At 35.1% G+C, this 144,179-nt stretch overlaps 1 long non-coding RNA gene across 1 annotated transcript; it reads right to left on the bottom strand.

Moving 5' to 3' along the window:
• Positions 1-74,215: 74,215 nt before the first annotated feature.
• Positions 74,216-139,151, bottom strand: LOC149920222 (uncharacterized). Its single transcript, XR_016470246.1, has 3 exons — positions 138,960-139,151; positions 123,728-123,819; positions 74,216-74,370 (listed from the first exon to the last, which is right to left on the bottom strand). It is a non-coding gene; the product is annotated as an uncharacterized LOC149920222 (long non-coding RNA).
• Between the last annotated feature and the right edge of the window lie 5,028 nt (positions 139,152-144,179).

The raw sequence follows: 144,179 nt of genomic DNA, 5'->3' as shown, positions 1-144,179 counted from the left end.
TGTTGGATCTCCTGGTGATCATCAGTGGGCATCTCAGCTCTCTGGTGTTCTTTGAAGGGTTGTTGTAGCCTAAGTGGGCCTTCCTCCTGACTTTAATACCTCAGATGTCATGGTGGGATTAATCTAAATCTCACATTTTACAGATGGAATTGTATTGTGACAACACTGTGAACGATCAGGCTCTCAGCTTTACTCTATGTGAAATCAGTGAAGCTCTCCATATGGTTGTAACAGTTTGCACACAGACTGTTGGTTTAAAACCGGGCCCTGAATGTTATCCTAGCTCAAACCAGTGGGGCTTTGTGCTGGTTCGTTAGCTCACAACGTGCTGCCAATTTGAGGATTGAGGTTTTAATTGGAATTTATTTACTACCTAAATTGCTGCTAGAGCTATTACTATTGTTTTGTGTTTTTTTTTTGTTGTTGTTGTTGTTTGTTTGTTCCTTGGTTTGTTTGTACCAGTTGAGTGGACTTAAGGGGGAATCGAGAAAAAAACAACACTAGGAATCTAAATAAAACAATGTAATAACAAAGAAGAATCAGAGATAAGAAACATGACTCTTCTCTTGTAACAATCCCTCCCATATATACACCCCTACCTTCTTTATCTATTTCTTTTCTTAAGTTCTCCATGAAGGTGGAGAAAAACTATTACTAGAAACTATAAACAATGAAAACAGATGTTGCAATTCAAGTTATAGAAACTTATTTTCTTTATACTACCTAAGCCACTACTTAATTCAATTGCTTCAGCATTTAAGTAGTGTATGACCATCAAGATATTCAAATCACTCATTATACTGGTTTCCATCAAAGAGTTTCTGTGCTTTTAATCATTCTGCATCAATTGTGTGCTGTCAATGTGAGTGATGTTCAACTCCCATGCTGACTCATGCTACTAGTACTAAATCAAGTGAGAATGTCCACAAACAGGTAAGTCAAGAGACAGAGCTGCTAAAGAAAAATTCTTCTGTCCTGACACTGAAAAGAAAGGAAATAGAGTGGATATGATAATCTGGTAGCAACAACAGCATTCAAGATTCTGACTTAAACAGAAGCAGAAGGAGCTGTGTAAAAAGCACACTATCCTATCTATGTTGCTATTCTAGGAATGCAAAAATAACAGAACCAAAAAGGGTTATGAATGGAGGAGCATACAATCCAGAAAAGAAAACAACAATAGTGTCTTCTAGACAATATGGAACAATTGAAGACAATAAAGAAGAAAAGTTAACTCCCCCCTTCTATTGACCACTAACAGCTGAAGGGGAGAACAATCTCTATTCAAAAAGATAACTGGTGTCTTAGATGCTAACCCTTAAATGAGTGTGAGGAGGATTGAATCCTGACTCAGTCCCTTCCTGTCACTCAGGTGCGTTGCTTGCACCTGAGCTCCCTGAATTAGCCACGACTTGTCCCTTGGAGTTCAACCATTGGTTAAGGCCATGGCAACTCCACTGCACGTACCTAGTAGGAAAGCTGAAGTATACAGACTTTCCCTGTTTTTCCATTTTATTTATGATGGTTACTGAATTAAAAAATAAATAAATAAAATTGTAGACAAATTCCCACCACTTTGCTGCAGACCTCAGGCTTGTCTGAGAAACACACTGCAGCTACAGAGATATAGCATCAAATATGGACAGGCTTGCTTGTCTTCTCATCACACAACTTGTGTTTTTGACTGCAAGGGATACTGCTTTGAGAGAGATTAAGGGCTTTCTACTCCTTTTCTCCTCAGGCCATAGATAACCTAACGGACAAAGTTCTTATCAGACAGAGAAGAGAAAGGCAGTTTGGGATTGAATACTCTCAGGATAAGAAGGGTATTGAAGTTTGGCCTTTACGTTGTTTACAATAGCTTCGGCCCCTGGTTGACTGTAAGAAATACAAGTTGGATAACTACACAGATTTCTCACAAACTTTTCATGCTTCGGGTTTCTCGAGTTCCAGAGCAAGACTATACATAGTTTACACGGATGCAATTAATGCAACAGAAATCACATTTTGACCTTCTGATAATATAGGCAACAACACTATTATTTTAATATTTTTATTTCCTTATATTACTGATGACTATAATTGAACAGTCCGAAAATAAAATTATTTAATACAATAGTGCTTTTTAATTAATTAAAACAACAACAAACAAACAAAAAAACACATAAGCATTGACATAAAGAACAGACTTAGTAGAAGGGTACTAAAAGACATACAAAGGTAATTATTTCTTCATTCCCTCATCTATTGAGGTCTAGTTATGCTCTTCTTTTTATTTTTATTTTTATTTAGGTCTAAATTATTTCTTGTGCTCAGGTTTTGTTCTGGTATTCTGATTTTCTAACCAGGTTAGTGTAGCCTACAATGAGTTCTAATCAATACCAAACAGCTACACTCCCCAAAGAATTGTATATCAGGTGGGGTAACAGAATCACAATACTTTCTAAACATAACTTTCCTTAACACTAGAGAATAAAATAAAATGAAATAAAATAAATAAAATAAAAGATGGAGGAAAAAGTAACTGACCTCGTATTCTTATGCTTTCTATTATATTTTTATGGATAAAGTCATCCTAAAAGTAGAAAGAGCCTCTTTTCACCTCTTTTACAGTGTCACAGTAGTGCTTGGAGATAATTCAAGAATCAATCCTTGTGTTTAGGTACTGTACATATGATTTTGTAAAGCTAGTTAATAAGCTAGGAGTCTTTCCCCAGAAATTCACAAATAGGGGCCAAGTTAATTAAGTGTTATGAGGCAACAAGCAAAGGGTGGTGAGTTCTGTTGAACTTTATAAGATGAGTAGAATTAGGAGTGCTGGTAAATCTGTTAACTTTATTCCCTTATATCTACCTGATCAACTTTAGAATAACTGAAGGCCTGTTTCCAAACATGACCAGTGATTGAAGTCATGCACACACACATTTTTAAGAACTTTGTTTAACACTTGTGTTTATGTCTAAGTGAATTTCTGGATACTCAAGTTACGTTCTTCTGTTTCAAAATAGGGCTGTGTGATGTGTTTGAAATATTGTGACAGATGTATCACATTCTGGTAACTTTTTTGATAATTTTGATTATTTTATCGGATCCAAAAATAAATGGCTCTTATTTTACAGCTAGCACGTTTTTCTATGTGAAAAAAAGAAATCGGTTAGCCAATGCTAAAAATAATGCTCTGCTCCTTTCTCTGGAAAATAAGTGTGTATTTTTATGTATACCTTTACTTACACATCACAAAATCTGCAAAGCATATTATACTGCTTAGATAAGTGTCCTGCCTAAAACACTCAGGAGAATGAAGTAAAGGGGAAACTGGCAAAATATGACAAGTAGTTCTTGGCAGGAGCAGATATAAGTTGGCTAACATAGATGAGAGTCATTGTGTCTACATACACATGAACATAAACACTGTATGTAAAATAAATGTACATAAAATGCAAAATGTTCATCAAAATGTAAAAACTTACTCTTGTATAATAATAGTCCAGCAATGTTACCATTAAAGCTTTGACTATTCTGTTTTTAAAACTTTATGGTAATGAAAGCAAGTAAAAGTCTGCTAAAAAATATTTTTGCTTTTTATCAGCCTTCAAAGTAATTCAGGATTATATAAACCACAAGAATTTTACTTTAATGCTCTTTTTTTTTTTTTTTTTTCTTTCCCCTGGGTATTTTTTGTAGTAAGTAATGACCGACATAATGGGGACAGTTTGGCTAAATGTTCTGTACTTGAGTGAATTAGTAAAACATAATATTTGCAGAGTGATCCAGTAGGTAAGAAGATCACTAGAAGCTTCTTAAATGTTCCTTACTGTGATATTCAAGTAGTAATACTAGTAATATACATTCAGCATGACTTAATTAACTTATTTTCATTGAATTAAACTATTGTTGTGCCACCCAAAATATAGTATGGACATGGAGAATGTATGTTGGTCATTAGTGAGGTATCAGTATTTCCTGAGTTAATACTTGCCTTATTTGTGTATATTAGATTGTTTGAGAAAGGAGTTAGAGGAGGAAAAGAGAAATTAGGCTGCAACAGTTTTTCCATCTTGGCTATAATGAAACTTGCACACAATATACATTTTTTTAAGCTGTTTTCAGTTGGAATTTTTCATTTTCCTGTGGCATTGTCACCTAAACAATTCCCTTTATTTCACCTAAGGAAGAATTGAATTAACTTCTGAATGTTTCAGAGTTTCAGAATAGAGTTACTACTACTTTAGGAGTGTTTAAAGACGCAGAGGAAATATCTGTGAATTGCAAAGCATGGCTGTTATTTGTGCAGTTATCCAGCCCAGTGTTTAGAAACACCTGGGAACATTTAGATAGTTTAGTCAACATTTTCCAATGATAACCGTGGATGAGTGAATCTACTTGATTAGAATAACTAATTATTTAAACATTCGTTTTTAGAGTTATGTGAAAATACATTACTAACATCATTATTCTGACATTATTTTACCAAAAATACTAGATGAAATAATTTTTTACCTAAACTAGAGAGCTGTTATTAAATTACATTCAGGAAAATGCTTCTGCCTATCTTATATTTGTGCTTCAATAATACTTAAAGATGTTCAACACTTGTTGTTAAAGATGTTCTACATTTATTTGAGGACTACTGTTCACTGTTTGTCTACTTAGAACAAGACATTAGCTGAACAACATCTAATTTTGCAGTTCTGTTCTCTTGATTTAAAGATGTGCATTGTGTACACTATAAGGTTAGTACAAACCAAACAAAACCAACCAGCAAATAGAAAAGTAAGAAAAATTACTTTATTTCCAAGCATTCTTAAAAACACTGGTCCTGTAGAGGAGTATGATATCTTGTGGCCAAAAAGTGAGAAGTACATTTAATCTTCTCTTCAATCTATTTGAATGCAAACTTCTCTTTACCTGGGAATACAGAACTTGATGTATGTATAGTATGATGTATTCCACTGTACAATACAGTGTTGAATTAGATCTGTTATCACAGATCTGTTATCTGTTAGTAGCTTGTATAATATATTCATAATATTCATAAATTTTCTGGACATTCTTAAAGATTTAAAATACCCTATCCCATTTCTTTGGAAACACTCCGGTATTTCTAAAACAGAGTCACAGTTATTGATTAAATAGCCCAAAAGAAACAGCTTTGTTTCAGTATGAGATGACACTGTACTCAGACTACTTTAGATAACTAGTCAATAGAAGTTAAGACTGAAACAAAGCACTTCTCACCAATAAGCTGCGAGAGGGATTCATTTGAACTGAAGACATCTGAAATCTAGATGTCTTCTCTATGAGCACTGGTCTTAAGTTACATAATAAGATTAATCTTTTACTGTACCATTTTTCTCATCTGAAATGATATCTAAATAGTTCAACAAGGTACATAATTTTAATGTGGGTAAATATAGGCAAAATGACTCCCCCCCTCTCTCTCTTTTTTTTTTTTTTTTTTTTTTTTAATACATAGGTTTATGTTCCTATATACTGAGAGGCATTTCAGCTTGAGAGACAATTCCAGTCTGAAAGAGAAAGAAAATAGTTGTAGTCAAGAGTTGTTCATATTATACTTAACTATGCTATGAATTTTAATATATTGAATCTGGAAATGGAAAATATAGTGAAAACTCTTTTTTGGCTAAGGAGCTTCATTCCTTTCTGTCATTTCATTGTGTCTCTTGCTTTGATGCAGAGAACTGAAAAACAGGATCTATAGATTCTATATTGCACTAATAATTAAAAAATGTAACAGGAAAGGGGTGATTTTCATCTTCTGTTTTTCCAGCCATTATTAGTATTTAGGGTACTCCTCTAGGATGTAGAAGACTCAATTCATGTTTCTCCTTATTATTAAATCTTTAAAGCAGTAAGAAATTTTATCATGAAAGCACACTATGTCTAACAGTGTCGTGTTTCAGAGATGAGATGTTTTTCTTTCTCCTTCATTACTTTGATTTTCCAAGAACTGTTATTAGTATTTCATTAAAGAGGCTTTTTATTTGTTTTATTCAATTATCACAAAAGGTATGGCTTTTAAAAATTTATTTACACTGTGAAAATCTGAACAGAAATTCCTTAAAAACCAGTGATTAATTCTTCAAGATTATGTTGTACTACATATGAGATAAGTTTTCTTCAGACAGTCAAGGGGGTTGAAACTAGATGATCATTATGGTCCTTTTCAACACAGGCCATTCTATGATTCAAGGGAGTATAGTTCAGTCTTGAATTCTTAAAATCTCATGAAAATAAGAGAATGGTTTTGGAAGAAAAAGTAGTCAGTTCTTACTGGCATCAATTATTAGAAATGTATTCACTAATTTTTTTAAATTGTTTATAACCTCAATTTGAAAGCACTTGTTGATAGGAGACCATATATAAATCTGCGTCAAATAAACACACTGTTCTTTTTTTCTTCTTCTTTTTTTTTTTCTTTTTTTCTTCTTTTTTTCTTTTTTTTTTTTTTGTTTTAGTTGAAAGTAATCACAATTGTGATCGCATGGGGAAAAAAATAATTTAAAAAATGAGTTTTAGAAGATTAATATAAATAAATGCAGTAGAGTTAGGAAAGCAGAACGTATGCCAAATGTGAACAGAAGGATTCACCTGAGTAAGCAATAAGAGAGAGAACAAAGTATACATCCAAAATGTGAGTTATATTGCTTAAAGTACTCCTGAAAGATGTTCAGAAACTAAATAGATGAATCTGGCTAGAGAAAATACATAGAACTGTCTGCATTAGATCATGAAAATTGAGCAAGTAGAGAGCAATAGGAATTTCCATCCCTTTGAGAGGAACAAAGAGATCTTTCCATGGAGCTTATTCTTTTAGTTGATTCTTATTTAAAAAGGTTTATTAATTTCAACTTAATAATTTCTAAACAAATTTAGAAGGAAAAAAAAAAAGAAAAAAAAGAAAAAAAGGAAAACAAAAAAAAAAGAGCAGTCTATCTAAAAATGATCAAAAGTAAAATGGAAGAGAAGAAGACAAGAAAGAAATGGAAAACTAGAGAGGAAGAAACTAGAAAGAGGCGGAAAGAGAGAGGTGTTCAAGGAAATTAAAACCTGAGAGATGAATGAAAAAATGAGAAACATTGAGTGCTTTTTTAAATCTGCCTAAAGCGAAATTTTTTTTCTCTAACTGACACAACTTGCAATGGTTCTACTGGTGACCTCCAGCATAATATCACATTTTTGGTACATGATAATTGCATAAATATAAAAACAATCTTTAAACTTAATTGATTTCTGTCAAGCCTTGACATGAACTTCTTCTTGACTTGATGGTGATACACTATGAAGAAAGTGCTAATAAAGAATCAGGCAATTCCTAAATTATATTTTACAGAAGACAAATAAAAAAATAAATAAAATTCCAAGCTTCATTATAAGACAGAAAATCACTGAATTACAGGATCACAGAATCGCTGGGGAAGGAAGGGACCTCTGAAGGTTACCCAAACCATCCCACCCCGCTAAATCAGGTTCCATACTGCCATTTGTTAAATGACATAGTTCATCAGCATGACTAGTCAAGAATAGTGAAATGCATCTCTAGGTTGAAGACAAAAAAAAGTCTTGTCAGAGCTGATTCTCAAGTTAAATCAGTGAGACAGCAGCAACTTAACTGCTACTGCAGATTTGCACCACTGTGAGAGAAAAATCAGGAATTAGCCTTCTTTAGGAACACCGTTTTAAATTTTTGTCACAACACAGAATTGCAAAGCCATGAACAGTGGAAGACAGTCCCTTTGGGTAGGAGTTAATAAGGTGAAATATAGATGCAATGTATTTGAGGGCAGCTCACAATTAAATGTTTAAAATCTTGATAAACTTTTTCACAAAGAAAGTCTCTCGATATTCCTGTGTTAATATGACACTTCATGCTTCAAGGTCTCCTGATCTTGAGCTGTATCTTCTAGAATTTTGGAGATCATTACTGTACTGAAACTTACATAACCTAGTCATATCTACACATACTCCTGTCAAACTTGAACAAAACAACACATAGTTATCAAAAAAGAAACAAAAAAAAAAATTCACAAAAAACAATTTTTTGTGCATTTATAGCAATCATCGAAGTTATCAAAAAGATATTTTTTCAAACAAAATTGCTTGCTGTACATGATCAGGAATACCCTGGACTACACTCAGAATGTGTCCTAAAATAACTTGCAGTTTCATTCTACTTCAGAAAATTTATGAGCTTCTCATATTATACTAAAAATCTCACAGCTATGGAAACAAACAAACAAAAACCCACCACCAAAACAAAAGTAGAAATAAAATAAAATCAGAATTAAAATAGGTATAAAAAAAGATTTTATAAACATTTTGATAATGCAAAAACACCAGTGAGGTTTTCATCAAACTGGGAAGGCATCTTGATTTTACAGTCTCAGGAAGAAAAGACTTGTCTGATTAATGTCTAGAATGGAAGTAAAGTCACTGCATCTGTGACTCAGGTCAGGATTATTCTTAATAATCACAATTAATTTCTAGAGAGCAGCTTGTCTACAGCAACAACAGCTGTTCCTTTAACTAACTATCTGCATTTTGGCAAGCAAGGGAGAGCAGAACTGATTAATTTTTTGCATTACATTTCATTTGAGTTACAGCATGAAACTAAAAGCTAAAGTCAGTCCTAATCAGCAGCTTTTGTGTTATTTTTCTCTTCAGAAAGATCTTCTGCTTTAATTTATGTGTTCTTTTTTTTCTCATTGAAGACCTTTCAATCTGTGAATAATAACTTGGGCCAAATAATCCTCCAAAAGTCTCAGAAGTTTTCTCCTTATTTTCAGTGGGAACACATTCAAACTATTAAAGGCAAATGTGGCAGGTGGCTTTTTTTTTTTTTTTTTTTTTTTTTTTTTTTTTTTTTTCCTTACTCTTATTCTTTTTAACTTGAAGTAAGAGTAGTTTCTTCATGTTTGGCCAAATCTTGAAGAACAGGTTCTGTATTTAATTAGCAAATAAAATTTCATTCGAGCTATAGTTGGGATGTTTAAAACAAATTTAGTTGTCTGCAGATTATACAGCTCTCTCTGAATCAATCTCTATTAGCTCTCTTTATGCCTATAGGGAGTAATAGGAATTTCAGATATAATGCACCTCATTAGAAGTGAACAAACATTTATTTATTTGAACTATGTCATAGTATTTCTATCTTCTAGCTGTAGAGGTTCCTAATATGCCTAGTTCAGAAATAGTTAGTGAGTTAGGTGAGATGAATCCCATCTCAAATGTTACGGACATTCTTCATTAGAAAATTATGTCAAACTGAACATCACTGAATATGAATTGGACAAGGAAATAATTTCCATTCTACCTTCTGTCTGATGCAGTTCAATGTTGGCACTGTTAAATTTTACTAGGTTATCTGGATCCACTTCTGTTGTATACTTGTTTCCAGGGTGTGAGTGGAATGAAAGGATGATAGATAGCTAAAAATCTGGTGTCTCATCTCATCTCATAATCCTATTTTTTGATTATAAATTAAAACAACAACAAAAACAAATAACTTCTTTTCATGTATAATTCATCATAATAATTTCAATGACTGTTGAAGAATTATGTAGTGACTATCTTTTTGAAGCTTGAGTTAGGAAAATTAAAATCCATGGCAGTTGTTTTAAAGGGATGAAACTGCAATATCAGATATTACTAAGCTACAATATAACTCTTCAGGCTGAAAAATAGAGCATTTTCCAAACTGAAAAGGGGTTTCTGGCTATTGCTGAAAATCCATGATAAGCATCCTCTGCTATTATCTATTATCAAGTGTCACCAAGACTGGATCCATCATCGTGACAGACTATTTGCAGCATCACTGTAATCACAGTGCTCTTCAACACAGGGAATTTTTACTTTTTTTCACTTTTTTTTTTTCTTTTTTGAGTGTAAAGTGACTACATGCAAATTTGTTGTGACAAAATCATGCTTACTAAAATAAACAGATTGTTAGATAAGTAGATAGAGAAGTAGATAGCTCAAATATTTAAACTATAAGAGGCTTTATTCAGTCAACTGATTGCTTAAGGGCCATACATAGGAATAAAAATGCAGAAGTTGGAAGGATAACCTGTAAATCAGGATTTTCTTCTCCTATCCTTTGACTCAACAGTTTACCTATGATTCTTTTGTCAGAATTTCTCAGATCTTTTTTTCATCTCTGAACAAATTTCCATTGATCCCTTTTTTTGTGTGCTTTTTTTCCTTCTATTACTTTCTTTAATATCAGTATTGTCTGATTACAAATCTTCCACTGTATTTGTGGTGACAAATCTACGGATTAGTTAGATAAACAATCAACCACCAAGACAGAGACAATTCTCTTACACAGAAGCTTTATTAGATATATTTGCAATTTATGGAAATATAAACCTTGATATGTAAAGAAAGTTGTAGTGGATTAAAAGTGACTGTTTTCCAAGTGTCCACCAAGCTGCTCTTCTCACCTGGACAGAGGGTAGAAAATATGATGAAGGCAGCTCACACACGGGTCAAAATAAGAACCACTTGCCATCATGGGCAAATCAGACTCATCTCAGGAAAACAAACAAACAAACAAACAAGACAAAACAAAAAGAAAAACAAAACAAAACAAACAAACAAACAAAACCCCTGTCAGTTAAGATAGTGAGAAACAAAATTTAAACTGAAGAACTTTTTCCTATCCCTCTTCTTCCTAGGCTCAACTTCATTCATCACTTCTCTACCTCCTCCTATTAATGAGTGGTATGGCAGCACAGTGGTATGGGAAATTGAGGTTTTGATCTCTTAATAACTCTGCCAGACAAGATAATTCATGTGGTCTCTGTCAGATGGCTCTCTGCTGTTCGTTCTTCCATCAGTTCTTCCCATGTCCAGTGTGGAGTCTCTCCTGTTAGACACAGTCCTTCACAAACGAATCCAACATAAGTTATTCCCACAGGATATAGTTCTTCAATTACTGTTCCAGTGCGGTACCTGATGAGTATAGTTCATGCCAGGAACCTACTCCTGTGTGGGCTCTTCAAGAGCTACATGCCTTATCCACCTACTACAGCAGCAGGGAGATCTGCTCCCTGTAGTGCCTGTTGGTATCAGGGGGAGCTGGGCTTCAGCCTCCTCCACCAATGGCCTCTCCACAGGCTGCAGGAAGCTTCTGCTCTGTGCCTGGAGCAAATTCAGCCAACCTACACTGACCTTTTCTGTTGTTGCACAGCATTTTCCGCCTTGCTTAAATATGCTATTACATTGCTGATTAGCTTTGATGTAGACAGTGGTGGATCATTTCAGAGCCAGATGGAGTCTGTCTCTCTTTCTTATCTTCATATCAGGAAATTCTATATGATAAAAACCTTCATTCAATTTTGCTTTATCTAGTAGGATTAACTTTTAGGGACCTCTTAATATGAAATGACCAATAACAATTCTTCCTGAAAATAAATTTATCTTATTGTTCTCTGTAGGTCACAGTTTAAAAGAAAATAATCTGAGTTGAGATATATATATCTTCTACTAAAAATTCTTCATAATTAATTTTTTTTCTCCAAAGTCTTTTTCTAACATTTCTCACAGTAAAAAAGATGACTCTCTTTTGCTTCTTAAAGTCTTATTAAAGTTCTCACATGCACGTATTGTTGGCATTGATCACATTACCGTGATGTCTAGTACTGACAGATCAGAAGGTATTTTTTGCAGCAATCACAGAGGCATGTGTACAATTGCTAACTATCTTTGTCCTCAGTTTATTTATGGGGAATATGCACAATTTCCAGTGCTGATGTAATCAAGAATCATGTCCTACTCTTAGTCTTTTGATGTGTAAATAAGTTCTTCTTGCTGAAATGATTTCCATACTTTTATATCCCGTTACTACAAAGAACTATCAGTTCAGCTCCCTCTAGAAATAAAAACTGGTCTGGTTTATTTTCCTTGCATGTATGTCAGTGTGATGAATAATTTTAATGTCCTGTTTGTAGCTCTATTGCTCAATAAATATAGGATTGCCATTGTTGGCAAGAACAGTCCACAGACTCTACTAAGATACAACAGGCACCTCGACTAAGAGATTATTCTTCAACACCCTTGTCTGAAAGCTCGCTGAGAAACACAGATGGACAAGACAGACAAGTCTTGGGCAAAGTTGGAGAAATTTTTTGTCTGAAGATTTGTAGGCCATGGGCAACAAGAGAAAAATAAGTAGTAACTTAATGGACAGGAAGCAGTCTTTTGTGTGAGCTCATCTCAAGGGAGATAGCCATACCTGCATGCTCAGGGGTGCTGCACATTGTAGGAATGGAATGTTCTTTCTGCATTAGATACTGAAAATTGATCTGAAGAAGTAGACCACAATGTATTTGTATTTTGTAACTTGTCCTTAGAAATAGTTGATGTGAAAAGGTAGAAATACCGTATATGTTAGTAGTATATTTTAGAAATATAGTTGCTGAATTACGTGATCAATTCTTGCTTGCAAATCTGCAATACTTTTTTTAAATGTTCCAAATAGTACAGGCATAGTATTACAGACTAGAAAACATATTGTAGGGCTATGTCTGGATTAGAGACTCTCAGCAAAAGAAAAACAGACTTAATGAACATCAAAGAAGCCAGGGCCTCTACATAAGGCTGGATTGCCTTGTTCTGTGGGTAGGTTGGGATGCAACAGGCAGGCATCAAGATACACCCCTCTATCCTCTTTGCAGGCTTATTTCCATGCAAGGACGAGCAGATGTCCAGAAACAATGACCAAGTGTTGAATGAGCAAATGTGAGAAGTTAACTAATTAGCGATATATGCTAAGTATCCGTATGTTTAACTGAGCATTGAGTAGATTGTGAACCTAAAGTACTCAGTCAATGAGGAACCAGGGGAGAAAGAGATAAGCATCAAGTAATAGGGCATAAAAGATTTAATGCTGTTTTCTGATCACTCTCCTGCTTGCAGGAGGCCCACCATTGCAATTGCAAATAAAATCTGCTTCATCATAGATACCATCCTGATAAACTATTTGTATGTTTCCAACAAAATAACTCTTACCTAATGGCCCAGGAATGCCACATTGGCAGAAGAAGAAGGATAAAAAAGGGACCTACAAACAACAGGGTGTTTTACGCCAGATACCTCATGATGTGATACCTGACTGCTGATGGACTCTCTTGGGCCTGCTACCTGAGACCTGCTTCTTTCTCCTGGACTATCGCTGTACCTGCTTGCCGTGAGGCCAGCTACTCTGCTGCTGCTGCTCCCTTGCACTTTTGCTTCTATATTGGCCTTGGACCATTGGAACATAGTGCAATAGGATGCTGCTGGATCTTGTGGTGACTATCCCCACTTTACGTAATTCTAGCTCCTTTCCCTTCTCCATCACCCTAATTCGTAATAGCCGCTGGTATTCCCTTCCCCATCTCCCTTAGTTACTAGGATTTGTAATAAACTGGTCAGACCAACATTTGAACCATTGGTTCTTAATCTCAAGTCGGGTATACATATATTAAAAGAACCTCCTCTCTCTCTGATAATCAGAGTGAGATGCCTCAGGTCAGGTACTATCTGACTTTATCTGGATTTGTATTTACTGTATTGAAATTTTATCTTAGAATTATAGAATTATAGAATCACAAGGTTAGAAAGGATCTACAAGATCATCTAGTCCAACCATCATAGGTTAAATGTAACTAGAATTGTTTAATGAGCAAATACCTAATACATAGTTTCACAGAATCATAGAATCATAGAATCATGGAATCATAGAATCAGACTCATAGAATAGTTGGGGTTCAAAAGGAACTCAAATCACCTAGTTTCAATCCTCATGCCATGGGCAGGGTTGCCAACCACTAGACCAGGCTGCCCAGAGCCACATCCAGACTTGCCTTGAATGCCTTCAGGGATGAGGCATTCACAGCCTCCTTGGGCAGGTAACCTGTTCCAGTGTATCACCACTCTCTGAGTGAAAAACTTCCTCCTAATATCTAATCTAAATCTCTCCTCTTCTGTGAATGATGAAGTGTCTAGTGTGCACAGTTCACCATTTATGTTAAAATTAGCATTAATGTGGACTTTCAGATCAGTGAAGAATGATCAAGGTGTAAAGCACATTAGAAGCAGAATAAAAATCCTTTAAAGTAAACAGTGGAGAAAGGAGGAAGAAGATGTCATTATCAACATCTTGCACATTCTGAAGAAGATAAGGAAGAAATAAGCATGATTATCATTTGCCTCCCAGTTAAGACCATGTTGATGAGTTTCATAACATGCCTCACCTTCATCTAAAATTATCAACCTCAAAGAAAGCTGAAAGTAATAGATACTTTAAAGTTTGTTGTTGTTGTTGTTGTTGTTGTTGTTGTTGTTGTTTTGGTGTGTAAAACTTTTGTCTGTAATGTTGTTAATGAGATCTGTTTTGCATTTAGAACGAAAGAACTACTATAATCAGAACTACTATTAATGGCTGTATTATATTTCAGTAATACTGTAAAAACTGTTAATTAATCTAAGAGTAAATTGTTGGTTTCACGTGTACTCTTTTCCCATAAAATGACTGAGAGAAATAGGAAAAACTACAAATAAATGATAAACTTTCCACAGGAATATTGACTATTAAAAGTTTTAGGGGGATTTGTGTAATGTAGACAAATTGTTGCAAAAATCAAGAGTGGAAGCATCAGAGTGAATCATTTTTTTAGACAGTGACTTTGCACAAACTTGTCATTGCTATTATTGGCCAGTTAACATTCCATCCGCTTGTCTATTGGAGAAGAATAAGGGGAAGAAAAGACTTCATAAAGTAGAGTAAATAAGAGAAAGCATTAGTACTAATATCCAAATCTTATTTTCTCAACTTGTATAAAGTTTGCAGTTTTAATACTCACTTATTATTATTTGAAAGGACCTATGTATGGAAAATGAATAATATTAAAACCAGTATATAAAAGAACAAAGTAGAAACTGAGATTTAACAGCTATGAAGCTTAAATGTAGGCAGGACTGTTATAATAGGTCACTATCCAGAAATCTCTAATAAAGTAGACTAAAATGACAGATTGATTCCTTACCCAAACTGAAGCACCCCAATCCAGAGGTGAGAGTGTAGGAGTGAAGTTGAATTGTGTGATTTTAATGACTGTCTTTTTATATCTCACTATCCAAACCAATTTTAATTGGCAATAAAATAAATTATTTTTCCTCAAGTTCAGTTTTTTCTTCAAGTCAGTTTTGCCCCTGACAGTAACAGATCACCTTCTCCTTATCTATTTTCTCCCCATGTTCTGCCGAGGAGAGGGAATAAATAAGTGGACTCTGGCCCTCATCCAAAGGTAACTTAAAACACCTAAGGAAGTGTTGAGAAGACTTAAGGGAAAAATGACAAGGAATACATAAAAAATTGAAGAAAGAGAAAGACAGGACAGATATCTTTTCTTATTCTTGAGTGAGACAATGAAGTACAGAAATCCAAGTTCTGTAGCTTGCTACAAAGTCGATAACCAAATAGTGAGTATGAAACTTCTTTTAACCTCATGACAAAGTGTTTGAGTACCCATTTAAAAAGGATCAACCATGACTTTTGTAAAATCATAGAATCATTTGAGTTAGAAGGGATCATTAAAGGTCACCTAGTCCAACTACCCTGCAATGAAAAGGGACATCTACAGCTAGATCAGATTGCTCAGAGCCTGATAATGACTGGCCTTCAATGTCTCCAAGGATGAGGCATCCACCACTTTTCCGGACAACATGTTTTAGTGCTTCACCACCTTCACTGTAAAACATTGTCACGCTCCAATTTATAGGAGGGAGCTGAGGTTCTTTTATTATCTGTATACCCGGTGTGAGATTAAGAAACAACGGTTCATATGTTAGTCCAACCAGTTTATTATAAGTCTAATTAGGGAGACGGGGAAGTGAAGGAGTGCGATAGAAAAGCTAGGAAAAAGCAAGAATGCCGTGAAGCGGGGATAGTCACCACCAGGATCCAGCGGCGGTCCCGTTGCACGACGTTCCGAAGGTCCGAGGCAGAAGCAGCGGGGGGGAGAGCAGCAGCGTGGAAGGCCTGGGGCAGCAACAGGTAGCAGGAAGAAGTCGCAGAGCCAATCCAGGAGGAAGCAGCAGGATTCAGGTAGCAGGCCCAGGAGAGTCCGTCAGCATGCAGGAGTTCCGTGGTGAGGAATCTGATGGCAGAAAACCTTCACCCTCTCATGGTTTTCGATTCCTCTTTTTATCCTTCTCCTTCTCCTGCCTACGTGACATCCCTGGGTGCTTGAGCAGGAGTCCTGCGAGTACTTCCTGAGATGGCCATCTTCCTCGAGATAAGCCCACACAAAAGACCACTTCACAGCTATTAAGCTGCAGCTTATCTCTCTCTCGTTGCCCCTGGCCCAGTCCATCTGTCACCCTTGGACAAAAGATTTCGCAATCCTTGCCCAAGACTTGTCCATCAAACTTCTCCAGACAAAAGGTCTCTCAACCCCTGACCAGGACTTGCTTGAACTTGTTCATCTGTGTCCTTCAGACAAAGGATTTCACAACCCTTGCCCAGGACTTGCCTGAACTTGTTCGTCTGTGTCCTCAGCAAGCTTTGAGACAATGATGATGCAAAATAATAATCTCTTACAAACATGTATTCTTTAAATCCAATCTTAATCTCCCCTCTTTTAGTTTCAAACAATTTCCCCTTGTCCTATTACAACAGATCCTACTAAAGAATCTGTCCCTTCTTTTTCAGGGGAGACCTAATTGCTCTACAACTCTACAACTTCCTGAAGGGAGGTTGTGGTGAAGAGGGATTTGGCCTCTTCTCCCAGGCAACAAACAGGACCTGGGGAAATGGCCACAAGCTGTATCAGAGGAGGTTTAGGTTAGACATGAGGAAATTTTTCTCTCAGAGAGTGGTCAGGCACTGGAATGGCCTGCCCATGGAGGTTGTATGTTTCCACAAGCTAAATGACAGCTAGATATTACCATTACTGTTTATTGTACTCATAGTAGAATTTGTAATGTTCATAACTGTTAAATATTATTCTGTATATATATATATATTATATATATATATATATATAGTATTATTAAGAGATAAACTTACGTTTTTGAACAATTTTAATGTTTAAATAGATCCCATTATTCTTTCTGGAGACAATGAGGGGACTTTGGCTGGAGTCTCTTCATTTCTACATTTCTGTCAACAGTTTACGGGCCGGTTCGGCCTAAAACCAAAGCTGAAAACTAAAAAATCACAAAACCATGACAATTTCTAAAAGATCGGATGTTTTATTGCGTCTGGCTGGCACAGAGTTAACTTTCTTCTCAGAATCACAGAATTGTAGGGGATGAAAAGGACCAGTAGAGATTATCGAGTGCTATCCCTCTGCATAGTGGGCTCCCTACAGCAGGCTGCACAGGTAGGCATTCAGGCAGGTCTTGAATAGATATTCAAGACCTTCTCTGGAGATCCAGAGAAGGAGAATCTGCAACCTCCTTGGCAGCCTGTTCCAGAGTTCTGTCACTCTTACTGTGAGGAAGATACTTCACATATTGATGTGGAACTTTCTTTGCTCAAGTTTATGGCTGTTTCCCCTTGTCCTGTCCCCACAGACTGCTGAAGAAGGGTCAGTGGTGCTGTTCTTTGTATTTGTGCCCAAAGCAGTGTTGATAACACACCAGTGTTTTGGCAACTGCTAAGTAGTTCTTGCACTGCATCACTGCATCAAGGCTTTCACTCCCTTCCCCTGCTAAAACCTATATAATCTGTGAGGAGTTAAGAGTTTAGAATGCCAATTCAGCAAAGCCAACTTGACCACAAGTATTTTTTATATCACATGAAATCATGCTCAGCAAAAAAAGGCTCAGAGAAAGGAGGAGTAATGGAGAAATTTTCTTTGTTGTGGCATTGGAAGTCTCCAGTTACCATTATGTACACTGAGACTTCACTTTCCAGAGCGTAACTATACATCTGGCTGCCAATGAAAAACAGTGTGTAGTTTCTCTTTTTGCTTTCAGTGTTAAACTGACATTATCACAATTCTCAAATCCTACTTACTGCTTGCTTGTACCTGAGATGAAATCTCCAGTCAGGGGAACAATTCATCCAGAACTCAACTCATTATTTGTATGGCTTTGAGGTCCTTTAAGAAAGACCAGATTAACTATCTCGTCTAGGAAGATTTGGCTGTAGTTCTTGTTTTCAAAAAAAAAAAATTTATAACTTAAAATAGAGAACGTATACTGCTGAAACGCTAAATGATAATGAAATTTAAATGAAAAGACAAAGGGATTCATATGTAACTTTTCCACAGCGTTTAACAATGTAAGAGGGTTGTTCAGTCTACAGCCTTTGAAATGTTATTGTTAGTTCTTAACTAAATATTCTTTGCTTTAAACTTGTGAAATTTTATGATCACCATCTTCATGATCTGCATATTTCTTCTGGAAGTCCTTCCAAGACAAATGCCCTTTACCTTTGCCCACATAAGAGAATCTAGGAACTTAGTTTACTAGTACTATATTCCTTGGTACATAAAATGTGGGTGTAAATTATTTGTCTGACTTGAATAAATTAAACCCTAACCTAGATATGTAGACAGTTATGTATAATCAATAGGTCTTTCTTAGAATGTTATTGGTTAAAAATTGTAAATACTTTTTGCTTAGGGAATTATGTAGTAAACATGTTTAAATGATTAATCTCCAGATATATATGTGTGCATCCTATAGTAAGTTGACACGAAGGCTGTAAAGGCTGAAAGGAGATGGGAAAGATGGAAAATTGTTTTGCAGAGAACAATCTGTAGTGACTAGTTTGTTGATACAAAACTTCGAAAGTAGGCAATTCTGACATTTTAGACATTCAGATTCTCATGTCTTGAGCCAGTTATTCAGAGGAATCAAATATCCACAACTCCTAATGTCATTAAGAAATGACTGTGAAAAAGCCCAGCTTAAAGGATCAGGACTTTTGAGGTGAAGAGCCAAACTGTGCTGGATTTGTTATCTCTATCTCTGGTTTGCACAATGTAGAAAAAAGATTCTAATCATCACAAAAATGTGCTTACCTGATATAGTAAAGCTGAATTTTCTTTGGAGAATAGGAAAAACAAAACAAAAAGTACATTTGGCTTTCATCATTAAAATAAATAAATAAATAAATAAAATCAAAATAATAAAATAAAGAAGAAAAAAAGAAGAAAAAAAGAAATAAAAAATAAAAAGGAGAGTTTAAAAGCACACTGTGGGAAGAAGTACAGCTACTTATTGTTTTTATATTATAACAGTTGTGACCAGCAAAGAAGGTCCCTTCCAAACCCGACAATTCTGTGATTCTGCAAAGAGTTGGGCTAGAACTCTGCGCACAATGCTGCAGTCAAAACTGCACATCTTTCTGTCATCTAACTGACAAAAAACAGAATAATCTTTGCTCACACTTTCCTGCAAATAGATTCAAATGATTTAACTTTATGTAATGTCATGGAAAATGCCTACTTTTGTTTTTCTATAAATCAGTAGTGCTTTGTAGAAATTAAAGAACATTCAGGATATGAAAGTGAAACCAAAACAAATGCAAAATGAAATGAACCCCCACGTCTTGAAATCCTATATCAAAGTGCTACTTCTTGGCTGTGCTGATTAAAAATAAATAAATAAATCATATCTGGAAAAGAGTTATTTTCCAAGCATTACAAGTGCCTTGAAAGAGTTAAGTAAGTTATTTTGAAAGTCCACAAAAGAGATATCAGTTCTTCTGTTTTACACAAAACGTTTTCATGTCACTTTCCACTTAGTGGTTTTTGATAAACTTCTTAAGTTGACTTAGGTAGTTCACATTCCTTCACAGGCAAAGAGAAATATACCTTCTTTTATGAAGTACACGGTGGCGTTCACAGCAGCTTTCTTGCTACCAGATTCAAGATAAATAATGGAAGCAGACGCAAAGGCTCTGTAAAGTAAAATATCTCAACGTATTATACATCTGTGGTTCAGTCTTGCAAAGTTGCTTTTATGTGACTAATACCACTTAAACAAATAAAGGTTATATTTCCATGGTAAGAGCCCTAAACTGAGAGTGGAATTAACCTGCACTGAAGAGAACCACATGCCATCTATTGCCACAAAATCTCTGTCTACTTGAATGGCAGTGTTTTTTCTGAAGCAGAATGAAAAATATTAAGAAAGAGATTAGTAAAAGGAGAAGATCACGTGCTTCTTTTCTTGCGTACTTCTTTTGTTGTTTCCTCCCGCCTTCCTTCCCACTGTTGTTTTGTCTTTACAGACTGTGGATCCAAGGATATACAGCTTTGCTTTAAGAAGTTACCAAACACCAGCTGCTTTATTGTAACTGCCTATATGCATGCAATAAGCCTGTAACAAATACAGTCCACTTGAAGTTCAAATGTAATTTGATTTCCTGCAGCAAACAATTGAAAAACATGAACTATGACATTAAAATACATTACGTCTTAAGAGGATGAAAAATGACCTTACATTATCATGGCTTAAGTGAGGTGTAGTATCTTTTTAAACTGTAGTAATTTGCAGGTGTGCTTACCCCAGGACTGCCTTTTTTAAATTTATGTTTGTGTTTATGTTTATCCATATTTTTATTTTTATTTTTATTTTATTTTTATTTTTTATTTTTATGTAAACTTCTCTAATATTTGCATCCCCATAAAAATTCTGTTTAGATAACAACAATTTGTATGAAAGACACAAAGTAATCTAAAACAAGCCTTCTCTGCATCACCATTAAGGAACATTCACATCCAAGCAAGGCTTGTCAATTTTATTGATAATACTCAGCCTGACTTCTCTGTAGAGCTTACTGCTAAAATAGTTCAGAAAGAATCATGACATGGCAGCTAAAAGACAGGAAAACTAAGACCTGATTGAAAGACACTGAAGAAGTTTTTTTTTAAAAAAAAAAACACCACTCATTTGGAGAGTTAAGGAAAACATAAGATCTGTCTGTTATCTTGAGTTTGGAAAGGGTATCAAAAGAAAAGTAAAAAACAAACAAACAAACAACAACAACAACAACAAACGCATTCAATTGAAATACATCATGTTAAGACAAATAGTAGATTGTTTTCTCCTCAGTTGCCTGGTTCCTGTACTTAAGGAAATGTACCGGGATTTTCTTCTCCTGAAGTCCCAAACTAAATCCACATTGGACAAAAACTTTTCCCAGCTATTTTCACTTACTGTCTAAATTCCAGCTCCTGAAGTGTCAGCCTTCTCTAGCTTGTAAGATATGTGAGAAGCTGAATTTTTTTTTGTACCTGGAAAGGCATAAAACCATCAATCTTATATAAATCATTCTGATCACACAAAATAAGATACAACTGCTTAGAATTATCCATCACTTAACCAAACAAGCAAAAGTTTATCTGACAAATATCTCTAATTTTCATTGCTGCTGTTGTTTGTTCTAAACTACCTTAGAAACATAAGATGATATGTGTTTTGGAGGACTTTTCCAAAAGCTTGTTATGGGTTTTTTATCTCCACATTGTGACTGAAAACAAAGAGGTTAGCATCTGACTTTTCCTGAGACTGAAAATGTCCTTTAGGTTGCTTCAGATATTTATTTGTGATTCATTCTTAATTCAATGAAAATTGTGCAACTTATTCTCAGGTACTTCTTTCCTTTTGTGCCAAGATAGAAGTGGGAGAATACGATAAAGCATTTACTTGAATATTATTAATTCATGTTCTTAAATGAGTTCACTTCACATTTTCGTGATTTCTTTGTGCTTACTTTCTGTCAATATTGTTGTGATCAAACCTTTCTATTGATAAAATTCATGAAATGTACCTTTAACTTGAATGCTTGTTTGCTGAAAGTGAATTTGAATTGCATAAACAATAAGTGGTGTGAATTTCAAATAGGTGAGTTAAAATTGCACTTCAAAAACATACCTCTCAGCATGCAACTGAGCATTCCTACATAATGAAATGCAGTTATTTAGTGTGGAGAAAGACAAATCTGATTCACTGACTATAAATAAAAGTTACATGGAGGTCAAACAAAGACAGTACTCTGAAAGTTATAATACAGATATTAAAACATATTTAAAGATGTAGATCAGGTTTATCATTTACGTTCTCAAATTACATTATTACTCCTATTGTATTCACAATAGGTTTAGACACCAAATAATTTTGAAAACTTGAAAAAATCTACTGTATATCTTTCTTCATCCTTAAGGACTCAAGATGGGATTAATCTCAGAATACTTTCTAGACAGTAGAGGTCTGGGCATCATCAAAGGGTGATTTACACTGTCTGTTTAATATGTCTGTGTTAGATGCGATGAATCCTCTTTTTGCTGCATTGACTACATGTCATGACTGGCCTCAACTAGACATCTCAAGGCAAAAATTATATTTTACAAATCCTTACTTCTGTAGAAACTCAAAATGGTATGAAAGCTGTAAGATACAGTGAACAAATGATAATACTTTTCCTTTTTGTTTTCCTTTATTTTTGTTTGTTTTGTGAACGAGAAATGAAAAATGACATAAGTATGTATAAACATAAGAACGTAAAAATAAGAACATTTTCAGCCATCCTCTTGCAAATTATGTCAGATGAGAGATACTCTCTGGGTAAATGAATAGCATACAAATAGTGGATATTAGAAAAGTTTCACAATTTCTGGAAAAAAACAAGAAGAGTCAAAACTTGTTCTGATGGCTATCAACAGGACTATTCTGAATTCAGTAAAATCTTCATAGGAAGTAGCCAGAAAAACACAGTAATTCATGGTTCTTCTAGTTACAAGATGAAAGTAAAAATGCAGCTTTTCTTATTTAAAATTATTGATTATTTTTTATTATTATTATTTTTTTTTTTAGCTAAAAATAAGCAGTAATTTGAGCAGAGGAAATTGTGAAGCATGCTTTCCCATTTATAAGTCAAGACACTTATAAATGTCTTTATATCCATGTATTTATATATGATATATGATATAAACGTATTTATATCAATGCATATCCTCATGCTGTGTCGGTTTTTTCCAGCAAGATCATTATTCAGGATCTTCACTTTCCTGTATTTACCTGCTGATTTTCACTTTACTTGCCTTTTAAACCTCTAATATTGTTTTCTTTGTTGTTGCTGAAATTGTAAACTTCTGAAAAGATTTAAGATTGGGACAAAAACACATGACAGTGACAATATAAGACTGTCTTCCTCAGGAAATTAAACATCAAGATGACCCTTGATGTTATTTTTGTGCATCTTGTATTGTTTCTTATGAAGAATCATAGAAGAAAATCATATTAAAGTTTAATCTTTCTGTATAATCACCATCTGGGTCCTGCAAACTCTGGCAAAGGTCCCAAGCAAAATGTCGCAACCTAGAATGTTCAGGGTGAAAATCTGGCTGCAATGAAATCACTTGTAATGTTTTTATTGATACATGTGGAACAAGGGATTCACTTCAAGATAACTATAAATCAATTGATAATATATCATTAAAATATTTTAATATTAAAAAAGAGTAAAGGATATAAAGAGAATTTCTCTTTAAACATTACCTTAAGAAATTATATGTCCTCCTATGACCTCATATTTGAGCTCCTGAGCAGTTCTGATTATTCAGAGCAGACTTACCATAGAAATGGCTTACACATCTGTCATGTTCTTCTAAAAGGCAGATTTAAAGCCTATACTGTATTTATCATGCTAATTCATTTTGAAATCTATGTTGAAGGTCCCTCATGCCTTTCAAAATGAGTTTGCATAGTAAATTTAGCAGGGGTCGATATGGCCCACAAACATTATCCCTGAAGCAGCTTTAACAATTACTGCAGTAGGAAAGAATGTAGTACACACTGTAAAATATACATGCAGTGACAAAAAGAGAGGGAAAAATGAAGTAAAAATGAAGCTTTTTTTTTTTTTCTTTTTGAGCTCCACTGTTTAGTTCTCAGACTGTGTTTTTATTTTTAAATTATTATTTTTTTTTTTTTATGTAACACCTTCACATGTTATAAGCATGACTTCAGAAGTAAAAAAACATTTAGCAATTGTGCGGGTAAAGTAATATCTTTCTACAGAAGGCAAGCTTTTTCGCATTTAAATATAAAAAGTGATTTTTATTGTTGCCAAACAGGCCATATTTTTTCCAAGACACACCACCACCCATCATCAGTGACAGAAAGAAGACAAATAGGTGTTTAAATTTTTGTCTTTTTTTTTTTTTTTTTTTTTAACACCACTGCCTACAGCTACACATAACCAGATGAAATAGACCTCAAAAAGTTTTTTTAGTACCTGCTAGAGAACAACATTATTGTTAGTTTGAAAAATGAATATGCCTCCCTCATGTATGTAAAGAGCTATTAAAGTTATCTTTCTGGATTAAAGAATACAATAAAATGATTTCAGGTTTTTTAGCTGTTCACTACTTAGGAGTTAAAATAATATTGAAATGCAGTAATTATCCCTTGCTGCCAATCATTACAAGCTATATAAATTTAAAGTTAAATTTAAGAGAAATATAAGTGTATTTAAGTGTGTAAATGAACAGTTAGGAAAGACAAACAACATTAATGCTGTTCCATAGTGGCAGTTCTGGCTATATCATAGCAGTCTGTTTTCCCAGGATAGATTGAAGTCATTTTTAAAATATGCATTTATTTCACTTCTTTCCTAAATGAGTCATTTAAGGGTGGGTTAGAAGTTATTTTGTTGCCATAAATGCATTTCAATATCAATTTTGTACACATTTTGCATACATAAGGATTCATGAAACCTGCTCTGCTGTTTTGATTTGTGATCTTCATTTACTCATTTCTTTGTTTTACTCCAGATGTCTTTAGACTTCTAGAGGATGCATTGTGTTAATGAACAACTAACACAGTTTTTAAAGTCCCTGGGTTCCATTGTTTGCACAATGTCTCCTAAGTAGCAAAGAGACCATCAAATATTATAAGACAATTAATGAGTAATTAAAAGCATCCTTTAGAGGCTTTAGTTTTTAGAGCTGAGGATGAGTTTTGTTGTTTCTGGTAAAATGTATATTTATCTTTCATGCCCTATACAACCTGGCCTGAAACACCTCCAGGAACGGGATGTACATAGCTATACTGGACAACATGTTCCAGTGCTTCACCACCCTCCAAGAAAACAATTTCTTTCTAGTGTCTGTTCTAACCTTACACTCTTTTGTTTGCAACATTATCCCTAGCTTTATTGCTACAGTTCCTGATAAAAAGTCCATTCCTCACTTTCTTGTAGTCCTCCTTTAGGTGCTGGAAGTCCATAGTGAGGTCTGTCTGGTGTCTTCTCCAGGCTGAACAAGCCCAGCTCACCCAACCGTTCTCGGTAGTAGAGGTGCATCAGCCCCCCCTGCATCTTTGTAGCCCTCCTTTGCATCCATTTTGACCAGACTATGTCGTTATGCTAGGGTTCCCAGAGCTGAATGTAGTACTCTAGGTGGAGTCTCACAAAAGCAAAGCAAAGGGGTATAATCACCTCCTTCAACCTGTTGGTCATTCTTCTTTTGATACAACCCACAATACAGTTGGCTTTCTGAGCTGCAAATGTTCACTGCTGGTTAATTTAACATCTGCCTTTACCTCCAAGTTATTCTCCACACAACTCAGTGCATCACTGATCGTCATTTGAGAGACACTGAGCCATTTACCACAACTTTCTGAATGCAAACATCTCTTTTCTTCACCAAATAATCCACCCTTCAAATCCACATGTCTCTAATTTAGAAATAAGAATGTGATGTGGGACATTGTCAAAAGCCTTAGAGAAGTCCAAGCAGATGATATCTGTTTCTCTGTCCTTGTCCACTGATATAATTACTCCATTATAGAAGGCAAAATCATGCAAAGTTTACCCTTGGTGAAACTCTGTTGTCTGTTTTGATTCATTGTCATGGTTTTATGATTTTTGGTCATTGGTATTCCACATCATAACATCACGTTGTGCACTGGGAGTTAAAGAGGTAATGCTCCATTTCTGGGCTCCTGTCTGGAAGTGAAGAACTAGAACATTTTGCATTCAGAGAGATATAACCCCTGGCAAGGTCACCTGATTGTACTTTTTTCATCAGGCTCTCCTGCCTGCTGCTCGACCCGACTGCACATCTCACCTCAGTGTATGGTGAGGCCTTCAGTTCTCAGACACTCTTTCCCTCATTATATTTATTAGCTTCATTTCTAATTATATTGCATTATAGTGTGTGTTGTCTTCCATTCCAGAACCATATTTAGTAAATTAGTTTGTTTCTCCTCAGATTGTTGCCACTGTTTTTAATTATTTGGGATCCCCTGTTTCCCTTTTCCAGAGGCATGGATTCATGAATCCCTTCACACTGCTAGTCACAGAATTGGACCAAAACAACCCGTAAACCATTGACAATCATATTCCATATGCCTTAAGAAAGCTTCAAGGATGATCTGCTTCCACAACCTCCCTGTGCACGGCAGAGTCTGACTTCTGACTGTTCTGTAATTCCCCTGGTCTTCCTTACTGTCCTTTTTTAAAAATTGTTGTGATATTATCCTTCTTTTAGTCACTGAGGGCTTCATCTGACTGCCATGTCTTTTCAAAAATGATGGAGAATATTTTGTCAACTAGAGTAGCCAGTTTCTTCTTCAGGAATGAAACTCAGTGGCTCCCATAACTTCAGATAGTCTCAAACACCATCGTCTCTTACAGTGGAAGAGACTTTGCTCCACCAGTCCCTGCCATGAGATTTAGGAACGTGAGGTACTTGAGAGTTATGGGAAGAATAATTGCCAGTAAAACTGAGGAAGAAAATTTCCTCAGTCATCTCCATGTCTGTTGTCATCAGCTCTTCTATTTTGCTTAGCAAAAAGAGCACACACTCTTTAGTGTTCCTTTTCTGGAAAATGTGTGTATAAAATCCCTTATTCTATTTTTTGCAGTTTGCTCTAGCTGTTCCTTGGCTTTCCTTGATTCCACCCCTACACATCTGGGTGGCATACTTATACTCCTCTCAGACTACATATCCCTGCTTCCACTGCCTATGCATTTCAGTATCACACTTGCGTTTGTCCTGCAGATCTTTACTCCTTTTTTGATTTCTTACACATGAGATTAAAGAACTCTTGTGCTCTGAGAAACTAGTCCTTAAAAATCTGCCACATCTGAACAATTCCTTTTTTCTTGAGGACAATTTTGTACAAAATCTCATCTTCTAGCTCTTTAAACATATGGAAGGTCTGTCTCCTAAAATTCAGGTCATGATTTTACTCTTTGCCAAGGAAGATCACAAACTCCACTACAGTTTGATGACTGCAACCAAGACTGCCTCTAATCTTGACCTTTTGAATTACTGTATCTCTGTTGGTGAGCATCAGATATTTCTCCTCTGGTTGGACTAGCTACTGTCTGAACTAAGAAGTTTTCCTCAATGGATTAGAGGAGCATCCTAAATTTCTTGCAGCTTGCTGTATTGCTTTTCCAAAAGATTTGCTACCTTAAGTCAAAAAACAACATCAGATGTTGACTGATTGATTGATCAGGACAATAACAATTCAAAAATATGCTACACCCAGGCCAAAATTTTGTCATGTTTTGACAAAATGCCATCCTTTGGGTGAACTCTGCTCATTATACACTCATTTGTTGTCGTAGGCGTTAACAAGATATCGGGCTGTGATGCAAAAGGACCCCCTGCTGTGCTGTAGTCAGCGATAATGGGGTATCGGGTTGGGACGTGATAGGACCTCCCCCGCTCTGTGAGTAACGTGTGAGTAACACGTGATGCATGCTTCAGGGGCTTAGGCGAAACTGGATGTGTATTTAAGGGGTTAATGTGCCTTAATAAATTGCCATTTGCTTCTTCATCATATTGGTGTCAATGTTGCTATGGCCCTAGCAAATGCAGATCGCTAGCCCCTGGGCAGTGCAGCCTTTGACACGGTGGGTGCCGGAGGTAACACTCATTATAATACAAAAACATGACTATAACTTCAAAGCTACCTGCCTCCAAGGTGCGACCACCCCTCACTGAGAATGCACTCTGAATTTTTTAGCCTATATCTTAAAGAGTGAACAAAAGAACTTTACACCAATCAGAACAAAAGTATGTAATGACTAGAGTCACTCAGGCTCTACTAGTAGAATAACTAGTATGAAAATGACTTAAGAGAGGGGAGAATATTAGGGAAAACGCCACTGCAGACAAGTAGGGAAAGCACGTTTGACTTCTGAGGTCAGTTTATGTGAGGAGCCTCTCTTCCCTCCCATAGGGACACCTACTGGGTAAGACTCATACACTTGATTATCCTGAGTGGCTTCCCAGGAAATTTAGTAACCTCTATGGAGTTGTTATATAATTTAGCACACTTGTGGCCAGGCTGCATTACTCCTAGTTATTTGTATGTGCTTTGTATTGTTCTTGGTTAATCTCACATGCTTTGCAGACAGTAATCACCAGCAATCCAAAAGAATCTGTAATCTGTTGCTAACAAACTACACCATCGAATAAGCTAGCTGCGTGAGTTCTGATTAAGTGCAGCCAAAATTGCTTCACTAATCTAGCTGTGTGGGTTCTGATTGAATGCTGCTAGACAAATTATGAAGGTGTCAAGAATGAACTCATGGAACGGTGCTAGACAAATTGGGCAGTGCACTATTTGTGAATCCATAATCAAGATAGTTTAGATATTGAATATGAGAAGACTTATAAGGCCAAACGGGGCATCACTAGTAACATTGCTGATTAACATGACAATAGACCCTCCCCAAATGTAATACAGTTCTGCCTCACAATCAATACATAAGTTCTATATTTGGGCTAATGATTATAAGATATTTTGTGTATTTTCTTTTTCTTTTCTTTTCTTTTCTTTTCTTTTCTTTTCTTTTCTTTTCTTTTCTTTTCTTTTCTTTTCTTTTCTTTTCTTTCCTTTCCTTTCCTTTCCTTTCCTTTCCTTTCCTTTCCTTTCCTTTCCTTTCCTTTCCTTTCCTTTCCTTTCCTTTCCTTTCCTTTCCTTTCCTTTCCTTTCCTTTCCTTTCCTTTCCTTTCCTTTCCTTTCCTTTCCTTTCCTTTCCTTTCCTTTCCTTTCCTTTCCTTTCCTTTCCTTTCCTTTCCTTTCCTTTCTTTTCTTTTCTTTTCTTTTCTTTTCTTTTCTTTTCTTTTTCTCATTCTCTAACTTTTAATCTGAAACCAAGTCAAAAATGGTGCCCTTTTTCTAAGTTTCTAATTGTTTTCTTAGATGTTGTTTTTATGATATGGAGTAGGTGTTTCTTTCTAATTACTGTGGAAATGATCACACTTGAAATATAGATGGAGGCATCAAGTCTGTGCTGAGACCATTCAAACTCAGTTCATATATTGTTATATCTTAGAGGAAGTAAAAAAGAAAATAAGCTATGGTTAGCTCAGGTTTTCATCTCTCACAATATAGCGATTAAAGTGTATTCTGGAAAGATATTATTTCAATAATTGAGAAAGCTCATCACAGCAACAAATTTTATGTTGTTCATATATTGAACTACACTTAGAAATCCTAATATGCCTGCTGTATAAAAAAAAAAAAAAAAAAAAAAAAAAAAACAAAAAAACGTTGTGAAGGAAAATAAATATTTCAGCTTTGCAACTGAAAGTACAAAGGAGAAAGATCTGACATATTTTATACATTAACTTTACAATTTTTATTTTTTGTATATTTATATACATGTATGGATACATATGTGCATGTATTATGTATGTGAACATGTCTGTGGGCATGTGTAGGGAAATAAATTAATAGAATTCTTCATTTATGAAAGAGCATAAAATAATAACTTCATTCTCAATAGCATCTTTCTTTAAATTACAATCAGCCCTTCAAAGATTCATTAGTTTTCTGTAACTATTATTTATATCAAGTTGCAACTGATTATATATATGTAATGAATATCATTAAAATGCAATAATTTTTTTTTAATAAGGAATCTCAATTATGTACAGTGTATGTTGATTTACTGCATATTACAACTTCTGTAAAACTTTCTCCGAAATTTTAATCTTTTTTAATGTTCATTTACAAAATGAAAATAAAAGGCTTACAAATAATGAATTAAAAGAGAATACTAAGCATCTCAATAAATGTAGAAAAAAGTGTTGTGTTTCAGTGTCCTCCTGAAAATAAGTATTCTGTAGAGATGAATGACCAATCACATCACCTCTTTGCAATTTTATCAACTTCAGTGGGATGTCTGTGAAGGAGAAAGTAGGCAACTTAGCTTCCATTTAGCTTATGTAGCAAAATTTTTGTGGGGGGACTGCAGTGGTGTTCTCTGTGAGCAGAGCCCAGCAGCTGCCCCATGCTAGATCAGAGGCAACTCCAGCTTCTCCAAAGGGACCTGACAGTGCCAAAGATGAGCCATGAACGATGCTATTTGCACATCCATGAGAGCAGATTTAAAACAAATAATGAGCTGTTTTCTCCTAGGTTCACTAAATACTTTTTTTTTTTTTTTTTTTTTTCCCTGTATAAATACATTTTATGCAAAAAAGTAAGCCAGTCTCTACATGAATTTTCTAAGAACAGAGTATTATAAGGTAAGAGCCAACACTAGATGATGGCACAGTATCTGTATGAATCTGAAACATATTGACAATTCAAGATTTCCTCAGAGTATCATATTGCAGAGGACACACATGAAAATAGTGCATCCATTAGTTATTCTACAGAATTTTCTTACAAGAAAATGAGGTATTTTCTATCAAAGAAAGAATGTCTGCTTATTACAGTTAGCCCAAACTCAGTCACATACTACCATATGTGATATATATGTAGTATATATCTGTGTACCCAACTATCAAAATATTTAATTATGGCAATTGTACATAAATCTTAGTACTATGCACCTATAATCATTACAGCAATATTAACAAGATTTTATACTACCATTCACAACTTGAAATTCTGAAACTTAGAAATAAACTTAGAGAGAAGAAGTATGTTTAAATGGAAGGCAGTGCACGAAAAACACAGATCAGTTTTAAACGTATTGAAATTGTTTTGTAAATGTAATAATTAGTCTTTCAGAAATTATACATCTGGTATAGGTATTTTATTTCTGCCAAGGAAAAACTGGCTATTGGTTACTTATTTGTATTCCCTGCAGGACCTTTTTTATGTTGATTATATAAATTGTAGGAAAAAAAAGTCTAGACCTAAGTTGAACTCAGATGTTGTACTGTTTCAAGAACTTAGTTTTCTGATTTTTTCTTTTTGTCATACGTAATTGCAAACTACCAATTAGAAAAGGTGCAATGCTGCTATTAAAAATAACAAATCCAATAAGCTCCAAATGTATAAAGCCTTGTATACATCCCAAATTCCATACATTTTATATGAAGTCCATAAACACAGTAGTTTTCTTACTAGAAACAAAACAAAACAAAACCAAACCAAACAAACAAACAAAAAAAAGAAACTATAGCCAAAGTCACTATCTCTAGGACTAATGTTAATATAGTCTTACAATCTGATCTATTCATTTTGCCTATAGAATATATTAGTGAGAATTCACATTTATTTTTGCAAATACAAGAGCAAGTATATTTTATATATTGCAACGTAGCATTTATTTCCTGGGAGCAAAAATGAAAGACAAGGAGAAGTTCATTTAGACATCTCACTATATTAGAATATAAATTCAATTCAGCGAAATTAGTTGGCAGCTCCATTTTTAAGGTAAACTAAAATCCCAATGGTAGATAATTTGTCCCTGGCATACACTTTCATCTTCCAATAATCATTTGATAAGTGTTGTCTACCTTGGAAATTGTATCCAAATTGATGCATTCAAAAGACATTGATTGGCCTATGCCTCATTAATCTGCCTAATCCCTTTCAAAATTCATTTAGACTTCCAGTCTCCACAACCTCTACTGATGCCACATAAGTAGGTACTGATACATACAATATTTATTCCTTTCTGTTTTTCTGACATAGTAAGAGTTTCCTCTAGAGTCTCCTTTCAGTGCACTTCCTAATTAATCTTTTATATATTTTCATCTTACTGCTTTCCCATACTTTATATTCACATTCTTTTCTGTCATGTCATTTCCTGCTCCAGGGAAGCATCATTATCACATCCCAAACTGTCTTCAGCAAATTCTCAAACAGCGCTACCCAAACTCTATTTATTGTCTTTGACCACTTGTGATTTCCACTAGTAAACAAGTTACATCAAAATTTTGTTTAGCTTTGAATTATTTATTAGGTTGATTTTGCTTTTACAGATATGGAATTTATTTTGCAAGCAATCTAGTCAGTAATTGCTTTGATAAGCAGATGAAACTTTTCAATGAGATTTTTTTTTTCTTGTATCATTCAAAAAATTTGCTACCTCACTACTCACACCTTTTAGAATATTCAGAACAACACGGTCAACAGATTCGTGAGTCTAGCAGTCACCTCTGATTGATAATAATATAGTTTATTATTGCAATATATTTTATGTCCCTTAACTTAATTTCTTAAAGAATGAGAGGATTTTTTTTACTTCTGTTTTGAGATAGGTTAATTTCCTTAAAAGCTTATTATAAAACATCTCTTGAAAACTTTTTGAAAATCCATGCTCACTAAATCCACATGAATAATCTCATCACACTTCTTGAGTACTGTAAAATAATTCCAATAAATTTTTGAAACATAATTTCCTTCTGAAAGATAACTCTATTGCTCACTTTTCTTTTTGTTCATACACCTCCCTTAACTTGTGATTCTCTACTAATTCTACTGCTAACTCTAAGTTCTACGTATTTCACATATGTAGACATCAGATTGGCAGATCTGAAATTTTACAGACTATCCTTTGTTGATTCATTAGAAATTATTTAATTTTTAATTTTTTATTTTTTAATCAAGTTATGTAACAGACATTCAGGATTTTTATATTCCAGTTCCATTTCATGGGCAATTAAATGTAATTTAAGTTCTAAGTTCTGTCAAGGTATGATGCAGATAATGATGATAAAAGAATAAGTGACCATTCCTGCTTTCAGAGGGGTGATGCTCCCTTTTTCACAGAATCATAGAATCATAGAATGGTTTGGGTTGGAAGGGACCTCAAGGATCATCTAGTTCCAACCCCCTGTTATAGAAAGGAAACCTCCCACTAGACCATGTTGCTCAAAGCTCCATCCAGGCTGGCCTTGAACACCTTAACGGAGGGGACATCCACAGTTTTGCTGGGCAATCTGTTCCAGTGTCTTACCACACTCACAGTAAAGAATTTCTTCCTAATATCTAATCTAAATTTACCCTCTTCCAATTTAAAGTTATGTTCCCTTGTCCTGTTTCTACATGCCCTTACAAAACGTCCATACAAAAGAGCCCCAGCTCTGGCCTGTCCATGTAATGGAGGTGCTCTAGCCCTCCGATCATCTTCGTGGCCCTCATCTGGATTTGGTGTCCTTCTTGTGTTGGAAGGCCCAGAATTAGACTCAGTACTCTAGGTGGGATCTCAGGAGAGCATAGTAGAGGGCCAGAATCACCTCCCTCGACCTGCTGCTCATGCTTCTCTTGATACAATCCAGGGTACGGTTTGCTTTCTTGGCTGCAAGCACACATTGCTGGCCCATGTTGAGTCTTTCATCAACTGACACCCCCAAATCCTTCTCCTCAGGGCTACTCTCAAGCCATTCTTTGCTCATTTTCTATTTGTGCTTGGGATTGCCTTGACCAAATGCTGGATCTTGCAATTGGCCTTATTGTTCTTCATCAGGATGGCATGTGCCCATCTCTCGAGTCTGTCCAGGTTAGTCTCATTCATGCAATGTGAATAGCATCTAAGATAAATCCAGTTTTAGCAGATTGTGCCTCAGGTTATCATCACTCCTCATATTACCCTGACATGTATATGCAGAGTGGTATGAGCAAGTAGGCTCCTGCATCCTTAAGAAGAAAGAAGAATAAGAAAGAAATAATTACAAAATCATGAAATGATTGGAACGGGAGAAGCATGATTTTGCTAGAATTCATTGCTTTGTAAAAATCAGAATGTTAGACAATGATTCAATCAAATCTATTCCTGCCAAATAAATTTACAATTTTTCTTACCAATTATTTGCCAACTCCAGCAATGCTCAGGTTTCCAAGTCAACGAGTTACAAAGTCTATTCCCTTGAAGCTTGAAGAAATTGTAGCAAACATCCTGTTTTTGTCATTTCTAGCTCCTTTACTCCTGAAACAGATTGTTACAGGAATTATCATGTGCCAACTGGAGAATCATGAGGACTACCAACCAGATTTCCAGGGCTGACAAACCTGAAACCAACCAACCTGACATAGTCATCACCCTGTTATAATAGATTTCCGCACTTTCCTGCTTGATTCAATTTCTAATGAGAGAAAAACAAAATATTTTAACTGCTAAACTGATTTACAAACTAAATTTTCTTATTTCCAATAGCAATCTCATAACTTTTAAATAAACTTTTCGGTACATAAAAAAGGCTTTTAAAAAGGTGGAGAAAAATTTTTCACACAGACAGATGCTGATAGATAGATAGACAAGGAAATTATTTAAACATAAAAGAGAAAGGATTAGATTAGATGTGAGGAGTAAATACTTTACTTAGAAGGCAGTGAGGCCCTAGAGGTGGCTGTCCAGAGAAGCTATAGATGCCCTGGAGGTGTTCAAGGCCACGCTGTACAAGACCCTGAGCCAATGTGATCTAGTGTGTTGCCTCCCTGCCCATGATGGTTGAGATTATCTCTAAGGTTTCTTCCAACCCAAACCACTTTATAATTCTTTGAAAAAAAAAGCATCTTGGACGTGGCCCTGGGTAACTTGGTTTAGGTGTCCTTGCCTGAGCTGGAAGTTTGGACCAGATGGCCTCCACAAGTCTCTTCCAATCTCAACCTTTTGATGATTCTGTGAAAAAGTTAGATTTATAGATTTATAGGCTATGGTGTACTAGGGCCTTTTTTTTTTTTCTTTTTTTTTTCTTCTATGTCTCTGTAAGGAAAGTGGAAGGACATAAAGCAGAGGGAATATGCAGATATAAGAAACAAACAGGAAAAAAAAAAAAAAAAAAAAAAAAGAGGTATAAATTACCAGAATACTTCCTAACTTCAGAAAGTTTTCAATACAAGCACTGTTCTGTAATCTCTAGAGACTTTATAGATCCCACAGGCTTGTCTCAGTTTTTTTCATGCCAGATTTCCTTAGAGAGTTCACTCGAGCCTTTAAAATAAATGTTCATAAGGGAGATTGTATGATACAGTACTTCATTTTTGTTTCAGTATCCCAGTATCTCAAAGGAAAACTAAATTAATCTATTTTACCTAACAGCCGTGATGTTTTCAGAATATGTTGTTGATGTTCTACCACTGTGCTGTTGTATAAATAAATTACCATAACATCAGAAGTTAGGAAGGGAAAAAGTAGATGGTAAGGTGAGAAATACTAAGACACAGTAAAATATTGTAAAGGCTCATAAAGCTTCTGCTCAGCTTCTCTCCTTCTTTTGTTATACAAATTTTTGTTTTGCAGTAGAGCATCTATGTGTTTACAGAATCAATCTTTCAAATAAAAAAAGTAATCCATTCCTCACAGTGTGTTAAATGTGGTCTGGAAAGCTAAATATTCTCCCAGATCTTTCAAGTGGTTGTTGCTTGAAAATATTGCTACTTTTGTTTCTCTTTTGTCTTCCTAGCCCCTTAATTAACTGTTAATTGGTATTTAAACTGGAAGCTAACACAGAGATGGAAAACAAAAACAAAAACAAAAACAAAACAAAAAACACAGAAAAAATAAAAAATAGAATGAATAGAACCTCTCAGTAGACAAGTCTGTTTTCTTATCTGTTATGGTTAATCACGTAACATGGCAGCATTTGCATTTGCATGAAAGGAGCAAACACTTAGCTTTTTGTGTTCACAGCCTTCTCCCTTTCTGTATGTGAAAGAAAAGAAAAATGGCATATTTGGAAGATGTGTGCAACATAAGATTAATCACTCTCCTACACCTCTTGCACAAGGCAAGCTGTAAGTCTCTCCATGTACTTACTGGTAATAGTCTACATTTAAATGGTTATTTCAAGATAGGTTCAACTTTTGATGTATTACCTTGTCAACCTCTTACGAGGCCTCTACATAACAAGGATGCAATGGGTCTTTTTTTCACCTTTCTGCGTCAGCTAAACAGCTGGCACTTTAAAATCCTTTTGTGATGATATAGTGAATGATCAGCACAGATAAACACCCACTGAGTGCCCAGCTTTCCAGTAAATCAGAAATAGGAACACAATGGGTAACTGCATTTTCTAAGTAAGACTAAGTAAATGTCTTGAAAAGTCAATATGAGTCATCAGCTCCGGGGCTCTGGTGTAACAGGTATCAGCATTATATATAACCTTTTGCATAGACTGATCAAGCTCTGCCATAAAATAAATAAATAAAAAGTTAAACCGCCGTCTGCCTTAAATAAATAAATAAAAAGTTACCCTGCCTTCTGTTCCTACTGCCTCTGTTTTTAAAGCTTGTTAATCTGACCAGAAAAAAACCTTTAAATTTACATCCTGTATTCACAATCACTTTATAGACAGTTATGCTAGAGCATCTGTAACTTTTACCCACAGTAGATCATGGATAAATGCTAGATCAGATCCAGGACTGCCCTGAAATGTTAAACATATAAAACCCCTGCAGTATATGTTTTTTTTTGTTGTTTTGTTTTGTACTGGTTTGTTTTGTTTGTTTGTTTACAGAATGTGTTTTTTTGCTTTTCATTTACTTATCACTTCCATAATTCCAGAACCATTTTTTTCTTCCATAATTTCATACACAATTTCATATGCAACACATTTTTTTTTTTTTTTTTAATAATGCCTGAGGATGCAAGACCTGTTGCATTTCTTTTGCTTGAAAATGATGTGAATATATTGACAAAATCTATGAGTTGAGTCCGGTGCCTTCAATTTTCATTTAAATCTAAATGTTGTTTTTAAATTGATTCAAAATACATAAAAAGCTTTGGACAGTATGGAGCTCAGCTAGTGGTCAGTGCAATTGAGAAAATCACATAAAATGGCATACTGAGGTCCAAAAACATCACACTGCTGAGGAATTTGCATATTGCACTGTTTTCTGTTTGTTTGTTTGTTTGTTTGTTTGTTTGTTTGTTTGTTTTGAGGAAGGTAGGTCATTTCAAGGGTGATTATTACAATGGTCTAGTCAGATCTATTTATCTGGAACTGAGTTATTGAGAGGAACATAGTATTCCTCAAATTTTCAGTGCTAGGTAAGCATTACATGGCAGATACATTGCAGCACAAACATACATAAAGTGCATTATCTCTGGATATTCTTCTCTAATTTACTGTCTTTCATTATACCGTAGGATTTCACTATTTTTTTCTTATATTAATGTATTCAGTCTGTTGTGAAAAATACTTTTAATTATAGTACTACACACAACTACTTGACCCATTTGAACACACAAATAGACATAACCAGAACAACTTATTTGACTTTTCTTCTTTCTTTTTAAATAATATTCTCAAAATAGTTTTTATTAACATTTCATATTGTTGATCCCAGTAGAATTTCTTCCTTTTTGTTTTAGAGAAAATTAATAATATAAGGTGATGCATGACCAGAAATATGATGCTGTCAATAAGAAACATTAATTAACAAATTAATTAGACACAATTTGTTTCTTTCCCTCATGAGAGAGGAGTTCTTCTATCCTGCTAGAAAACATAAACATACTAACTAAGAAGAAATATATGCATATCTGTCCCCTAAATAGTTCTACCCTATTATACTTCATCTAGGGTTTATTTCTCCAGGGTACACACAAATTGTTTTCTTAAACTGTCTCACCCACCCTTATGCTGGTTGGTTTGCCAGCATAATTTACTTTCACTTTTTGTCCCAGTAACTGCAGAAATAGCAGAACCACTCATGGCTTTGGCTCACATAGAAACCTTAACCACTTTGATGCAATGGAATAATTTATTATGAGCTACATTTCCTCAGGCCAGATGCATAATAAACTATATTAGATGTTCTGCCCTCTGTCCCGACAGTGTATTTTCCACTGTGGATATACACTGAAAACCTCTAAGTCTTTCCTGAATTGACATGAGTACTTCCTTAATGTTAAGAGTGTGTATGTATTGTAATGTAAATAAAGGAAAAAAGCAAATAAAATGGAACACAATTAAGAAGACAGATTATTTGAGCTGTTTTTTTGTTTGTTTGTTTGTTTTTGTTTCTTTACAAAATGCAGGGATAGAATGAAGAAGTCCTAGAAAATCATTTTCGTTAATTATTCTTTGAACATTTTTTCACAGTAATAATCAGAAAATTATACTGTATTATAAAATCAAGAGGACTTCCATATTTATTTTATTTTTGTTTTTATTTTTATTTTTATTTTTTAATTTTAATTTTGCTTTTATAATATATAATACATCTCTTAAAGAGGTAATTTCCCCTTTTCTATTCTATCTCTCTTTTTTTTTTTAATAATAATAATTATTATTATAAAATAATATTATTATTATTATAAAATTTTTTTAAATAATAATTAAAAAAAAAATGGTGATGATCAGTGAGAAATCAGTTGATGGGTCAGGCCCAAAGGGTTATAGGGTTGCATCAAACTGGAGGCCAGTGGTGTTCCTCAAGGCTCATTTTTAGGGCCGGTTTCCATTTATGTTTTCATAAATGACTTGTATGTAGAACTAGAAGGTGTTTTGAACAAGTTTGCTAATAATACTAAATTAGGAGGTGCTGTTGATGCCATTGAGAGTGGAGAGACCTTGCAGAGAAATCTGGACAAATTAGAGAGCTAGGTAATAAGCAACCACATGAAGTTTAATAAGACCAAGCTCTGGATTCTGCATCTGGGAAGGGGCATCCCTGACTTTACATACAGACTGAGAGATGAGACGCAGGGGAGCAGCCCCATTGAAAGAGATCTGGGGATCTTGGTAGACAGTAAGTTGAACACAAGTCAACAATGTGCCCAGGCAACTAGAAAGGCTAATCATCTCATGGAGTGTATCAGTCATAGCATTGTTAGCAGGTCAAGGGAACTGATTATCCTGCTCTACACTGCACTGGTGCAGCCTTACTTTGAGTATTGTGTGTAGTTTTGGGTGGCTAAGTGCGAAAAGGACATAAAACTATTATAGAGGGCTATAAGTAGGCTGAAGAGTCTGGAGGGAAAGATGAATGAGAAGAGGATAAAGTGCCTTGTTTTTTTCAGCTTAAAGAAGACTGAGGAGAAACCTCATTGTGGCCTGTATCTTCCTCTTGAGGAGAAGGAGGGGCAGACACTGATCTCTCTCTCTGGTCACCAGTGATAGAACCTGAGGTAACTTCATGAAGTTGCTACAGGGGAAGGTCAGGTTGGTTACCAGGAAAATATTCTTCATCAGAGGGTGGTAAGGCACTGGAACAGACTCCTCAGGGCAGTTGTTACAGTACTGAAGTTGCCAGGGTTCAAGAAGCATCTGAACAATGAGCTCAGTAATATGCTCTGAATTTTGAGTGGTCCAGTGTGGATTCAGGAGTTGAACTTGATGATCCTTACGGGTCAATTCCAACTTGAGATATTCTGTGATTCTTACAGTTGAAAGAATATGTCAAAATGTTAAGGGAAAACAATTAAGAAAATTTTTTAAAAAAATTGAACTCAGGGGAGAAAAGTGCAAGAAACAGTCATTTTTAGGAAGTCACAGAAGTTTGCCATTTTCACATTATAATGTTTAAGTAATTATTAAAATTGACTATGGAGAAGAATATGCCTGTATGATGACAGTGGAACTATCAATGTTGGAACTGATCATACTGTCAATTATTTTCTAATAATCACTTAATAAATGACTAAAATGCTAGAGATTAATCCTATGCTTTGTGCTTGTTTCCCTGTTTATGTCTGATTTGTCATTGAGCCCAATTATAATAACAATGGAAAATACCAGAATATTTGTAATCAATATAGCTTAGAAACAGGTAAAGTAACAAAAGTTAAATTTCAGAAGGAGTGAAAAATTAATAATTTGAAAACTAAAGTAGGTTAGTAAACACATTAATTTATACCTTAAAACAGAAGGGATACTTCCCTTTTCCCTATGTAATCTCACTAAGGAAGAACCATATAAGATGTTACTGCCTGGGAGATTCTATGCCTTTTTTTTTTTTTAATACCACAACTAAATGATCTTAATCTTTTATTCATCTTATGATGAATAAAAATCTTACACCGTTAAGAATTTATTTTTTTTTTTAATGAATCTAAAAAGTTTTCTTATAGCTTTTTCATAAATTCATAATATATATCTATAGTTTTTTTACATGTGGTAAATACTAATTGTAATTATCATCATCTTCATCCAAACCAACAAATTTTTTCACTGAAGAATGTATTGCATATCATGTCTAAAGTAGCAACTTGACTCAGCATCATGGTTTTATGTTTTTTGGTTATCGGTATTCCACAACATAATATCATGTAGTGCATGATATTAAAGTCATACTGACTTAAAGTGATAATGCTCCAGTTCTGGGTACCTGTCCCACTGTTCGCTATGCTGTTATCATTTCTGCTCAGGGGGAACAGATATAACGCCTTGGTAGGTCATCTGACCTTTCCTTCTTCGTCAGGCTCTCCTCCCTGCTGCTCAACCAGACTGAGCATCTCACCTCCGTGTTACGGTGAGGCCTATCCACCTTTCAGACAATCTCTCTCATTATATTTGATTTATTAGCTTCAATTTTAATTATATTGTATTACAGTGTGTTATCTTGCATTCCGATACCAAATTTAGTAAATTAGTTTGTTTCTCCTCAGATCGTTGCCTCTGTTTTTAATTATTTTGGGGTCCTCAGTTTCCCTTTTCTGGAGGTGAGTCACAGAATCGAGCCAAACAAGCCCATAAACCGTTGGCACTCAGTAATGTTTGACCATGGAAGTAAAATACTATCTACTTTTGTAACACTAACAGCTGCCAGGTAATAGACCAAAATAAAAAACTTCATTTTTTATCAACATTCCCATGTATCACAGCCTTGTCATTTATGTAAGCAGCACGTCACTGCTGTTTTTACTGTAATAAATTTCTCTGAAACAAAAGTTGTTAGGATTCTTAAATATCTCAACTGGAAATGATCCGTATGGATAAACCAAAAGGTGGCAGCTAAACAGGCTGAATGAACATGTCTTCATTTATGTAGCAAAATCTAAATTCTTCAATCACCTTATATAAACTTTCCATGATCATTTGTTTACTGAAATTATTTTGAACTACCAGTAGATTTCTCTTAAGGTTTGTGTCAGCTTATTTCTCTTTATACTGCAAAACATAACTGCTCAGCAGTGAAAAAGTTCAGGTTCAAGTAATCTGTTGTGTCACAGACCCAATTATGCGCTGTAGTCCAAAGCTGCATTGCCCTTTCATAAACAACATTGCTAACAGCACTTGTACCGAATCTGTCCTCATCTGATACAACTTAATGGAAAGAACAGGTGCCCTAAAAACCTATTCTTTAAAATTGAAAAGGAACAAAAATTTTATTTTGTTAAAGAAAAAAAAAAGGGGGGGGGGGGGGGAAGAGGGAGAATGGTGTTTTTACTTGTAGTTATTGTGGTTTTTTTTTTTTTTAATTTTGTTGTTTAGCTTTTGAGTTTTGTTTTCATTAAAAATAAATAAATAAATGAATAAATAGCAAATGTTTCCTATGCAGCAGGTGGTTAGAACAAATACCACATAACTTGTATTTCAGAGCATCATTGTCTACCTAAAGAGGATTGCTATTGTCTCTCTCAGACATTCTGAGATGAACTTTTCTTTCTTTTCTCTCTGCTTTTTCATAATGTTGAAAACTGGAACCTCATGCACAGGCAACCCTGCATGAAGTTCTCCAGTGAGCTAATAGTCCCTTCCGTTTTGGACTGTGATGCTTTCTATCTAACAATTTTGATTAAAAAAAAAAAAAATATATATATATATATATTTTAATTCTAGGTAATTGTACATTAAAATCATTAGATCTTATTTTCTGGTTATATTCACACTCCTTTTAGTGACAATTGTAACTTTTATATTTCACCTTTCTTGCTGTTTGCTAAAATTTAGAGAATTAGGAGAAATTATAACTACCTATTTAAATATCAACAACAGACTCGGGAATTTATTTTAACATGAACGAACATTTTATCTTTGTTTTCTCTAGTACATTATCTGCTTCTGCTTATGCATTTATGTGTGAACTTGGACTGAAAGCTCATCAGGTTGAGTCATTCATTAATCTATATCATCTTAATCAATTAGGTTTAGTAAAACAAACCAACAAACAAATGAGAAAACCCCACAACAGCAACAGAAACACTCCATATTAAGAAACTTGTGAACTTCTCAAAGCCTCATAAGCATCTACAGGATATTATAATTTGAACAGATAATAGATATAAAGACAAAGATTGACCTTCTAAAGTAAATAGCAAACTTCCCACTGACTTCATGGAGTCCAAGATTTCATTTCCAGATCAGGCTGCATAAATGTATAGAGGGAAAAAAAATAATAATAATAATAAAAAGTCTAAATTGGCAACTAATATTACTCAGAATGAATAATTCAACCAAGTCTATTTAAGGGAATTGTCCAGGAAAGATTTACACTATTCATTTTAAAAGAAAATAACACAAACTTGTAATAAATGAAGTGATGGCTTTTTTGATCTATAGCTGTATAAAAATATTTCCCTCTGGATAGAGGTGTTACCATTATTGTGTAATAATAGTCTTCAGTCTTGGGCTTCAGGCATTTCATCAGGATCTCAGTAAATGGTCTACCTTTAGGACAATATTTTATCATTATTGCCCTTAAAACTAGTTACTATTTATGTGACAGAACATTTATAGTTTTGATCATTTGGCTCTGGACTGGAGATAGTCATGCTACTGAATAACCTGTAGTGACAGATATAATTTCTTACATCAAACTATTAGAAGAATAAGCTGTTTTATATGTAAGAGATTAAATGTTTTCCAGGAATGCTAAACCAGTTCATCATGATGTTCCATGAATCCATAGAATATTTCTAACTCTAATTTCAAGAATGGACAACAATGGGAGGAAAAGAGAGAGAGAGAGAGAGAGAGAAAGAGAAAAATTCAAGTTATTATTATTTTTTTTTTTCCTCAAATGAAAAAGGTGGGTAGGAAATATAACTAGTAAGTAAATAAACCGACGGTAACAAAATGTGATGTTCAATCATTTACAAAATTTCTACAATTTACATCTACAAATTTCCTACTCCTAACAAGCATCTTCAGAATCCAGAGTTCAACCACAGACTTGCAAAACTATGAAGTGTTCTAGACAGTTAATATGAAAGAAGTACATAAGAAACAAACAAACATATAATCAACAACAACAAACAAGAATGTGATATTATAATTAATTTAACTCTGTTCTGCTCATACATTAGTGCCCATCTACCATTTACAGAATATTTACTCTACCGGTAATTTACTACATAGAAAATATCAGCAAGAAACATGTAACCATGCCATTGTACTGCTGATATTCTCTGAAACAAAGCTAATTTAGTATGAAAGTGACTACAGTTCTAGTCACATCTAGAACTGTAGTGAATTAATGTTAACTAAATCCTTGATTGCTACAGAATTTTCATAGTGACAGAGTATACTATTTTAAGTTCTGTGAATACAGAACTTAAAATTACTAGAATAGCATATTTTTACTTCTTTTTCTGTTTTCCACCATTTCTGATATAATAGGTTTATCTCAGGATTTTTGTATTTGGATGTGAATTTGTCACCCACAAAACCTTCCATTTTTTACAAATAAACCAAGTTCTTTTTAATTTGATTTTAAGAATACACCTCTGTTAGTTGTTCTTCAGGTTTGAAAAGCTTTCTTTCTGACCCACGAGAAATACCAGAAATATTAAAATATACACAAATATTGTTTTCAGTATTTTTCACAACTTAAATAGTAAGTAGAATTTGTTTTTTCATGTGTTTAGAAAGAACATAGTTGAGTTTTTCTTAAATTGTTACACTTACATTTAATTCCTTTGCATTTCTCACTTAGAAAAATGTTTTGGGTAAATAAAGGCCATTGGTCTATCAAGAGATTTGGAAGATTTTTGCCACTAGGGAATGAAAAGAGTGGTCTTGCTGAAGAGTGGGACCAGCATTCTATTTCAAGAAAATAATCTATTGCAGGGAAGAGAATAAGTAGAAACTTTTGAGGAATCCTAAGAGTATTTTTTGCAGAGGGAAAGTCATGATCTAAGCAGTGAGAGATTTAGACGAGCAATAGTAATGCTATTCAGACCACAGAGAAATTAAAGGCATGGGTCTCTGAAATATTTCAGCTTGCTCTGCAGAGGTGACAATCTTTCCCTGATTCTGTAGGAGGTCTTGGGGGTTGACATTCTCAATCAGCTGTAAATGTTTAATGGTATGTTGAACTAAGAAGCAGTTTAAATTCTTTCTTTACTTTGCCTAATTGAAAGTTACATCATTCATTTTCATTCTCTAAATACCTCTAACATAAAATCTTGTTTCTCTTCTGCTTACTGCTTTGAGTTATTGATATTATTTGTTGCTAACTGTGAATGCCAAGGCCATGGAGTTAGACGTTGGCAAGATGAAATTTGTGCTTGTACAGAGAGCAACAGTGAGTAGAATACATTTGAACGTGGAACTGGGCAGATTTATTTCTTTATAGAAAACCTTTACTTTTGATATTTTATTTTCTTTTAATAGCTATTTTTTAATCTCAAGGAACAAAATATACAGAAAATCTCTATATTTCCTTTTAATAATATATATACACATGAAACTTCTATTTTGGGAAAAAAACCTAAAATTTAGAGTTAAAACACCTTAAAAAGTGCTTTAAAGAAAAATGCAAATTCATTTCTCTAAGTTTTTATCTTGCTTTGTTTTGTTTTGTTTTGTTTTGTTTTGTTTTGTTTTGTTTTTTTAAACACAGCCATAGTTTTATCTATAAATTATAACTTCAGCAGTTCTTATTTCATTTGTCTTTTGTTTTTAGTCTTGAAATAGTGTTGCCCATATTTCTGTTCTGTTTTCATCTACCTAACTCGAAATTATTCTTAAATACTTAATATAATCTGTTAGAGAAGTAAGAAAATTTCCCTGCTGAACTATGACATCTATCACCAAATTTATCATTTTTGTCATTACTTATGTTCTAAATTATTTAAAGGGATCACTGTTATGGTAGTTACATTCCAGTATTTAGTGGCATACAAAAAGCATTTCTTTTAATACATCCTATGTAATATAGTGTAAACAGAACATTAAATAAGACATTTTAATGAAGAGACATTTTAAGGCACCTTAACGGAGAAACAGTGGATATAGTTCCATTTATGAACTACTCTACTAAAAGTAGCCCTTAGTACCGCTGCAAATCTATTTCTTCTGTGGCAAATTAAAGGTCAGGATAGAGCAGGAATACATTTATATTATGTTGTTGTAATAGATCTGTAGCCTGTTAACTGAAGTTTCCAGTACACAGTTAGTGCTTGTGCTGACAAAATATTGTTGATTGTAGTATAAGTATAGCAATAAAATATAACTCTCTGATACTGTGTTCATTTACATATCAAATGTGATCAGGACTTCTGTCCTACTCATATTAATTTCAGCAGTACTGCATTATCCAAGTAAGAACAGAAATGCAAGGAGACATTTTTGCTAAACTGTTTTGTTACTTTGCCTTTCCACCTTCATTCAGTTCATTTCTTTTCTTTGTCAGCTTTTGACATACAGCATAAAATTTTCAGAAGTGCCTAAGGGCCGTATTATAAAAAATAAAAAATAAAAAAAATACAGGACTGAGGTATCTGAAATGAGACTTATTCTACAGATACCTACAATGAAGAGCGTGATCCTGAAAAGAGCAGTGCAACCTCTGTAGGCGTTATATGATTCAAATGTAAAGTTTTCTAGGCAATTGAAATATATACCCCAAAGTTCCTAAATCTTCACAGACTTGAGTTCAGTATCTCAGTTTTTCGGGAATACAGAAATCAGACATTCCTCTACCTAAATCCCTCTGGAGTTGGCTCTGAGAAGCAATCTCAGAGTATGCATAATACAAGAGATACAGAACTGACGTTTTTCAACCTGCCTTATCATTTTCTGCTCCCCTCTGAAGTATTGGTGGAAGAGAAAGAACTCTTTAGCTTTTATATTCTGATCAGAAATTTCACCAGGTTGCTTCTTTTGCTATCTCAATTTATTAGCTTAGTGAAGAAGGGTTATATCACTAGATGACACACCAGGCAGGGAGATCACCTTCTCTTTTTCTCTGTGGAAGCCATGACACAATTCAGACCCTGATTCATTTCACCAGAAAGAGGTAGCAAAATAATCTATAAGACAGCAGTTACTGTGAGCTTAAGTCTTTATTTCAAGGACCAATTAGTATTTTAGACTAAAATTTCCTGGCTTCCAACTTAAAACAAGATCATTTTGATCTCTCTTAAGCATTGGAGTGATGATCTCTTGTTTAGATTTTAATTGCTTGTGGGGGAATTATTTTCATAAATCACTTAGGCACTCCTGAATGTTTACATCTGCTCATGAACTAGAGGTTATACAAGAATAGCTTTGACTGTACTAACTATATTAAAGAATGTACTGCCATATAGAATGTAACAGTAATAATGTTCAGTATTAAGAATCATAGAATCATGGATTGGTTTAGGGTGGAAGGGACCAAAAATCATTTACTTCCAAACCCCCTGGCATGGACAGAGTTGCCAACAGCTAAATCAGGCACTAGATCAGGTTGCCCAGGTTATAAATTATACAAGAAATATTTCATAATGTATTGCATCTTTTTTGAAATCTTCAAAACTGTTTGCTTTAGATAATTTAGGTTATCTTTCCTCTCTCATTTTTCTGTATGGTTCTGTTAGTGATACAAGAGGATCACACAGTGAATCCCAGACTGCTTGATGCTGCAGAGGCAGTAGCAGGTGCTTCTGCCTCCTTTCAGAGAAGATGAGCAGAAGCCAAATACTCACCTTGATCACAGAACTGGCAGTGTCTGCTGCCTGAACCTGCCAACTCCAGGTGGAGAGGAAGAACAGACTGATTGTGTGTGTGTGTGCAGGGGCAGGGGACAGTGATGGGTACAGTATGCGAACTGACTATTTCTAGCAGTCAGTATATAAACCATACAAATGAAGACTGGGCTAGCAATAATCTTTCGATCAAAGCCAGACTGATTTTTGTGACAGGAGCTGTCCTGTCCTAAGAACTGCTTGTAAAATAGGGTCACTACTGAGGCTTTTAAAACATTGATTCACACAAGTATGCATTTTTAAACTCCACCAGTAAGATGCAGAATCAAATTACTTCTCTTTATGAGAAATGTATAATTCCTTACTGGACTGAGTAAAGGGATGTGACTTCCCTTCTTCTGCACAAAATTTGTGCAGAAGATTAACTTTTTGTTGTTATTTTGAAATATTCAAAGCTGTATTAGTTTCTTAATAATGAACAAAAATCAAAAACTTTTCCATAGCATCAGATGAGGCACAGTGGAAATCTTTTGCTGGTCCAGAAACTTTGATGTTAAAATAAATTTTATTCCATAGTACCGTCTTTGTTAGTGGAGGGATATACATTACTGATGTGAAGGACAGCAAGATGTTTCTATCCTGTGTGTAGTCAATTGTAAATAATAATAATTATTAAAAAGTATGACCCTGAAATAAAATACGTGCCGCATTTGTACTTTCTGATAGTAAATTTTAGAATGAGCCCCTCAGGATTCTCATGAGTAAGACCAGTATAATATTACTGTTGAGATTTGACTGCTCAATGACTTCAACACAGCCGGAACCAATCGGAGGAGGAGAATGATCTTAACAAACAGACTAACTAACTAACTAACTAAAAAAGCAATGAAGTCAGGGAGCTTGAGAGCAAAATTTACAAAATGATTTCTCATGCAGTTCACCCCTGTGTCATTCCCTCCCTTGAGTGTCAAGCAATGTTATAAAAGGAGTTACTATAACAACGCTAATTAATTATAGTGAGATTTCATGTGTTGCAGTAAAAATCTAAGCCACAGTAGTCCTACTTTATGTCATAGCCAGTGGTGTAAGAGAGAGCTATATGATATTGAGATCAAACATAGCACAGTAATTACCAAGAAAGGCCATCTTGTGTCAAGGCAACAAATTCATGTCTACCTTTACGTTTTGAATACATGAATGACCTTCAAAAATACTGAAACTTTTTGCACAGCACATTAAAAAACAAATTGAAACTGTGTGTGAAATTGTGGAAAATGGTAAAAGCTTTGCAGAGCTATCCTTCTTAAAAAAAAAAAAAAAACTTGTTTGTCAGGGATCCAGAGTTCTGCTGGATCTAAGTCAGGGATTAAGAGACACCAGGAATTATGAAATGAATATGAAATTTGTCTTGTGATAGATAACTATTTAATGCTGGTCCAGTCATAAGATTGAGACAAGTTAACATGAATTATTCCAAATCAGTGAAAATATATCTGAAAATTATATAAACAACAACTCTTACCAAATTTAACTATGCTAAGAAAGTATGAATACTATTGATTTTTGTGTTATTTTTTTTCCTTCTGAATAAACTTTGTGATAAGAGAGTTCCAGTTTAAAGTTATGTTGCTCACAATGTGAATTAATTCTTATTGAATAAATAGTAAATCTTAGAGTTATTTTAAAAGACTTCATATTTTTAGGAGATAATATTTTAAGTGGCGTCAGTCCCTTCACTTTAATATGTCCAGAACTGTCCACAATAAATTTAAGTGCCAATGACCTAAAAACTGAAAGATAGAGGAGAACGCTCATATGAAAATTGCTACACTGAGCAAATAATTGTATCTATATATATGCATATAAATATATATATATACACACAATATATATACAATTTAAGGGATGCTTTAAATATTTTATATGTATGTGTATTTAGGATATCCATTTAGGGTGATCTTCTCATATATCGGAACCTATGTTTTCACTTGTTAAAAGTTGAAAAAGATGTATCCTATTCTATGCTCATTGGATTGTTTTCTGCAAGCTTATTAGACTGTCTTGGGTACATTTTGGCTGCAACCCTCAGCAGCATTATAGCCTAAATTTTCATTGCAGTAGTGTAGGAAGCAGCTAATCAAAAGTGATTAAGTGAAAAAGAGAAAGAAGCCTGTAGAATAACCATGTCAGTTTTAGTACATTTTAAGTTCTGTGTTGGACACTGACGTGGACTTGATCCATTTTCAGAAGTGATGCATATTTCACTGTTTTGATCATTCTAAGCTCTCAATCATATTGTACATTCTTACCACTGAAGAAACTATAAAATAAATAAATAAATAAATAAATTGTTAATGGATGTAGAAAGACACCTGCAAAATGAAAATAATATCTCTAGAGGTCATTTAGAAATGTAGCATAGATGTTCAGTAAATCTGCAATCTTAGGTTGTTGTCTTTTCATATATTGAACTGTGTTTTTCCTTGAAGTGTCTTACCTTTAAAAAGTCATACAAGTTTGGGGTATTTCAACTGTAAGTAGTAGTTAACTCAGAAGAGCCATCATGAAAAAGCTAATCATTGGATTTCACATCTAGAAATGTTATTGTCCATCTTAATAATGGCACAGAACTTCATCTGTCCAGGTGGTGGATTTTTGTCTATGTTTGGACAGTTTCTCCAGCTGATATCACAACATGCATATTGGTTTATTAAATGTTCACATCTGATTTCAGATTCCATGCATTAGAACCATCAGTAAGTCTAGGGAAAACAAACAAACAAACAAACAAACAAATAAATAAATAAAATTACTTGAATGATCAAGGGACAAGTTTCCAAAGACCTAAAATAATGACTTTTCTTTTGCTAGGAGAAAAACCTAAATAATTAATTAGTTCATTGGCCAACGTTGTCTGAATATTTCAAGGTACTGGGATGCATAATTCTCTAGTGAATATGACTAGAAATACTGACCAGTTTGAAAAGTACACTTGATTCTTACACTTGATGTTTACTTCCTGAGATCAAATCATGGAGCAAGCATCTTCTGTTAAAATTGACTTTCAGCAAAACTTAAAAGAGGAATCAAGTTTATGAACTTCAAAAATGTGTATGACATGTCAAAAGACTTTATTCTTCTGATCAAAACACCTGGAGTTTTTTTCCCAATGAAGAGGGCATGAAGCAACTCATGGAGATGACAAGTTAATGGTCTTTGTGCTGTTGTATGTTATCTGACCTGTGCATTAAAGACTCTTTGTTCATTTATTCAAATGACATCTGTCTCAATATCCATGTTTGACCATTACCAGAATTAAATGCATACTGAATACGTATACTTAAGGCAGCTTCATCTTCAGCCAAGGACAAATAAAATAATACCTAATATTTTAATCTTGCTTATTATGCCCCCTGCCAATCATTTTTAAGTGTATTTAAATCTTAAGATACTTTGATAGTCACTACTCTGAGATATTACAAATCTTTATAAAAAAGCAACCTGCTGCCCATTTCTCAATAATCTATCTGGCTGAGCATAAAGTAAACACATTTGCATGTTCCATGTTATTTTATTTGATGACTGATGAAAGCAGCCCTGCAGAAAAGGACTTGTGCGTCCTGGTGGATGAAAATTTGGACACAAGCCAGTAGTGTCTGCTTGCAGCCCAGAAGGCCAGCAGTATCATGCACAGCACAAAAAGAAGGGTGGCCAACAGAGAGAGGAAGGGGATTTTCTCCCTCTACTTTGCCCTTGCAAGGCACCATCTAGAGTACTGCGTCCAGATCTGAGGTCCCAAGTACAGAAAGAATGTGGAGCTGTTGTAGTGGATCCAGAGGAGGGTCATGCAGATGATCAAAGTGCTGGAGTACCTCTTTTATGAAGAAAGGTTGAGGGAACAGGACTTGTTTAGCTTGGAGAAGAGAAGGCTCCAGACCATCATAGTGGTCTTGCAGTACTTGCAGGGAGCTTACAAGCAGGAGGGGAACAGAATTTTTACACAGTCTGACAGTAATAGAGCAAACGAGAATGTCTTTGAACTAAAAGAGGGGAGATTTAGGTTAGATGTTAGGTGGAATTTTTTTAGTCAGATGATGGTGAGGCTCTGGCATAGGCTGCCCAGAGAAGCTGTGAATACTGCAACCCTGGAGGTGTTTATGGTCAGGTTGGATGGGATCCTTGACAGCCTGATCTAGTGCTTAGCATCCCTGCCCGTCATAGGGGGGTGGAACTCTATGATCTTTAAGGTCCCCTTCAACATAATAAATTCTATGATTCTATGGCCAACTTCAAAATGCTTTAACCTGTTATGATACAATTATGTTGTACCACAGCAGACATGAAATTGTCTGCTGCAAGAAAAGGGTTCTATTGTTGTTGTCTCTTCTTGTTGTTATTTGTTGTTGTTTTTTCTTTTTTTTTTTTTAAATTGTAAACTGATTTATTGTTGTCTACCTTATCATGAACTTTCCTAGTTTTGACTTTCCATGCTATCACACTATAGATTCAGACCTATTTTCAAAAAAAAAGGGGAAATAAGACATCTTACCTTGCAGTTTGGTAAAGAGAAAGTCACGAAGCAGCACTTTGTAGAGAAGTGCCCTCTCTGGAGCTTCAGTAGCATGCAACTGACTTTGAATACTGCCAGAAAAACACCTGCTATTTGGCTTAACAAAACCTGCACTCACTGGGTACGCATATAAGTAAATATGCAATTTTACTGTATGAGTGATATTTTTTTCAGTCTGCAAAATATTCAGTTTCAAGCTGCAGTGGGATTTGTTTAATTCTGTTAAAGTTATCAACATTTTAATTTCCTTCTATTCTCCTATATGCTATCTACTGAAAACTGCATATTATGGCATAGATTAATGAATCTGCTACAGAGGAGCAAGAAGCCCTAGGTGACTCGTTTACCCTTCCCCAGTAGGGTATCAGCTGCCAATTGCCCCCACTCTGTGATGGCTTGTCCTTCTTCTCACCTTGTCATCAAGCCAAGACTGCACACTGTAGGAGCACAGGTAAGCATCTGCCTCTCTAATCTCTGCCAACAGCTCTCCATTATCAGCTGCCAGGGGTGCTTCAAAGAACTGTGCACAACTTCCTCCAGATGCATACACCAAGTGCTTTTAAGTCTACAGCAAATTCTGCCTTTGCAACAGAGGGAAATCTCAAATGTCAAATCTTTTTCCAGAATTTCATTTCAACTCACCATGAAACACAATATAAGTTTGTGCACTTTTTTTCCCCATCTTAACTAGCATATATTCCCAGATCAACTAAGTGCACAGATTCCATAAAAATAATAGAAATATCTTTCCTTATGAGATGATCTTTGCAACACAAAATTAAAATGATAAGATAGCAGCCATTGGTTGTCTTTAAGATATTATTCACTTGATAAATGGAGAAAAATCCCTTACTGTATATCATAGTTTACTACAGAAATTATCCAAACTGTTTTATTAGTCTGTGATCATGTAAAAGTAAGTGCTCATGTTTTTCTTTCTACTTTCCTGAAGTCCTATTGATTTAATACAATTATGTGATTCATTAACTGCAAACAGCAATGCAAAATAAAGTTGGTGTTTTTTTGTTTTTTTTTTTAATATTAAAATTCTAAAATAAATTCAAGCAGCTCCTCCTATAATAACAACAAACTCTCAAGACCTAACAATCAAAACCAAGAATACTCAAGTGATCAGAATATTTTTATTGTTTTCTGCTGCAGCTCTTAGCTTCAACCTGTCAGGGACTGAGGAACAAAATACCTTAAATTATATTTGAATGACCATATACAAATGAAAAGGAGCCTCAGGAACAACCTGATTTCAATGCCAGTCTTCCAGAAAAAAAATCAAATTAAAATAATAGTTCACTTTTCCATACCTAAATGTTATGCTGTTCTTCAAAAGCTGAATTAAACCTCTTTTTGAATGAAGGAGACTATAGAAGTACTTGTGCAAGAATATGAGAATGGTCTATATTTTAATCACCAAAGAGTCTATGACTTAGCAGTTTTTCTCCTCATATGAGGGCTACTCTGAAAATAATATCCTTCATTTCATTATGTTGGCCCATGGTGTCATAAGCAGATGATGATGGTATGGCAGGAGAAGACAAACCTTCCCACTAATATTCAATTACATTTTGTTGCTGTGTGGCAGATGGCAGCGGAGGGGCACTGACAAAATTGTGTCTGACATGTAAGTGCGGATGACCTGTGACTCTACTAAATAGTATTAACATACTCTTTGATGTAGTTTTGATGGGAATAAACAAGAAGCATTACTTTTACAGTGGCCCATGCATAATGTAAAACATTCTGTCTGTTATTATCATTAGGTTTCTTATCAGATGGCCAATCACACTATAATTATAGATTGAATCATCTTGATGTTACGCATACATTTGGACAGCAACTTTTCAGACATTTTTTTTATAGTCAAAATGATTGTTCACAGTCAATAAAAACTTTTAGTTACTGAAAGTATCAAGATTTGTGGCAAAAGCATAAATGCATGAAGTATTTTCCTTGGAGGAGTTCTAAGGTTTTCACTACTTGGCAAAATGAGCTGAGTCCATCTCTCTGAAATAGCTGATGAAGTCTTTTTTTTTTTTTTTTTTGTAGTAGTAGTAGTATTTGGTGGCCTTGAGCTTGACACGCTGACTGCTGTGAGTATCCATTTACCTGTTAATCAAAAGTGCAGAGACTGTCAGAATTTGCCACAGCTTCTAATTATAGTTTTTCTCGCAGTGTGCTGAGATACAGTGTCATGTAAATATTGTGCATATTGTGCATACGCAACTTCTTTTTCATTTGGAAGAAAGCCATTCCTTGGGAAACTTTACAGTTTTATGGACAACATAGGATGAATAAATATTTCCTCAAATATTCCTACTTCACATAATTTGCAAAGACAAAAAGATAAATCCACCTGCCTTCCAATTTCATTGCTTTAAACAAAATACTCATTTATTACTCATTTATTATTGTGTATATGTGACTATACTTGAAGAATGTTTAGAATAGTTTTACCACTTTCTCACTAGTCGTATTTTCTCTTTGGTCAGAAAATTAAAAAATGATTGTCAGTAAAAAAATTCTACACTCCCTACATGTTCTGAATGAAATAGTTCTCATTACAAATCAAGAATCTCAAAGTTCTTATCTCAAACTTGAATTTATTTCCTACAGAAATGCTTTAGCAAAGCTAGGTAGCCAGGTGTAAAGTCTCTGATAGAGATATCTATATTGATATATGATTTCTGTTATATGATATATGTTTCTCAACTTTGAACTTTTCTAACTGGAAGCAAATAGTCCTTGGGAACAGCTGATGTCTTTTTAGCTAATTCTGTAGAACAAGAGGGAATTGCCAAGTTAAGTTGCCATAGTATCTGCCTTCTTCAGAGCTTTTACTATTGTGCTAATAATTCTAGTTAAAAACAGCTAATGATGTAGGGGCTCAGTAGCATTACTTCGATGTTTTGTGTCAGTCTAAGACAGTTTTCTTTTCCTACCAGACAGATAGACCATTATATGTTAATATGATTTATAGTTACTCAATAACAAAACAGTAGGGAAAAAAAAAAAAAAAAAAAAAATCAGTAAGGCATAGTCCAGTCTTCATTTCTATATAGTTCATGCATAAACAGTAATTCACAGGACCATATTTATGATACATATAGCTGTTCCTGGTAGATTTGCATTGATGTTATTTGGCATATAGCGATTATCCCAATGGCTGGTTTAGTATTCACAGAAAATAAAACAAAGAGCTTGACTATTTCTTTTATATTTTGTTTTCTATTAAATAGTTATTTATTGTTAAAAGGTGTTAGTGAAATGAATCACTAAGGCAATTATGTAAGAGCTTTTTCTGATCTCTATTAATCACAGTGTTGTTGGCAGTCTGCTTCAAGAAGTGACAAAAGAACATTATGTAAGAAAGTATAGCCAACTAACATTACATCATATAGGCAAAGGTGGAGAGTTCAGTTGGTGGCACTCGGCAGGTTGGAGACCATTGACTGTAGATGAAAAATAATGAGTGTCAAAAGACCAGAAAGGCAGAAGGGCAGTGTTCACACAATGCCTGGAAAAAGAGGATGTCTCAGTGGGTAGGCAATGAATTAGATGAGCAAGACTTAGGCCACTGCAATTCTTTTTGTGCTTTCATTTTATTGTTTTATACACATTTCAGGATCCATGATCCTTAACAAAACAATTTACAAAATATAGTTTTGTAAAATGATGCTCAGGGTGGGATTGTATACTTTTTCCCAGCCCTTCTTATTAGCTTTAATATTTTATCCACTGTGTATATTTTTTAATATATATTAATTCCCAAAGGTTTTTAAATGGCTGAAGAGGATGGGGACTGATAGAAATAATAATTTTAGATGAGTTTGCTCTTGCACATGCACAATCTGTGAAATGGTAGTATGAGGAAATATTACCTATTGCATTTTATGTTTAAAAAACAAAACAAAACAAAACAAACAAACAACAACAAAAAAGCAGCACTTCTGTCACTGTACTTCTTCTGTCAGTTCTATAATAATGAAGCACTTAAAAAAAAAAAAAAATCCTTAGAAAATAGCTCATCATTTCTCAAGCATGAATTATCTATGGCCCTGCTGTTATCATGTATTTCATCTCAGAGATATTCTAATGAGACCTCCTACATGACATCTTTTCTTATGTTAAACTCAGATTCTAGTCATATTTTTCCTCTGTGGGTGTAGTTATTAAAGTATTTATGCACTGTCAATTTAGATTTTTTGAAGACAATAAATGCTTGCTATCACTTTTTTAAGCAATAGCTATTTCATTACAGAGATTATCAAAACAAAAATCACCTTCTCAGAAAAAAATATTTACTTTCTTCAAGGCAATTGTATTTGCGGCTGTTTTTATTCTTATTTGGAATTCCTATTTCCAAGTAATAATGGGGAAGAACCAAAATACTGATAACCTCAAGTCAGAGTTGGAGGTGTTTCATTCACTGTCTGTACAATTAAATGTACAACAGAAGAGAAATGAAGGCATATTTAGAGTCCAGCATCAGCAAAACTATGCCTATGAGATCTCTAAACATGGTAAAAAAGGATTAGCTGTCATCTCTTTAAGGATAATACCAGAATAAACCATGGTCAACTATAGCTATATAGCTACTTACATAAGACTTGTTTTTCTCCCCTCCTTAATTTTATTAATACTTTATTAATACATTGAAACATACAGATTGAAAAGTTTGCAACAGTAGCCTTGAAATTATCACAGAGTCCCTTTAACCATCAGTACAGTAATGTACACTTAAACAAAATTAGGCTCTAATTTATGCTGGTTCTTCAGCACTTAAAGTCTGTAATCCTATTCTATGCCCATAATGCACAAGATACTAAATATGCAGGAAGGAAAAAAGGGAGTTCATGTTCATGAGAAAAAAAGTTTAATGAGGGGACAGAGGGTGAACAAAGATCAACAAGAACAACAAGTTAGAACAATAACAACAACAAACAAAATACACGTAGAACCAAGCAATGTTAAAAAAGTATCATTGGTCAGTATAAGCTCCGCATGCAAGCAGTCTCTGATTTCATCTAGTGATTTTTTTCAGGTCAGTCTTCATTCTTCCCTTACTTCTTGTTTTGAAATTGCAAATCTTCCATTTGTTATTGAGGGGGCAGATACCTCATTTGGAGACTTCAGAGGCTAAAAACACAAGCTTATTTTTCTAGCCTTTTTCCTTTTCATTAAAGTTGTTAGTGTCACGTTTATTTCTAGAGCAGTTTGTTCTAAACTGCTACTCTGAAAATTTCGGATTCTGTCTTCCCACAGTCTGATCAAATACAACTGAAGTCTGATTTTCATGAAGTGCTGCAGTAGGTCACATTGAAGTATTAGTCTTTTTGGCTTCTGAAACAAAAATATATATATATTTTTTAATTCTTTGCTTGACATGACTCACAAAAAAGCAACTTAAATAATGTTTTAAATTTGAATGTAGGGCACAGATCAATTATTTGTGCAAGTGTATATCCTTGAGATATTATGTTAATGAATGACTAAACAATCTGGAATCTATTCTGACAGAGAATAATTTGCTTTAATCCTCGAGTCTTTCCCACCACTATTTTTATGTGTTTTGTAATGTTGAAGTTGAAATACAGCCAGGAGCTGCATTCAATTTTGTTGTGGTAAAAACAGTTACTATGTGTTCTTGTCTGTAGCTTGGCTATAGCAGTACTCTGAGGGTTGCATGCTTTTTTTTTTTTTTTTTTAATTTTATATAGTTTCTGCAGATTCTCAGAAGCTGGAAAATTATAGGGAATGAGTGAATGTTATTTCAGCAGATTACATAGCAGAGCTAAGGAAATTCATGCCTCTGAATTCAAAGAACGTAAGATACACAAAAACATAAAAACAGGAGAGAGATGACAGAGAAATATTCAGGAATTGATCCTTGAAAAAAAGAATAAGGTTTCGGAGAGTGACTGTGAAAGGAAGTTAGAAAGCAGTATGGAACTCTGGTAATGGAAAGACATCATGGGGAGAGGACATGAAGAAACAACTTCTTGATATAAAGTGCTAGAGAGATTTAGGGGAGGAAAAAATGTAAGAGTTAAGAAAGAGTAAATCTGCAGGGAAAGAAAGAACTCAGATATTGACTGAAGATTAACAATAGGGGAGGTGAACAAAAGATGGGCTTTTATTGTAATTGAGAAAAAGAATTGACAATACTTCTTTTTACCTTCGCTTGCTATGCCTCTTACATTCTCTTCTCACTTACCTCAAGCAGAATATTGCCTTGAAAAGTGGTGAGAGATTTCATGTGGCATATGAGCTTTCATTACTGGTATCGTTTGGATAACACTGAAACATTAGTATGAGGATCTCATAGTAATGAGATCAATGAGTACTGAGAACATTAGTACAAGAAAATGCAATCTGTCTCAACAGACTAATGAAATTAAGATGTAGGCTGAAATAGAGCAAATTTGAAAAGAATGCCTCCATAAACTAGGCAAACTTACATAAGTAACAGAATTAACATCTTTCAGACCCTAAAGGGCACAATGTTCATATCCCCCAATTTAAAACTGTTTGAGTATCTCCCTAAGGGAAAAAAAAATGTAAAAGTTCCAATTTATGAACTGTTCAACATATTCTATGTGCCATTTCTCATGTAATTTCATTTGTGTAGACATGCGCAGACTCGTTTGGAAAGGCACTGACCATATGCTTGTCAGGCTCATATAATTGCTTGAGTGTCAAGCCTTCAGCCAGGAGTCATATACAACCACACACAGTATTTCATATCTCTGGCAAGAGCACAGATTGAAATCTACCAGTATCCATTAATCATGCTGTAATTCTCAAATCGTTCACCACAGTCATCAATCAGATCTACATGTGCATTGCAATTTGTAAAGGGTGAAAACATGTACCTTTTTTTGGTTAGTCATATTACATGTGATATTATCAGATCTCTATCTTTTACCTTTTTATAGACATGTATCGGTGCAGACCTGTTCATGGAATCATTATGGTCATCAGAGTTTTATGGAAAAGAACACATTATGTTTCCTACAGGAGAAAAGCAATATTATATAGAACGTATATGCCTACTTACAGATGTGCTCTTTAGTCTTCTAATGTCTCTTGCACTTTGAAGTTTGTACATCTATGTAAGATTTTTGTGTAGGTATCACTGGCTATGGCAAGATGTTCAGTTTCAATTTAAAAAAAAAAAAAAATGATTAAGGGTTCTAAATCTTTTTTTTTTTTTTTTTTTTCTTCCACATTACTTCTTACTGTAACAGAAAATTGAGATTCCGATATTTATTTCTAATGTATGAAGTGTGCCACTAAACCAGTATTCCATGAAGTAACTTGTGGTCAACAGTTCTTTGAAAGCAGAGATTAAGCTGTGCATGCTCACCATACTGTACTTGGAAATAGTGAAGAGAGGGAAATGTTATTATTTGTCTAGGATTTGGCTAGGCAGCAGATGAAGTTGTTTTTAAAGATAATGAAAAGGTAATAATTTTATATTTTTATGTTGTGCATTTTTAATGCATATATTTATGTTATATAATTATGGTTTCAATTTTTTTTTATGTAGTTCCTCATTTATTAAACATTTCCTTGCCAATGTACTTTTCAAATTGGATCTTGGACTATCTATTTTCATCTAAGTATAGCCAAAATTGGAGGACAAATATTTCCAAAGAATCACAAAAGGACTCAATACAATTTGGTTCAAGCCAGAAAATCAACAGCCTGAAGTACTCAAGTCTTCATCCCAGTGCTCTGATAAAAGATTTTTTAACACATATATATATATACACATACTGTCTCTCACTTTGTAATTTCTTTATTTCAAAAAGTAGTGGTTTAAGATATTTTTATTTTTAGTCTAGATATTGAAGTTCTAATTATTGTTAGTGATTCTGTTATTCTCACCTCAGAGGAAAAGTTCAGATAGGTCCACTTTGATGCTATCTGGTTTGGGGTCTTTTTCATATTCATCTACCAACAATGAAAAGAATTAGAAGTAGGGTTTTATTAAACTTCTTTTCAGGACATCTGTAAGAAGCACAGTCTATGCCCATGAAATAAATTTATTTATAATTATATTTGTGTGATATTTCTAAAAAAGTGAAACTGGTAACCTCTCTCCTCCATTTACTTACCTCTGTAACAAGTTTGTAGAAATAGACCAACAGTAAGCTTTCTTGTAAGTATGAAATTTCCTGAATCTTCGGAAAGGAACCTGGAAAGAAAGTTATATATCTATGATATGACATGTTATAACTTTCTTTTCAGGTTCTTTTCCGAAGATTCAGGATATTTCACACTTACAAGGCTGCTTACTGTGAATCTATTTCTACAAACCTATTGAATCAAACTAGATTACATTTAATCACCATAAGTGACAACCACATCCTTGCTTCTTAAAAGGAATTTACATGGATCACATCAATGTAACAATCCAAAATGAAGATTGATTGGTGTAACTGTGATCCTTGTACTTTTCTGCTTGTCATGCTTTAATCCCATAAGCCATGAAGATGCAGGTAACAGATCAGCTGCCTGGTTAGATTTTACCTAGTTATACTTCTTCATGTAATCTTTATTTTTGCTTGACAACAAGTAGTCTACAGTTTTACTGAAGACAAGAACATATAACAAGTAAAACAAGGAAAGAGGAGCTAAGTTTTTAAAAACCAAATGACTTCTTTATTTATGATCATATGATTATATCCCTCTGTTTAAATAGCTTACCATCATTTAAGTTAAGAAATTAAATGGTTGGCGGGTGAATCATGTGACTTGCAGGTACTAGAAATATACACATTTGAGATATAAAGTCATTAAAACACCTGCATACTATCTATTCCTGTAGAAAAGAGTGGGGAAAAAAAAAAAAAAAAAAAAAGAAAAGAAAAGAAAAGAAAAGAAAAGAAAAGAAAAGAAAAGAAAAGAAAAGAAAAGAAAAGAAAAGAAAAGAAAAAAGCTCAAATGCATTGGTGGTTTTAGGAAATCCAGTTTAATTAATAAAGAGTAACAGAGTAACCATGTACTTTTAATGCCAATATGAAAAACCAATGTTTACATCTTATACATTATTTTTACTTCTCTATCAGTGATCAGAAAAGGATTGATTTGGAAGTACTGAAAGATGATAGATATGTATTCTTTAGAGATACCAGGTTATTAAAACTACTGCAAAATGATGAGTCTGAAGCCAAGGTCATTGCTATTGCCTGGTGTGGCTCCATACTTTGGATTCTGCTTCTCCCAGTTGTACCTCTTCTAGTTCTCTCCTTGGTACATCTTTGCAGGCAGTTACCTTGGACCTTTTCATTTTCTTCTGCTCTAAAATCTTTTCTCCTGTTTGCTTCAGTCTGTTTCTTTTATATATATATATAAAACTATTTTTTCACCTTCTTTCTGCTTTTGAATCTTTTGCACACTATAACATTGGAAAACCACATCTTTGACAAGAAATTCTCCTACATACCTACATTCATGACAAATGAAACGGAAGCAGAAAATAATTGTATTTATTTATTTATTTATTTATTGCTCGATATCTATGAATACAAAAGATGAAGTATAAATTAGACCTGGGGTTGTTGTTCCTCCCCTAAGTCTATTAAAAAAAAATCTTTATTTTTTAATTGGCACCTATACAATTGCTTCTTAGGAAAAGCCAATATAGAACAGTTGTGCTTTGGCTGGGCAAGTTTCATAAGGTTTAGAGAATTTTAAGAAAAGCCAAGTAATTCTCTGTAGACATAGAAAGGAACAGTTAAAACAAATAATACCATTGCTATATAAAATATACACATAATACTTCTTAATCTGTTTCTCATTGCTTTCTGAATTCTGCTTAAGTATCTAGGCAGAAGACTGGAAGAAAGAACACGGGTTGTATGTGTTATATAAGTAAGATGTTATTAGGCCATGAAGAGGTCCCTATCAAATGGATGAAATTCATTTGTCATGCAGTTATTTTATGGCTGCCCTTTTAATTGTATGGTGTCTCAAAACAAGTATTTTATTGATATTTAAACTACTTAAATGATATGTAAAACATTTCCAGTGATGTCTATGAAGAGCCAGTACCAAAAGCCCAGAGCCATATTTAGCAAAGGAAAGACAGTGCAGCTGGGATAAGATTTTGAATCAAGAAAAGTAGTAATTATTTTCAACCTGCAAGACCATGTTAATATCTTTGAATAGTATGACATTGTTTCACATGAGCAATGCCGCCTTAAATCTTCATAAACCTGAGCATTATTGCAATTAAATCATTAAGGTCAAGTATATGGGCCTATGAATGCAATATTAATGTAAAGTCACTGAGACCACTCTTCTCTGCTCTTTTTCAGTGAGGTTAAATTCCAGGTTTGTCCCACCTAAGAACTACTCTCTTCTGCTGTCCATTTCTCTCCATTTAGTACTGAGGAAATTCACTACTTTTCTAATTTAGAAACCTCAAACAAGTCCTTAGCAGTGGTAGTCCTACTGTTTTTTTAGCTAATTTTAAGTTGGAAAACCTTTGGTAGAATAGTTTTGATGTTACATACATCTGCTAAGCCCAAGTTGCCACTTGCGCCATGTTTGCAAGTAGTCAGGGCCAGATGCAGGCCACTGGGCAAGTGAAATCTTCATTTATGCTCTGGTTATTGCACTTCTGCGACTGCTCCTCATATCCCTCTTGTGTAATTCACATAGGACACAGAGGTAAAAACAAGGGGATACTTAGTTCATAGGACTTGAGGACAGATCTTCCGCCAGCTGCAATGTCGGATAAGATAGATTGCCCACATTTATATGCACACTTAGTATAAAGACCGCAAAAGAATATTTTCCTGCTTCTTGGAAAATAGAGATGTTGAATCTGCCTTCAAAAACCTGCATCTAAAACACTTATATTTTTTGTTTCCAATGTGAAAAACTATTTGTTCTACTTGTTAAGAGGATATCAACTATAACAAGCATTTTTGCAGTTCAGTCAGAAAGCATACATCTTTTCAAAAGGGATGGTTGTTGTATCTATTATGGTAGTCATGACAGTGACAGAAAAAAAGACCTTGTGATTCTGGAAGGCAGACAAAGGAGTCTGAAAAATTTCCCAAAAGCTCTAATCTCAGAACAAAAAATACCTGAGTCAGGAAAGTTTGTCCTCAGTCCTTTTTGATCCTACAATATATTGATATTGATTATTTGAATCACTTAAGCTTCAAAAGCTTCAAATGTATAAAAAATAGTCACAAAAATTCTTAGCAGTTTTTAGAAATCTCATCTGGAGTCATACTTCCCCATCTGACTAAATAACCACAGATGCTTTAGACTCTGTGAAGTTCCTTGTCCTCAGCTGGGATTTGTTGTGGAGCACAGATTCATGTCCTTGGGGCTGTTTTAAGTGGCTATGGCAGATGCATCATAACCAAAGTCAAAGTTTTTCTCCTCCATGCCTCTTACTTCTTTTTCCCCCTCCCCCTCCGTTATTTCTTTTTCCCTTTTTATTTTGTTCTCCCCTCCTCCCCCTTCCCATAAATGGAAAAGGTAGAAGTGACTGCTAATTTCATTTATATTCATGTTTATTTTGTTGACTAAATTGACTCATTTCAAAGCCAATAAATTAAAAGCACTTAAGATATTCACCTGCAAAACTATTTAAATACTATGTGTACATAATGCATCTGGAGCTCATATTGTTGTCATATATAAGATATGTTGCCCAAATTAGTATTCTTGAATTATTAGTAGCATATCTCTATGCTACACCTAATAGCATACTTCTGCTTTGCTTTAAATATAGGGTTTTTTTATTATTATTATTTTCCTTTAAAACTGAAATAAAGATAAAAATTGCCTCAATGTCCTTTCAGTTTTTGCTAGTAAAAACTAAGATGTTAAACATGGACAGATCCAAGTCTCACTGATATAAATGCAGATTTTTCCAACACAGTTAATCTGCAACTGTTATTTGCTGAAGGCATAGAGCTTTTCCAGTACAGGGAAGAAGGTTTTGCACTGTAACACCTAGGTGAGACTGGTGGCCCATTTCTATCAGCTTGTCCTCAGGAGACAAGCACACATGCACATTGCAAGACAAGCACAAAATATTTCTAATAGTTTATACTTCACTCGCTTTTTAATTTTGGTACAATTGTTTCATTTGTTTTTACACATGATATTTCTCATTTGAAATTATATAGTAGATTTTTGTTTATGAAAACTTAGTTCAACACAGTATTTGTATATGTCCATTCCTTACAGATTTGTAATATTTTCAGTCAGCAGGATGTCTGTCTGTTTGCAACATGAATGGCCAAACATTTATTGTAAAGAATGGAATGCACTATGTTGCTAGAATTGCATAAAAAAAGGTCTTTAGTGATATGAAAAAAGGCTCTGAGACCTTGGATGTCAGTTCTAGGAGAGATGAATTTATAGGCAGGACAATCTCTCTAGCAGAATTGACAACCGAGGTCCCAAAGGCTTTCTCCATAACACTGAGGATTTTCATTTTTTTCACACAGTGCCAACAATATAGTGTTTGGTGCATGCAGTATTTTGAGTAATTTCACACTCACAGCACTATCAGCAAACATGGACTTAGAAAAATCTCCCCTTCCATAACTTATTTTCTTAGCAGTAATTTGCTTAAGAAAGCAAGAACATCTCTTTGCAATGAAGGGTAAAAGAGATCAAATTTCAAAATCAAATGGTCATAATTGCTTTTTATTGAAACTTCAGTGTGTTCAAAACTGGCAAATGAGTCTCCATTCATCTAAATTAGACTTTTTTTCCCTTTCTTTCCCCCCCCTGCTTTTTTTTTTTTTTTTTTTTTTTTCAGTACATCACTCACATCTCCTTTGCATTTCAATTATTACAGTAGCTCTCATCATTAATGTAAATCTGTGGGAGAAACTGTCCAAGCCTGCATCTTTTCCTTTGGCAAATACTCTGCATTGATGAGCTCTATTTCTTAAACAAGTCAAAATGCATTTACAGAAGTTTGCCATTGATTTAAAAGGAAATTTCACTTGACTTCATTGATAGACAATGATTTTACTACCTCAGACCAACTGATTTTTTTTTTTTTTTTTTTCACTCATAAAAGAGGGACAACACACCAAGCTCTTTTATTTTCCCTCCAAATAAATTATGCATTTCTATTATTCTAGTAGAATGCTATTCTACTATTCTATTCTAGTAGAATGCTGCATACTTTTGACTGCAGAAGTAGATCACTTAAAGAATTTTATTATTAGACAACTAGACTTGCACACATTTGGAGATGGAAAGATAAAACTTTGTTTCATGTTGAAATTCTCAGTTGGCCAATGGAGACAAATACACATATCATATTTTTCAGATTAAGAAGTGCAAACAACAACAATAAAAAAGATTTCTTTTGTCCCTGATTTGCGATTTTTCATAAAGGTAACGGTGTTTTTAATGGTATTTTGGTGGAGAATTAATAATAAAAATACCTGCCTCACCTTTGAAGGAAATTATTAACTAGTAAAAGGCTGAATACAATAATGTTAATATAGAAATATATATTCCAGAGCTTATTCTGTTTCCTTATTTTTCCTTAGATTTTTCTGCCAGGTTGGAATATTTTGTTTAGAGTAAATTTTGTATAAAACAAGCACATAATCCAGTGTTTGTTCTGAATACAGAGACTTCAAAACTTCATATATGGATACATAACCATGTACTGTTAAAATATATGAAGTTATTCTATTCATTATCATTGTTCTGTTTCAGTGCAAATGCTTATGTTAATCGGTTACTTCAGAACAGTTGCCAAATGAGTGCAAAGTGTTTTCAGATCATCACAACACAGTGATGTAAGAGATAGTCAAATTTGTATTTTTCTTTGAAACGTAACTAAAAATTTGTTCCAGAAATAGAGCCATATTTTGCAAGACTGAAAATAATATACATATATATAATATTTAAAATTTTGTAATGGTCTTTCTGTTGGTGCTAGTTTATATTTACCTCATTAAACATGAGTAATCAATTGGTCATAATGTTTGCAGTTTATTTATATTTAATAAAGTATTAATAAAGTTAAAGTTTCTTCAGTGAAGAAAAAAAAATCTTAATGATGGTTTGCTTTCTAGAAGCTGAAAACTGATCGTGTCTGTCTGTAAGCGTGATAGATGACATTTAGTGCAAAACTTCCTTTGTATACGTAACGTTGCTGGAATATCAATGTAGTTTGAGTTCAAATACTAAACTCATCCTTCATATAATGCTTTAGAAATTGCTCAGATCATGATCAGATTTTAGCCATGGTGGCTATAGAGGCAGTTGTTTTTTGATCTAATATCCTCCCATTACTTGGAAGCTCACAGTGTTTAGTGTGCCTTTAGCATGGTGCAGGCTAGAAAGCACTCTCTTACAAAGCTCATTATTTTCTCTCTTCTACTGAAGTAGCTTTATTAACTTCAAGAAAGAGAAACCAGGCAGAAACTATACCTATATTAGTTGTGCATATTCATCTATTTCTGTAAAACATATAATAATGCACAGCCAGCCAAACTGTGATACACAGTCTCAACTTAATGTAGTACTTTGCACTTTACATTCCTCCCCTACTTCCTATTTAGGTGACAATCACCAGATTTAGGTTCAAGATAAGAAAGATATTTTACTGGCAGCAATACCCATTTTTTTTAGAAGGCTCCATGAGTAATTGCGTGGGCAGCATTCAAATTGCCTGTGGGTCATTTTTGTGATTAGACTGCTGATAAGAAATCTTAGCTACCTTCTCCCCCTGCATGTCATTTGCTCTTAATTCACTTTGATTCATGGAATGTATATATGTTTTTAACTAGCAATGAATAAAAATCAGCTCCTGTAAACCTAGTTACTGAAAGCATGTCAGAAACAGTCCCTTAGTAAGACAGTACAGGAATATTTGTGTGTAAGTATAAAAAATGTATAGGTTTCATGATGTTTAATATATTCCCCACTTTCAGTTTTGTTTTTTTTTTTTTTTTTTACTCCTGCCTTTATTTTGGTGTGTACAGAAAGAGTAAGGCATATATTTATTTTACATGAATAGGATTATTTCCTTTTTGAAAATGTCTTACATTGTAGTGTAAAAGCTGTAATATGAAAAGGTCACAATCCTATATTTGGAATTACTGAAATGTTAGTGGATAAAATTCATTTCTCATCCCCAAAGTCTTCATTTGCTGCTTTCAAAAATAATATTTGTATTTCCATTCTGGTGGAAAAACCTTGTCTCTTTCAGTAAAACAGAGATAGGAAGCCAGATAATTGCTATGCACTTGTACCCAACAAAGAGAGACAACAACAAAATATAATATTTTTGAACCAAAGCTACAATTATTTGTGAAGAATATTGTCAGGAGCAGGATGCAGGTTGAAATCTGTATTTGTTTTTGATGCTGTCAGTTTTCAGGGCAGAACAAAGTACTGTTAGTAAAAAAGGTGAGACCTCTGCCTAGAGCTCATACTGAGCTTCAAGTGAGCTTAGTAGCTCTTTATGTGTGATTTATAAACTGAAAACCTCTTTAAAAGACCGTGCCTATGTCAGCACTGCTTTCTATGGTGTCTCATTTTGCTGCTACAGAATTTTTTGCTTCACACTTCATTGGCAATTGCTCTTTATATACCTACTGAGTGAATGGATTGGAAGGTGCAGACTGTGGAAGCAATGTCTCTCTCACTGTAAGTTAGTATAGGTTCATGGCCACCTGAGGAACCTGAATGTACATAAGTCTATGTTTCCTGATGAGAGACATCCCAGAGTTCTGAGAGAATCAGCTGATATAGTCTCCAAGCCACTCTCGATGATACTTGAAAAGTCAGGTAAAGTCCCTGGTTAATGGAAAAAAAGACAATGACACACCCATTTTTTAGAAGAGTAGAAAGGATGTCCCAAGGAACTAATGATTTATCAGCCTCACCTCTGCGTTGGGAAAAAAACATGGAACAGATACTCCTGAAAGCTATACTAAGGCACATGGAAGACGGGGAGGTGACAGGAGACAATGAGCATGGCTTCACCAAGTTCAAGTCCTGCCTGACCAACTTAGTAGCCTTCTATGATGGCATACCTGCATCAGTGGATAAGGGAAGAACAGCTGGTTGTAGCAACCCCCATTTTCAATCCAAGCTGGGGGATGAAGGGATTGAGCACAGACCTGTCAAAAACAACTTGCCAGTACTGGTGGATGGCAAGCTGAACATGAACTAGCAACGTGTCCTTGCAGCCCAGAATAGAATCCATAAACTCTCACGATCCATGAACTCTTTTACTGTGTGGGTGATGGAGTACTGGCACAGGCTGCACAGAGGTATTGTGGAGTCTCCTCCTTGGAGATCTTCAAAAGACACTTGGACAAGGTCCTGGGCACCCTGAGCAGGGGAGATAGAACAGGATAAAATCATAAGGATCCATAATAGAATAAGAGAATCATGGAATGGTTTAGATTGCAAGGGAACTTAAAGATCATCTCATTCCAACCCTCTGCCATGGGCAGGGTTGCCAGGCTGTCCAGGGCCCCATTTAACCTTGATCTTGAACGCCACCATAGATGGGACATCTACAACTTCTCTGAGCAATTTGTTCTAGTGCTCCAACTAATCTCTAAGTTGAATTTCCCCTCTTTTAAAGCCATTCTCTCTTTTCTACCTCCCTACTAATAAGTTTCCTTCATGTACCGGATGGCTGCAATGAGGTCTCCTTGGAACCTTTTCTTCTTTATAATAAACAAGCCCCGATCCCTCTGTTTTTCTTCATAGGAAAGGTGCTCCAGCTCTTAGATAATTTTCATGTACCTCCTCTGGATGCACTCCAACAGTTTGTGCTGGGAGTCCCACACCTGGACAGACTCATCTTGGTGTCATCAGCTAACTTACGAAAGGTACACTCAATTCTGCTGTCTATGCTGTTAATAAAAACTTTGAAGAGCACTGGTCCCAAGATGGGGACCAGTTTCCTCCTGGAGACATTCAAGGTCAGACTGGACTGGGCTCTGGGCAACCTGATCTATCTACAGATGTCCCTCTTCATTTCAGGAAAGATGGACTAGAAAACCTTAAATATCCCTTCCTACTCAAAGGATTCTATGATTCTGTGACTCATAACATACACCTCAAGGTCACGAAGTATGGAAGTCAATGTGAAGGTGTGATAAGGACACTATAGTTCCTGATTTATTGGGAAGTAAACTAAATGGAATCTGTATATACCCACATTCTGCTATCACTTATGAAAGAATTAAAAAAGAAATATATAGTACAGAAGGCACAAGCTGTATAGCCTTGAGTCATACACAACATCCGCAAGTTGAGTGGAAGTTTTGCCACCAGCTCGCACTAGCTGAACTTCACTTATAATTACATCCTAAGTTATGGAAGTACCTAGAAATATAGAAGGCTTTTTTGTTTGGTTTGGTTGGTTTTTTTTTTCTTCTTTTTTTCTTTTTTTTTCCCAGTTTTTCTCCTTCAGATTTAACATTCTTTCCACCCTTTCCTAGATGATCAGACTGGAGTGTCTCCAAAGACACTGCTCCAAAGACACTGCTTTTTGTGGACATATTGCATTCTCTTGCTTCCTGCTCAAACTAGGAAGCCTGGGAAAACAGTTGTTCCAGGTTTTCTCCATCTGCTCAGATGCCCTTCACAACTGAATTCTAATTTATCTCCAACTGCCCTTATCCTGTGCACTGGAAATGTCATCAAACTTGTGGCTTTTCTTCAGTGATCCCTTAACGGTATTTCCTCTTTTTTTTTTCTTTTTTTTTTTTTTTTTTTTTGGTGTCTCCTAAATTCCTTTCACTCTACAGCTGAGTTCCTAGTTTCCAAACAACCCAAAAAATCGTTCTGCTTCATATTGGTCTGTGCTCTGTGCATTATTCTAAAGGATGGATTAACTTCCTTCTGCAAGTGATACTTTTTTTGTTATGTAATACTTGATTGTTCACATCAAAGTCTAGAATGAAGTCAGACTTAAATCTGACAACAGGACAATTAGACATAGTTTAGATTAGAATCCCTAAAGATCCAGTTTGTGAAATTTCTTCTGTGATTAATATATTTATGCAACAAGTAAATTAAAATCTTTAGTGTTTTTTTTTTGTTTCAGTTGCTTTGTAATAGTGACTGAATTAAATCAGTAAGCAGCACTGAAAGCATGATCATTTTAGGTGACTATTCTGCAGTTAATCCTGATAGAAGATTGCTGCAAACTTGCTGTCTGGTGTTTGAATCTTCAATAATGAGATTGTTTTTGTATTGTTTCAGTACTTAAATATTTTATTCATAGGAAATCTGCAATCTGGCAATTACTAATGACAGGAGAAACCATTCTCTTTAACATCTTTATTAATAATTTTGATGAGAGGATTGGGTACATCCTCAGTAAGTTTGTATACGACACCAAGTTGGGAGGGAGTGTTGATCTGCTTGAGAGGAAAAAGGCACTACAGAGGGATCTGTACAGACTGGATCAATGGGTCATAGTAAACTGTATGAGTTTCAATAGGGCCAAGTGTCAGGTCCTGCATTTTGGTCACAACAACCCCAGGCAACCCTACAGACTTGGGAAGGAGTGGCTGGAAAGCTGCCTGATGGAAAGGGACCTTGGTGTACTGATGGACACTCAGCTGAATATGAGCCAGCAATGTGCCCAGGTGGCCAAGAAGGCCAATGGCATCCTGCCTTGTATCAGGAATGATGTGGTGAGCAGGACTAGGGAAGTAATTCTGCCCCTGTACTCGGAACTGGTGATGCCCCACCTTGAGTACTGTGCTCAGGTTTGAGCACCTCAGTTTTGGACATTGAGGTGTTGGAGCAGGTCCAAAGAAGCACTACAAGGCTTGTGAAGGGCTTGAAGAATATGACCTACCCTAGTAGAGACTGAAGGAACTGGGGCTGTTCAGTCTCGGAAAAGGAGGTTGAGGGGAGACTTTATTGCTCTCTTCCAGTACCTGAAAAGTTCCTTACAGCAGGAGCCGGGTTCGTCTCTTCTCACTGGTGACAGGTGACAGGATGAGTCAAAACAGCCTCTGGTAGTGCCAGGGTAAGTTTAGGTTGGATATCAGGAAAAACGTTTTTACTGAAATGGTCATTAAGCACTGGAATAGGCTCCCTAAGGAGGTGGTTGAGTTGTCACCACCTCTGGATGTGTTTAGAAACCATTTGGATGTGGTGCTCAGGGACATGATTTAGCGGAGGGTTGTTGGAGTTAGGGTTGTATGGTTAGGTTGCATTTGGACTCAATCTTTAAGTCTTTTCCAACCTGAGCAATTCTGTGATTCTTTGATTCTATGATTGTTTTATAACATTTACAGTGTTTAAAGAACAAGGGATAACATATGCTAAGGGATCCTGCACTTCAAAATATAGTATGAAGGAGAAAAGATTATAGGAAGATAAGAATGATAAAGAGTATTAAAATAAAAGGAATCCCATGAATATTCAGTCAATAACTCTTGTCACTACTGATGAACACTAATAGATCTTGAGTACAGAGAATTATGGTTTACGTGAGGCTAAGACTGACTACACATCTCTGCACCCTTCAGATACTAATGTGAAAAAGTGTACATTAAAATGTAAGAGGACATTGTCAAATACATCTCACATTCGCATTCATGCTTGCCTTTCACTTGTATTGCATAGCTGGCATAATTCACAGATCTACAGACCTGAGAATATCATCAAAAGACATATAATTTTTTCAAAGTGAGTTTTAATACTTCCTTTAAAATTAATCAGTATCTCCTGACAAGAAAGAGCACTGTTCTACATTAAATGTCCATCTAAGGCCAGACAAAAATGTAAAAAATATATGGGAATGCCCATTAAACAGAGTGAAGATGACATTACATTGGGCCTGGCAACCTGTGCCAGTTCCTCTGCTAAGGCCCTGCATTTTAAGATAAGTAGAATTACATGGGATCTCTTATTTGTCTCTGTTAGAAAATTAAGTATCTATAACTGAGCTATACTTTTATTTTCAGAAATATCGTTATAACATGCAGTACATCTGTAAAATCATACATTACATATATTATTCTGAATACATTTTATCTGGGCTAGACAATTATGTTATTTTAAAAACATTGTGCTTCACACATAAAAATAAAGTGTTAGCTATTTAATGAACCATGTGAGAATGCAGAATTTCTGCTTTTCTAATGATAATGACTTGAAAATATATTTCTGAAAGATGGTAAAAAAAGAGTCAAGAGAATAGGTTAGGGCCTTTGATTGGAATATTCTTCAGGGTAGATACTTCAAAATTTAATTGAGTAGGAAAAGAAAATCAAATGGAGGAGAGATAAAGCAGATAAAGATCTGATTGTAAAATAACAAGTCTTTTACATTTCTCAATACAAAGGTCTACACATGCCTACAGTATACTCAGTACAACAAAGCAAATTCAGGTTTAATTTAACTTTCACACTTCCTAAAAGAAGATGAATTACTTATCTTTATAAAGACATCTGTAGTAAACAGTTAGTTAACTTCAGTTGTGGTCTTAACATTTCTGTCCTCACTAGTGTTTTCACTGAAGATACATCATGTTGTTTCAACATACAAGAGTCTGGTGGGGGCAGTAGGTCCACACACATACATGTTTTATATGATCTTTACCTTGGGCATCAGGTAAGGGTATTATACAGTCAGCATGTACCAGATATCTCAAAATAAAAGCAAGCAAAATAGCACCTTAATGAAAAGAGTAAAAAGTTCTTTTTCTTTTTCACTGTGATAAATGAGTGAAAATGGTGAACAACTCAATATATATTCAGAATGAGTTCACAGTTTAATTTGGAATTTTTGCAATACATATAAAATTTAATCTGGCTCTAAAGCTTTGGTAGAAGTCTTAAATATCATTGTAAAACCTGTTTCTCTTTTTTAGTAAAAGAAAAAAATGTTTGAAGCAAAATGTCTCTTAATCCTTTTATTTTTTCCATGTAAATACATGAGGTGCTAGAATTTATTATGTAAACACAGGAAAACATACTAAACATTAATTGAACTGAAATAATTGTTTGTGTTCTTTCTTATTTGGTGTATCTTAAATTGAACATTTTTAATATAGCATGCCTCAAAATAAATAAAAACATGTTCTGTAACCTGATGATGTTGCACATACCAAGTCACTAAGCAAATAAGGAAAAAAAACAAAAAAAAACAAAAAAAAAAACCAAACAAACCCATGAATTCAGCAAAGAATAGAAATATCACATCAGTTTACATATATTTTTTAACAATTTTTATTGTCTGTTGACATAAAAAAGTAGAGAAGTTCCGCACCAATGTGTGCAAGACTTCTTTACGGTGAGGGTGACGGAGCACTGGAACAGGCTGCCCAGGGAGGTTGTGGAGTCTCCTTCTCTGGAGATATTCAAGACCCGCCTGGACGCCTACCTGTGCGACCTGGTGTAGGGAACCTGCTTTGGCAGGGGGGTTGGACTCGATGATCTCTGGAGGTCCCTTCCAACCCCTACGATTCTGTGATTCTGTGATTCTGTGAATTTATAATATTTGCCAGAATATAAATACTGAGTGAAATGATGGTTCTGGAGAGATTAAGATTTTAAATGTATGAAATTCAGTGAAAAATACAATATAAAAAATGATTAATCCCTTATTTTACTATAATCTGCTATACTCTTTTTTTTTTTTTTTTTTTTCTTTTTCCATTTCTGGCTTTCTAATTTCCTTTGACGGAGTTGTGTTTATTTCTGTTCTAGTGCTGTTAAGAGAATGAACTGGGGAAAACTCCCTTTTTTTGTTTCTAGAACTGTTCTTCATTTTGCTTTCAAGCAACAGTCCAGAGCATAGCTGTTGTGCTTAAAGTACTAGTGGGATCTGTACTGGGATTTCTCCTCTTCTATCCAAAAAATTGGTAGGATTGGAAAAGGAATTTCAAGTGCTAGCATATGAGGCCATCATATTCTGGAGGTCTCCAGCATGAAGTCTAACTTCCCATAAGATCAGATAACTTGTAAAGCAGGAGGTAGCCAGGAAGTAGAGGCTTGGAGTCCTACTCTTCCCAGATTCATAAGTTTAAACTGTGCCATAATATTTTTTATTATCACTATAGTTATTCTGATTTTGCAGATGTACAATAGTAAAATAGTATTTCCCATCATTTCATATCATCCCAGACATATATTTTCATGCTGTCAACAACTGTAGCTACTATTGGATAGATATGTTATACTTGTATAGTGTATGTTTATACTTGTTAGTGTATGTTTATGACTCTAGGTGTTGTTCCACTCACCTAGTTGCAATAATTGCAGATGCAGTGGACACAAACTTTTAGAATACAAATCTGTTACCATAATATTTATCACAAGTTTATCAAAATTGTTTTATCTGACTCACATCAGAAATCACGTAAATAATACCTCTGTTTCTGATCTAAAATTTGTATAGTTTTTCTACCAGATGTATTCTCATGCCTTTACTTACCCAAATGTTGAAGAACACATCACCCAAAAGTAGGTAACCAAATTCCCACAGAGTAACTTGGGCACTGACTCCTTCATTCTGGAGTGAAGCATGGATAAAAAATTTTATTTACTCACACAATTGAATATAATTAGCTGAAGAGAAAAGCATACCTCTGATTACACATCCCTCCTTGAAATATCTTTCAGTTCTAATTCAAGTCTTGCATCTGGTGGAGAAGCCCAGTCAGTTGCAAAATTATATCATCTTGTAGATGAACAGATGAAGAATGAAGCCACGGCAGTTGAAAAAGGCTTCGTAGTTGATGTTCCTACTGCTCAGTGAAAAACAAACAAACAAACAAACAAACAAACAAACAAACAAACAAAAACAATCAATTGCATAGTGCTGATCAAAATTCAGCAAACCTCTCTTGAACTTCTTGGCTCCAAGTAATGACTGAACACAAGGAATCAACTCACAGATGTGAATAGGGAACTGGCTCTTTAGAGCCCAAGCAAAGAAATCAGGAGGACAAACAGAAAAGATTTAAAAACAACTTCACGCTACATTTAGAATTAACGGTACAAATCAACTATCACAGGCAGGAAGCCCTCTCAAATATTTCTATTTATATAGTTGTCTTTTAACTCAAACTTACTCAGACTCCCATGAATCCTCTAACTATCCTGCAGAAATTTTAAGAGTATGCTATTCCATGCAGAAATTTTACCTGTTAATTTGGTAAAGAGAACATTGAAATAAGTTAAATATAAGAACTTTGCACATATCTCTATAGATTGATAACCCAACTAGGGAATAGATCCCCCAGTTAGGGAACTGGCACTTCTTGAAAAAAAATTTACAACTTTGTCTGACCATTATTATTAACTCTGGCACTTTTCTGGAGCATCATTTACTTTTGAATATGCACTGGGGGTCACCCAAGAAATTTTAGAATGTCAAGAGGCTGCCCTGGATTTGGCTGCTTTGCTTAATATAAAACTGGTTACAGACAAATAAGTGAATATGTTATCAGTTAGCATACCAACAATAGTCACAGGTGATGAAGATAAATGTAAAAACAAAAACAAAAACAGAACAAACAAACAAACAAACCCCTAAGTTTTATCTATAGAAGAACTGGAGAAATTATGTGTGATGCATCTTAAAAGAGGAAAAAAAAAATAATAAAAAAACAAAAATTCATCATGGACTTAAAAAATATTGCATACCCTTAGTTGTATCAAGAAGGTGTGCTACTCATTGGAGTGGCAGAGAACTTGAGGAAATACTGGATGATGTCTCCAGGGGAAAGAGAAGCTCTTGACAGACTGTACACTACATGAAAGAACTGAAAGTACCAAACTATCCTATATTTCATGTCTCTGGGAAAGGGTTTCTCAACCTCAGAAGGAGGATAAAAGAAAGCCTAGTTAGGGTCATTGCTTTTGTTGTCTAGACTGAGTAAAATGACAAATAGCGTATAAAAATCCACTTATCATTATAAGTAAAAAATAAGCAAAATAAACTAAAATTGTTTGTTTTGTGTAGAACATCAAAAAACTGTATATACTTATCTAGTTTCACATATATAAATATGTAAATATAAAATTGAGGAGCATATGAGGAGCATGTTTATACTACCTTTAAGGACAGAAATTAAAAAAAGTGTAAAGGCCAACTATCCTCCTAAACTTCCAGAAACAAGAAGCAAAGACACATGAATGCCTTAACACCCCTCCCTTCCCCTCCTACTCCCACAGCTATCACACACATGAAAGCCTTGCCACTTAAACCTAGTACATATATTTGTGTTTGTACTGTAAGGGTGGGTGCAATGTATATGCACACAGAGACATACTTGTAGATTCTTGTAGAACTGGCTGAATGAATGATGAGTAGTTTAAATCCTTGAAAGCCTGATCAGACATATGTATTACACAGCTTTGAAAATTTAGGAAATGTATTAATGTTTATGAAAGCACAAAGTAGTTCCTGAAAGTCCATTTTCAGAAGGCTGAGCATAGTACTGTGTTACTAGAGATAAGAATAATATGGAAATAGAAAACAAATCATCCATGCCTCACCTCAACTTCAGGATAGAATTACATAGTTGGAATAAATCACATTTTTGTGAGCGCTTATCTCCCATTTATATATTTTATGAATGTACATTTGAAGACTAATTTCCATAGCAGAAAATTCCCATAGTAACATAAAAAATCATCAGAACCTTTAGATACAAAGGAGAAGGTATGATATTCTGATAAATAAATAGCTTAAATAAAGTGAAATGAAAATGATAAAACTGAGTCAAGGGAACTTCAAATGATTTATAACAGCTGAAGGTCTTGATCATAGAGTTGAAGCATTCTCAGTTAAATTTAACTATATTTTTCTCAGGTGGTATTCAAACTATTTTTCCTCACAATCTCTCAGCTGGAATATGTCACCTCCAACAACAATTCTGCAGGCATTTTCACCTGAAGATGGCCTTTGTGAAGATATATATTTGTATCTGGCAAGCAGTGCCATTTCCTTTCAGAAACATTCTAAGCTTTTCCTTAAATGTCAAAAGAAGCGCACTAAAACAAACTGTTGCCAAACCTAGACTGTCTGCGCGAATGTCACAGTGAAGTATGCTACATACATACTGTATGTGTATTTTTTATGCACGTCAAATTCTGTCAGGTTCACCTTAAAGAAATGCTGTATTTTAGAAGCAGTTACCTGTGGCCTACAGTAAAATAATATTTATGCTCTGCATGGGTCAGTTGTTACAAGAGTTTACCACTATCAGGGTAAATAAATGTACTGTGCACATCTCTGTTTCCTAAGTTTTAATTCATTCTAGGGTTTGCTATTATAAAATGACCTTATTAATAATGTTTCAGTCACATTTATCAAAACAGCTATTTACCTTAATTCTATATATGGTTCATATGTGACTTTTTTTTTTTTTTTTTTTTTTTTTTTCAATGTACCTTTCATATGACAGAAAAAAAATATTGTCTATTTTCATTAATCCGTAGCTGAATGCAAGAGCATCTTAAGTAGAGAAAGTCCGATAAGCCTCAATCCTGAGGATGTACAAACAGTACAATGTTGATGGCCTGTTACTAGTATTGGTATTACCATCTTACAGGATAACATTTCTTCACAATCGGGGCATCAGGAGCACACAGTGCACATAGTCAGATGTTATCTTTCAGTCCTAATCACACAGTAATAGCTCTTTGGATATGCATTCTGTGTAATCAGCTGTTCTTGATTTCCCCACTTAGGGATTCTTAAAGAATTGTTTCATGATATACAAAAAAAAATTTTTGAAGTCCCCTGGATGTTGCCTTAGTTTCCCGCCTCATCATAATATATATATTTCTTCACGTATATAAGCCCTGAACCATGGTGTTTGGAAAATAAATCTGCACAGATGGTGCAGGCAAACACAAGGTCCTATGTTTGAACCGAAGTAGAAGAATATGAATCAACTTCTGCTCAAGTCTTTTTTTGTCAGTGTTGGCATTAATATATTATAATTTGTTTACAGTAAGCCATAAAAAGCTCCAAGGAATCTCACTAAAAATTTGTAAGCCTTTCATGCTAGATCTGAATGACATAGTTTTACTAGGGAGCTTGCCTGCTTTTAACTATTTGTGTAGAAAGATGCGGTCCAGTAGAAGCATAGGGATAGATTGTGTTCTTCTTTCAGATTATTTCCTAAAGGAAGCTGCTGAAGGACCATGATTATATCTCGTCAGAAGATAGAATAATTGGGAACTTTTTAGTCAATGTTCTATTACAGTTAATCTTGGCAAAAGCTCTGTGTTTTCTTTAAGCTACCTCCAGAAATACAAATAACTTAAGTCCTTGTCTTTAGACAATTGCAAGGACAGCTAGTACTACTTTGAAATTCTCAGTGACCCAAATATTAAAAGACCAATATATAAGTAATTGCCAGTAAGGAGTCAGTTACAGAATTGTAAAACTGTCATCCCACTCTGGAAGAAAAGTTGCTATCTTAACTCTGTACTTCCATAATACAGGAAAGAACTTATATAGGAGTTGATAATGCTACTTAAACTTCAATCAAGAATTTGTATTTGCAATTTTTTTTTGTCAGTCAGTAGCCTTCTCAAAAAAAGAACAACAAAACACTGATTATTAGCTTAGAAAGTATTTCTTTGAGTTACACAAATAAAAACAATGCAATATCCCATACAATGTCTAAGAACAGATTAGAAATTGTGTATAATACAAAGTGAAATATTTGTTCTCTACATGGAAGTCTTGTAATAGCTTGTTACAACTTTTTCTGTCCCCAGAACTGTAAGAAATTGCCATATAACAGAATCTGTATCAATTTGTTAAATGCATCATAGATGACATTTTCATCTGGTTTGATGAGGTCACATCAAATTATGTCACATCATAGAGTATGTTTAATCTAATGAAATGTGATATATGAGCAATCTGTCTACTTAAATTTTAAAGTAATAATTTAAAAGTAAGAGAAAAAGTAAGAATTGTTAAATTTCAGTCTGCTTTTCCAAATATACTTCTGCTTTCCTGTAGTGAACTTGTGTCCCTATGTTCTCAGAGTTGGTAGAGGTACTTCAACCCAAGCTAGTCACAAAATAAAATAAATAAATAGATAGATAGACAGATAGATAGATAGATAAGAGGACTGTTTCATTGAAATGCCAGTTACTTTTTCTTGTAATGGGTCTTGACAAGGAAATATTCACGCTGTGTGACTTTGAAAATACCCTTTTCTGGCAGGCAGTCTTTCTGACAGTGCTACCGTTTGTTGGCTTTAAACAACAGGAACAGTGGCCAATTTAAAGTCCAAAGAATCAACCAATTTGAGATGCACAGGCTCCCTGTGAAGTAATTATTCCCTTGGATGGACATACTGTCTTCATTATTCCATAAATTTGGTGAATTTAAATATTCTATCACTGATGCATATTCTTTGCACTATTGATAACGTATGTGGTGTGATTGTCCAAAACAGAAAATGCGTTTGTGTATCTGAATGCATAGGGTGATGTTTCAGCCCACAGGGATGGGAGTGGAGAAAACATATATACTAATATTAAATCATGTCCTGTGGAGATGAGCTGGACAGGTTTAAAGAAAGAAAGAGAAGTTTTCAATAGTCTTTGAATAGGGTAGTTTACAGATATGAGCATATGCTTTACTCATTTCTTGTTCAAATTACAGATTCATTCTCTGCCTCCTTTGAGGTGTTTTCATATTTCATATTCTCCCCAGTACCTGATATCTTATTTTCATTCAAATTATCGGTAAACCTCGGTATCTCTGTAAAAGAATTTTGCTTAAGCATGCTAGGCATTCTTGCAATTTTTCAGAAAATGTTATATTTTTTATTCTTTCTAAAATATACTATATGCAGCAGCAATAGAAGGCTAAGGAAAAAGAAATCAAAAGAAAAAGAAAATAAAGCAAATTTCTATGTTTTGTAATGGTTATGAAATTTTTCCCTGAGATTCAATGGGGGAAGAAAAAAAAGGATTTTTCGTGTGCCTTATCATAGATGTTTTCCACTGATCAATCAATTTTTTTTTTTTTTTTTTTTTTTTCCCCCCTCCCCTGGATCTCTACTATCAATACATGCTCATCCTATAAAGTGAGGTTATAACAATTGATACATCAATTTTCTGAGACTGGAATCCTCCTCCAAAGGAATGCCAGCAGAAAGAAAATGAAAATCTTACTCAAGAACAGGATGTTCTGACTTTTATATTTAGAATGTAAACCCTTATAGGTCAAAGCTTTTGCAATGGACATTTTTAAACAGAGATAAGATCAACCACTCAAAAATTAAGTCTTATAAGTGTTAATTGAATTTGCATCTGAACCTGTTTTCTAATCTAGCCTTGTCTTACATCCACTTCATTTCCTCATGGACATGGATTTAAGTTGAGATGCAGAGACATCTAGGAAGGGAGAATTCTTGCCACTATATCATCTCTCTTTTGTGCTTTTTACTGAGCAGTTAGATTGTGGAAAGTACACCATCAACATTTTCTCAGTGCAGCTCTTCCAAAAGATTACAAGCATCACATGAAGAAAATATCTTAAAACTTCTTGAATATGAGGACCCGGAAACTTTTTTCTCTCTTACAGATTAGAAATTTCTGAAGAGTGAGTTAGAGTAGACATTAATAGCTGTGGACTGCAATTTTTGAGATCTGTTGGAATTATACTTTAATTTATACTATTGACTATAGAGATAGGATGGACACTTGCGGTGAAGTCAGATAGGGAATGCAAATTTGTATAATGACGGAAAAATACTTTTGTTGGACAAAAGACACTACTTTGAACGACTACTATGCTAGACTCTACTGAGACTTTTGTTAAACAGAAGGAGAAAAGAAGAAACAGACATGCAGACAGATGATCTGATAAGTCTGCCAACTGCTTCTTCAGTTCTTTTAATAACACCTAAAAGTAACAATCTGCTGTCTAGCTAACACTATCCAATCACATTCTGTTACTTTCTCTGTGGGTGTGTTGTGTCATATTAAAATAATTATATGTAAATCTGTGGTCTGGATGATCTGCATTTGATTAAAAAATAAACTAGTTTTGCAAGGTACGTTCAAGTCACAATTGGTTCAGCATATTACCACGTTATACAATAGGTTCTGATATCATAGAATCATAGAAAAAAATATAGCAAATTCTCATGTGAGAGATAGGAAATAGAAATATACACGATTGTGTTTGAAACATTCAAACAGCTAAGTGGTGACAGAGTCCTATGTAAAATTTAAATGTATGGTACTTTAAATGTTGTCTGTATTTGGAAATTCACTTCCACATAATTTACACAATGGCTGAAGTGGGAAAGGACTTCTGGAGGTCATCTTATCCAACTTCCTACTCAAGCTGGGACACCAAAAGCAGGTTGCCCAGGGCCATGATTTTTAAATGTCTCCAAGGAGGGTGGTTTCACAGCCTCTCTGGGCAACCTTTACCAGTGCTCCAGCGCCAGTGTGGAAAAAAAAAAAAAAGAGCATGTTTCTTATGTTCAGACACGTACTTCTGCACTTAAGTTTGTGCCCATTGCTTCTTGTTCTGTCAATAGGCATCATGAAGGAGCCTGGTCCCGTTCCATTGTATATTCCTTTTAGGCACACCTGTATTTATGAGAGTCCCCTCAGCATTACTTTCTCTAGACTAAACAATCACATCTCTCTCAGCTTTTCATCACAGAAGAGATGCTACAGTTCCTAATTATGTAAGTGGCCCTTTGCTGGACTCTCTCTAGTGCATTCATATCCCTCTTGTACTGGAGGGGCTAGAACTCTACACAGTATTCCAGGTGTGCCTATACCAGTGCTGAGTAAGGAAGTATATGCAAGGAGAATATTGTACTAAAATGTTTTGAACAAAGCAATGGACTTGAAGTTTATTTGTCAAGTATAGTAGTCCAGTAATATCTGTTGCATAGTGGAAATGTGCTCAATTTTCCACAGCAGTCTTTATGATTGCCAGAACTTTTAAAGAGTTTAGTAAGAAGTTAGTTTAAACAGTTTAAACTTTTAATTGATATAGAGTAACTAATCATTTTTTCCCCTTTATTTTATTTTGATATGAAGTTAGGTTTCCAGGGAAAATATGTATGTCTTTCTGGGGTGCAGAAGAACTCATATTCACATTCAGAATACCTCCTAAGACTGGAAGAATTTATCCTATCATAAATTAGTTGTTCTACATTTAACTCTCTCTGCCCTACACAATCCTTCAACAGAATCTCAGAAGGCTTTGAAATCTGAGAGATATCTACACCTTAGATCTTCAGGCATGAATTGCATACTCTAGCTTCATTAAAACACCATTCTAGTAGGATAGAACATATACTTGTGTTATTTCATTTACTTTGAGCAATGATAAAATTTGCTTGGGTGCCCGTTCTTCCATGTGTATGTTCCTATATGTTCCTATATGTATAACTGTGTTCAAGTGATTGTATGTCTGTCTTCAGTAAACCACTTCATGACCTCCTGAATAATTTCCTTTAAGTTAAAGGATGAAAGGATGGACTGTAAAATGAATACATTGCTCATGAAAATCGGCTCTTACCTACAAGATAGAATTTTTTAAATCTCCATCATAAATGGAAAAACTGAAATCTGAGCTTTATTCCACTAGACTCAATTCTTACAACAAAATTCTTACAACATTAGAAGTGCCCTGAGTAGAGGAACATTTAAAACAAAACAAAACAAAACAAAACAAAACAAAACAATGAAGGATTCAAGCATACAATACACCTAATCCATTGGCAATCATCTTAAATAATTTTACTGCTACTTTACTTCTACTTTGAATTCTCTAAAGGAAGACTATGAAATGTTTTTCTACTTCTCTTCATAGATCTATCTCTGGCTTTCCCTACCAACACAATACATGTGCATATATGTTCATATTTATCTTGTTCAAAATTTCAACTGTTTCAATTGTGATGAAGACATCAAACTGTTCAGAAGGTGGCAAACTGTTTTAGTTAGGTGTATCTAAACTTCACGTGCAGTCTACAGCTGCATTAGAGAATTACATTCACCAATCAGAGTTGGAGTTCACCTAAAATTTGTTGAGAAGTTTGGTAGTTTGCAACACTTCTAGAAGTTCTGCCTCTACATAGAAGGAGCCTTCATAAATTGCTTATGTCCTTGATTTTCAGATAGTTTAAAGACTTTCTGATAATGATAAATGTTAAGTCACATGAGTCTCAGTATTGCTATTAGTATGTATCTTGCTTGCTATGAGCATCAATATGTATAAAGACAAAACAGGGAGAAGGTTCCAAGGTTGCAATGTCTGGAGGTTTTTTGTTTGTTTGTTTGTTTGTTTCAAAATACCATATCTTAAAATGTGTTTTATTACCAAGCTCTGAACTACTCAAAGTAATTTGATATATTTCACTGCTTTAGGATCTGGATCAAAACTACAAATAAATCAATGGAAAATTTCCTATCAGTTCAGCGGGCTTTAAATCCTATTAATATTTCTTCTGTAATACTTACTGCTTATTCTTTTCTTTAAAATATCAGAGACTGGAAAACATCTATTATTTAAAATTAATATTTTGGTTTCTCTCCAGCAAATAACTTAAAAATATATTACAATTTATTATTTATTATTAATTTTAATATTTTTTTTGTTTAGATTTTGTTTTTAAGGTGATCATTAAATACACAGACTGACAGTGATAAAATGGATTAGAATACTTTCTTGATAATGATAAACAGTTTGGGAGTAAAAAAAACCTTGTAGATCAGAAATTTTTCACTGGCATTGGAAAACATACCAATTGACTTATTAGAAGTATAAAATATATACATAATATAAAGGTCTGGCTAGTATGCTAAACCTATAACAGTGTTATATCTATTTCTAAATCTTTTTAATTGAAAATCTTCCATTATCTTCTCATTATCACATTTGAACCTATTGTTTCTTTAATGAACTAATCTTTTCAGTATTTAAAGAGTCACAGCTACAGAGGAGAAATTACATTTGAACACCATTATTTCTCCATAAAAAGTGAAGAATCAAGACACTTTTGCTTGATTTGAAGTTCTGTTCATCTGATAAATTGTTCATAGAGTACTTTCGCTGAAATCAAGTTATGATGGTAAGCCTGATGGCAGATCAGTCTTTAATGTTACGTTTCCCAAGCTATTGGTAGTACAGCACTTTCTTAATAGATGAAAAAGTGAATTGCTTTGCTTTGTTAAATTTATATTCATAAAAATCTGCTAATGTTGGGGAAGGCTCTCATTGTTCATAAAGAAAGAGAATAAGATCATAAGATCAAAATGTAGTGTTATGAAATTTGTAATATGTAATAGGAAAACACAGAAGTAAACAAAATTAAAATATTCAAAAATTCTGAAAGTACTTTGGAACCTTAAAGTCAGTTTTGACTTGTGCATAACTTTCTCAGTTTCTATATATCAGGAAAAGAAGTGATCTCATTTTTGTTTTCTGGTCTTTTAATAGTCATTCTGGATTCCCTGAATGGGATTCATCATCTCTTCTTTAAACATCTACATCAAATGTGAATTAATCAACCAGATCTCCCTTTATAGTTGATAGAGAATAATAGCCATTCTTGGAGCAGTTCATCTGACCTACTTTAGATGCCTTTTTTAGCATATGAGAAATTGTGACCTAGAAGTGCCTGTTTCTTTCCTTTGACTATTAGGAAGCCTAAAACTCAGGTACAGGCATCCACAGTCTCAATGTGTACATTTAGCAAAATTAATTTCTTTTTTTTCTCTGTGATTTATACCTTAGGAAGTTTCACATACCAGAATGCATATCTGTGACTTTATCTCTGCAAAATATTTCTTATGTTAGCACTCATGTTAATGCTTAAACTTTCGCCAGAAATATATTTAATTTGCAAAGGAGGAAAATACATTTGTATGCTTGAACTTATTTGTGCCAGTGAGCAAAACTCTTAAAATATAAGACATGAGAGCTCAAAGACAACATGACACTGTAAGTTAGCATTAGTACAAATAGACTAAGTTCCCAGCTACTGGTTTTCTAGTAAGGGATAATGAAGAATTAGTTTTCTTTCATCCAACTCCCCTTTATCTTTTTTTTTTTTCTCTAGTTCCCAACAGTCACATTCCAAAGGTAATATTATGAGCAAATTCCATAAAACAAGCAGCAGGACAGAAACCATTTATGTTGTTGGGAGCTCAGCTTGCATACTTCCTACTCATCAAGTGATATGACAGAGACACGGGCTTCTCTCACTTTGGCTGACACAGAAGGAGGGGTCACCTGTGGTGCAGTTTCACTTAGGACTGCATCTGTTCCTAGGAAGCTGTGGAAGATAAAGCTAGAAAAGAGAGGTAAGCACTATTTGAGTGAATAATTAAAAGTAACTAGGGACTTTTTCATGTCTTTCCTCATACGCGTACTAAAATTTACCTACTACTTCTTACTGTCCCACCTATTTTTTAAAATAACTATTTGCATGTCACCCGAGATAAGTAAATAACATAAGCAGAAACAAAAGTAAACTTCAGAGACAGGATGTGCTGTGTTATGTTACATTGTAAAACACATTTTATCAATTACTTTAGCTGCTTTTACAACAGCAATGGTTTAACCCATCAGGCAGCTTAGCAACCCATTCACTCAGTTCCCCACAGTGGGGTGAAGGAGAAAACAGAAAGAGAGGTAAAACTCACAAATTGAGATAGAGACAGTTTAATAGGATGGAAAAGGAAAGGAAAATGAAAACGACAACGATAAAAGAATATACAAATCAAGTGGTTGCTCACCACCTGCTGACTGATGTCCAGCCAGACCCCAAGCAGCAGCAGCTCCCTATGGCCAGCTTCTCCCCCAGTTTTATTTTTCAGCATGAGGTCATATTATATGAATTATTTCTTAGGCCAGCTTAGGTCAAGTGTCCTGATTTTGTCCCTTCCTGTCTTTCTGTGCACCCAAAACCTCCTTGCTGACAGAGCAGCATAAGAGGCCACTGAGAAAAATTGATCAGCCACAGACAAAACATCTTTGTGTTACCAAAAATTATTCTCATCCAAAATTCAAACCACAGCACCATACCTGCCACTATGGTAACAGCTATAGAAATTTATAAAATCTTAGATTGCTTAGGTTGAAGGAAGATCATCTAGATCCAACCTGTCTGCCATCCTGTAGATCAGGCTGCCCAGGGGCTCATCCAACCTGGCCTTGAATGCCTCCAGGAATGGAGCATTTATAACCTTTCTGGGTAACCTGTTCCAGCACCTCACAACACTGAGTAATTTTTTTTTTTTTTTTTTTTTTTTTTTTTAACATCTAACTTAACTTAAAAAGTTGGTCTTCCTCCTGCTTTTAAAATCCTTTCAAATTCTGGAAGGCCACAATGAGGTCTTCCTGGAGTCTTCTCTTCTCCAAGGTAAACAAACCCAACTCACTCCACCTTTTTTCATAGGAGAGATGCTTCAGATCATTTTCATGGCCCTGCTCTGTATCCATGCCAACAGCTCTCTATTCTTTCTGTACAGGGGTCCCAGATTAACTCTGTCCTAGCTGAAATCATGACGATGAACTATCTATACTGAGGAAGAAAAGATCTGACAAGAATTTGTATATGTGTTTGTGTCTGGTTTATTTCTGTTGAGACTTCCTGAGACTCAACATGATTATATATGATTATATACTGAGTGAAATCCTGACGACGATTTTCTTCACTCTACACTGGTTACCATGGGAAGGGAAGCATGGCATGTGAGCTGAGTGCGAGCTACCACAGACCTGCAGTTCAGTCTACCTCAGCCTTTCAACAGTGTATCTGACTAGTTAAAAGGCAGACCAAGCAGAATACAATCTGCACCTCCTTCCAAGAAGAATATTTGTTTGCAAATTGTTTATTCATTGCTTATTGTTACCTACTCCTGGGATCAAAAAGAATGAGGAATTATGTTCTTTCTTCTTTCCAAATGTGAATAGTTTCTTGGCAAATGCTGTACAGATTGAATAATCAAAAATAGCAAAATTTAAAACTATCTTTATTCATAATAAAATGTATGCACATGCATCATCTACAACCTCTAGCTCATGGAGGTTGTAATGAGGCAGGGATTGGTCTCTTCGTTCAAGCAGCAAGTGACAAGACAAGTGGAAATGCCATCAAGTTGTGCCAGGGAAGGTTTAGATTCACTATTTCTCCTTTGAAATGATTACTATTAATCTACAAATACAAAACAGTATTCTCATACATACATTTCAGACAGAGTATTAGTAGTAGTAGTAAGAGCAGTATCACATCCTTTGGAGTCTTCCTTTGATCTCAATACCTATTCCCATTAATGTCAGCTTTCAGGAAATGTATCAATTTCTCTTTGATTCGTCTGTGAAGCTTTGAGCTAGATTCCATGAATGACTTATTTTCCAGAAAATGCAGTATTTTCTAGCCTTTCTATGCTACCAGTTCAATGTTAATTATGGTTCTCATTAAATAGAAAACTACTTATTTGAGAAAAAAAGATTATCATTTGCTCATAGTATATTTATAAATATTGCCTTGGGACAGATAAGTTTTTCAAACAGTCAGGAAATATTGGCCACTGGTTAAGTATGATGAAGAAGAACCTCTCTGGGATGATGATGATGATGATGATGATGATGGTTATTATTTTGTGGGGTGTTTCTTCTTTGTTTTCTTCATGAATTTATAAGTCTCCTACTCATGTAAATGTGCTTGTTCATGTAGTCAAGTCAATTTTAGGCCAACATCAAAGATGTTCCTAAATATTTACTAAAAATAAAAAAGTTAAGAATATTTCTTGAAGATGAGCTGGTAATCAAATCTTATTTGAAAAAGCTTATCAAACCTAGCCAATCAATTACCTTAATCATTAGGAAATTATTTTAATTGAGTAATTATTGCACTTATAAGCTGACGAGGAAAACAACAACAACAAAAAAGACAATATAATCAATACTGAAAACTTGCCATCCTGCCTCCTTTTTAAAAAATAATTGTTGAAACTCAATGGAAAGATTGGAGCATTATTGGCAACAATATATCAAATGCACTTCTAAGTATCAGTAATCCTGGACCATTTTATGTTGCTGTTCTTCTACTTAAATCTTTGTTGTATGACTAATTGGAATTTATAAATGATATAATTTAGGATGTCTTCTTACTGCTTAGAATCAATATAAAATAAAAAGAGTTTTATTCTTTTAATTGACCTATATTAAATACCTCTCGATTTTACTTGAAATATTAAATATTTATATATATATTTATTTATATATATATATAAAGATATTTGTGGTCATGTTGTAATTGCGTAAATATACATAAGATTAATTCAACACTGATGCGTTCACAAACACTTGATTTTGTAGCAAATTCATAACCAGAATCCTGAATATTCGACTAAACCATAGGCTGAACTTATTGGATTGGTTTGTCCACCAGAGAAAAGAGACCTTTCAGAGTTAAGCATATTGTGCAGAATGCTGGCTTGGCTGAACAGAGCTGTTCTAGAGCTTAAGCAGAAAAAGAAAATGTATGATCAATAGGAGCGAGGTCAGACAGTATGGCACGGTGGATGGAATTATGCTGTTCACAATTGTAAGTAACAAAGTAATGCAGCCAAACTCAATGAAAAAGACTTTTAAAAATATATTAACAGACAAAAAAGAATGAGAGACAGCACTGGTCTATCACTAGGCAAAGACTGTCATCTCACAAGTAGAGGTGTAGAGAAAAGAGAGAAGTTTAATGCCTTCTTTGCCTCTGTCTTCAGCATAAATGAAGAGCCCTGGGCTAGAGGACCATAGCTGCAAGGAAGATAAACTCCTAGTCAGTTCCAAACTTTTATGTGATTTTCTTCTCAAGCTGGATGCATATAAATCTATGGGACATAATGAGATTCATCCCAGGGTGAACTCAAAGAACTGACTGAGACATGACCAACAACATGAAGCTTAACAAGAGCTGGTGAGGGATCTGGAGCAAAGGCCTTATGAGGAGCGGCTGAAGGAGCCGGGATTGTTCAGTCTGGAGAAGAGGAGGCTCAGGGGAGACCTTACTGGAGATGTTCAAGGAATGTTTGGATTTTGTGTTGAGGGGACATGGTTTAGTGAGTACTATTGGTGATAGGTGGATGCTTGGACTGGATGATCTTAAAGGTCTTTTCCAACTTTGGTGATTCTGTGATTCTGTAAAGAACAAATGGCGGATTCTGCACCAAGATTGCAACAACTCTGGATATATGTACAGTCTGGAGGACAAGAGGCTGTAGTGCAGTCCCATGGAAAAGGATCTAGGGATTCTGGTTGATGGCAAGCAAGTCAGCAGTGTGCCTTCTTAACCAAAAGGTCCAAAGTATGCCTGTGTTGTGACAGGCACAGCTCTATTAGCCAGTTATGGAAGGGGACTGTGGCCTCACCTTTAGTACCATGTACAGTTTCCAGTGCCACTACAAAGAAAGATACAAAAATATTTCAGAGCATCCAAAGAAAGATTAGAATGGTGGTGAAGGATCTAGATGGGATGATTTGTGAGGAGTAGCTTAAATCAACGGTTTCTCCAGCCTTGAGAAGAGGAGAGTGAGGGGAGTCTTTATTGTGGTCTACAGTTTCCTCAAAAGGGGAAGCAAAGGGTGATCATTCTCAGGAACAGGTTCCACAGGTCATGGCACCAAGCCTGCTGGAGTTCAAGAAGTATTTGGACAATGCTCTCAGATATATGGTTTAATTTTTGAGTGGTCCTGTGTAGAGCCAGGAGTTGGACTCTATTATCCTTTTAGGTTCCTTCCAATTTATGATATTCTATAATTCTACGTGACCTTTACATTTAAATTAGAACTTCTACAGAAGCATTCTTAGGCCTTATATATCCAAGTTAAATTTAGCTGGAAGATTAATTTTTTTAGTACCGTTTTTTATATTAATGAATTGCTAGGGATGCAGTTTTGCCAGAGAGTTGATATGTAAGCTAGTTGAGCAGCTGCAGTGTCAATATTCACCATTTTGAAGAAATCTCTGTACATGAGGCTGAAATATTCAGTTAACACTGTCTGTGCTATAGTCTTTCATAGTTCATGAGGAGATAGACAGAGACATTGAAACAATTTATATCTGTGACAACATGGTCTGTACTCATTTGGAAAAAAAAAAAAATACTAGAAGAAAATTCAAGATTTTTGTTTGTGTGTTTTAGGATGGTGAAGCACTTGAACAAGTTGCCCAGAGAAGTGATGGATGCCCTGTCCCTGGAGACATTCAGAGCCAGTCTGAATGAGTCTCTGAGCAACCTGATTGAGCTGTAAGTGTCCCTGTTCTTTGCAGGGGAGTTGGACCAGATGAATTTTAATGGTCGCTTCCAACTCAAATGATTCTATGATTCTATGATTAAAGTTTACCATTTAAAAGTACCAACCTTTGTCAGAAATATGTTAGCTAGGTGTTTTTATATGTCTAACCAATTGGATACTACATTGGAAAAAATGAGAAATAATATTGAAGGTTGAAATTATCTGCAAAATCATCCGGTAAAATAAACATACAGTTCTAGATGGTGGATCAAAGGCGCCTTTTCTGAGAGATAACATTCTGAGCAGAAATGTACAGAGAATAGAAGAATGAGAATTTTCTACAGCTGGAAACATTTCAAACTGATATACTAGGTCATTTTCAATACCCAAGTTGGTTTACTGTTTGCTATAATCCTCAAAAGAAAAATATACTTCAGAGATATAGTCAAAGAAAAATGACAGTGGAGCCTTGAGAAACAAAAGAACAAAGCAAATAAAAATTAACAATAAGAAGCAGATATTTAACAGCCCTTTTGTCTGAATACTGAAGCTTATCAAAACAGCAGGCGAACAAGATGAGAAAAGAATTACAGATGAGAGATCAAACTCTTTTTAAGCCTTCCTTTTTCTGCTGAATATAACACTAGTTACAGAGTTAGCTTATAAAGTTTGGGACTGCAAGTGAAAAAGAAAATAGAAGAATCATAGCATCGCAGTATCGTAGAATCATAGGATTTGGAAAGGACCCCTGGAGATTATCTAGTTCATCCCCACTGCTAAAGCAGCATCCCTCAAGTAGATTGCACAGGAAAGATTCCAGAAAGAATTTGAACATGTCCAGAGAAGGAGACTCCACAACTTCTCTGGGAAGCTTGTTCTAATACTTTGTCACCTTCAAAATAAAGTTCTTTATCACCTCCAGAACTCATCAATTTAAAATAAATAAATAAATAAGCAAACAAACAACAATAAAATCCACCCCAACAAAGCCAGTCAAAAAAAAAAAAAAAAAAAAAAAAAAAAAAAAAGCATAGGCAGTACATATTCAGACAAAGACCTTGAAATTACTCACAGATCAGGAGACAGCATAAAAGCTAATTAAATGAAGATTCAGATTAAATAAAATAAAGACAGATTTTGAGAAAAATTTAAAAGAATAAGGAGTAAAGCATATAAAGAAGATGTGTAGACTCAAAGGAATGTGATGGAAGTTGAAGAAGTATAAGAAGAACTTAGAGTGGCCCATCTAAGTCCAACAAAGTGACAGCTAAATATGCTATTACTTTGACATGAAAAGAGGAAGATGATGGTTCAGAAGAGTTAATGAAATTAAAATGTTTACTTTTTGGTAGAAGTTGAGACTAAGAATCAATGGTAGGACAGCTGTATATAGGTGCTATAGAGATGTTTTATCTTTGTTACTGAAATATGGATTTTGCTTTGATTGATTACAAACATTCTTGATATCTACTAACAATGAAATGCATTTTTTTAATACAATTTTTATTTATTTTACCTAGTTTCAGAAATAATAATAAATAATAAAAAAAATAGACCTTAAACTGTCATCTCATGTCCAGTTACAGTCAACAAAGAAAAATAATCATTATTGAAGTGGAATGCATATGTTCAATTTTGGATTTCTGTCCTGGAATAATGCATGTCACCTTCAGGAAACCATATCTAAAGTTAGAATAGAGGAATTTTGGCCAAGAGAACAAACCATTTAAGTAGGCAAGCAACATGGAAACAAACTATAATTGAGTTAAATCAACTACCTTAGTCCTAAAATTAATGGTTATTCTCTATTTTTCTTGATCAAGTTTTACTATTTAATCAGAGCTGTAAGAAATCAATCTTTTGACAGAAAACCAGTTTGTATCTTATTAAATGTTTTCATTCTACTGTAAGCAAATCTTTAAATATGAAGCACAAAATAACCTAGATGACCAGCTTTCAGGAATTTAGAGGCAAACGCAGGACTATATGAGATGGGAAGGAATATTTTTAATGTGTTTAATAGGAAATAATGGTTAAAGACATTCAGAAGTGATTTCTCCACTCATCCACATGCACATGTTGAAATCCAGCTAATATCACAAAACTGATAAGATTTGCTGACAAATATTGAGAATTAGAAGAATAATTATGCTTTCAGATACAGTCTCAACAAAGAGAGAATTTTATTTTCACAGAATCACAGAATCACAGAATTGTAGGGGTTGGAAGGGACCTCAGAGATCATCGAGTCCAACACCCCTGCCAAAGCAGGTTCCCTACACCAGGTCGCACAAGTAGGTGTCCAGGCAGGTCTTGAATATCTCCAGAGAAGGAGACTCCACAACCTCCCCGGGCAGCCTGTTCCAGTGCTCTGTTCACCCTCACTGTAAAGAAGTTCTCGTGCACATTCGTGCGGAACTTCCAATACTGCAGTTTCTGGCCGTTTCCCCTTGTCCTGTCTCCACACACTGCTGAAAAGAGTCTGCCCTTGCCACTCTGCCCCCCACACCTTAGATATTTATAGACGTGGATCAGGTCTCCTCTCAGTCTTGGTCAACCTGTCGTCGTCCACCAGCACAACCAGGTCCCTCTCTGCAGAACTCCTCTCCAGCAGGCCATCCCCCACCTCTACTGGTGCATGCAATTATTCCTCCCTAGATGCAAGACTCTACACTTGCTTTTGTTAAACCTCATCTGGTTTTCCTTTTTCAACTTTGTATTCTAAGGTCTATAAAAAATTGACTTAGCATATTAATTATCTAGCAGTAATATCATGACAGTTATGTCTTGTGAGTTACCATTTACTTTTCCTCTTCTTGAGACTCAGAGCACAGTTATGCGAAACTTTGAAAAGGTTTGTAGGGAAGAAACAAAGACAGTGTTAACAAAGGAGCTGCAGAGGAACAGTCCTTCCTGTCTTGCATGATCACAACCTGAATTGCAAAAAGATTGCTTATCATCTGTCACAGTGAGCTGTGCAACAAAAAAAAATGCTTGGTTTTAATGTTTCACTATCACTGCTCTAGTAGTACAATCAGAGTATTATCTCTATATGAAGGTAGTTATTCCTTTTTCTTTTTCTTTTTTTCTTCTTTAATGTATTTTTATTATCATAGTTAAAAATGTCCTGTCCCTACATGACAAGATTCAAAAAAACTAGAAGTAAAAAAATAGAGTTTATTAGCCACATGAATTGTCATCTAAGCCTCTGCTTATGCTAGTACAACCTTGTAAAAATGATAAAATTGTACAAATTCGTTGACTTTCTATTCCTAATAAGGAAGCAGAAAACTGAAGCAAGTAAAAAATGGAAATCTCTCTTCTCTGTGTAAGAAAAGAAACAGTTTATGTGGAAGGACAACATGTGTTTCTAGTCTACTGAAATACTTATTTCAATGATTTTATTATTTGTGAAAACAGTTTCATTGTAATGCTGGCAGGGTCAAAATCAGGTTGGATTTTCTCCTAAATGAGTATCACTGAGGCAAATTAGTTTTGCCATAAGGGCTAGCCAAATCTGGGCATATGGATACTTACCCAACTACCATCACCCTTCTTTAACTTTTCACCTTAATGCAGTTGTCCTTGTGACATGTGTGAAATTTGCCAATGAATACTTTTGGGTGTCCAATCTTTTGGTTTGCCTGGGTTGCATTTATTGAATAGAAATTGTCTTGGGCTGCATAAACATAGATCGCTCCAAAAGTAATGCCTCCTATTTATTTTCACGGAAGCTACAACAAAGAGCACAATAACACTATCTGATAGAGCAAATTCTCAGATACAGAACACTATTTTTCAACAGTCACCACCATTAGCTATACATTTTTGCCAGCAATGAGTAAGAGGTGAGAATAAGAGAAAAAGGAAGAGAGTAGTTCACATCTTGGATTAATTAACTTTTTCTTAACTGTAACTGTAAAGCTCTTGCTTTACATGCACTGTCCTGCAGCACTCTTTTTGAAATACACTTTGTTCTTCCATGTCTGTTAAGAATTCAAGTCAAAAAATGTGGTAACGTTCAGTATAGTAAAACAGGCATTGTGCTAGCAGATTTATTTCTTCACATCTGCAAACGAAGTCCACTTTCATTTCCCTCCACCCTGTGCTAATCTGCACAAATGCACAGTCTCCTTTAGGTTCACATACACACAGCCCTCTTTAGATACATATAGTCTTCTTCATCTTGTAAAGAGATCCTAACACTGTATGCCACTACTGGAAAGACAGAATATATAAAAAGAAATGAGGGTAGCAATCTATTTAGAGGTAGTTTATATCTTTTTAATTTTTCCTACAGAACGCTAGTATAGTCAAGAGACAGGCCTTCCTTTCTGAATATTTAAGTGTATTTCCTAGTAGAAGATGGGAATGGAAAACAGAACTTGGGAATTATCAGTGTTGTCATTACAAGTATTAATAAGCAGTATTTATTTTGAATACAGCTTTTGGCTGATGAATATATTCATGTCAAGGTACTGCATAGGTCAGGGTATCCCTGGAGTCAGACATAGTGGGGGTTCCTCATGAGGCTGTCATGGCAAGGCCTGTCTCACTACTCCAGCAAAGAGCAGGGCAGACAGGAAAACCAGCACAGCCCAGGGTCACCAGTCATTAGCCTGGAGTCAGAGACAGGAAAGTTTGGGTTGGGATTATGGACCCATGTGTGGTTCTGGCTCAGCAAGGCCCATGGAGATATTGGGCAGGTCTGTGGGGATTTGGAAAGTGTGCCTGCTGGGGCCCTGCTGGGGAAAGGACTGATGGTTTCAGTGGCCATCAAGGGCTCAGAATTGAGGCATGATAGGGGGAGCCTGAGGGACTGACAAGCAAGAGTCAGGTTCATAAGTGCCTCTTACGTTCTGGTAGCTCATTCTGTATTGAAAAAGAATTATATACTCAATAGATCTTGGTTATGAGTCTGTGTACTTCATTGAATAAATAATTTCAGTAGGGAAACCAAGCAAATGTATATCTAGTTTTGATCACTACAGATAAGGATTATAATGTTTATGATTTGCCCTCTCTAAAGCAAAAAGTTTCTTGATAATAAAGGAAATTAACTCAGTAGGATTTTTTAGAGATTGTTCCCATGTAGAATTTGGGAATAGTGAAGCCAATGATTAGGGAAAATACTGGTACCCAAAGGGTTAGACTCTCATGATTCTTTAGATGATTTTTTTTTTTATTTATTTTATCTAGATCTGTATTGCAATAGTTGATAAAATGTAATTGGAATATTATTTCCACTCATATTATTTTCAGCAGTATTTGTTTCCACAGGATTTAAAGTAGTCTACAAGACTAGAAAAAACAAAATCATCCCATTTTTTAGATGGGATTCTACCCTTTTTAACTCATACCTCACTCATCTATGTCACTCTGTAGAACTCAGAAATTTAAATAAAATTGCCTAGTGTCAAAACAATTTGTAAAATGTCGTAGTTCACCCACTATTCTAATCTACAGTACACTGCTTAAAGGAAAAGTCAGTTTCCATGGGCAGACTTCTTCACAATTCAGCTCCTATAACCTTAAATCATGGATTATCCCAGCCCTTCAGAATGAATAAATGCCTATGTGAAGAAATGAAAAACAGCTACCATTTCTTTTAATTTTTGGAAATATTTTGATTTTATTTATAAAGATACTGAGGCATTTTTTATGAAAGTTATGAGGGCTGCTCCAGAAGTAATGCCTCCTACTTTATGATGTTGGCCCACTGTGTAACAGGCAGATATTGACAATTTGGCAATAAAAACTGAACCTTCCAACCAATATTGCGTTACTCTTTGTTGCTGTGTAACAGGTGGCAGCAGACATGCAGTCTGACAGAATGGCATTTGACTGGAAGGGCGTATGAAACAAATATACGGCACTGAATTTCTCCATGTGGAAAAAAATTTCACCCATTGACGCTCATCATTGCTTGTGGAACATATATGGAGATCAACAGTGGATGTTAGCATGGTTAAATTTGGACTGCACAGGCAACATTTTCCTAGCAACTACAACGTCGTACTGTTTCACAGCAACTGTGAAACTGTGGATCACATCTGCTGGTGCAAATTTTTATGAACATGACATGAAGGCTTTTGTTCATTTCTGATGAAAATGCATATCTAATAGAGGTGACTGTTGAAAAATAGCGTTTTGTAGCTAGAATTTTCATATCAAATAGTGTTATTGTACTTTTTATATCTGCTGTGATTTCCACAGAAACAAATAGGAGGCATTACAAAGTGACCTACATAAACTAGATGAATATGACTTGAGTAGACAGAGGGATCAAAATTTTTCTGTGATAAATCTAAACCAACAAGCCTTAAATTTCAAATTACACTGCACATTACATACAAAAGATGACAGTTAAGAGTAGGTAAAATAAATAATCAAGTTTGCATGTGAGAAACAATGCATGACTGGTTCAGAGCATGTAGGAGTCTATACCTTCGCCTAGTGTTGTGGCCATGGGCTACAACCAGTCCTTGATGATGACTTTTGCTGGCATAATGTATAAATTCAGAAGCTGATGTACATGTAGTAGAGCATAACAGAGAAACTAAATTCACTTTTCTCTTTCTCTGCTTCACTGTCTCTGAAACTCACAGTAACAGCTATACACTTGTGTCTATTTTAAATCCACAGTAAAACCAAAAGTTTCCAGGACTTTCACTGTAATATTTACTTGAATGTTTTTATTGAAATCTGACTTTTTTTTTTTTTTTTTTTTATTTTCTTCATTTAGCTCCCCAATTATTTTCAAAAAGAAAAAGGACCAATTCAAAATTTACAAATGGGCCATTTTGTTCACTAATGGAGAACTCTATAATGAAATTAGTGAACACTGTGGCTATTCTGTATGATCCATCGCCATGCCATTTTTCACATTAAAATAAAAACACAAATCAGTAATTTTTTTCTGGAATTCAAGTTTTCAAATTAATTCTCCTTTCAAGATGAGAGATTCTGTAAACATGCTTATTCATTCCTTGCTTTCCCATTTTCATGTTTTCTCTACTGCTTGTTTTATTTCTTGCTTTTTTTTCTGTATACCTTTGTTAGGATAACAGGAGTGTTTTAGGAAAATAAATTCAGTACAATTCTGGCATTCTGTTTTACGAATGATTTGCCTAAAATATGTCTCTGTTTATTAATTGAGTACTTGAAGAATCTTCACCACAGCAGCCTGACATCAGTACTTTTAACCTTATAATATCTCTGCAAGGTAGGCCAGTTTTATTCAAAGTGTAAAATGCTGAAAGAATAAGTAAACTGCCCAACATAAGAGTAGACACTCATGGCAAAACTCTTGTGTTTACTAAAATTCTGAGTCATAGAATCATAGAATCATAGAATTACTCAGGTTGGAAGGGACCTCAAGGATTATTATATCTTAATCATAATGTAATTTTTTACCTCCTTCACCAAATATCCATTCATACACTTCAGAAACAGAGACTAACAGTATTTTTGGACATCAAATTGGAAAGTCTATCATGGTTTTGAAATAATCGTTCCCCCCATCCCCACCTCCACACATCTGATTTATATTCATTTAGAGAAACTGAAATACTTTATGAGGGAAAGACTGTTTGTTTGTTTGTTTTCCATTTCAAAAGCCATTTTAAAGGAAATTTTAAACTTCCTGAGTCATCACAAATCAGTATTTCTCAAGTGGTAAAATATGCTCGTGAGGAAAATAACTTCATTAATAATATTAAAAATGTATTAATATAAATAATATTTTAATAATAAAATATAATGACAGGCAGAAAAGAAAAAGAAAAAAAAAAATCTTTTCAAAACATTCAGTGAAAACATTTTAAATTTTAAAGTTTTTTATCATTTTATTGGGAAGCCTAACTTTTTAGATCTCTGTATTTATTCTGGAAAGTGAAAACTGTTCCCAATGAACTCTAATTAAAAATGAACTCTAATCTAAAAAGAAATTATGGAATTGAAACAAGGTAATCTAGAATACCTACCCTTTCCCTACCTTATTTTTTTTTTTTAGAGGCCTGGAGCATCTTCCTGTGAGGAAAGGTTGGGAAACAAGGGACTGCTCAGCCTTGGGAAGAGAAGACTGAGAGGCAATCGTGTCACTATTTATAACTATCTAAAGTGTGGGAGCCATGTGGATGGACCAGGCTCTTTTCAAAGAGGTGTGTGTGTGTGGGGGGGGGGGGTGTGGGGACAGAATGAAGGGTAACAAACTGAAACATAGGATATTCCATACAATCATGAGGAAGAAATTCTTTACTGTGACAGTGACAGAGAAACAAAATAGGTGGTTGTCAACGGTTTATGGGCTGGTTCGGCCCGGTTCCATGATTAGCAGGGCAGAGGGATCCGCAGATCCGCGCCTCTGGAAAAGGGAAACAGGGGACCCAAAATAATTGAAAACAGCGGCAATGATCTGAGGTGAAACAAACTAATTTACTAAATGTAGTATCAGCAAAATATAATGAGAGAGAGAGAGAGTGTGTGCAAAAGGTGGATAGGTCTCACCACAACGCTGAGGTGAGAAGTGCAGTCCAGTTGAGCCGATGAAGAAAAGCAGACGGAGACGAGCAGATGGAGAAGCGCAGGCGAAGAAGAGCAGGCGAAGAAGAGAACATCAGGTGACCTTGCCGGGAGTTACATCTCCTTGCTGACTGCAAAGCCCCCTGGGGAATGTAGTTGTTGTTCTCCTCCAGACAGGCTCCCAGAACTTGAGCATCCACAGTCAAACCCCCAGTGCATTACATGATGTTATGATGTGGAATACTGATAACCAAAAATCATAAAACCATGACAGTGGTCAGAGAGGTTGTGGAGTCTCCTTCTCTGGAGATAATCAAGACACATTTGAATGTCTACCTATGCAACCTGCAGTAGGAAACCTGCTTTAGAAAGGGTTTGATCTCAGTACTCCCAAGATTCCAACTCTTAAGATTCTGTAATTTTAATCCCTTAAGTATACAGCCATTAAAGTTGTATACTTAGAATGTACTTTAAGCTGTTTAAAAAGTTTCTATTTTATCTGTTCGCTGCTGAAGTGTATTCGATTTATGTATTTTTTTAATTTCCTTTCATACTAGCCTGTCTCATTTTCTCTAGTCTATTGATATAAGACATTCACTGACCTATATAATTACAACTAAGTCATTGAATAGTTGGAGACAATAGAATTAGGGTCCAAGGTGTTTCTTCAGACATGCCAACATGTCCTGAAGAACTATTAGTTGTGATGGTGCTGCATACAGTTTTAAATTGCTGAAGTTCCTTGCTCAAGGAAATTAAAAAGAATAGACATTGATTGCAGAGCTGCCAGCAAGAGTTCCTACAAAGTTTTTTGATCAACATTGATTTAAATACTACAGAGAAACAAACTGTGATAGCACATACACTTGGCAATGAAGAGTGGTCACTGCAGAAAAATATTTTCCAAATTTAATTCCTGTCTCTCTGATCCATATATTTCTTATATTACTAAATAAAGAAAAAAACTATATATACATATATATATATATAGTTTTAAATGTGCCACACTAGATAACATACCAGTGCTTGTATTTGTGTTCCTTATCTTGAACAAATCATCGTAAGTGTTAAGTCAAAGTGTAACGAGGGGAAAAAAAAAAAAAAAAAAAAAGGGTTTGTGTCTTTTAAATATACAGGCACAATATAACTGAGAAAAGTTAAATACTGTGCAGAAAATTTGAGGATTTTAAAAAATATATTTTTCAGAATTGTACAGGAAAAAATAAATGATAGAAAACACAATTAAAACATTGAATATTTTTTTTACTAGGATATTTGACCTAAACATATGGTCTAAGGTTAAGAAGCTTTGGATGTGGAAAAAAAAAAAATAAATAAAAGGACAGATATCTGTGAAAAGAGGTAAGAGGCATTTGTGTGTGTTCTCCTTCCAGTGTCAGATTAACTGAGATGTTGTACCAAGTGAAGAATCAAGAAATTGTGCACCATTAAGAAATAGTGACTTGTACTTATAAGTGACTACCTTGTGAAGGGAATGGAAGCTCCTATTTGTAGACTAGCCCCTCTTCACACTGAAGTTTAATGACTCCTCAGGTCTAAGATCAGGAATGCTATTAGGAAGCTTTTGAGCAAGATTCAATCATTAGACTATTTCTCACTTGCAAGAGATTTGCACAGAACATTCTTGTCTCAAAGTTTTTTTTACTGGCATTCATATAAGACTCTTGTCAACTATGGTCAATGGCTACTTGTGTGATTGAGCAACTGGGAAAAAAAAAAAAAAAAAAAAGATTTTTGCTACTGTCTACCAATTTCTTATAGAAGGTCAAGATGACTTAGAGGGGGCATTCTGGAAAAGACACAGTATTCATGCCCAGCAACATGCCAGGTGGCAAGCCCATGTTTGCCACGTGACCCAATAAGAAAAGAAGGTATCACAGACATGCCATTGCAGTGAGCAACCAGAGGTGTACAAAAGCAGAACAAAGAGGACAAAACCTCAAGAGTTCAGAGTTATCTGCAGCCAATCTGCAGCCTTGTGGATCAACAAGAAGTTGGTCACCAACCTGCAGCCTCCTGTGTACTGATGGATAATGTCCATGGTGGTGACAATTCCCACTTTATAACCAGATAGTTAGAATTTCTCTCTTTAGCTAGATTTTCTATCTTCCCTGCATTTCTTAGTTGTTTAGAATTTGTAATAAAACAAGTCAGACAACATTTGACCTCATCTGACATTTACACTTACACCAGGTATATCATGAATCACCTCTTCCAGCAGCTGCAGCAAGTCACCAATTCTCCTCATATAAGTGGATACAAACAACATCACTACCAGAAGCCTAACATCTTTCAAAAAAGATTTCAAGGCTCTAGGAAAGACAGCTGAGAGACAGACAGTGTTTTTCTCAGTCTTCCTAGCAATGGAGAGAGACGGGGAAATAAGCAGGTAAACCCATCATCAACACCTGGCTCCAAGACTAGCACACCAGCCAGATTTTGGATTTTATAATTTTGGAAGCCTTAGAGATGAAAGATATGTTGGGTCTAGGAAAAAGGTCTATGGGACCCAGCTGTATTGATAGGAGACTGTTTCTTGGCCCATTACCTAGCCAGATTGATTGAATCTTTAAACGAGGATCTTTAAACTAGGGGACAGGAGGTAACACTGGGAACACTGGGGTGTTCCTAAAGGAACACCAATGCAAAGGAATGCAGCACTGTTTGTGGGCAGCAAAGCTAATGTGAACATCTAAGACACTCTAAGGATTGATTTATATTCAGGAACACATCTGCATTACTTGTACACCAACAAAGAGTTTGAGGAACAGATCGGACAAGCTGGAAGTTTTGGTCTTTTCACAGAGTTATGATATTGTTGGTATTAGTGAGAGTTGGTGGAATGAATCCCATGGCTGGAGTACTGGAATGGAGGCATATTACTGTTTAGAAGAGAGGCAGGGCAGGCAAGGTGGAGATTCCATGCTGTATGTAATGGAGAGATTAGACTATATATAATCTTCCTGTTGGTGATGATGTGATAGATAATCTCTTGATGAGGATTAGAGACATGGATAGCAAAGCTGATATCATCATAAGTGTCTACTATCAGCTCTCTACCTCAAATGTGTCACAGATGAACTATTCTGTAGGCAAGGGAGAAAATCTCAGGATCAGCTGTTCTCATCCTTATGGGAGACTTCTGCTTCCAGACATAATCTGGGACTATCACATTGCTATGACAAGCCAGACTGGGAAATTCCTAAAGTAAGCTGAAGATAACTTCCTGTTACAGATAATGAGTGAGCCAACTAGGAAAGAAACCCTCCTGGATCTGTTGTTTAAGAACAAGGAAGGCCTGGTGTGATGGTTGATTGCTGTCTTGGCCAGAGTGACGATGAAATAGTTGAGTTCCAAATTTTTGTTGTTATGGAGAAAAAAAGGTTAGCAGAGTTGTCCTCATAAACTTTTAAGAGAGTAGTCTTAAAGCTTCTCAGGGAGCAAGTTAGCTGTGTCACCTGGGAATTGGCTCTAGAAGGTTTAGACGTCCAAGGGAGCTGCCCGTTTTGTAAGGAACTCCTTTTAAAATTCCAAAAGTGAGCATTCCTACTGTTCCACAAGTCAAGAAAGCAAAGCAGAAGATCACCAGAGAACTCTACCTAAACCTAAGACAGAAAAAGAAAATATATCACTTTTGAAAGCAAGGTCTTGCTTCACAGAGAGACAATAGACTTACAGTTTTCATCTGCAGGAAGAAAACAAAAAATCACGAAGGACAACTTGAGTTGATACTGGACACTTTAGGGTCAGACAACAAAAAACAGGCTTTTTCAGTATATAAACAGCAAAGAAATAAGGAGAAGAAAAAGGTCAAGGAATGTAATACTTTTTGGGGGGGAGGAAGGGATTGTTTGTTTGTTTGTTTGTCTTAATATTTAACAGTAAGGACAGACCTTGGGCTTCTTGGACCATGGCTGGGGGAGCAGTGACATTCCACTAGTGCTCACCAAAATTATGAGAGAATAATCACATCAGCTCAACATTCACAACCCCAGAGAGCTAAAGGAATTAGAGAGTGTTATAATTGGATGTCTCTTAAATACTTATCAAATTTCATTGTAGTCTTGAGAAGTCAACTCAACTACAAAAAAAGTATAAGAGAAGACACAGAAAATTACAGACTTGTTAGTGTAATCACAGAACCTGGGAAAATTATTGAGAAAATTGTCCTAGGGATTATTGAAAGACATTTGAAGAATATATTAATAGACATAATCAACATGGGTTCACTATAGGAAAATTTTCCCTTAGTAATTTGATCTCTTTCTATAAGTTCCCCTCCTTGGTGGATAAAGAGAGGATGGTGGATGTCATCTTTCTGAATTTTAGTAAAGCCTTTGATAGTATACTTTATAACATCCTTCTAGACAAATTGTCCAACTGTGAGATAGAAAGGTTCATGCTACTACTGATAGACAGATTTGATCATAGAGTTCTAAGTATTGTAGTGAATGTGGCTATGTCTGGATGGTGGCCAGTCACTGGCGAAGATCATCCAGGCTCAATTCTAGGGTCATCTCTACTCTGCATTTTTATCCATTATCTGACTGCAAGAGTGAGGTGTATTCTTTACTGTGAGGATACAGATACAGATCTGTTTTGTTTTTAGAGATGATAAGAAGTCAAAAGTAAAGTACTATCAACAAACTTATTTCTTTTCATTAGGAATAAAAGTTTCTTTTGCATGTTTAATATCAGTAAATGATGAACAAACTTTATACATGAGATAAGCATAGACTTTACACTGTATTTGAAAACACTGTGTACACTTTCCTCCCCTACATATTTATTTCAGGTGCACAGAGAGTATGTATAGTACAAAAATAGAGAATCATAAAATAATAGAATCATAGAATCACAGAATTGCTCAGGTTGGAAAAGACCTTAAAGATCATCAAATCCAACCGCAACCTAACCATACTACCCTAACTCTAACAACCTTCAGCTAAATCATGTCTTTGAGCACCACATCCCATGGTTTTAAACACATTCAGGGATGGTGACTTAACCACCTCCCTGGGGAGCCTATTCCAGTGCTTAATAATCCTTTCAGTAAAGAAGATTTTCCTGATATCCAACCTAAGCCTCCCCTGGTGCAACTCGAGGCCATTTCCCCTGTCACCTGTCACCAGTGAGAAGAGACCAGTCCCACTCTCACTGTAATCACCTGTAATCACTTTTCAGATATTGGAAGAGAGCAATAAGGTCTCCCCTCAGCCTCCTTTTCCCCAGACTAAATAGCCCCAGTTCCTTCAGTCGCTCCTCGTAGGGCATAATCTTCACCAGCCTTGTTGCCTTCTTTGGACTGATAGCTTGAAGGATCAATAACATAAAAAATTACCATCCTATAGCAAAATGAACATTCAAAATACAAGGTATATTCTAAATGTCTATTCAATGATTATTTGTTTTGAGCACTCTGTTGTAGAGAGAAATGAGTGTTTCCTTATTAATAAAAGAAGGCTAATTTTATGCTTAAGACATACATGTAAAATAATTAACTTTGTAAGTGGTTTTTGAATGTGCAATAGTATCTTACATAAGCAAAAGTGAGATCTCTTGAAAGCAGTCAGCTCAGACACTAATAGCAGTATACAAGAATAGCTGTCTTGTCTTCTCAGTTTCTTTGAACAATAACTTTTTAATTCAGGATTACATTTTATTAGACATCATTCTCTAAATATTCCACCAGTAATCCAAAGAGCACTTACTTTACCACCTGCATCATCATGGCCAGACTGTCAGTTGCATGTCAAGGGAAGTGATTCTTCCCCTCTTCTCTGTACTGATGAGACCTATCCTGGAGTATTGCATCCGGATGTGGAGTCCTTAGAACAGGAAAGATGTTGACATGTTGGAGCACATCCAGAGGAGGGACACAAAATGTTCCAAGGAATGGAAAACATACCCTACCAAATAGACTAAGAGAACTGGAACTGTTCAGTCTGGAGTAGACAAGGATCCAGGGAAACCTGATAGGAGCCTTACAGTATCTAAAGGGGGGCTTTAAGAAAGAAGGGAACTGGCTCTTCAGCAGGATCTGTTGTGATAGGATGGGAAATAGTTTCAAACTGAAAAAGGAGAGATTTATGCTGAATGTATTTTTCTCTCAAGTAGTTTTAGAGCTGTAATATCAGAGGCTGTGAAATTCTGTTGTCATATAATTAGTTTTTGAAGATGTAATTAATTTTCAAAACAGTATAGGATTAAATACTAAATGCTGTATTAATATATCAAAAAGTTCATTGGGTTTTGCATTATAAAACAGTATATTTTATTATTTCTACAATACATAATGCAGTACCATGTAAAGAATGTCCTAACAACCTAGAATGTATATAAAGAAGTGTGCAAAATTATAAAGAGATACACACTTGTGTCTTGGCATTACACTTGGGTCTTGGCATCGGAATATTCTCCTGAATGGATTAATTAGCTCTGGCACAGCACAGTACTGGCAAAATACTACTTCTAGTTCTAGATCCAGCTTATATTCAAGTAACTGTAATATCTGAAAGAAATTGACTGATGCAGTGAGGATGTCAACTCTGAATCTTAACATTGTATGTATGCACTCTTGATTTCTGCAATATGAAAGCACATGCTTTTTTAAGTGATGTAAGAAGTACAGTGCTACACTGTACCTGCTTATAACATAGTTGTGTATACATAATTAAATGATTTATGATGTGGTGGCTAATAATGAGCTTCCAGTGGAAAACCCTGGGAGAAAATGTTTCAGTATGGGAATGGTTTTAAACTAAGTCTGGGATGCTACGCTGAATACACCCCTGGCAATTCAGGTGGAGACAGTTAGAGAGCTCCACCTCCATCTGGACTGTCACAAGTCCATGGGAACAGGCAGGCTTCATCCTAGGCAGGGAGCTACTGGAGGTGATTGTTATGCCACTTTCTGCCATCTATAAGTGTTCCTGGTTATCTAGAGAGGTCCCAGAGATTTGGAGGCTTGCTGATGTGACTCCCATCTACAAGAAGGGCTGAAAGAAGGATGTGGGAAACTACAGGCCTGTCAGCCTGACCTTGGTACCAGAGAAAGTTATGGAACAAACCATCTTGGGTGAGATCACATGGCACATGTGTGGTGTCCGGTGGATCAGGCCCAGACAGCACGAGTTCATTAAAGGCAGGTCGTGCTTGACCAACCTCATCTTCTACAACTGGGTGACCAGACTGGTAAATGAGGGAAAGGCTGTTGATGTAGTCTACCTAGACTTCAGCAAAGCCTTTGACACAGTCTCTCACAGTATTCTCCTGGGGAAACTGCCCGTGACCTGGACACGTATACTCTTCTTTGGGTAAGAACTGGCTGGAGGGCTGTGTCCAATGGGCTGTAGTTAATGGAGTTAAGTCCAGCTGGTGACCTGTTACAAGTGGTATTCCCCAGGTACTGGGGCCCATCTTGTTTAATATCTTTATTGATGACCTAGATGAGGGAATTGAGTGTATCCTCAGTAAGTTTGCAGATGACACGAAGTTGGGAGGTAGTGTTAATCTACCAAGCAGGGAGGCCCTTCAGAGAGATCTAGATGAGCTAGGTCACTGGGCTGAGGTGAATAGAATGAGGTTCAATAAGGCCAACTACTGGGTCCTGCACTTTGGCCACAACAACGCCATGCAGTGCTATAGGCTTGGGGCTGAGTGGCTGGGTGACTGTGAAGAGGAAAGGGACCTGGAGGTATTGGTTGGTGCTCAGCTGAACATGAGCCGACAGTGTGCCCAGGTGGTCAAGAGGGCCAGCACCATCCTGGCCTGCATTAGAAATAGTGCGGCCAGCAGGAGCAGGGAGGTAATCATCTCCCTGTATTCAGCACTGGTGATGCCGCACCTTGAGTACTGTGTTCAGTTTTGGGCCCCTCATTACAAGAAAGACATTGAGGCACTGGAACATGTCCAGAGAAGGGCAACGAAACTGGTGAGGTGCCTGGAGCACAAGTCGTATGAGGAGCGGCTGAGGGAGCTGGGATTGTTTAGTCTGGAAAAGTTCAGGTTCAGTGACGACCTCATTGCGCTCTACAACTTCCTGAAGGGAGGTTGTGATGAGGAGGGGTTTGGCCTCTTCTCTTAGGCAACAAACAGGACCTCAGGAAACAGCCAAAGGTTGCGCCAGAGGAGATTTAGATTAGACATAAAGAAAGCAAACTTTTCCTCTCAGAGAGTGGTCAGGCATTAGAATGGCCTGCCCAGGGAGGTGGTGGAGTCACTGTCCCTGGCAGTATTCAAGTGGCATCTGGATGAGGAGCTATGAGATATGGTTTAGTAGTTTGTGGTAGTAATGGTGATGAGAGAACAGTTGGACTAGATGATCTTCTAGATCCTTTCCAAACTTGTGATTCTATAATTCTATGATTCTAAGACAGGAGAGATTTAGGTTAGATATTAGGAGGAATTTTTTTCACTCAGAGGTTTGTGAAGCAGGTTGGATCAGGTTGCCCATGGAGGTTGTGGATGCCCCATCCCTGGAGGCATTCAAGGCTGGATGTGGCTCTGGACAGCCTGGTCTAGTGGTTGATGACCGTGGCATAGCAGGGGGATTGAAACTGGATGAGCATTTTGTGGTCCTTTTGAACCCAGGCCATTCTATGATTCTATGATTCTGTGATTCTATGATCCAGTATAATAACTAAAATTTAATGTCATTATAAAGGTTCAACAAATTGAATAAGCACATATTTTTTTTAGGAGTAACCAAAATGAAGATGAGTTAATTTCTCATTTGCTTAAAAGTAAGAACAAATGAAGACAAGCATTTTGTATAATCCACTACTGTATTCAGAACTGTGCTATCCTGATCACTTCTTATTATTTGGCATAGGAGCTAATTAACTGTTTTCACACTTTCCACCCCTCAGTGTCCCCATAACCACCACAGTCTCTACAGACCTAGAACACCTGTAGTGTTTTGTTTTTTTTTTTCACTGAGACAAGAAAATAAATAAAGCAAATAAATAACATTCAAAAATATCTAACAAAAACACATGCCATTTTATTGCTGTGGTAAAAAACACATAAACTAAAGACAAATATTGTGAATAAAAATACTGGCATATAAGGAAAACATCTAAAAGTTACCTGTGCAATCAGTTAAAAGAAATGACACCTTAGATGCCCAACTTGTCTGAAACAATACATTCTTTGTTCTTTTTAAATCCAAGGTGTTTGATATATGAGCATAGATGAATGAGCTGTATTTGCTACACTAAAAAGTCTGTAAATGTCTATATTTTTAATTACATAAAAAACATATATATTATTCTATTTATTCATACCCTTGTTTACCTTGTGCTGTTATAGAAGCTGCATGGCAAAAGTCAGACCTTGAGAAGACCTTCAGACAAGCTCTTGCAATCTATTTCTGGTTATCTTATTGACCGGCCATTATGTTTGGATCAATTATCATAAACCTGACTAAATGACATCATATCCATTTCAAAATGCTGAATGTAAATAATCCAAAAGTTTCCCAAGTTCACTGTGTTGAACAGAGGAAAAGAACTTTCCTTGTTCTTAATAGTTTCACTACTATACCTTCAACTGTCCACTCTTAGCAAGATTATCTATTCTCCTGGTCAAAATCACAATATTCCAGCAACTGTAGCAACAAAAAGTTCCAGCCATGATCTGGAACACTTGTAATTACTTAGATGAAGCTATATACATATGCAAGTGTTTTACAAAGTGCAGGTAATCATGTCTTTAAATTTTAATGCATAATTTAAACACTATTTCAATCCATGCCAAGAGATATATATTTAGAATCTCGGCTTATTTGCTTGTTTGTTTCATTTTTGAATTTATGTTTTGTGATTTGTAGCAGACAGCAAATCTACAATGGCTGCAGGGAAAACAAACAAACAAACAAACAAACAAACAAAAACAAAACAACCACAAAGATAAAGAAACAACCAAAAAAAAAAAAATCTATAAATGTGGTGGAATAAACAAAGGAAGGAATAGAAAAACAAGTCAATAACACTGGACCGATATGAAAGCCCTTTGATTTTTAGGCTCCTACTTTTTTTTTCCTATCCCTCATTCTTTTCACTTTTTTTGAGACTATGAAGTTCTTATGGCAGAAGAAGTCTAACAACATGCTTGTAAAAATGGTTACTGTATTTTAGATCTCTATGTTGTTTAGAGTATTACTAACATTTGACATTCAGCACCTGTTACATTTTTCATAGAATGCTGAAAAAGAGCACCAAAGATGGTAAAGGGTATACAGGGTAAGATATATGAAGAACAGCTGGGGCCACTACGTTTGTTTAGCCTAAAGAAGAGGAGACTGAAGAGAGGCCTCATGGCAACCTATTGCTTTCTCACAAGAGAAGCAGAAGGGAAGACGTTAATCTCTGACATCACTAACAGAAAAAAAAAAATAAAATTATTCACTGAGATGGTGATTGAGCCTTGTAACAGGTTCCTCAGTAAAGTGGTCAAGGCACCAAACTTGCCATGGTTCTGTGATTCTAATTTCACTTCTATTTAGCAAAAAGGTAGGGTATTTATTCCTGTTTTGACACTGTTTCATGTACTTTGAATTACATGAGTGATAAGTATTTAGTAATAGGACTATGATGTGAGCTACCAGTTGCACTCTGGAATGATATAGTGATAATTTAACACACAAAAAAAAATCCTCATGATGTTAGGAAATAAAACAAATCAAAATGATGTTGCTATCTTGATGGCCTCTCATCAAGCACTCTTTAACCTTTGTTAAACGTCTTGTGTTTGCTATGCATCAGATTTAAAGATCTAGATAAATGAATTAATTCACTGTTATCCCCTTGAGAAACACTATTGATTTTTATGAAAATGAATTAAACATTCACTATCAATTAAGCTCTGTGTTTGATTTTTTAGAAGAGTTATCTCCTCACTGAATGAGAAATCTACCTGCCAGCAAACATACTGTTGTACTGTCCATGTATTGGCTTACATATTGGATAAGCAAAACCCAATTGCTTTCTTGCTTATACTGCATCATGATTATACGTTATCATTAGACATCTCTTTTCAAGGAGCAATACCAGTTAAATGACATAGTTTATCCTAGGATTCTTTACTATGTAAGCCTGTAGAAATTGAATTTTATAAGAAGCTTGTTCCCTCACCTCCCCCCCAACAAACATACAAACAAACAAAAACAATACCACAAACCAATACAGAACAAAAACAACAAATAGAAACAACAACAAAAAAGCAAGTTGTTTGTCTGGACTTTGATAACTAAAAAAAAATCTTTTTTTTTTTTTTTTCCTTAGTAGACAGGAGACTCTTGGGGCAATTTTGAGCACTTGGGCACTTCTTCTTTTTCTTTTTCTTCTCTGATTTACACTATGAAGCTAAATTTAGTTTTCTCTTTTGCTCTTTGTTATGTTGGAAGTATAATTCTTTAGAAGTTTGGATGCAAAGGAAAAGGCAGTAGGGGGGCAGAGCAGCAGCAGTGTGGCCGGCCTTGGGCAGTAAGCAGGTAGCAGGAAGAAGTCGCAGAGACAACCCGGGAGGAAGCAGCAGGACTCAGGTAGCAGGCCCAGGGAGTCCATCAGCATGCAGGAATTCCGCAGTGAGGAATCTGATGGCAGACACCATTGTTCTTCTTCAGCATCGTGGTAGAGTGCAGAGCAAGTCCAGGAGGGAGAGAGGCAGGTTGTGAGGCTTCTCATGTCAGAAACCTCTTCTTCATGAGGAATCTGTTGCCGGAAAACCTTTGTTCACACAAAAGACAGCTTCACAGCTATTAAGCTGCAGCTTCTCTCTCACTCATGGCCCCTGGCCTTATATATCTGTGTCCCTCAGACAAAGGATTTCACAACCCTTGCCCAGGACTTGTCCATCAATGTTCTCCAGACAAAGGGTTTCTCAACCCTTGCCCAGGACTTGCTTGGACTTGTTCATCTGCGTCCTCGGCAAGCTTTGAGACAATGATGTAAAAGAATAATCTCTTACAACGAGTGAAGAAGCCAACCTTAACCTTGCCACAGCCTCCTTTCAGGTAGTTGAAGAGAGTGATAATGTCGCCCCAATCTTCTCTTCTCCACGCTAAACAATCCCAGTTCCCTCAGATGCTCCTCACAGGACTTGTGCTCCAGACTTCTCACTAGCTTTGTTGCTTTTCTCTAGGCGTACTGCAGGGCCTCAATGTCTTTCTTGTAGTGAGGGGCACAAAGCTGAATACAGTACTCCAGGTGCAGCCTTACTCGTGCCAAGTACCGGGGGATAATCACCTCCCTGCTCCTGCTGACATTATTTCTGATACAAACCACGATACTGTTGAACTTCTTCATTACCTGGGCAAACTGCTGGCTCATGCTCAGCTGACTGTTCTACAATACACCCAGATCCATTTCTTCTATACAGTTTTCCAACCACTCTGCCCTATACCTGTAGCATTGCCTGGGGTTGCAGTGACCAAAGTGTGGGACAGATATCATCGATATCTGTAGTAGAATCTCACAGAATATATTCCTGATTTAAATGAAATGAGAATATGTAACCAGGTAGTAGTAGTAGAAGAGATGGTAGTCAGTACTGATTTCATGTATTAACTGCTCACATAATTTACATTCCATATCAGAAAATCTTTTTTTTTTTTTTTTTTTTTAATAAAGCATATTGGAAAATAAAATAATAATTAATAAAATATTAACTCATACAAGTTCTGTAATTGCATTCCTTTTCCTAAGTAAAACTAGGGAGTGTATTTGTTTCTGTATATTATTATTATTACAAAAAACAACTGAATTTGAAGATCAGAAAACTAGTACCAAATCAAATTATGAACATCAATTTACTTTATCCAATCATTTGTTTTGTTTCTTTCTGATGTTATGGATATTATTATGATGTTATTATATATTCTGCTTTTAACTGACTGTTATGAATGTATATATATATACATGTATGTATATACACACAGAATTTTTGTTGAAGTTTTTATTTGCTAAGAAATAGAATTAAAAAAAAAAAAAATTCTCAAAAGAATCTCCTAGTGACTTCCTTGCAAATGCTGTATAAAGCCTATATTTTTTACTTAATTGACATTATAATACCTGAGAGATAATCAGGACTGCAGTCACTTAAAATCTTGAGATATCTTTCCAAAATTGTCTTTGATTTGTATTTTTGAATTGTAGAAACTTCAGTGCCTCAACTGCATGTTGTCTCATGAAATAAACCTAATCTTTTTTTTTTTTTTGGTCATATGATGGTTGGATTTTTATCAAAGAACATAATTCGCAAAAGCTAAAAAAAAAAAAAAAAAAGGTCTACTTAAAAAAAAAAAAAAAAGATAAAGTGGGAGAAAACACGTTCAAACTTTGTTGTGTGAAAGTGATATCGAATGTCAGTCTCCGTTACGAATGACCAATGTGGTATGCACCCCACACTGTGGAAAGAAATGATGGCATTTCACATGCCACTTAAACCTTATTGCTCCTCTTTGTGTTTATGACTTATAACAATACATATTTTTCTCAAAATGAGGTTCATAATCTTTAATTGTCCCTTGGTTTTAGAGGCAAACAGTTTCTTGCAAAATGCAGATTGCACTTATACTGATAAATTAGAGTCCAGAATGTTTCTGGAACTGGTGATATTGCTAATTTGTTAAAACTGCTTTTGTCATAGTTTTTTTGCAGAGATCAGGCAGAACTGCCCCAGTAGATTCACAGTTAGAAGAGATTTTTCTACTAGGGTATTTCCTTGTTATCATCCTGCTTTGGATAGCAAAAGTAAATGATAGAATGTAGATTTGACCACCATCCTAAATGACTTCTGTGATAAAAATTACTCTTGGATGTGTTGGATTCTCTAAATCTTGTTTTATATAGTCATGCTATTTATTGTGGAGTAATTTATCAATGATTGAAGATTAGCTACAGTAAACATAAAAATGAAGGAGAATCAGAGTAACAATGATGAACAGAGAAGCTTAATCAGAGAAAAGAAAGGTCTGACTCAGTGATTCCCTACCAGCATCAAAGAAGAAAGATCAGACCATTTCCTTTGCAATTATGCACACCAGGATAAGCTGTACCTGTTTGGTCAGGAAAAAGGACGAGTGTCATGGATGATGAAGTCCACCACTATTTGGCTACCTCTAACATATGCATATTACATATTTTCAGAAGATAAAGAATCAATTCAACACTTACTTGGAAGTCATGAATTCATTTTCCTCCTATGCCTGTGAGTAACCCCAAAAAAACTACTTTTAGAAGAAGGTCCCAATGAAACAGCTCTGTGAAAGTACTTGTTTTTTCTCCCAGTACCTTATAATGACATAATTGCACTTTTATAGAATTTTTTTTTTCTTTAGCAGCTGAGAAGAGGATGTTAATGACTGAATAGTTTACCGAGAAAGCTCAGACTGCAAGGTGAGAGAAACAGCAATGTCTTTTAAAATACCATTTGGAGGGAGACACTCCATCCTTCTGATACTGTGATGATGAGTTGTACAAGTATCTAGATAGTAGTGCTTCTCTCCTCTCCTGTTTACTTGTTGTTCAGATCATCACACCTTGGTCATATTAGTGAATACTTAAACCTCAAGTCACACTGTGAAGGGTCTAACCGTGCCCTTTTTTGTTTGTTTGTTTTTGTTTGTTTGTTTGTCCTGTTTTTGTTTTTGTTTTTTTTTCTCTTGAAACATAAAACATTTTTATCTCTCCATGTTTTTTGCATTCCTTTGCATTTCTGAAATAAATCTTTTGTGATCTACTGTGATTCCAAGCATTCTTTAATGGCAAATAAGGTGTTTTATTTTATTTTATTTTATTTTATTTTATTTTATTTTATTTTATTTTATTTTATTTTATTTTATTTTATTTTATTTATCTTATTTTATCTTATTTTATTTTATTTTATTTTATTTTATTTTATTTTATTTTATTTTATTTATCTTATTTTATCTTATTTTATCTTATTTTATTTTATTTTATTTTATTTTATTTTATTTTATTTTATTTTATTTTATTTTATTTTATTTTATTTTATTTTCCTTCTGCTCCTATTTATATTGCATCCAAGCTGTTGTGACTACTCTTTGCCTATGGACAGACAACCTGAACTCCATTTTGAATGCATAAACATTGCTAGAGTGGACAGAAGAAGCAGTGGGACACTATCTGCCTCAATAGTACCCCTATCTACATTCAGTGGACTTTCAGTGAATTTGATATGCTGTTTTGCATTTAGACTAATCACTTAAATGTTCTGAATGGACCAATAAAAACACAATGTTGCTGCTTGCTGAGGTGGCTTGATGGCAGCTTGATAAAAATAAAAAGAGATGAATGATAAGTAGATCACAAAGAGAGACAGTGAAAGCCTTCATGTAAAGAAAACTGAACATTAGAATTTTTTCATTCATAGCCACAGCCAAAGCGCAAAGCAATTGCGATAAATGTGAAACTGTTTATCTGTAGGGTTGTTCCCTCTCAAAGTAAAAGAGAGATCCTTACACGTGGGTCGGCAAATGCAAGTACAGTTTGTTTCTATGTTGTGCAGTGTAGTTCGTTCGTTCGTTCTTTCTTTCTTTCTTTCTTTCTTTCTTTCTTTCTTTCTTTCTTTCTTTCTGATTGTATAGTTTTGATTCAATATGACAGTTAAAACTTATAAAAAAATCCTACTTTGAATTAGGTTCCATTAATTTCAGCCACATCTATTTAAACTGGTTTGCTGAGCTTAAGAGAATTGGATGTCTCTGAATAACAGGTCCAGGTCAGAAGCCATGGCACATGAACAGTATTACCTCTTCATTTTTTATCCTTTGACCATATCCATGCTGAACTCAATGATTTTTGTATCGCACATATTAATGTGGATAACTGTGGGGTTTATTGGACAAAGATAATAAACTAATACCAGTAATGAAAATCAGATCTGAGAGACGCAGTGAAATTTTCCTTGCACTGGCAAACAACACATTAAAAATACAATAGTGCTGAGGCTAATTCTCCTGGAGGTCTTGAAATAAAAGCATAGGGTGCCAGTACTGTGGACTGATTACCTTTCACAATATTAATAATGGAACATGAAAGTAGTGTTATTATTAAAGAAATGTCAACTTTTCTCATATTAAAATGTAAAGATAAAGGAAAGCAAAAGATCTTCCTTTTTTTTTTTCATTTTTCTTTTTTCTTTCTTTTTTCTTTTTTCTTTTTTCTTTTTTCTTTTTTCTTTTTTCTTTTTTTTCTTTTTCCTTTTTCCTTTTTCCTTTTTCCTTTTTCCTCTTTTTTTCCTTTTTCTTTCCTTTTTCTTTCCTTTTTTTTTTCCTTTTTTTTTCCTTTTTTTTCCTTTTTTTTTCCTTTTTCCTTTTTCCTTTTTTTTCCCTTTTTTTCCCTTTTTCTCCTTTTTTTCTCCTTTTTTTCCCCTTTTCTTCCCTTTTCTTCCTTTTTCTTCCCTTTTCTTCCCTTTTCCCTCTTCCCTTTTCCCTCTTCCCTTTTCCCTCTTCCCTTTTCCCTTTTCCCTTTCCTTTCCTTTCCTTTCCTTTCCTTTCCTTTCCTTTCCTTTCCTTTCCTTTCCTTTCCTTTCCTTTCCTTTCCTTTCCTTTCCTTTCCTTTCCTTTCCTTTCCTTTCCTTTCCTTTCCTTTCCTTTCCTTTCCTTTCCTTTCCTTTCCTTTTCCTGAAAAGGAGTTTGAGGACTAGGGCTGGTGGTTTTGTTTTGTTTTTGTTTTTGTTTTGGAAGTTGAAATGGCTCTATATTCTGTAACACTATTTTCTGCAGAGGCTGAATCTTCTCCAAGGACAGCTAGTATTGACCTAAGGCAACTGTACTTAATGTGCAAAACAGTAGTAGTCTTCTCCCCCCCCCCCCCCTCCCGGAATTCTGTTGACTGAACATTATCATTGAATTACATATTACAAAAATACCATGTTTTCTGGGCATCTCAACCTTCTCCTACTATTCTCAGTCCCCATTTTGATGAATAGATATTTTTTTTTTGAGGGAAGTACAACTCATAGTTTTCAGAGTCCAATATTTCCTCATCAAGTTATTTTAGATATTCCACATGTAGAGGCTGTAATTTTTGTATGTACTTATATGAAGCTATTTGATGTTGCATGTGATTTTTGAATCAACAGAACGAAAAAAAATATACCAAAACCACAATATGAATGTAAGATACTAAGTGCAAGATACAGAAATTACAATATAAAGTTAAAACAAAACAAAACAAAAACAAACAAACAAAACCAATGAGATTCCCATTATAGGTCTTTAAAACATACCATCACAACACTGGGCATTCCTAGTTTCTGGGAGATTTGAAGCCAGCTCAGGCCTTTTGCTCTCTAAAAATACCAGTTGTTTAGTTTTCACGTATTGTATTGGGCTAAGTAATATATTAATTCTCCCAGTGTTGGTCTGACTAAAATCAAAGAGATATACATACTCTTTTAATAAACTTGAGGAGAAACTCACTGCCAGTTGATATACATGATTTTTATACATCCATCTGGTCCACTTAATTAACACAGTTGTTTAATAAAAGCCACCCTCCTTCAACAAGCTTAGTGTTGAAATAAAGTGAGCTTTCTTTGAATCATCTGTTGTCAGTCACACTTTGAACTTCATGGGCATGTCACCCCCGTCGACTGAGAATTTTTTTCATTTTAGATATTTATTGTTCACTCAAAACAGTTTAGAATATGACAAGAAGTCTTATTGCATCAAGGCTAAACATAACGTATGGTAAATGAATCCAGAAAATACAGTTTCTGGATTTGTATAAAATGAGATTTTCTTTCTTTACTCTTGCTCCATAACTGACACATTAGATTTCCAGAAATATTTTACTGAATACAGATTATTTTTGTTTGTTCTTATTGCTGTTCTCTAATGCATTTCTTTGCTTTGTTGTAAAAATATGTTTAGATTGTAATGTTAACTTTGAAAACTTTTAATTTAAAAATAAATGCTAAGACAGTTTACAGGTAAACCAAATCTAGAAGCAGTACCTAATGAAAAAGTGAATGATATTTGACTTTGTTAAATATTGCACTTTGTTGAATATCTCATCATCCTAAATAAAAATGATGATAGCTTCTTAAAAAAAAAAAAAAAAATCATGAAATTATTAAATATTATGTTTATTAGTTTAATTATTTTATTATTGCTTTCTGTCCAGAGATATTCACTAAAAGGAAGGTATGCAACTATTTGCATATCAGGTTCCTGTGTTTTCCACAAGTCTTCAACGTGGAGATTTTCTGGCATCTTAACAATCTGCATTCTGCAAGGAAAGTGTTATATATTCCACCTATAAGTTAGGAACTAATTGCTTTTTTTCTACCAAAAGCAGTAATAATACTGAGGACTTTTTCGGAATGCACTAGGAGCAACAAAATGATTATGTGACAGAAACACCTAAAATCCTGTTCTGAGGAAATTCAACTACTTGGAAGGACAAAGTCTTCAGGAGATATCAACAGAGGAATGGAGACAACCTGTCACCTGCACCTGTCCCACAGCAGGAAGGAAGATAATCTGAGGTGTTAGAACTTGTGTAATGGTATCATTGGATATATTTGTATAGCATTTTATGGTAATTTTGCAAATTTTGCAATAGTACATTTTAACTGGTTTAAGTCATTATTCTTTTGCACCTTTGTCTCAAAGCTTGCTGAGGACAAGTCCAGGCAAGTCCTGGACAAGGGCTGAGAAATCTTTTGTCTATAGGACATGGACAAATCCAGTCAAGTCCCGATCAAAGTTGGCAAAATCTTTTGTCTGAAAATTTGCAGGCCAGGGGCAACGATAGAGAAAGAGATAAACTGCAGCTTAATGGCCAGGAAGCAGTTTTTTGTGTGGGCTTATCTCGTGGAAGATCATCTCAGGAATCACTGACCCAAGCACCCAGGAATGCCATGTTGGCAGAAGAAGGATAAAAAAGGGACCAACAACCAAAAGGGGAGATGTCTGACATCAGATGCCTCATGACGTGATGCCTGCCTACTAATGGACTCTCCTAGGCTTGCTAACAGAGACCTGCCTCTTCCTTCTGGACTTGCTCTGTACCTGCTTGCTGCCCAGCCAGCCACTCTGGTGTTGCTCTCCCCTGCGCTTTTTCCTCAGACCATTGGAATGGCGTACTACGGGACACTGCTGGATCTTGGTGGTGACTATTCCCACTTTACACAATTCTTGTTTCTTTCTTGTCTTTTCTATTGCCCGCTTTCCCCTCCCCATCACCCTAATTCATAATAGCTGCTGGCTTCTCCTTCCCTGTCTCCCTGATTAAGATTTGTAATAAACTGGTCAGACCAGCATTTGAGCTGTTGTTTCTTAATCTCATGTCAAGTATACATATATAAATAATGTGTATTATGTACACTCTTCTCCCTCCTATAAATTGGAGCAAGACAATGGGGGAATGTCTCCATCTCACTTTCCCTAATAAAGCAGAACATCTTGGGACATTGACTAAACTTTATGAAAACCTTTGTAAATATACCATTGCCCCCCCCCCCCCCCTTTTTTTTTTCTCTATAGCTGTGAGACATCAGTGAAAGAGGGAATAAATCAGAACTGGTAAATTCACATAATATGGATGAACTAGAAAGAATTTCAGTTGATGAGAGCTGGAAATTACAAAAGATATCTCTGATATCTCTTACAAGATTTAAGAGAAACAGAATGGAAGAAAAAAAGAAGAAAAAAAAAAAAAAAGATAAAAGCATTCAGAAAGGCCTTGATGACTTGCTGCTGTCTAAAACGTGTGGTTCATTAGTTTAGAGGTATTAATTTAGCTGTTGTGACATGCAAAGGTGGCGTGTGTTTAATATATACCTAGCAGTGTATTAATCCTGCATTGATGGTTTTATTTGTTTCATTTTACTGTTGGTGCTGTTGGAAAAAAGGTGTAAAAATTTTTAAGAAAGGCTTACAAATTCTCTTTATGCCTTTTCTTCAATTCTTATGTTTCCCAGAAAGACCAAATAGATCTAGCATTTGTTTTCCACAATCAATGTGATAAACTAAAGGAGGATTAGAATAATTGGAAAAAGGCAAAGCTATGATTTCTAGGGAAAAAAATCTGTAAAGCTTCCATGATTATAAAGACATTATAGTCTGGAGTGTCTGCATCCAAAACCTTTGAATGAACTCTCTCACCATCTGTGTAAATGCTGGGCAGCATCAATAAAACATATTGAGCAGGCTAATGCATGAGAGAAAGTAGAAAAAAGTTTGTATCTAGTCATGCTAGTATTTTGCATCTTGCACTTTGTGTTCCATCAGAACACAGCCAGCAGAATGAATGACCTAATTTAAAAGGTTTTGACAATGTTTTATCTGATATCAACTTTCGCTAAATGTAAACTGTGTTATTTCAAGAGAATTATTCCTATGCAAATGCCATACCTTCAGATTTCAGGGTTGAATTAAAGATTGTTTCTGTACTGAGCCTTAGATTTTATGAAAGTTTGTAAAGACAGAGATGGTTCAAACAAAATTTTTGGGTTTGACATTCAGAGCTAGAAGCAGCAGAAGGTGAGCTTTGCAATTAAAGTTCATCTCTTTTTTAATAACTTCTAAAAAATGTAGAGAAATAAGGCAAGAAACTCTTCCACTTTTAATTATGGATTGAATGGCAAAAACGCCGGGAAAAAGAGACAAAATATTCTGTCATTTTTCACATCTTTCCTCGTGTTCGGATGATAATACTACTAATAATTAAGAAATCTCCATGTACAAAAATACAAATGTTGACATGTTTCAGACTTATTTACTGGTTCTGTTATGAAGCTAGGCTAAAGAAGTGACATCACATACTTTTGTATTCAGTTCTATTATACATCTTCATTTACACATCAACAATTTCCCTTCATTACCCTCAGTATTTCTCTTCCCAGTGTGAAATGTTCTATGCATGTTTGTTTACACAGGCATAACTATTATTAAGGTGCTTCACTGCCCCTGCCACTTCTGCTCAAGCTCTGGAAAGCATTTTTTTTTCCCACTTTGAACACAAGCTAGGAATCTGGGAGGCCAACTGGCTTGAGCTCTTCTGCCACACATTTTCATACTCAAGTTCTCTGAGATTTGAAGGAAGTTGATTTGTTACATGTCACTTGCGAACTTCAATTGTTCTCCAAGCTATGTTGAATAATAATAATAAAATCAATGAAATGGTGAAAGAGGGCTTTAAAATGTCTATTGTATTTTGTAATTTATGGCAATTTCATTTTGCTTTCATATTCTAATAGGAATAAAGATGGCATGGTAATATTTTATCAGTTATCCCATATTAAAATAGTCTCAAAAACAGAAAGCCAGGTTTACATGCACAAAAGCTTTTAAAAATCAGTTTATCCTTGTAAATTCCCTTTGTTTATCATATTAAGTATGTAATTTGTTGTGATAGACAAATACTTTTTGGTTTAATCTTTCAGGAATCTAGGAGTTCAGAAGAAAATGTATTTCAGCTCAACTCTATGAATCAAAAGATTGCGCACATCAACATAAAGGATATAAATACATATATTGCTGGATTTTTATTAAATGTTTAAAACCTCTATTCATTTGTACAGAATATATATACTGAGCCTGTCAGACATTTGGCTCTGATGAGAGCAATACCTCAAATCACGTCACAAGTTAATATTTGGACAGCAGAAGGGGAAAGGATTATCAGATTCACTAGAGATTACAGATATGTCAACTTTCTTTTGTTCAATACTATGACGACATTCTAAACAGGATAAAAGCAAAATTCTTGGTTTTGCGTGACCAGTAAGAGCACACTTTAATTTATAAATCTCCAAGTGTTATTTTCTTGGCTAATGTTCTTAATACACTGTTCTTTATGATCTGAATCGATTATATTTTCTAAAAGTAGAAAGTGCAGGAAGTTCTTACATTTCTTTAGATAAGGATCTTAACATGGATGAAAAAGAGCACAGAAGCAAGATATTTACATGTCTAGCATGTAATTTTGAGCCACAAAATTAAATTAATATTTTCTTCCTGGTAGACAGATGCTAGTTGTTATAGGCTATGGCTAAATAATGGGGTTAGATTGTATAATCTTTGCCAGAGGAATAGAGAAGATAGATTTTAAGAAATATTAAACCATGAAAGTGGTGCACACGGTCAAGAAGATCTCAGCTGAAATACGTGCTGAATCAGTACTCATAGTTCAAAATGTATTTCTCTTTTGTGTGGCTTTCTGGGAACATATTTGGTAAAATTTTCACATCAATATGTGTTTCCCACTTATTAATATAGAAAACATTTAGAAAAATAAAAGCTCATCTTTCCACTGCAGTGTTTCTCCAAATTTTGAATAAAGTCAGTAAATCTTCAAACATGCTTCTAAGCATTATTTATTTGCCTCATGTATTCAGTTTGCTATGGTATGGATTTTCTCCTAGACAGTAAATGACTGTTATTGTCTAATGCAAAGAAGGTTTGATTACTGAGAAGTTGTACTTTATTTATCCACTTGTCAGGGAAAAAAAAAAAAAAGTAAAAAAAAAAAAAAAAAGTACAAGATTATCTATAGCTGTTCTACTGAATTTGATTTATTTTGCCTTCTACTAAATGGTTCTTGGAATACTGTTGGGAATATGTTACTTTGCATATCAAGGTGGTGTCCTTCCAAGGGCCAATCCTACGTTTCTTAATGCATCTCAAAAAATCAACACAACAACCCATCATCCTAATATAATGAGGACTGAGTATAAATACTGATTTATTGTCAAGGAAGGCACCAAGGAGGAAATCCCAGGGACAGCTGGCCTTGCCTCACAGTACCCAATGAGGCCTGGGGGGTCTTGATAGATGAAAAACTTAACATGTGCTCCTGAAGCTCAGAAATGGTATCCTGGGCTCCATCAAAAAAGGGGTGGCCAGCAGGGACAGGGAGATGATTGTCCCCCTCTACTCTGCTCTTGTGAGGCCCCATCTGGAATACTGTGTCCAGATCTGGAGCCCCCAGTACAAGAAAGACAGAGGGATGTTGGAGAGGGTCCAGAGCAGAGCTGCAAAGATGATCAGGGGACTGGAGCACCTCCCCTACAAAGACATGCTGAGGGAGCTGGGCTTGTTCAGCCTGAAGAAAAGAAGGCTGCAGGGTAACCTCATTGCAGCCTTTCAGTACCTAAAGGGAGCCTACAAACAGGAGGGGAATCAACTCTTTGAAAGTTTAGATAACAGCAGGACAAGGGGAAATGGTTTTAAGTTGAGGGAGAGAAGATTTAGGTTGCATGTCAGGGGGAAGTTATTTACAGAGAGAGTGGTGAGATGCTGGACCAGGCTGCCCAGATGCCCCATCCCTGGAGGTGTTCTGGAGGTGACTGCATGGGACCCTGGGCAGCCTGGTCTAGTATTAAATGGGGAGGTTGGTGGCTCTGTCTGTGGCAGGGGGTTGGAGGTTCATGATCCTTGAAATCCCTTCCAACCCTGGCCATTCTGTGATTCTGAGGCAATTAGGACAAAGTGATGGTGGTCAAGGCCAAGGGATAGTCCAACTCATTGTACTACACATTGTAGTGATGTGGTCATAGTCTGAGGTCAAGCTGGAAAGCCAATAGGTTCAGGGCCTTTTTTTTTTTTTTTTTTTTGTGTGTGTGTCCAAGCGATGTGTGATGGAGCGTCCACAGTTGACGGGCTGGGTCTAAATCAAGGTACTTCATGATCAGAATGGACAAGGCTGTGAAAGAACTACGTCTGTCATTCCTGCAGATTTGCTGAGGCAGGGACTGATGATTGTGACTTGTCTGAAATGAGTCTCCTAGGCTCATGGCTAGAGTTGGAGGAGCACTCTGCGGAGACCAGGTAGGGGCAAGAAGGCTTACAGCAGTTTAATGTCCCTAATATATATAAGCAAAGGGAACAAGGATTGGGAAAATAATTTGACAATTTATTTGTTATATTTCATAAAGAATATAATAACCATTTTATTTGAAGATTCTCATTTTCCAGGAAGCAGTGAAATTTTGTAATAAAAATTATGATGGAGTGGGGGCCCTTCTTGGTTAATTTTGGCACAAGCCTTTCCTGGACTGAGTAGACTTCAAAATATCTGAAAAAGCCCAATAAGCACTTGCTTATATTTTCAAGAGAACTGTATTTCATGCATTTTTAATCAACAACTACATAAAGTAAATGGTCAGTATACTTTGTTCAGTCAATAGATGCATAAGCAATCCTTTGCACTATCATAGACAACATGGTGACTTCTAATAATACCATTCATTGTCAGAAAATCAGTCTCGCATTTAAAAAAGGAATGATATCTGCATTTTCTAAGACTCTTTCTAGCAGTGATCTCTAACTATTAACTATACAATACACTTTGCTTATTGAGATGCCTTGAATATTAAATAATTTCCTCTAATCAGACTGAGAAATAAAGTAGGAAATAAATGCAAGGCTAAGCAAAGTCTCCTGGCATCTTATTCACCAGGCAACTTATTTGAATGGTATATATTAAACTGTTATTTAAATCTGCAGCAATTCATTAAAAACAAAGTCACAGGTTCACTAGTGCTCTCTGAATGCATTATCTGTTCTCTTTTATTTTAAAATTATTTCTGCATTTCTATCATACAGTTCTCTTATTAAAATTCTCAGATCAGAAGGAGCAACTTTCTAACTAAGGTGAATTAAACAGAGTGAGAATTGTACGTTGCTCATACCAGCTCAGGTCAGATCTACAACTCAGCAATTTAATGCCTCTGTTGCTAAGGCAGTTCTAATATATGGTGCACTCTGAAGAGGCATGGGGATAAATCTCTGTAGTTTGCCACTCTTATTCTTTTCTACTTCAATAATTCTAACCACCCACTCCCACATAATAAATAGCATACATATCATGTAAGAATTAGATTAGTGTTGGAACACTGTAGTCAACATACTGAGGCTTGGGAATGATGTGGAAAACATACAAAACATTAGGTATTAAGGATGGGATTAATCTTACTTAACTTTAGCCATCTATCCATTTAATCTAAAACAACATTCCCATTTGCCTTCATAGCCACAGGCCTGTATACCAAAGCAGTCCCATGAATAAGGATTCAAGGTGATTCATCTAACCTACTGCAGTTTCTTGTCTCAGAATTAGATGAATTGCTCTTTAAAGTAGCTCCTTCTTTCCACTGACTATGAAGGAAAGCAACAGACCAACTCAGACTTAGAAATCACTCTCTTTAAGACTTGAGTTTGATCTTACCCTTATTTTTCACAAAGGTTTCATAACTTTTTTTCAAATTTAAGTTTAAATTTTTCCACTCCAAGCATGAGGTGGAAGCAAGGGAGGCACTCACCTTCTCTCTCTGGTATATGATATCACAGCTTGAAGGATGTATTGGATTTTTGTGGCAAAGCTTTGGTAGCAGTGAGTCTACAGGAGTGGCTTCTGTTAAAAAAGATTGGGAGTTACCACCATGACAGACACAAACAGATCACACAAACAGGAGGGGCACACTAGTGCCAAATCTGAGTCATATCAGCAATGCTGCTGTTGTGATAACATAATTAAGATTAAAATAAAATAATCTGCACAATAACTGTGAAAGAGAAGAGAAAGAAAAATGTGAGAAAAAACAGCCCTGCAGACACCAAAGGCAGAGAAGAAAGAGGTGTTCCAGGTTCTGGAGCAGAACTTTCCTGCAGTGCATGGAGAGGACTATGGTGAAGGAGCTATGGTCCCTCTATCAGCCAATGGAAGACCACGTCAGAACAGGTTTCTACACTGCAGCTTGTTGAAAAGCCCACACTGCAGCGTGTGGATGTGGCCTGGGGAGGATGTAGCCCATGGAGAGCCCACATTTTGGTAGGAGATGCGACCAAATGAGTGTTCATAATGGAAGATTCTGCTCCTGAAGGACTGTACTCTGTGAGAAGGACCCACAGTTCATGAATCAATTCATGAAGGCTGTATCCTCTAGGAGGGACCTCACACTGGAGAAGGATGTATGAGGAGGAAGGAGTGTCAAAGAAAAAGTTTTAGGAATTGTCCACGTATCCAATTTGCTATCTCTCTGCACCAATTGGTAAGTGGAAGAAGACACAATATTTGGGAAAGAAGTTGAGATTAGGAAGACATATGGTTTGTGGGGAAGGTATTTTTGGATTTTTTTAAAATTATTATTATTATTATTATTATTATTTTCTACTGTCATTCTGCTATTATTGCTGGCAACACGTTAAATTAATCTTTCCCATATTTAGTCTGTCTATGATGGAAAGTGGTGAGCAATCTTCCTATTGTTTTCTCAACCTATGAGCTTTTTAATAGTATTTTCTTCCCCTGTTCTGCTGAAGAGGAAGAGAAGGAGAGCATCTTGGTCGGCATCTGACAGCTAGCCAAAGATAACCCATTACAGAGGATCAAATAACTTATTCAGATTTTATTTTACTTCTGTGTAGTAAATGGGTTGGACAGCAATTAGAAAGGAATATTCATTATCATTTAGATTGGGTAATAGAGTAGTTATTTTGAATTTCATATTATGAGATGCAAATGATGATCTTTTGTATAGAGAGATTAAAACTACCTGATTGTAGTATACTTACATTTTCAAATATTCAGTGTTGAAGTCAGTCAAGAGGGCAAATGATTATTTCCCTCTTAAATGCACAATAAGAAATAGATATCACAAGTATTTTAATATCTTCATGCTTTGAAGCACTAGAGATGGGATAAAAACAAGCCCTTTTTAAAAGTCTTCAAGTGAGCGAGGAAATATATATATATGTATATTTTTTATAGTAAACAAAGTCATGCCCAACTGTCTAATGCAGCTATGTATTTATGTTAGAACATATATTTCTAATTTACAGTGAAACACTTCACATAGATGATTGTGGGCAGTAGTACAATAATTCTAATCACTTCTGCTACACTTAACCCTACAGGAGTTATTAAGACATTGAAAAGACTAACCTGACATTTAAATGTGACATCTTCATTTCATGCTGGACTGTTGCCAAAGAAGTCACTGTTATGAATAATTTTTGTACTGTAAATTAAGAATTTTAAGCAAAATCGAAACATCACCACCACCAACAACAAAAAGCACAAATGAATCAGATTTGATTTTCTATTACTGTGTTTCTTTACATACTTCATTAGCAGACCATAGTGAAAATACAGAACTTTTGCTTATTACAGAGATATGTATGTATATTATAGCCATCAGGCAAATTAGAGTTACCTACAAACATAGCTTTCAACAGTATTAAAGCTCCCTTGTTCTAAAGCTTTGCATAAGTTGTAGAACACACAAGTTATGCCTCTAAACATTGCTGAAGATTGTTTAAGTTTCCTTACTCTGAATTTGTTGGAGTGTGATCACTGATAATAATTTCCTCAGAGTCATTCCCAGATCTTTCCTTCATCCCAATATCTACACAGTAACCTCATAGCCAAATATGATAAACATTGTTGTATCTATTCTCTCTTTCTCACTGTGACTCTGCTTCCAATTTTTTTTTTTTTTTTTTTTAAACTACCAAGATCACTATTTCTCTTTTAAGTTTCAATATATGGATCAAAGAACAATATCCAGAGGACTTTGTTGTTCATTTTTACAGGTATCTGCTAAAGATAAAAGTTCTCAGATCATGCCTTACAGCGCTGTCATGTCTACTTGCACTTTGTTCGCTAATCTTCAATTATAATGCATAATGAACTGGGATTCAGATCCCCATTCAGTTGCACACAATGCAGATAAACAAGATATCTGAGTTCCCAGTACACTTTCAGCAGCTTAAAGAGTAAATCATCTGAGAAAAGTTGGGATGTACTAGATTGCCTGTACAGAGCTGTGCAGTGTTGGAGTGAGTACCTTATCTTTGGCTTCATGACACAAATATATCTTCTTTAACACTCTATCTGCCATCTCCGTGCAGATGAGCTAAAGTATCATGTAGCATTACTTGCCTGTCCTTAAGCAACTGTTTTGAGTATCAGGTATTCAACTCCAGGTGAATCCCAAATATATATGTGCAAGGTCTTTTGGATACCTACAATGTCTTCCTAGAAGCATTCAAGAAAACAATTTATTTTTGTCTATGATTAAGCTGATATATCAGCCAGTATCAAAAAAGAACAGAACAGACAGTTTTTCCCCCACAGAACATATTTGCCCATTTTCATTTAGGAACTTACATCATTACTATGGGAATGTAACACTAATTCTTGTTGGAATGATTTAAAGAGTTCACAAAGTGCAAGCAATGGTTCTGTGTATATATTAAGTAGACTGCATCCCAGTTCCACTTTTTTCATGTTGAAATCGGATGAGAGTGAGACTTAGACAAAAACTGTATAGTTCTATGTTCCTCTGAAGAATTTTCTTGTTCTTCAGCTCCCATCCCCTTTTGGACTTGTGAGACAAAGAAATTAAATAAGGGACATCCACTCGAAGTGATAAAAAATTTAATCTTTGTCACTGTCTGGCCAACAAGCCAATGTTTACACTAAGTGAAAAGCAGTATTAAAAACTAAAGGTAAGCTAAAGGTACACAAAATTAGGCTACAACAGGTTGAATAACTGCTTCTAATATTCTGGTAATTATGGTGGCCTTTATATGTAAGGAGGAAGAAGGGAAACATATATTTCTAGTAAGCTAATTTCTTTTAAATTGGAGCTGATTAGATCTGCTCAAAGGTTTGAAGTAGGAATTGTTCCAGTGGACATGAATATACATTATGAACGGGCATGATAGTATTTTTTGAAGTGAATTCCCATAATTGCACTCAAGAATGTGTAATCAAACACAAGAACACTCATTTGTACATCAGTCTCTTTACTTCCATTAATTAAAGCTCTTTCTGAAATGTTTGTACAGAGCAAAATCTGTCTTGCAACAAGCAAGCAAGCAAGCAAGCAAACAAAGGAAGAGCTACTGAATTGGACAAGCAGTTCTGAAAAGAGGATTTATCAGATCACAGACATGGAAGCACAGAATCTCTGAGGCTGGAAGGTACTTATGCAAACTGTCCAAGCCTAAAAGCAGTCAGCTTACAGCAGCTTTCTCAGAACTATGACCAGTCTGTTTTTCAATGCCTTCAAGGACAGACTCAACAGTCTCTCTGTGAAGCATCTTAAATTGTTGGAATGTAACTATAATTAAACATAAATAATAATGATCTTACTATTAAATAGATTTTCATATGGTTAAACCTGTGTGACATTGCCTCTTGTCCTATTGACAGTCTTCATTGAGAAAAACCTGGCTCTATTCACAATATCCCTACTACAGCTCTCATTTACGCATATTGGTCAGATCCCTCATGTTTTCTTCAAGCCACAGTCCCAGCTCTCTCTTTGTATGTCACATTGTTCAATCCCTTACTATTTTGGATTAAACTCAGCTCAACATTTGCTGTAAAGCTTTCTTTGATAAATACATAGGTGGAAAACGTCTAGCATCTTCTAGCTAGTGAAGTAGCTTTACAGTAGAAAGATCACTTGATATTTATATGTTCTTTAGGTCTTCAGAAGTCCTTTAAAATATACTTTTGGTGGATACTTGTATTTTTTCCCATTCTTCTATGTGTGTTTAAATAAATTTTTGTTCATTAAGGTTTGTTTTTTGTTTGTTTCGCTTTTTTTTTTTTTTTTTTTTTTTTTTTTGACTGCAGGACTTTAATATTACTTAGACATGACTTCCTCTCATTCATCATTACGACTGGGAGACCCATAAATTAAGTGCTATGTAGATCAAAACTTAAATGAAATATATATGTGAATTTAAACATTTGTGTACATAGATTGTATAGTGTATCTAGTTTATATTATCACTTTGATGTCATTGTAAAAATATGAGAGTTCAGCTCAATATGAACATAGTTTATCAATATTTTCAATGAAATTATCATCTGAATGTATTTAAATAAGCAGTAGATCAGTGTATGTGACAATGTTAAAAAATTGTGGTTTGTATCTGGGATTGTGCTCAATTGATAATACTATTGTGTTCTTTGTAACTGTTGTAGTTTCCATGGAAATAAGTAGGAGGCATTATTTTGATGGTGACCTACATATATCTGGTCTTTCCATCAAAAATAGCTTTCCAGCCTACATAGAATCTAGTAATTTGTATTTTTATTAAATCTGCTTTTAATCGTTTAATATATGCATCTTAAATGTGTTTAAGTACTCAAATTTATTTATTTATAGAATTGTAAATGATATTATATTAATTTTCAATTAAATTCTTCTTCAGCAGCCTACATTCTTTTCTAAGTCTATCCTTTTCTTCAAGAAATATATCATAGAATGACCTGGGTTGAAAAAGATTTTAAAAATCTAGTTTCAACCTCCCTGCCATGGGCAGGATTGCCAACCACTAGACCAGGCTGCCCAGAGACACATCCAGCCTGGTCTTAAATGCCTTCAGTGATGGAGCATCCACAACCTCTCTGGGCAACCTGTTCCATTATGTCACCACCCTCTGTGTGAAAAACTTCCTCCTAATGTCTTACCTAAAACTTCCACCTAATGTCCTAAACCTAAACCTTTATAAGCATTACCCCTTGACCTATCACTATCCACCCATGCAGTATTCCAGATGGGGCCTCACAAGAGCCAAGTAGAGGGGGACAATCACCTTCTCCTTGCTGGCCATCCCTTTTTTAATGCAGCCCAGAAAACAATTGGCCTTCCAGGCTGCAGGTGCACTGCTGGCTCGTGTCCAGCTTCTTGTCCACCAGGACCCTCAAGTCCTTCTCCGCAGGGCTGCTCTCAAGGAGATCTTCTCCCACTTTGTATAAATACCTGGGATTGCCCCAGCCCAAGTGCAGCATCTTTCACTTGGCCTTGTTGAACCTCATTAGGTTTTCACAGGCCCATTTCTCCAGCTTGTCCAAGCCCCTCTGGATGGGTTCCCTTCCCTCTAATTTATTGACTGCACTACTTGGTGTTGTTTGCAAACTTGCTAAGAGTGTACTCAATTCCATCATCTATGTCCATGATAAAGATGTTGAAGAGCACCGGTCCCAAGACCGACCCTTGGGGACACTGCTTGTGACCGGCCTCCACCCTGACACAGAACCATTGATCACAACCCTTTGGCTGCGACCAGCCAGCCAATTCCTAATCCATCAGACAGTCCATCCTTCAAACCCATACCTCTCCAATTTAGAGAGAAGGATGTGGTGAAGGGACCTTGTCAAACGCTTTGCAGAAGTCCAAGCAGATGACATCCATTGCCTTTCCCCTGTCCACTGAAGCCATCACTCCATCAGAGGCCACCAGATGGTCAGGCAAGATCTGCCCCTGGTGAAGCCATGCCGTCTGTCTTGAATCACCTCTTTATCTCATATGTGCCTTAACATAGCTTCTAGGAGGATCTGCTCCATGATCTTCCCAGGTGCAGAGGTAAGGCTCACCAGCCTGTAGTTCCCTATGTCTTCCTTTCTTCCTTTCTTAAAAATGGGAGTAGTGTTTCCCTTTCTCCAGTCACTGAGAATTTCAACCAACAGCTGTGATTTTTCAAATATGATGGAGAGTGGCTCAGCAACCACATCAACCATCTTTCTCAGAATCCCGAGATGTATATCATCTTGCCCCATGGACTTATATACATTCAGAGTCATGAGTAGGTCTCAGAATTTTTCCACTGTTACAGTGGGTCAGAATCTGCTCCTCTCACCTTCAGCTAGAGGCTGCTTCACCTGGCAGACATGTGGAGCCTGTTCACCACTGAAGACTGAAGCAAAACACTTATTGAGTACCGCAGCTTTTTCCATGTCTGAGGAAGCCAGCCTATATGCTTCCTCCCTGATTATTCCAGCAATAAAACACTGTTTAATAAGATGGCACTATCTATTTTCTCTCTCTTCTTTCTACCCTGTGTTGACCCATTTGGCATACTGATAGAGTCAGTACTAAATCTTCTACAGAACTATTAGTTCTCCTCTTTTTCCATCTGGCACTCTAGAACTTGCTCAATAAAAATGTCAGAGATAGTAGTGATAGTAGTCATGATATAATCTGTTGGTGTTTTGTATGTGCTAAAGGTCTGCTACAAATAGTGCTCTCACGGGGTTTACAGTGAAGGACAAGACATTAAACTATTTTGGTATACTGTGATTAAGCAATAACCAAATACTTTATATATTTATATATTTATAAATTTATAAATTTTTATATATATTTATATTATATATATATATATATATATATATATATAAATATGCTGGTAAACATGGAAGTTTAACTATCAAGAAAATGTATAGAAGCCTCATCTTCTGAAATGGAAAAATAAACAAAAAACAAAGAAACAAAAACCCACACATAATACTGCTGTATATATTATGAATTTGCAAACACTGCATTTTTAACAGAAAATTTGATTTCCAAATTTGTTCTAAAAATAAAGACAGGAGTTTCAATCTACTGCTGTTATCTAGCAGCCATTTTTTAAGAGGAAAAAATAAGGTTTTTTTCTTTGTTTGTTTGTTTTAACCATATGACTATGTAAGTGTAATCTATTTCAAATGTATGACCATTATCAGCTATTAGATAGAGCGAAACTAATTTCACTCTTTTTGCAAGTCTAAAAGTTAGATGTCTGTAGTCCAGCTGTCTTAAGTCTTCTTTAATAATCTAGCAGAAAATATCTCCAGAGTACAATGAATGAATCTTTAGTTGCCCATCCTAGAATGGTATAATTTATCTTCTAGAGGTAGCTAAAAGTATTTTACCATGTATATGCATATATGTATATATTTGTGATTGTATTCTTTTTTGCTTGTTTGTTTGTTGTTTGTTTATATAGACAAAAAAAAAATCCATTAAAATATCAGATATCAAACTGTTTGATGTTCATGTCAAGGCAGATCACAATCTGAACATCTATATTTCAGGGTAAGATTTATCTATCATCTCCTGTAATTTTACAGAAATCTATAATTCTTCACTGCTCACCTGTATCACACAATGTATATATGTAGAAAAAAAGTATGGGAAAAAAAAAAAAAAAGTATTACTTCTATCTTAAGACAGGAAAATGGAAAGGGAGTGGTTAAGAAAATAAAATAATTGCTTCTGTCCATTCACAAGAAGTGAAGCTACACAGACTACTAAGTATTTCTCAAACAACCATAGGATATAACAGACACAGATGGTCAAAAACAACTTAGGTGTTCAGTAGAGGTGATAAGCAAAATAAGAAAAATACCACATTAGAAAGTATAATTTTGCACTAAAGATTCACATGCTTATATTTAGGAATAGAGAGGCTAAGATTTAATTTCATTAATTCAATCTCACTCTACCTACTCAGGTAGAAAGCCTCCCTAGCGCACAATTCAAAATATTTTTAGTTAAAACAAAAGTATGACACACTGTTCTTTTTTTTTTTTTTTTTTTTTTTTTTTAATTCATAACAGTCATGTTATCCACCAGCCTAACTTAAAACTTTTTTAAGTTAAAGATACTATAGATTGTGAAAGTGTTAAATTTGTGAAAATGTGAAATGTGAAAGTGTAGCAGCCTGAACAGTTTCATAAACAGAATGGAGAACAATGAAATTAACAAAGGAAAAGTTGTAATGGCTTGCATGAAAGTATGGTCTAAATGTCAGAAGAGTAACCTAGATCCATTTAGATATCTTTCAGTGAAAGCTCAGACCAGAGCAATAAAACCTCTCCACTAAACCATCAAGTATGCTAAATGATAAGACAGATGATTTTAAAATGCAGTTTTTTAAAAAATATTTCCAGTTAATTCTCAAAAATATAGTTACGGATTGAAGCAGTAAAAAATAAGAAAGGCTGAAAGGCTGAAAGAAGCCACTCAAAAAGTGGCTATATTTTCATACTAGTACTACTTTCTTGTTTGAAATGTGACCAATTTTGCAGACAGTTTTTTTTCCACACTCTTCAAGGATTGTAGTGGTATTTTCACTTTAATATTGTCACAGATTAAAAACAAAATCGAAGTATGTGCATGAAGTCATGGAGTTATAATGCCTCACTTTATGAACAAAGTTAAAATGTACAATTTATTTATTTATTTATTTATTTATTTTTAACAGTAGTTGAAATGTAAGCATGAATACAGGAATGTGGGAAAAAATATTTTTCTGATAATTTGTATCAAAAAGGTGACTTTGTAATATAGCATATTGTGTTGTTGGTACAGATTTGTCTCATGATGTAGGTATGTGAACTTGCTGAAGAAACAATCTGCACAAATTATAGAAATGTTATGCTTATTCTCGGGAACTAGCTTGTGGAGTTTTGTTTGATTCAGAGATAAGAACTGACTTCTTATCCTTAGAAAATGCAGAATTGTAAGGGAAGTGAAATTGACTATGGAATAGGAGAGAAAAGGAGACAAAAAAAAAAAAAAAAAAAAAAGAAGATTTTGTGGAAGCTGGATAATTGAAAACAAAGTTTGTTCTAATATTATTGAAATGGTTAAATTTGCTGTCTTGCAGTCATGGAATTTATGGCATGTTGTGATTTGTTTATACTGAAAAGAGAGGTAAGGAAGTAGGAATGTTGAACTGTATTTGAAGAAGTGGATTAAATACATGAACATTTGCTATGGAATGCATGACAGGCTGCTCAGCTATTTTTGAGGTTATATTTGAAGAGAGATGACTGAAAGAGAATGTCGTGGTAGGCACTGACCTCCTGACCAAATCATTGACAAAATACGATAGGATAAAATACAGTGAAAAAAAAAAAAAAAAAGAAAGAAAGAAAGAAAAAAGAAAGAAAAAAAAGAAAAAAAAGAAAAAAACAAAACAAAACTTCATAGGTTGAAATAAAGAGTAACATAATGAAATTAATGAGAGCTTTTTCATAATGAGATCTCCCCTTTTCTCCTTCATCCTTCTCAGCCTTTATAGCTGTACATGATATTGTATGGTATTCAACATCCCTGTGGTCAGTTTAGGTCATCTGTCCCAGCTGTGCCTCCTCTCCAGGTTTTCTACCTCCACCCCCAGCCTGCTGACCTTTGGAGAAAAGCAGAAATTGGAGAGGCAGTCCTGATGTTCTACCAGAACTGCTCGGCAACAGTCAAAGCATTGGTGTAATATTAACATTCTCCTATCTACATGTGCAGAGTACAGTGCTATATGGGTTTCTGTAGGGAAAGTGAATTCTATCCCAATCAGATCCAGTTCAGTTGCAATTAGGCCTAAAGCTCACTTGTAGTTGAAATTGATGACGAATGAGAAAGGAAGGCAAGAAGCAGGGCTTCTGTAAATGTAGTGGCAACGGAAATAGATTTAAAAAAAAAAAAAAAAAAAAAAGACAAAAAGACAAAAAAAAAAAAAAAACGGAAAAGAAAAAGAAAAACACGAAGAAGATATAAGCCAACTAAGCTAACTACTAATGACTTGTTGATGAGAGAGACTTGAAAAGCTGTGATATTCATTTTCTCATTTCTGTCAATCTATACTTGGAGTATCTGCTGTCATGCCTCCTATGTCTAACTATGTGAAGTACAGTGTAACAGCAGAAAAAAATATGACGCTAGGGACCGTGTTAACAAACTGTATAATCTTGCAATGAGGACAGACTGAAGACATTCAGAAGTGATGAGAGACCTGGCACATGCCATTTCAAGGTCCCTCTCTGTTATCTTCAAAGTCTGTGCCTGTCAAAGGAGTCCCCTGAGGCCCAGGAAAGGCAAATATTATGCCATCTTCTATAAGGTAAAGACGATCCAATGTAATACAGACTGTATCTGCGGAAAATGTAAAAAAAATCCATTTGGAAGATAATTCCAAGCATGTGAAGGACAAAAAGGTAGCAGGGAATAGCCAGGATTGATTCACCAAGGACAAATTATGCCTGTTAACTATGATTGTTTTCTATATGGAGATAAGTGGCTGAGTGAACAAATGCAGTGGGGTGACCTGTAGTACCCCTGAAGTAAAAATAGGAGAAAATAACCGGGAAGTATAAAGAACGAGGCTGACAAAATTGACTGGATTGATGAAAAATTTGCTCTTAGGTAGTCAACAATTCACAGGCATTTTTATGAATTGTATTCCTTTGGGATTATAACTGGGACTGATCTTGTTTAAGATCTTCATGAACAACAAGGAAAGTGGGAAAGAACACAGTGAATTTTCTGAAGATAAAATTTGGGGTGCATTTAGTAAACTGCCATTTTGAGAGACATCTAAAGACTGAAGGAGTGAGTTGACAGAAACTCACTCTGTGGAATTAAATCACGACAAATGCTGAATTCTGTGCTTGGAATGGAATAGCCCCATGCCACAGTGTAGGCAGGGGATTTATTTTGTATGAAATAATTTTGGTGGTCCTGGTTATCAATAAGCCGAGCATTAGTTACCAATGAGTCTTTGCTTCAGTGAAGGCTAACTCTTTTAGAAATAATTTAACCATCAGATAAAGTGAAGTGATTGCTCTTCTCTGCATGTCATTTCTAAGACTCTACCTGAGGGACTGTTTTTCCACTTTGGGCTTACCAAATACATGAAATGAATCTTAATAGGAAGTTGGTAAAATGATGAAGATACAGGAGCATATGAGATTAAGAAAGGTGGAAGAAGGTGAGTTTCTTCAGCGTTGAGAAGGCTAAGATGTTTGCTGCATTCTTCTATATTTGGACTGTTACAGAGAAGACAGAGTCCTCCCAGAATCGCAAGGTGAAAGGTCATGAGGGAAAGGCCAAAAGTTGCCATAATGGAAATTCTAGTTATAGATAGGTAAATAATAGATAGATAGATAGATAGACAGACGGATAGACAGATAGATGGAGACATTCAGAGTGAGGATAATCAGACACTGGAACAGATTATTCAGAGAGGCTGGATAATCTCGATTTTTGTAGATTTTTGAAACTTAGTTGTACAAGATCTTGAACAAGCTGATGTAACCTGTAGCAGAAGGTGAGACCAGATGACATTCCAACCTTGCCTATCATATATTTATTGTAAAATATTTTATTTAAATATTTGCAAAAATAGGATGGGTTTTCAGCAAAAGAAATTCTATCTAATTTTTCATCATTGTAATTTTTCTTTTAATGATTTTTTCTCTGGCATATGTTTAATAGGTGCCTAATATAAGCTATCTTGTCATTTCTTATAGCTTGTTATACATGGATATTGCTATGTGTCTTATGAGAAAATATAAAGTTTTTGTCTTACTGTAGCTGTATCGGTTCTTAAATTTTGACTGTAAGTGAAATCACAAGATTTTTTCCATTTTTCCACAGCTTTGAAACACTGTACATGCCTAATGAAGAACACAAACAGTTCAAGAATTTGAACTTATAATGCAATGCTATGTGCATGCTCACCATTTTTAACAGAACTAATTTGTTTAGATTAGACGTAGTTACTCTGTAAAAGATGGAAATAACAGATGACAAGCTCATTTTATTATTATCATATACTTGCACTACATTTCCCACTGTTGTCACTTAACATTAGTATTCATAGTACATTATCTTGAAAACAGAGATAATAAAACAATACCACCTTAGTCTTCCCCACAGCAGAGCCCTGCAAGAGATCTGGCTCTCTGAGAGTCCTCAGTGATTTACAGTCAATCTTATTCTATTGCTTTTTTTCTCTATCTTCCTCAGGATAACGATACTCAACAAAAAAGATTTTTTCAAATCATACAACGAAGTTAGAAACATGCCAATAACAGATTCTCTTGTTCATTCTAGAAATCATAATGTAATGCCATTTATTTATTTATTTATTTTTAACAAATAAACAAATACAAGAGAATTGTTGGCCTGACACACATAGGAGTTCCTGCTAAAGAAATTTAATGTGTCCATAATATGTAATTAATGACTGTTACTTTTTGTTCAGACAAGGAAGAAAAAATCTTTGCCAAAGAAAAACTGGAACTCATTCTAATTTACTGATGCAGAAATTAAACTTCAGAGGCTAGATATGACTCCCCAGTGTCTTTATAGCAGAGAGCAGGACAAAGAAAATGTTTTAGCTTTTTTCCTTTATTTAAACTGCCTTATATGTCATAATATGAGGGCCACAGAAAAGAAAATCGGGGCAGTCAGGTATAAAGGTATTAAGTTCAGGGATAAAGGATGTGTCTCTAGGGCAGACTGCAGAGCAGAACACTGTTAAGATTTTCAATAACAATGAAAGATAGGTTAGATCTTCTGGCACAGAGACTCTTAGGATTATTTCCACTCTACAAACTCACTCTTCAGGATTTGGATATTCTTGCCTGCTGAGCTGAGTGTCCACACCTGTGAGAAAATCATCTCCAAACTTTAAGAAAATTTAGGACCTCCCAGTATATCTACCAGAGTGATCATCCTAATGTTAAAGGAAATCTCCTTACTAGCTAGAAAAGTATAATCATAGACATCAAATTTGATCCTTGCCTCCTACCTCATAGATTGGTCTAATAAGAAATATATTCTCTAAGAGCAATTTCAAGCATTTGGAATTTTTATTTAATTCCCTAATACTGCATCTTTCTTATTTTACATTCACAAAATGTTATGAAGATTCTTTGGGAAAATAGGACTACAGTATTTGCTTTGAATTAAGTTGGTGAAATATGAGTATTTCATTCTGACCCCTACCATTTGCCAAAGTCTGCAGATGAACAGCACATCAGGGACAGTATGGAGTTCAGAATTCACTTTATAGATATGTTAGAATCACATCACAAACTTTTTGTGGGACTTGAATAGGTACTCTTGCTCAGGAAATCCTAGATAGATGTGTGGATATCACTATTAATTATAGTTAAGTGGTACACAGCCATTTCCACAAGAATTCTTCTTTGACTATATCATAAAAAAAAAAAAAAGCCTGTGCCTGTATAAAGATCTGGCTCTGACTTTCTCAATGAAAGAACTAGACAACATTTGCCTCTAAGCATTTAATTTTGTGTATGATATTTAAGTCAAAATGGATTTGATTATGTGTTTTGAACAATTTTCTAAATGATTTATATTTTTTCAATACACACAAATATTACAAATCTTCTGAATTCTTTAAAATGTCCTTATTATTTGTACAATTTGAACACTGAGAGATTTAAGATGATCAAAGAACCCATTAACGTAGAAAGAGCCCATCAATACTTTAATACCAAGTTTTTACAAACTGAATAGAAAACTCTATACAGAGCATAAATATGTCTTATTGTGTCATTCCAGTTGAAAAATCCACACTGAGACTACAAACACTACTTTAGTCTTTGCATTCACTCCTAAATAACTACAGTGCTTATCTCTGAATGACTATGAACAGAACAGGTCACTCTGTACATTTGCATGAAGATGTCAGGTACATGACAGTGAGATAATGAAAAATGCAAAAATAGAATAGAAAATGTAGCAGGCTTCAGCTCATGAATCTTGCAGTGAAATTAAAGAAGAAAAAGTTCAAACCTATGCTGAAAGAGCTAGTGGTAAAACCATACACAAATTGCAAGAAAGATTTGTTTTCTGAATACCAATTATACTGACTACAAAAATAGCTTTAATCTTTATTTGAAATATTATCTATGAATCTCAGATCTTTTTCATCTCCCTCCCTAACATAGCAGGTAGGTAGGTGGACAGGTAGATAGAGAGAGAGTGAGAGAGGAGAGAGAGAGAGAGAACCTGTACTCTTCTAAATTCTGATGTAAAATATTACATCAAAGCATAGAATAAAAGTTGTATTTATGGAATTATGATTTTAAACAAGGAAAGGGGAACTGCTTTTACACAGTGATCAAAAGTAGTAAATAAAATACTCTGAAAATTATTTATTTTTCCATATATTGACTTTTTGTTCAAATTAGTTGAACAAATTAGTTAGTTTTATTGAACTAAAATAACTTCTAATGTTTGAATTATCATTTTTAAAAGAATGTATATTTTTGTGGCTAGTATTTCAATTTTTTTTTTTTTTGCTGTTTTTAAAAAATATATTTTTCCTGCTTCATCCTTATTTTCTCCGCAGCAAGATGTATTAAACTTATCATGTATAGTTAATGTAATCTGAATTCTTTAGACAAATGTTATTAGTTTCCAGAAAATGAGATAATTTTATTGGCTGTAGCTGACATTATGTGTCCCTGTAAGCTATTTCATAGTGAAACATGTGCCAGGTTTTTTTAAAAAGAAGGTTAAATAGAGGCTAAATCATCTACACATAATATAGATATGATTAACAGCTTCCAGACATCAAGTTAAGGAAGACGTATTAAGGAGGCTTATTAAAGAGATTGAAGTCATTATGTATAGATTTAATCAGCTGGACCTGGAAGATTTAGAATTTAGAGGAAGTTTATCACTAATTATGTCCTGGATGATCAAGACTAACAGCAAAAGAAAAGATAGTCATCAACACATTGCCTTTAAGCAGCTCATAGGAATTGGAGAAACATGGGCAAAATGGTTATTTTATGAAGTTGTTCAGCAAGGCAATCTTCGTATTTGCTTCCAGACTTTAGATCAAAGATATGCTTGAAACATAAAATAAGATAATGGAACAGAGCAATTCTTTAAAACAGAGAAAGCTGCAGGTGTCATTATAAGTCAAATTAAATAAAAGCAATCTTACCTCTCTTCAGTTTCACAAGACAGATCTTTTATTCCTTCCTTCTTCTCAGTCTATCAATCTGTGAATAGAAAAGTCACTCAGTTGTCTTTTGGTGCTTTGGATCATTTCCTTCTTTTCATCACTGCTGTGACTTGGGTATTCCTAGATGCAAGAAAGCATACTCTTATAACATGCCAAAAGAGCAGCTTACTGTGTCCCTTTTTGCAGCATCTGATGCATGGATTCAGATGTGAATGATCAAATCATTTATTAAAAGTTCTCACATCACTTATATACCTTCACAAGTTTTCTTTTTCTAGCTTTCCCATCCACCCCTACAACTTTCCCATCCACCTTTACATGTCAACAGAGCATTCTACAAACACTCCTTAACCGTTCATGCGGGCACTTATCCAATCAGAGACGTGTGATGTTCTCTGTTCTTCTAGAGGTGTCCTTGGTTCTCTTGCTGTTTATCTTGCCCCACAGCTGCTGCTCTGAACAGTTTTTTCTTGTATTCCCACACCTTTTACTGCTTTTTCTGCTCACCTCTCTGGAAAGTTCTCCCACAGACAGCTGTTCTTAGCTAAATTTTCCTTGATCTAAAATTGAAAAACTAGGGAACTTCTTCATCACTGTCTTTCCAGAGAGCATACAATAATTAGTCTTGATACCATAAATCTCTTCTATCTGTCATATGATCTGTCTTAATCTTGAGGCTCATCAACATTATGAAATGTAGAGGATTAGTACCAAGTAGCAGCAAGAGTAATTGGGTGTTTTTCTAGTGACTTTGTTTACCCTTCTTGAAACAAAATTGCTCTAAGGAATACTGAAATTCAGATTTGGCTGTAGGAGAATAGCCAGACCAACACTAAGCAGAGCCCTTGATCAAAGGTTCTCACTTTGCTTCAGATAATAGTCAATAAAGTCAGTACAGTATTACAGCTTCAGATGCTTTAAATTGTTTCCTGGCCTCAAAGCTTGACCTCTCCAAACACTGTATTTCTATCTTCTTCTTATGCCAGGAAGGTAGCTGCTAAAGATAACACTACTAATATCTTAGTCTTCAGCTGAAAATGTGGAATATTAAGTGATAAATGTGGATTTCTCTGCCTCTTCTCCAGTACATGAGATAGTGGCTACAAAAACCATAGGCATGTTAGGGGGAAGTCTATTGGAAAACTAAAGGGGGGCAGATATGGATCTGGGAGTGATAAGGACAAAATGAAATGACACCTCTTGTGTTGTTGTTTTCCCTGTCCCGTATTAAACAAAATGTATAAACTTTGCCTTTTTAATTCAAGGTTGTCTTAAAATTAACCTGAAATCAGAAGATACACTCTAGAATAGTTTAGAGAAACAAAATGAATTCAAAGAGACCATCCTGCTTAATATATGTTAAAGTATGTCAACAAAAGTTTCAATAATTTACCACTTAAGTGGTGAAAGCAGGACATGCTTTCTTAGATCGTATTCTTGTCTGTTGTGGTTACTTAGGATGTAGTGAATTTGCTCTAAGGTGAGCCACACTAAGTTTTATTAGGATGGTAAATAATGGAATATTGTTCTGATACCTCATAACAGTATAACCAAAGATAACAGGAAAACTAACACGTTCTGAAGTAAAAAACAAAGCAAACAAACAAACAAAGAAACAAACTGATGAAAACAGTGGTATTCAAAAATCTACTCAGAGAAATAAATTAGTAGGACAGAGTCACACTCAGATTTACAAATGTCAGGAGTTACATGGTCTTTTGTTCAGCAAAGAACACATTTCTGCAATATGTAGGACTTTGTACCAAAAGGCTCACACAATTTGATTTTCTCCTTCTTGTGTTGGTCCCAGTGAAGTGACACGTTGCATAGCATGTTTAATTATTTCTTTGGAAAGAGTTTTCAGTATCAATACAGAAAAACACATCTAGTGTATGCACCGACAGACTTATGCACTCTGTCTCAGCAAAGTTTCAATATGGGTTGCTCCATATGAACTTGGCTAGAAACAAATACCATCTTCTATTTATCATTTAATCTAAATGTCATGTTCTGCAAAATAATTAAAATATTTATTTTAAAAACTGTGAGCAAGTGGATTTACAGAGAGACTGAAAAAAAAAAAAAAAAGGTGGGGGGGAAGAACTGGGTGTAAGCAAAGAGTTCTGACGTAAAAGAAAAAACAGTCTTATTTTTATTTATTTATTTATTTATTTATTTATTCATTCATTCATTCATTTATTTTTGTATGAAAAATATAAAGATATCAGACAGAAAACAATGTCTATATTTATTCAAAACATAAAGAGGTGAACATGAATTCTGGAGTGTCATTTGCCTGGTGGTCACTGTTCTGTGGTTACTCTGAAAACAAAATTGCTTCAACTGTTCAAAAGAGACTCTTCTCATTAGAAAAATTTAAGTATAACTGTAAATAGAAAGCTTCTATTGATCTGCATAGAGACACATCGTGAATTTAATTTAAAGATGGGTTTCTAATGTTTTGGTTTTCTTTTGCTGGAGGATATAGGAAAATTTGGCTTTCAGTGTCAAGAAATTTTGTTTAGAAGCTTCAATTAAATAATTCAGAAATAATTAATTCAGAAGACAACCCATTAAATTACAACTCTCCCACTGGTTAACTTAGTGCCAAAATGTATTGTTTAATTTATCATTCTTAGTATTTTTAGAAGGCCTCAAGGCAAGGAATGAAGCAATAATAAATAGGGAATAGTGGATAATTAGAGAAAGAAATGTGGAACAAAATTACTAAGGGCTTTAGGTGAAGTTCATTATTACTATTTAATAGTGCCCAAGAGCATTTGATCAAATTATGGATCATGTTTAAAAGTGGGCTGAGAAAAATCCTGATGGAGGAGAGTTTTCTCACTACTACTTTCTGAATTTTACAGAAGTTTAAGAAGCAGTAGAAAAGCCAAAGCATATTGACCAAACCTTCTTTTTTCTCACATGAAGTACTCTAGTGAGAGTTGAAGAAGATGGTTTTCTTCGTTCTCTCATATATTGTTTAGGCAGAGACTATCACATGATTAAGCAATAAAGTACTTCAAGCATGAGTGATAAAGTGACAGATTGTAAGTGCTGCTCCTAGGGATTTTAAGCACAAAGCGAAGCTGAATTTTTTCACTCTTCAAGATTTTTATTTTCTTTTACTTTAAATTCTATCTTAAAAGTGCACTATTTTTTTCATACAGTTCTTTAAAACTGACCTGAACTTTCCATACCCTTTTTTTTTTTTTTTAATGATTATTTACCTTATAAATATTTCATTTATTTCAACAATTGTTTCAGAGAAACAATCCTGAAGGTACATTTGAACATTAATATATATGCAAAGATACAAAACTCACTTTTCTATGATGTCAAAAACCAAGGTCCTCTCTGTCTCATTCTAAGCTGAAAAAGTTAAGAAAACCGAGAAAGCACAAGATGTGTGACACGCAGCAAATAAGAACATTTAATTTATGAATTAAGAGAGTGTTAAATTTATGGAGAATTATTTTCTCTTTAAATATTTTTAATAAAAGTCTGTATCATTGAAATATGAAACAAAATAAATATGTGTATTTTACTTTTTTTTTTAATCTACGAGTGCTGATTCAAAATTAATGTCTGTTGTTTCATTATGTCAGCCCATGATATAAAGTGGCAGGTGTTGGTGGTATGGTAGTAGAGGCTGAACCTTCCCAATAATATTCTGTTGCATTTTGTTGACGTGACAGATGGCAGCAGAGGGGCAGTTTGACAAAATAGCATCTTAAATGGAAGTGCATATGAAGGAAATGTGTGCCACTGAATTTCTCCATGTGGAAGAAATGGCACCCACTGACATTCATTGACACTTGCTGAATGTTTTCTGGAGACCGAATAGTGGGTGTGAATGCAGTGAGATGGTGGGTGGTGTGTTTCAGCAATGGCAACAGTGACAGTGGGTCACCTCCATGGGTGAAAATTTTTATGAGCCTGGTGTGCAGGCTCTTGTTCATTGCTACCAAAAATGGTAGTTGTGCTGACTATTCATTTTTGCAAAAAACAAAAACCAAACAAACAAAACAAAACCAAAAAAAAAAACAAAAAAACCAGTGTTTTGTAGCTGAGAATTTGATCTATCAAATAGTGTTGTTGAGCCTTTTGTATATGTTATGGTTTCCATGGAAAGAAATAGGAGACATTACTTTTAGAGCAAAATCTACCTTTTTTTTTTTTTTTTTTTTTTTTTTTTTTTTTTTTAGTTAGTTAGAAATAAAATAAAAGGAAATAAACAATGTCTGTTAAATACAATACATTTCATAGGATGGAGATTCAAATTTCTCAACAAGGATGATTATTAGAAAACTCAAATTTCTCTTTAGACATTTGATTCCAGAGATAAAGAAGGAATCATAGTACTTTTTCTTCACTTACTTTGTTAGATAACGAGAGAATCAGGTTAGTTTACTTTTGAGCAGTGTTTGCAATGACCAAGTTGTTCGATGTATTTAATTTGATATTCTGGAAGTTTGTAAAACCACTAACATACATTAATGAATAATTTTAGTGGTAACAGTGCTTGCAGTAATAGCAAGAATAAATCATTATCCCCAAGGTACAAATTGCTATAATTATTACCCTAAGCAGAGAAGCAGGATGTTTACTACCACTATCACATCTGGGAATGATTAAAAATGAATACTGATCTGTATCCAACAATGTGATTTAGGTAAGCATTTTGAGGCACCATAAAAAGTAGTAGGAAGCATCAGCAGATACAGATTCACATGACCAGATATTGAAAGCCTTTAGGATAAGGAGACTTGAAATGTAAAAAAAAAAAAAAAAAAAAAAAAAAAAAAAAAAAAAAAACCCTAAAGATCTAGTTGGAAATAAGTCAATTGTTTGGATGGGTTTTACACCTAGCTTCTATGGCAATGAATCACACCTTGAATTAATCTAAGGAAGAGAGAAAGACCATGGAACGTTTTTTTGTGAGATTATGGCTGCAGTGCTAAGAATTTCTTATTTATCAATCCCAGATATACCGGCTACAGATCAGTCAGCTGTCATAGTCTGACTTCTGTGACTTGGACCATCCCTCTCTGATGCATTCTCTGATTTCAGGTGCAGTTTCTGGGCTGCCTGTTCATCTGTTCTGGAATGATATTCATGTCTATAACCTTGAAAATAAATTATTTACTTTGAAGGTTGGTCATCTGATCATGTGTCTAAATCCTTTTACTATAC

The sequence above is a fragment of the Phasianus colchicus genome, chromosome 1 (genome assembly GCF_987193195.1).
Source record: "Phasianus colchicus chromosome 1, bPhaCol1.hap1.1, whole genome shotgun sequence".
Classification (NCBI taxonomy): Eukaryota; Metazoa; Chordata; class Aves; order Galliformes; family Phasianidae; genus Phasianus; species Phasianus colchicus.
Note: the sequence above shows the minus strand (reverse complement) of the source record. Positions and strands in the feature narration are given on the sequence as shown.